General features: G+C 44.0%; 2 protein-coding genes, 1 non-coding gene and 1 pseudogene across 3 annotated transcripts; 1 reads left to right on the top strand and 3 right to left on the bottom strand.

Moving 5' to 3' along the window:
* Positions 1–374: 374 nt before the first annotated feature.
* SLF2 (SMC5-SMC6 complex localization factor 2) lies at positions 375–66,167 on the bottom strand. Its single transcript, XM_049790803.1, has 20 exons — positions 65,897–66,167; positions 62,148–62,191; positions 60,427–61,157; positions 58,912–58,966; positions 54,434–55,419; positions 53,420–53,490; positions 43,843–43,965; positions 41,637–41,804; positions 40,050–40,152; positions 37,649–37,724; positions 34,400–34,541; positions 28,988–29,090; positions 28,196–28,372; positions 22,137–22,234; positions 21,504–21,591; positions 16,699–16,830; positions 15,777–15,854; positions 12,054–12,140; positions 8,642–8,710; positions 375–647 (listed from the first exon to the last, which is right to left on the bottom strand). The coding sequence occupies exons 1-20, from the start codon at positions 66,034–66,036 to the stop codon at positions 612–614; spliced, it is 3,507 nt and encodes a 1,168-aa protein (XP_049646760.1). The 5' UTR covers positions 66,037–66,167; the 3' UTR covers positions 375–611.
* Positions 55,779–55,918, top strand: LOC125995650 (uncharacterized; annotated as a pseudogene).
* Positions 66,168–76,172: 10,005 nt separating the features above from the next.
* On the bottom strand, positions 76,173–76,305 carry LOC125995572 (small nucleolar RNA SNORA51). The gene has a single exon (XR_007491071.1). It is a non-coding gene; the product is annotated as a small nucleolar RNA SNORA51 (small nucleolar RNA).
* A 21,246-nt stretch (positions 76,306–97,551) lies between these two features.
* On the bottom strand, positions 97,552–99,781 carry LOC126033426 (40S ribosomal protein S15-like). The gene is made up of 3 exons (XM_049790412.1): positions 99,581–99,781; positions 99,155–99,284; positions 97,552–97,595 (listed from the first exon to the last, which is right to left on the bottom strand). Exons 1-3 carry the CDS (start codon positions 99,779–99,781, stop codon positions 97,552–97,554), a joined length of 375 nt encoding a protein of 124 aa, XP_049646369.1.
* Between the last annotated feature and the right edge of the window lie 22,115 nt (positions 99,782–121,896).

Genomic DNA, 121,896 nt, shown 5'->3' with positions numbered 1-121,896 from the left:
GTACTCAGGAATTACTCCTAGTGATGCTCAGGCATCATATGGGATTTCCTGGGATTGAACCTGGGTTGAATGCATGCAAGGCAAGCGCCTCCCTACTGTATTACCTCTCTAGCCTGGTTTATAGGAATCTTAAAGAAGATTTGTTCTAGTAACAAAAGCTTTCCCTTTGTGTCCTAAACATCCAAGATGGAAAATTAAACCCAAATTGGAACTTGGTCTTAGCTGCCATATCCAAGTCCAAAGAGTTGGTCCAAATACTTTCAAACATATTTTGTGTGACTATCCAAGTGTCACAAATACTGTCCAAAACAAACCAAAAAATATATAATTAGCGTAAAATCAAACATAAGAATTATTAGACATGCAAGTATTAGTTGTTTATATTCTTTTCCTCTTGTATTATGGATTCTCTTTTGAAAGGCCAGCTGCTGCAAGTAGATTGGGTTTCCTATCTGCTTCAGAAACAGCAATTTCTTCATTACCATCCTTATCCTAGATATTTCAAGTGGCACATTTGCTTGCTGCACATTTCTGAGCATTCCACTGGAATGCTTCAGTAATCCTTGAGAAAGGTCATCAGATTTCTTTTAGTTCATATACTGCGACTCCTGTTAAGAATCTGGTACCCAGAAGTCATGAAGCTGCCCCTAGAAAGAAGTACAAAATTACCATTAGATTATGAATTAATTTTTACGGATAATTAGTAATCATCAATGGGTTTTCTTTACAAGAGAACATTTTATATTTCCCTGAAAATCTATGGTAATCAAAGTTTCACAAATACGTCCCTTTATTTTATATTGTCATGTTGCCTTATCAATATACAGTCACAGAGATCATATTTAGGAAGACTAAAATGCAGGAGTTGGCTTTGATTATTAAATTATTTATCTTTTTTTTTTTTTGGGTTTTGTCACAACCGGCAGCGCTCAGGGGTTACTCCTGGCTCCACACTTAGAAATCTCTCCTGGCGGGGCCGGGCGGTGGCGCTGGAGGTAAGGTGCCTGCCTTGCCTGCGCTAGCCTAGGACGAACCGCGGTTCGATCCCCCGGCGTCCCATATGGTCCCCCAAGAAGCCAGGAGCAACTTCTGAGCGCATAGCCAGGAGTAACCCCTGAGCGTCACAGGGTGTGGCCCAAAAACCAAAAAAAAAAAAAAAGAGTTGGGGCTGGAGAGATAGCATGGAGGTAAGGCGTTTGCCTTTCATGCAAGAGGTCATCGGTTCGAATCCCAGCGTCCCATATGGTCCCCCGTGCCTGCCAGGAGCAATTTCTGAGCATGGAGCCAGGAGTAACCCCTGAGCACTGCTGGGTGTGACCCAAAAACCACAAAAAAAAAAAAAAAAAAAAAGAAATCTCTCCTGGCAGGCTCAGGGGACCACATGGGATGCCGGGATTCGAACCAACGACCTTCTGCATGCAAGGCAAACACTTTACCTCCATGCTATCTCTCCGGCCCCTGAATTATTTATCTTAATGCCGTATTTGCAAAGATGACCTGCAGAAAAAAATAAATCTAGGGGCTGGAGCTATATATAGTGCAGCTGATAGGGTGTTTTGCCTTCCATATGGTCAACCTGACCCTGGTTCGATTCCTGGCATCCCATATGGTCCCAGCAGTGATTCCTGAGAGCAGAGCCAGGAGTTAACCCTGTGCACAGCTGTGTGTAGCCCCAAAACCAGAACCAAAACAGCAACAACGAAAAAAAAAACCAGTCTACTCAGTTTAAATAGTTAAACAGTAATAATAGGGACTGAACACATAGTTTAGGTCTAAGCACATAGTCAGGAACAAATTCCGAGTATTACCATATGTGACCCCAAAACAACCAAAAAGGCCAGGCCAGAGAAAGTATAATTGTAGGAGCTAGAACAATATTCAGTTAGTAGGTTGCTTGCCTTACACACATGAACCGGGTTCAATCCTGGCATAAAATATTCCTCTGAGCCTGCTAGAAGTAACTTCTGAGCATTACTAGGTGTGGCCCCAAAACAAACCCCCCCCCCCCGAAAAAAGAGTACAGCAGATACAATACTTAAGTTGCATGTAGACTGACCGAACTTTAATTCAGTGTCGATTATAGTCCCTGAAAACTACTAAACATGGCTCCAAAACACCCCTCCCTGAACAAGTTTAAGAGAAACAAAAACTGCAGCAAAGTGATAGCACAGAAGGCAGCCTTGCATGTGGCTGACCTGGGTTCATTTTTTCCTTTTTTTTTTTTTTTTGTTTTTGGGTCACTCCTTGTTCTATGCTCAGAGATGGGATGCCGCAATTCGAACCACCATCCTTCTGCATGCAAGGCAAATGCCTACCTCCAAGCTATCTCTCTGGCCCTCAAATCTTTTTTTAAAAAATTATTATTTTGGAGGTGCTAAGAGGTTACTCCTGGCTCTGCACTCAGACATTACTCTTGGTAGTACTCAGGAGACCATATGGGATGAAAGAGATTGAATTTGGGTTGATCATGTACAAGGCAAGAGTCCTACTTGCTTGCTGTCCTATTGTCTTTTGTTTTGTTTTGTTTTGGTTTTGGTTTTTAGGTCATACCTGGCAGTGCTCAGGGGTTACTCCTGGCTCTAGGCTCAGAAATCACTCCAGGCAGGCTTGGGGGACCATATGGGATGCTGGGATTCGAACCACTGATCTTCTGCATGTGAGGCAAATGCCTTATCTCTATGCTATCTCTCTGGCTCCTGTCCTATTGTTTTGACCCCTGGTGGCATGGAGAAATTACTGTTTTTCGTTTTTTTTTTTTTTTTGTGGTTTTTGGGTCACACCCGGCAGTGCTCAGGGGTTTTTCCTGGCTCCAGGCTCAGAAATTGCTCCTGGCATGCACGGGGGACCATATGGGATGCCGGGATTCGAACCGATGACCTTCTGCATGAAAGGTAAATGCCTTACCTCCATGCTATCTCTCCGGCCCCTTTGTTTTTTTTTTTTTACCACATCTGATGGCGCTCAGGGGTTACTCCTGGTCTGTGCTGAGAAATCACTCCTGGCAGGCTCGGGGGACAATATGGAATGCTGGGGACTGAACCGGTTCATCCCGGCTTGGCAGCATGCAAGGCAAACAAACTACCACTGTGCTATCACTCCAGCCCCTCAATGCAAAAAAACATTTTTAAAACTTTATTTATTTATTTATTTATTTATGCATATATGTTTTGGGGCCACACCTGGCAGTGCTCAGGGGTTACTCCTGGCTCTGTGCTGAGAAATCACTCCTGGCAGGCTTGGAAGACCATGTGGGACACCAGGAATTGAACCCAGGTCTTTCCTGGATAGGTTACATGCAAGGCCCTACCACTATGCTATCACTCTAGCCCCAATGCAGAATTGTTTTTGTTTTTGGGCCACACCCAGTGACACTCAGGGGTTACTCCTGGCAATGCACCCAAAAATCGCTCGTGGCTTGGGGGACCATATGGGATGCTGGAAGATCGAACCGTGGTCCATCCTAGGTTAACCCGTGCAAGACAGATGCCCTACCGCTTATGCCACCACTCTGGCCATCCAATGCAGAAATTCTTAAGATCTACTCTAGGGCTGGAGAGATAGCATGGAGGTAGTGCATTTGCCTTGCAGGCAGAAGGATGATGGTTTGAATCCCGGCATCCCATATGGTCCCCCGAGCCTGCCAGGAGCGATTTTTGAGTGTAGAGTCAGGAGTAACCCCTTTAGTGCTGCCAGGTGTGACCCCCCCCCCAAAAAAAAAGACCTACTCTAGACTTAATGAATCAGAATCCATACTTGAGGGGTATGACAGTAGAGCAGGTAGGTACCTGCCTTGCACATGGCTGCCCCAGGTTCAATTCCTGGCACCCCATATTGTCCCTGACCCAGCCAGGAGATCACTGATAGCAGGACCAAAGTCCTAAGCACTGCTAGGTGTGATCCCAAAACCAAAACAAAGAAACAAAAACTAACAACCTCTTCAAAACCCCTAAAAAGCCAACAACAAAAAGATAACCTACAATTCAAAAAAGTCTACACACTTTACAACTTGAGAAGAATCAAAGCCATAGAGACCAGCTAATCTGGGTTTGATTACCACTATATACAGTCTCCTGAACCACACCAGGAGTGATCCTTGAGCAGAGATAGAGTCCTAAGTCCTGAACACAGCTAGGTGTGTCCCCATAACACAAACAAACAAACAAACAAACAAAAAAAAAAACCCATTTCTGTTGAGTCAGGGAAATGAATCCAAGTACCACATGGCTCCCTGAGCACTACTATTGAAGGAATCCTCAAGCCCACCAGGATAAATTCCTGAGCACAGAGCCAGGAAGTAACTCGAGCACAGCCAAAAGATGACGAAAACAACAACAACAACAACAACAACAACAACAAAACACCAATAGGGAAGTCCCAGATCAACCTTGACATTGCAAGGCCCATTTAGTTCCATATACTCAGGCTTTAGCATTGAACCATCCACTCCCAAAGTTGCTAGCAGCTGGTCCTGAGTATTCAAAAGCAAAATTTTGCTCTATCATCAAGATCATGAAACACAAAGAAAATATTTTCAAATAATACATATACTGAGAGACATGTTTAGGACATACGTACTTTCTTGAACAGAGGAGGGGACCTATATTCAGGACTTATTCTGGCTCTGCTATCAGAGAATCACTTCTGGTAGGATCAAGGAATATGAGGTCCCAGGGATAGAGCCAAGAATGGCTGCATGTAAGGCAATACCCTACCTGCTGTGCTATCTCTCCAACCCCTTTTTGTTTATGTGTAAATCATGGAAGTGTTCAGGCTTTATTCCTGGCCCCATTCTTAGGGAATGTCTCCTGGCACGGGACCACTTGTAGTGCTAGGAATCAGTGGCATGAAAGTACCTAACCACTGTACTACTTCTCTGGACCTATGACCATATGTGAATTCTTACAAATGTAATATAAAGAACCCATTTAAAAAGAGGTAATGGATATGAATAAACATCTCCCCCAAAGAAGTTATACAGATGGCTAATAAGCATATGAAAAGATACTTAGCACATTAAAAAATGCAGACTGGATACCACTTCCACTCTCCTATTGCTGTAGTAAAATGAATGGCTGGGAATGTGGCAAAACATGGCAGGAATGTGGCAGGCCCTGAACTTGAGCCCTAGTACCATGAAAACCAAAAATAAATAAATAAATAAATAAATAAAAGACTATACTATATGTTGGCAGGCATGTGGGGAAAATATTCATACATTTCCATGGGAATATAAAATGGAACAGCTGCTCTATAAAGCAATCTGACAATGTTTCAGAAAACATGGAATTCAGGGCCCGGAGAGATAGCACAGCGGCGTTTGCCTTGCAAGCAGCCGATCCAGGACCAAAGGTGGTTGGTTCGAATCCCGGTGTCCCATATGGTCCCCCGTGCCTGCCAGGAGCTATTTCTGAGCAGACAGCCAGGAATAACTCCTGAGCACCGCTGGGTGTGGCCCAAAAACCAAAAAAAAAAAACAAAAAACAAAACAAAAAAAAAAAAAACATGGAATTCAAATATAATCAAGCAATTTCACTATCAGGTATGTATACTTAAGATGTTTTTATCTTAAAATGTGTTCACACAAAAAAACCATACAATGTTCATTAAAGCACAATTCATAATGGCCTTTCAGTAACAATATTCAAACCAAAGTGTCTAAAAGAAAAAAAGAAGAGGGAGAGGAAAATAAAGAGGGAGAGAGAGAAGAAAAATGTCTTGTACTGACACAGGAGGGGGCAGGAGAGAGGGAAATGGTGACATTCGTGGTGAGAAATGTGGTCTGCTGAAGGGATGGATATTGGACACTGTAATAATGAAACTCAATCAACTTTGTAATTGTATCTCATGGTGATTCAATTAAAAATTCATTAAAAGGGGATGGAGAGATAGCAAAGCTGTAGGGCATTTGCCTTGCATGCAATCAATCCAGGACGGACAGTGGTTCGAATCCCGGCATCAATATGGTCCCCAGTGTCTGCCAGGAGTGATTTCTGAGCAAGGAGCCAAGAGTAACCCCTTAGCACACTGGGTGTGACCAAAACAAAAAAAAACAAAAAACAAAAATCAAAAAATTAGAAACAACTCACATACCCTTTAATAAGTAAATAAATAAAAGGTGACATACAAACAATGGACCATTCAACCACAGAAAAGAGTATATGCTATGATATGGATTCATTTGACTTTTTATGTTTCTTTCTTTTCTTTTCTTTTTTTTTGTTTGTTTTTTGGGCCATACCTGGCTGCAACCAGAAATCTCTCCCGTTAGGCACTGGGGACCATATGGGATGGCAAGGATCGAATCCGGGTTCATTCTGCGTCAGCCGTGTACAAGGCAAATGCCCTACTGCTGTGCTATCACTTTAGCCCTGACTTTGTTATTTTTCTGCCTTTTTGGGGCCACGCTTGGTGATATTCAGGGGTTACTCTTGGCTATGCGCTCAGAAATAGCTGCTGGCTTGGGGAACCAATGGCACACCGGAGGATCGAACCGAGGTAAGTCCTAGGTCAGCCGTATGCAAGGCAAACGCCCTATCGCTGTGCCACTGCTCTGGCCCTAACTCCTGACCTGTTTTTTAAGTAAAAAAAACAAAACAGGTTTTATTTGGAGGTAATGAGGAAAGGGAGAGAAAGGATAAGAAAGAGAGAGCTGGGGCTAAGAGATAGCATAGAGATAAGGCATTTGCCTTTCATGCAGAAGGACAGTGATTCGAAACCTGGCATCCCATATGGTCCCCAGAGCCTGCCAGGAGCAATGTCTGAGCATAGAGCCAGGAGTAACCCTTGAGCGCTGCTGGGTGTGACACCCCTCCCCCACAAAAAAAAAAAAAGAAAAAAAAAGAAAGAGAGAGCACAAGCTTCTTCAAAGGTAAAGAGAACCCATCTATACAACCCAGCATTAAAGCATGAAAGTCCACATCTGAAGAGGAGGTGCAGGTGACATGAGCTAAAACATCATGTACCCAGGCAACATGTACTTACTTCTGATTAAATTAAAGAAAACAGTCATAAAAGATAACTAAAAATTAGGTAAATAAACACAGAAAGTCAATAGATTATGGTAGCCTAGGCTTTGGGGGCAAGTAAGGATGGGAGTACATCCTAGGAACTCAAAACACAATACAAAAATGCCTTTCTCACACCTATATTCATGGCAACACTATTTACAATAGCCAGACACTGGAAACAACCAAGATGCCCTTCAACAGATGAATGGCTAAAGAAACTGTGGTACATAATGGAGTATTATGCAGCCGTCAGGAGATGAAGTCATGAAATTTTCCTATACATGGATGTACATGAATAGACATGAAAACTATTATGCTGAGTGAAATAAGTCAGAGGGAGAGAATCTCGCCCATCTATGGGTTTCAAGAAAAATAAAAGACATCATTGGAATAATGCCCGGAGACAACAGAGATGAGGGCTGAAAGTACCGGCTCACGATATGAAGCTTACCACAAAGAGTGGTGAGTACAGTTAGATAGTTGTTACTGTAGTAACAACTATCATGTAACAACTATCATGACAATGAGTGAGAGAAGTAGAATGCTTGTCTTGAATACAGGGAGGGGGTTGAGGGAGGAGAAAGATGGGGTCATTGATGGTGGGAATGTTGCATTGGTGAAGGGAGTTGTTTTTTTTTTTTTTGCTTTTTGGGTCACTCACTGTTTGGGATTACTCCTGGTGACCTATGGGATCAAACATGGCTCTGTCCTGGGTTGGCCGTGTGCAAGGCAAACACACCCTACCGCTGTACATTCGCTCTGGCCCCAACACTTAAAATTTTCATTTTTGAGCCACACCCTGCTTAGGGTTTATTCCTGGTTCTGTGTTTAGGCACTCCTGGTGGGATTTTTTTTTTTTTGGTTTTGGGGTTACAACCGGCAGTGCCCAGGAGTTCCTCCTGGCTCTACTCAGAAAACGCTCCTGGCAGGCTTGGGGGACCAAATGGGATGCCGGGATGCAAACTACCGTCCTTCTGCATGCAAGGCAAACGCGTTACCTCCATGCTATCTCTCCAGCCCCACTCCTGGTGGGTTTAAGAGACAATATGGAGTGTGAGGGATAAAATATAATAACATTTTATTTTATTACTTTTTAAAATATCTTTATTTAAGCATCATGATTACAAACATGTTAGTGGTTGGGTTTCAGTCATAAAAAAGAATACTTCACCAATGTAACATTCCCCCCCTTCACCAGTTAAACATTCCCACCACCAATACCCCCAACTCCCTTCTCCCCACCCCAATAATATTTTAAAATGGGCTCATCCGCCTCTAGAAATTAAGTAAAAAATATACACAAATCATATACTAGAAATACCATAAAATTTTAAATTTACCCCAAGATCACTAAAAGGAAATGATCTTATAACTTTTGCCAAACAGTGTAAAAAGATACCATTTTATTAATAAAACTTTTAGGAGGACCAAAGATATAGCACAGTGTAGGGCGTTTTGCCTTGCAAGCTGCCGACCCAGGAGGAACAGTGGTTCAAATCCCGGCATCCCATATGGTCCCCTGTGCCTGCTAGGAGTAATTTCTGAGTGCAGAGGAGTAACCCCTGTGCGCCTTTGGGTGTGGCCCAAAACCAAAACCAAGTCTTTTTAGAATAAATATTTTAATAAAATGATACCTGAATAGGTCGACAATTCTGAATTATTTCCTGCCATTTTCCATGAATCCTAGCAACCAAGTCTTTAACCTTAAAGATATCAAAAAGGAAAAAAAATTAGATCAAAGCATTTTTCAGTGAAAATCAATTTAATGTTTAACATAAAATGATCTGGTAGTAAAAGGTTCAGACTCTACAACTCAATTTTGGGGGTGGAGGGTTGGGTCACACCAGGTAGCACTAAGGGGTTACTCCTGGCTCTTTGCACAGAAATCGCTCCTGGCAGGCTTGGGGGACCTTATGGGATGCTGGGAATTGAATCAGGGTTCGTCCAGGGTTGGCAAAGGCAAACATCCTATCCCTGTGCTATCACTTCGGCTCTCTACAATCAAACATTTTTTTTTTGTTTCTGGGCTACACCTGGTGGCACTCAGGCTTTACTCTTAGCTCTGAGCTCAGAAATAGTCCCTGGCAGGCTCGGGGGACCATATGAGATGTCGGGGATTAAACCTGGGTCTGTCCAGGGTCTGTAGCATGCAAAGCAAACACCCTTCTGTTGTGCTATTACTCTGGCCCCCTACAATTCAATTTGATTTTTTTTGGAGCGGGGGGTTTGGGCCATACCGGGCGCTCTCAGGAGTTACTCCTGGCTCTATGCTCAGAAATCGCTGCTGGCAGGAATGGGGAACCTTATGGGATGCCTGGATTCGAACCACCATCCTGCTGCATGAAAGGCAAATGCCTTACCCTGGAGGGGCTTTTCAAATCAAGATCAATAACACTTCTTTACTACTATAATCTCAATGACTAGATGCTTAGAATTTCATTTTCTCACAAGATACATTGAAAAAATGTATTATCAACTTTCAAAATGTTTAGCACTTACTCTTTTAAAATTCACTGTTACATCTCTAGGTTTCTGTAAAGTACCACAAACCCTCTCTAAATGCTGACATATTTCTCCATTTGGAGGTTAAGCAAATCTCCATGCAAAACTCAAACTTATTTATTAAAGATTTTCGATTATTTTTTTTAATTCTATTTGTTTAATTTTTAAAATGTATTTGAAGGTGACTGACCTACATAGTTAAATAAAGTCATGCTGCTAATTTATCTCCAAAGGTTAGTTTATCACGTGAGAAATATCTTTTTCTTGGCATAAAGATTTTTTTTTTTTTTGGTTTTTGGGCCACACCCGGCGGTGCTCAGGGGTTACTCCTGGCTGTCTGCTCAGAAATAGCTCCTGGCAGGCACGGGGGACCATGTGGGACACCGGGATTCGAACCATCCACCTTAGGTTCTGGATCGGCTGCTTGCTTGCAAGGCAAACGCTGCTGTGCTATATCTCTGGGCCCGGCATAAAGATCTTAACCAGTTCTTGACCAGAACTGCTTGAGAAAAAAAAAATGTTCTAAACAAGCCAGGAGTTTTATAGCTATCTAAAATTTACAAAGTAGGGGCTGGAACGATAGCCAGTGGCGTTTGCCTTACAAGTGGCCAATACAGGACAGACCCCAGTTTGAATCCTGGCATCCCACATGGTCCCCCGAGTCTGCCAGGAGTGGCTTCTGAGCGAAGAGCCAAGAATAACCCCTGAGCATTGCCGAGTGTGACCCAAAAACCAAAAAAAAAAAAAAAAAAAAAAAAAAAAATTATGAAGTAAGTTGCCATTTTTTTAGGGGTTCCCAACTGGTGTTTAGCAGATTAAGTTTCTCTAGGCTTCTAGTGAACCACACAGTTTAACTGTTTCAGCAGGACCATTTCCTATAGCAAATCAACAGACCTCTGTATTACTCTATGAGGAACCCTGGCAAAAATCTTTGCCAGTTCTTGTTTTAAGAGACTAAACCCAAGGGCCAGAGAGACAACATGGAGGTGGGGTGTTTGCCTTGCATGCAGAAGGACAGTGGTTCGAATCCCGGCATCCCATATGGTCTCCCGAACCTGCCAGGAACGATTTCTGAGCATAAAGCCAGGAGTAACTCCTGAATGCTGCCAGGTGTGACCCAAAAAACCAAAAACCAAAAAAAAAAAAACCAAAACCCAAAACCAGGGGCTAGACTGATAGCATAACGGTGGAGCACGTGGCAGACTTGGATCTGGGTTCGATCCCGGGCATCCCATATGGTCCCCCATGCCTGCCAGGAGCGATTTCTGAGCACAAAGTCAGGAGTAACCCCTGAGCACTGGGGGGTATGGCTCCAAAACCAAGAAAAACAAAAACAAAAACCCCAAAAAACCCCACCAAAACCAGCTTGTTCTTCATGCCTGTGTTCTTCTTTGAACAAGTACCTCGCTTGCTTTTCTCAATGTTTCTATGCTCACCTATTTCCACTCTGAGAAGCCTGTGTGATCTTTCCCCTCATATATTTTTTTAAATAGGCTTCAATAAAAAATCTTGCTTAAAAAAAAAAGGAAGGAAGAAGTAATCAAAACTTTGGGTGGTTTCCTTTGAACATGTCTGTTTGCCACGACCACTAAGTTCTGTGAGACAGTACTAACTGCAGTCAGTGTTCAAAAGAATGTTGGGGCAGGAGCAGTGGTGCAAGTGGTAAGGCATCTGCCTTGCCCATGGTAGCCTAGGACGGACCATGGTTCGACCCCCCTGCGTCCCATATGCTCCCCCAAGCCAAGAGCAATTTCAGAGCACATAGCCAGGAGTAACCCCTGAATGTCACCGGGTGTGGCCTAAAATACCAAAAAAAAAAAATGTTTAATATTAAAAAAAAAGTTTTCAAGTCATTTTTAATAAACATGAAAGACATTTGTACCAAAAAAAAAAAAAAAGACATTTTTACTTCCATACTCATATTTACCCTTTTCACTCTGATTATATCAAACTTTAAGAGGATACAAACAAACAAAAAAAAAAGCTTAGCAAGCTTACCGAACCATCCTTTTCACCCCAGAGCTTAGAATGATGAAATAAGGCCCAGGTTCCTTTTTTTCTGGGAGGGATGTAAGGGATAGAATGGCAATGTATATATGTTGTGTGTGTGAGTGATGCTGGGATTCGAATCATCTTCCTTCTGCATGCAAAGCAAACGCCCTACTATCTCCACGCTCCATGCTATCTCTCCGGCACCCGGGATGGCAATATTTTAATCAGAACTTGATTCTGTTATTAAAGGAGAAAGTCAAGTGATAGTGCAGTGGGTAGGGAGTTGTTTTTTTTTTTGCATGTGGCTGACCTGGGGTTGATTTTCAGCAACCTATAAGGTCCTCAGAGCCCCATTAGGAGTGATCCTTGAGTGCAGAGCCAGGAGTAACCCCCTGAGCACAACTGGGTGTTGCGTCCACCAAAAAAAAAAATTAAGTCATATTTCTAATTTTACACATGTGTTTTTTCAAAGACAGTCTGTTACTCATCTGAAATATTAATGTAATTAAGTTTAAACTAATCTTTCAAGTTACAGAAGAAAAATATGCTTACCTTAGTTCTATAGAAAAGCCTTGCGTCTTCCCTAATATCACACTTGACATGTTTTTCCAAAGCTCCACAGAGTAGCACAAAGTGTTTCTGTGAAAACAAACATGAAGAATGAAAACTCTGAAGCATTACAAATGGACAGAGATAAAATTATATGCAGTTGAGCAAGTCATTAAAATATATCATTCGTTAATTTCTGATGTTAATAATAACAGCAATAATTACATCAGAAAATAACTGCCATACATACTATATTATTCGTTTATTGCTAATGTAAAAACATATACAAGATTTTCCATGTATTAAGACATGTGCTGCAATGTCCAGAAATTTAAAGGGCCCTTGAACACATCTGTTAATGGAATAATCAAATAACTGATATATTATTTTTTCTAGAACAAATTTTAATGTAATTTCTTGAAGTCTTATTTTGGTTGAGCACACCTGGCTGTGCTCAGGGCTTACTTCAGTACTATCTTTCTGGTGCCACGTATCTCAAGTTTTAGAATTACATAGTCTAAAATAATCTTTCAACTGGTTTACAGTAGTAAGAGTACACCCTGTGTGGGGTAGAGATAGGAGAAAAGGTAGAAGGTTGCAATATGGCATTGGGAAAGAAGTGGTCACTGGAGGAGAGATATAAACTGCTGACTACAGAGACAGGCTTGGGGAAGAGAGGGAAGGAAACTAGGAACATTGGTTGAGGAATGTGGTCACTGGTAGAACATTGTATGATTGCTACTTAATCATGAATAACTTTCTAACTTTGCATTTTATGATTCCATTAAAAACTATGATTAAAAATAATATCTGCAATATATATATTAAAAATAAGAATATAAGAATAAAAGGCAAGAGATAATTTTTTTGTTTGTTTTTGGGTCCCACTTGGCATTGCTCAGGGGTTCCTATGCTCAAGAAATTGCTCCTGGCAGGCTCGGGAGACCATATGGGATTCCGGGATTTGAACCACCGTCCTTCTGCATGCAAGGCAAATGCCCTACTTCCATGCTATCTCTCCGGCCCCAGCAAGCAATAATTGAATACTTCTATTTGTTTTAGACCTATGTATAATCAGAAAATATATAATATTCAGGGCTAGAGAAATAAATAGCTCAATAGCCTAGTGTGCATGCTGGAGTTTTGGTTGATTTTGATCACTATCACTACATGGTCACCTGAACAGAGCTGAAGTAGTCCCTAAGTATGGCTGGGTGTGGCACAAAAATCCAAACCCTACCCTGCCAAAGTAATAGTCACTATAAAAGCTTTAAAATTGTACAGTACTGGGCCGAAGAGATAGCAGGGAGGTAGGACATTTGCCTTGCATGCAGAAGGATGGTGGTTCGAATCTCTGCCAGGAGCGATTTCTGAGCTTAGAGCCAGGAATAACCCCTGAGCGCTGCCAGGTGTGAGCCAAAGCCAAAGCCAAAAAAAAAAAAAAATTGTATAGTACTTACAGTGCTTTTAAGTGGGACATACCTCACAATGCATACCACTCTACAGGGTCAATCCCAGTTGTGCTCAGGGGACCATGCAGTGCCCAGGATTGAATGCTTTTTTCAGTCCAGAAAAACTTTCTTTAAATGTTTTTTTTGTTTGTTTGTTTTTGGGCCATACCAGGTGACGCCCAGGGCTTACTCCTCGCTATACGCTCAGCTCGGAAATTGCTCCTGGCTTGGGGAACCTATGGGATGTTGGGGATCATACCCAGATCCATCCATCCTGGGTCAGCCGTGTGCAAGGTAAACACTATTGCTATTGCTCCACCCCCTAGTAGCATTTTCTTTTTCTTTTTTTTTTTTTTTTTGGTTTTTGGGTCACACCCGGCGGTGCTCAGGGGTTACTCCTGGCTGTCTGCTCAGAAATAGCTCCTGACAGGCACGGGGGACCATATGGGACACTGGGATTCGAACCAACCACCTTGGTCCTGGATCGGCTGTTTGCAAGGCAAACACCGCTGTGCTATCTCTCCGGGCCCAGCATTTTCTTTTTCTGTTTGTTTTTGGGTCACACCCAGCAGCGCTCAGGGGTTACTCCTGGCTCTATGCTCAGAAATCGCCCCTGGCAGGCATGGGGGACCATATGGGATGCCGGGATTCGAACCACCGTCCTGCATGAAAGGCAAACGCCTTACCTCCATGCTATCTCTCCGGCCCCACTGTATCAGTTTTAATTTGGTTTTGTGCTATAACAGGCTCAGGGGTTACTCCTGGCATGGCTCTCAAGAATTACTATCCACTTCAGTCCCTAATATTTTTCAGTGGGGCAACATCTAGTAGTGCTCTGGCTTTACTCCTTGCTCTACAATAAGGGATTTCTCCTGGTGGAGCTTGTGGTCCTATCTATGGGAAGATAGGACTTGAATTTGGGTCTCCTGCATACAAAGCTTGTGTTTAGCCTGTTGAGCAAATATTTTGAGAACAAGCATTTCCTCCTCCTCCTCCTCCTTCTTCCCTGGAAGTGCTCTGTAGTTACTCAGGCTTTGTGCTCAGGATCACAGCTAGTGGGGCACGGAGATACCTCGGGGGACTGCTGGGGATTGAACACGGGTAGACTGTGTACAAGGATTAGCTCTCCAGACTAATTCTGTTTTATTTTTGGGAACACACTCAGCAGGGCTCAGGGGTAACTCCTGTCTTATGCTTGGGGTCTATACATTCTCATAAAATACTGGAGGAGACTGAACCTGGGTCTTCTGCATACAAGGTTTATGCTCAATCTATTGAGCAATCTCTGGCCTCTGAGTTTAATTTTGAAGGCAAGTAATTCTATTTTTTCTTCTTTTTTCCTTTTGGGGAGGGGAATCATACCTGCAGGTGCTCAGAAAATAATCTGGGATGCAGAGAATGGAACCTGCATGGGTCAGTGATGTGCAAGGCCAGTACCCTACCTGTTGCACTATCTCTTTAGCCTCTGAATGCAAAAAAAATTTTTTGTTTTTGGGCCACACCCAGATCTCAGCTCAGAAATCGTTCCTGGCAGGCATGGGGGACCATATGGGATACCGGGATTTGAACAACTGTCCTGCATGCAAGGCAAATGCCTTACCACTGTACTATCTCTCCAACCCCTGAAGGCAAATTTGGGGGTGGGGGAATCACACCCAGCAGCGATCAGGGGTTACTCCTGGCTCCACACTCAGAAATCGCTCCTGGCAGGCTTGGAGGACCATATGGGATGCCGGGATTCGAACCAATGACCATCTGCATGAAAGGCAAACGCCTTACTTCCATGCTATTTCTCCAGCCCCTAAGGCAAATTTTTTAAAGGAAAAAAAAAACATGGAGTGGAGATGAGATGGGAAGAACCCAGCTGAAAGCTGGTCTATTTGAGGCTTGGTGCGCACTAACTAATGTGTCATGTAGCTGCTAAGTTATCATAGTTAAGCTCCATGCAATAAAAAGAAGCTAACAGACATATTTTTTTTCTTTTTTGCTGGGGTTGTGGGTTTTGTGGGACGGGAGAAGGCGAGGGGTTGAGGGGTTGGCGTCGGAAATCTCCCACTAGGGACTGACAAGTAGTCCAGAAAAGAGGTTGTCAGACAGACAATTCTTATCAATAGTATATGGTTAACAAATTATCTAGTATATTAGAGCATATTGGAGTTTCTATTGAAAATCCAAAGTGAATTATTGAGTTTTATGCAATATAAAAATAACCTTTGTTCAACTCCATCAATAGTGACTCTTACTAAATCAAAAACAATAAAATATTAAAACTTACCCGTTGTCCAGAAGAAAAAGTATGAGAGCAACTAACTTCACCAACTAAATGAAGAAGAATGTAGGTCAGATAATATGCCTGTTAAAGAAAAGAATAAAATGAGATCAATCTATAGGCTGTATAAATGCCATCTAGTTGTTCTATTAGAAAAACTGAATAGGAAGGATTATGAATTTGTTAAAATTAGCTGAGCTGGTAGGAAGATAAAAGGCCAAGCATATTTATGTTCTCTCTCTCTCTCTAGGGATTGTATCTGCGTTCACTGCAAGGCAAAAGTGCCTACCTGCTATACTCTCTCTCTCTACACCTGGATTTGTGATTTCTAATTCAAGTGCATTCTTCTTTTTTGGAGGGATGGCAAGGCACAGCAGGGGGTTGGACCTCACCCACCGGGAGGCTCTGTATCCAGAAGTATCCCCTGAAAGAGCTCTAGGGACCATAAATAGTATTGGGAATTCAAATCGAGGCTAGTGGGATGTAAGACAAGTATGTTAAGTCTCCTATACCAGCTCTCTAGCCCTCATGTCTTTATCTTTTTTTTTTTTTTCCTGGAGCACAGTACAAAGGGCTTATTCCTAGTTCTGAGCTCAGAGATCATTCCTGGAGGGCTCAAGACCATATGACACACTAGGGATTGAATCTAGGTTGGCTGCATGCAAGGGAAACACTTTATCCACTGTACTATCTTCACAGCTCCTCAAATGCATTCTTTGTACTACCTAACAGCTGTCAAAAAAGGAGGGTAGGGGAAATCAGTACCAGTATTAAAAAAAAAAAAAAAAAAAAAAGGTGGCATCAGTTATGCTCCTACATACTTAAAAAAATCTTTTGATGCTGAAACACCAACGTCCAAACAAATCATGAATTAATTTGTAAATCACAATGCTTTAAATAAAACAAAAAACGATCTAGTCCTGGTTACCTGTTTTTCAAGTTCCATATGAAGACTGTCATCAATAGTGCTGTTTGGTTGTTCAATTCTTTTCTTTGAGACCATTTTCTTTAACAAATCAGAAGGCTTCATTTGCACAAGATAGCGATGTAGGACTGATATCTATAGAGAAAAAAAAAAGGGACCTGAATAATGACTCAATAAAACTATTTTTTTTTTTTTTTTGGTTTTTGGGCCACACCCAGTAATGCTCAGGGGTTACTCCTGGCTATGCGCTCAGAAGTTGCTCCTGGCTTGGGGGACCATATGGGACACCGGGGGATCGAACCGTGGTCCGTCCAAGGCTAGCGCAGGCAAGGCAGGCACCTTACCTTTAGCGCCACCGCCCGGCCCCAATAAAACTATTTTTTAAAACTACTTTTTTTTCTTTTTTTTTTGGTTTTTGGGCCACACCCGGTAACGCTCAGGGGTTACTCCTGGCTATGAGCTCAGAAGTCACTCCTGGCTTGGGGGACCATATGGGATGCCAGGGGATCGAACCGCTGTCCGTCCAAGGCTAGCGCAGGCAAGGCAGGCACCTTACCTCTAGCGCCACCGCCCGGCCCCTCTACTACTTTTTTTTCTTCAGTGTGTCCTCTTGTTTGTCTTCTCTAATTCTTGGCCCTTTAGCATTCTCTATAGGCCAATAATGTCCATTTCTCCTTTACACATTAGTCTTAACTGAGAGGCTGAAGAGATAGTTCAATGGGTGGCCACTTGTTTTGCACAAATAAACCCAGGTTTGATCCCTAGCATCCCATATGGTTCCCTGAGCTCACTACGAATATTTCCTGTGCGCAGTTAGGAAGCATTGTTGAGTGTGGGCCACCCCCCCCCCAAAAAAAAAAGACAAGATAAAAGAATACGGGATGGAACCTAGGCCTCCACATACAGAGGATGTATTCCAGACTTGGGGATTGAACCCAGGTGAGCATTGGGCAATCCAAGTGCTATACCCACTATCAAATCAGACCCTAAAAATAGATTTTTTTTTTAAAAAGTAAGTTTCATTTATGCCACCTTCCCAGCCCCTTATTTATTTTTAAAAATTATTAGTAATGGGGCCGAAGAAATAGCATGAAGATAGGGTATTTGCCTTGTAAGCAGAAAAATGGTGGTTCAAATCCCAGCATCCCATATGGTCCCCCGAGCACCATCCTGAGAATAGAGCCAGGAGTAATCCCTATGAATCACTGGATGTGACACAAAAACAAACCCTAAAAAATATCCCTTGGGACTGGGGAGATAGTCTGGAATACATCCCCTGTTTGTGGAGGCCTAGGTTTCATCCCATATTCTTTTATCTTGTCTTTTTTTGGGGGGAGGTGGCCCACACTCAACAATGCTTAATCCTAGCTCTGCGCACAGGAAATATTCGTAGTGAGCTCAGGGAACCATATGGGATGCTAGGGATCATATCTGGGTTGATTTGTACAAAACAAGCCTGCCAGGAGCGATTTCTGAGCGTACAGCTAGGAGTAACCCGAGCGATGCCAGGTGTGTCCCCCCAAAAAAAAAATTAATAAGAGGGCTGGAGTAATAGCACAGTGGAGAGGCATTTGCCTTGAACATGACCAACACAGGACAAACCTCAGTTTGAATCCTGGCATCCAATTAGGTTCCCTGAGCCTGCCAGGAGAGAATTCTGAGAGCAGAGCCAGAAGTTACATCTGAACGTCGCCAGATGTGACTCAAAAACCAAAAGCCCAAAACAAAACCAAAATATTAGTAAATCTTTCTTTGTTTGTTTTGTATTTTTGGGTCACACCGGTGTTGCTCAGGAGTTACTCCTGGCAGGCTCAGAGGACCATATGGGATGCAGGGATTCAAACCACTGTCCGTCCTGTCCTAGATCAACTGTGTGCAAGGCAAATGCCCTATCACTATGCTATCTCTCCGGCCCCAGTAAGTTTTTTTTATTTGTTTTTGGGCCACACCCGGCAGCGCTCAGGGGTCACTCCTGACAGGCTTGGGATGCTGGGATTTGAATCACTACCCTTCTGCATGCAAGGCAAATGCTCTACCTCCATGCTATCTCCCCGGCCCCCTAGTAAGTTTTTTTTTATTCAATCACAGTGAGATACAGTTACAAATGTTGATGGTTGAGTTTCAGTCATACAATGTTCCAACAACCATCTCTTCACCAGTGCACATTTTCTGCCCCACCCCCCACCCCTTCCGTGAACACCTTTCTTCTTTCAATCTCTCTTAAAACATTGTGGTTTGCAATACTGTTGATGGAGTGTCATGCATATCACTAAAAAACATTTTTTAATTTTTATTTAATTTTTGTTGTTGTTTTTTGGGTCACACCCAGTGACACTCAGGGGTTAGTTACTCCTGGCTCTCTGCTCCGAAATCACTCCTGGCAGACACGGGGGACCATATGGAATGCCAGGATTTGAACCAACGTCTCGGTGCTAGGTTGGCAGCTTCCAAGGCAAACGCCCTACCACTGTGCTATCTCTTCAGCCCTAAAAAAGCATTTTTAAAATGAAAGGTATACAAAGTATAATTAAGGATCAAAACTTAAAGGAGGGCCAAGGAGGTAATCTTTGCATCTTACCCACCACCACCACCCACCCCAAGGAGGTAATCTTTGGATCTCACCACCCATCACCATCACCACCAAAGAAAACAGAAAAAGTTAAAAAAAATTAAAAGCAAATTAAAAGTAATCTTTGGATCTGACCCTGAGCATAGGTCTCTGCCTATAAAACACTATTCCTTCTTTCCATCCTCCCTTCCTTCCTCACCCAGCAGATCTCATGGCTAGGGTCAGGGGACCATCTGGGATGATTAAACCCAGATCAGCTTTGAGCAAGGCAATGCCCTACAGTCTAATTTTCTCTCTAGCCTCCAAAGAAAGTGTTTTCTATGTAATATTATGGGAAAATTAGCAAAAGTTGAATCTCGGGGCTGGAGTGATGGCACAAGCGGTAAGGTGTCTGCCTTGCCCGCGCTAGCCTAGGATGGACAGTGGTTTGATCCTCCAGCATCCCATATGGTCCCCCAAGCCAGGAGCAATTTCTGAGCACATAGCCAGGAGTAACCCTTGAGTGTTATCGGGTGTGGCCAAAAACAAAAACAAACAAAAAGTTGAATCTCAAATGAAAAATCTATCAATTAATCAAAAGAAATAGCTAACTATCTTTTACCTCCTGTGCTAGTGCTCCAGCCACCACTAGATTAGACTTTACACTGAGTTATCAATTTGCACCTATAGTTCATTAGCAATTTTTGGCTACACTCAGTGGCATGCAGGTGTTACTCTTGGCTCTACACTCAGAAATCACTCCTGGCGGGGCCGGAGAGATAGCATGGAGGTAAGGCGTTTGCCTTGCACGCAGAAGGCCGTGGTTCGAATCCTGGCATCCCGTATAGTCCTGAGCCTGCCAGGAGCGATTTCTGAGCACAAAGCCAGGAGTAACTCCTGAGCGCTGCCGGGTGTGACCCAAAAACCCAAAAACCCAAAAAAAAAAAAAAAAAAAAAAAAAAAAAGAATCGCTCCTGGCAGGCTTGGGGTTCCATATGGGTTTCTGGGGATTGAACACGGGTCTTTCCTGGATTGGCAGTATGCAAGGCAACTGCCCTACTGCAGTGCTATCCCGCCCTACAATTAGTATTTTTGTAAAATAAATAATAAATAAATAAATAAAAAATCCTATACTGGAGCTTTTACAGGTTATGTTTATTTTTTTGTGTTTATTTTTTTTTGGGTCACACCCAGCAGCGCTCAGGGGACACTCCTGGCTCCGCACTCAGAAATCGCTCCTGGCAGGCACGGGGGACCATATGAGATGCCGGGATTCAAACCACCATCCTTCTGCATTTAAGACAAATGTCTTACCTCCATGCTATCTCTCTGGCCCCAGGTTGTGTTTTTTAATTTTTTAAATATTTTTGGGTTTGGGGTCACACCCAACAGTGCTCAGGGGTTACTCCTGGCTCTGTGCTCAGAAGTCGCTCCTGGGGGCCAGAGAAATAGCATGGAGGTAGGGCATTTGCCTTGCATGCAGAACCCTGGCATCCCATATGGTACCCCAAGGCTGCCAGGAGCGATTTCTGAGCATAGAGTAAGGAGTAACTCCTGAGTGCTGCCAGGTGTGACCCAAAAACTAAACAAAACAAAAAACCAAACAAACAAAAAAAGAAATTGTTCCTGGCAGGCTTGGGGGACCATATGGGATACTGGAATTCAAACCGTAGTCAGTCCTCTGTTGGCTATGTGCAAAGAAAACGTCTTACTGCTGCTGTGTTGGCTATGTGCAAGGCAAACGCCTTACTGACTGTGCTATTGCTCCGGCCCCTACAGGGTGTGTTCAAATAACACTCAGTATTGTCGCTACTGAACACATACTGGAGGGCAAGAACATTTAAGTCTAATAATTTAAAGACTAATTTTAGAACTAGTACAAAATGCAATTAATATATAATAGTTCCGTGATTTCTTTTTTCCCCGTAATTTCTAATCTTGTGATAAAATTGCAAATTTCAATAAACACATTTAATAAAAATGATCACATTTCTATAGCATGTAATTTTCCTCAAAGTTTTTAAATGTAAACTTGTCTAACATTACATAATTGTCTTGTATGATAGAGGGTCTAATTCCATTTCCATTTCACTGGTGAAAAACTGGATCACAATTGTAAGCACCCCATTTTCATGTATTCATGATTATAACAGAATTATGCTTGTGAACCTTGATCTAACCCAGACATCTGACTTAGGTTCTAGTCATTTTCTGTGCACTTTACTATCCCATTTATTTAATAAAAAAATGTTATTTATACCTGCAGATTATTGGCATTAGGGATATCTTCATGTTTCTCATCCAAAAGCTTTGAAATAATCACTAGGCTGAGGCACTGTCTCAGTTGCCTGAAATTAGAATTTAAAAGTACTAAATAAGTTTCCAATATTGCTTGAAAAGCAAATTAAGTCCCAAAAGTTATTCTATCAGAAACAGCTAGTGTTTCAAAAGAAGGCTAACAAAAACACGAAATCTTTTTAGGAGGACAGTAAAATTTCATTTAAAATATGTATATAAAGTTGAGAATTGCCTGAAGCTCAGGCAAATCATCAAGAGCCCTCGTCATTACTTCTATTGATTTACTAATAGAAAAACTTATTCTTGGAATGCTTTTATTTATTCACTTATTGAACCCAGGTCCGTTGCATGCAAGGCAAACACTCTACCTGCTGTGCTATTGCTCTGGCCCCATGTTGGAATCCTTTAAATAAGACAAGTCAATTATTACTTTTCATAGTATATATCATCTATGTTCTTAATAAAGCTAAAATTAAAAATCAGGACTATAAAATATTAAGTATCAAAACGAAGCTATTAATACTTTTCTCAGTTTACTGAACATTTCATAAATGTAAATGCTAACAATTTTCTTAATGTCTAATTCTTTTAATACCTTCCACGTGATGTCCAGTTAGGTACCAGCTGTACCAACCACAAAAGATTGTGGGGATGACTAGAGAGTTCATTTATAGCAAGACAGAGCTCAGGTATCTGAAAAGAACAAACAATATTTTTCAAACAAATTAGTGGAACTAAACATCCTACAGATCATATAAAAACCCTTTTGTCCTGAGGGCCAGAGAGATAGCACAGCGGTAGGACGTTTGCTTTGCAGGCAGCCAAGTCCAGGACAGATGGTTCAAATCCCGGCATCCCACATACGGTCCACCGTGCCTGCCAGGAGTGATTTCTGAATGCAGAGCCAGAGTGTGACCCAAAAAGCAAAACAACAACAACAAAACCCTTTTGTCCTAATAAAAACAATATTACAGGAAAGAACACTTATTATTTTCTTTGGGGGATTGTATTCAGCAGTACTCTGGAGCTTCCTTCTATATCTAATTCTCAGGGATCACTTCTATCAGTGCTTGCGGAATCCTGTATGATTCAAGGGGTCAAACTAGGATGAGCTACATACACGGGAAATGCTTTACCTATACTATCATTCCTGAAAAATTTTATTTTATTTTGTATCCCTCTACCTTTTGGGGGGCCACACTGGCTTCACTCAGGACTTACTTCTGGTGGTGCTCAGGGGACCATAAAATGGTGCCAGGTTAGTTGCATGCAAGACTAGCTGTACTATCTCAATGACCCTTCCAATCCACATTTTTTGACCACACCCAGAAGCACTCAGGGGTTACTCCTGGCTCTGCATTCAGAATCATTCCTGGCAGGCTTGGGGTACCATATGGGACACTAGGGATGGAACCTGGGTCTATTCCAGGTTGGCTGCATGCAAGGTAAACACCCTACCACTGTGCTATTGTTTTGGCTCTTCCAATCCACTTTTTTTTTTTGTTTGTTTTTTGGGCCACACACGTTTGATGCTCAGGGGTTACTCCTGGCTAAGCCCTCAGAAATTGCCCCTGGCTTGGGGGGACCATATGGAATGCGGGGGAGGGGGGATTGAACTGCGGTCCTTCCTTGACTTCCTTGGGGGAAGGGGGGATCGAACTGCAGTCCTTCCTTGGTGTCTTCCAAGGCAGACACCTTACCTCTAGCACCACCTCACCAGCTCCAACCCACATTTTAATAGAAATCCTAATATGGGGGTAGGGAGATAGAGAATATGGTTTGTATATGGGAACACTGGGTTTAGTCTATAAGCACTGTACAGTTCCTTAAACACTACCATACCAAATATGACCATAAAACAAAATAAAATTAATCGTATGAGGAAACGATTTAGAAATCTATTTCTTTTTTTTTTCTTTTTTTTTTTTTTTTTAGGTTTTTGGGCCACACCCTGTGACGCTCAGGGGTTACTCCTGGCTATGCACTCAGAAGTTGCTCCTGGCTTCTTGGGGGACCATATGGGACGCCGGGGGATCGAACCGCGGTCCGTCCTAGGCTAGCGCAGGCAAGGCAGGCACCTTACCTCCAGCGCCACCGCCCGGCCCAGAAATCTATTTCTGAAGAAGCTTGACATACTATCAGTTTAATCTACTCTTTTTTGGCCACACCCTGTAGTACTTGGAGGATATTCCCAGTGCTTTGCTCCTACAGATAAAACAAGACTTGCAATATGCTGTGCATGTTATCTATTGAGTATCTCTATGCCCCCCACCCAGATTCAATTTAGAAAGTACAGTCTAGAACAGGGGTGGTGAACAAATTCGATACAAAGAGCCAAAATTTTAAACTGTGAGAGTCAGAGAGCCACACCACACAGTGACCTGCCAAAACAGACAAACACTCACACACAAGCATATAATTTTAACAATAATATATGAAACACATAAGAGGCAAAGAGCCACATTCATTTTGGCCGGGAGCCGCATGCAGCTCAAGAGCCACGTGTTCGCCACCCCTGGTCTAGAACCTTCTAAAATTTTTTTATCTGAATTCTAGAACAGACTGAACCTACAAATTTATCAAAATTTCACTTGGCTTTTATGTTGAATTACATCATCATTTATATTTAGCTTTTCTTGGAAAAATAAAGTGATTGAAAATACTAATAGTTTTCAAAAGTGATTTTATAAATAAAATTCTTGCTTTTTTTTTTTTTTAATTTTAGGGGTTTTGTTTGTTTTTGTTTTTTTGGCCCCAGCGGAGCTCAGGGGTTACTTCTGGCTCTACACTCAGAACTTGCTCCTGGCAGGCTTGGGGAACCATATGGAATACCGGGATAAGAACCACCATCCTTCTGCATGCAAGGCTAACGCCTTACCTCCATGCTATCTCTCCGGTCCCCCAGCCCCCTTTTTTAATTTTAGTAATCCTCAACTACTTCTGTTTTAAGAGAAGTATAGTATAGTTAATCCGGGTTCAATCCCAGGTTTGATTCCAGCACCTCAGATGGTCTCGTCTACTAGCACTGATCCCAAAGTGCAGAGTCAGGAGTTAAGTCCTGAGCAGCCTGGGTAAGACCCAAAAATGAAAAATGAATAAATAAAAATAAGGGCCCAGAGAGATAGCACAGTGGCGTTTGCCTTGCAAGCAGCCGATCCAGGACCAAAGGTGGTTGGTTCGAATCCCGGTGTCCCATATGGTCCCCCATGCCTGCCAGGAGCTATTTCTGAGCAGCCAGCCAGGAGTAAGCCCTGAGCAGCGCCGGGTGTGGCCCAAAAACCAAAATAAATAAATAAATAAATAAAAATAAACAAAATCTGTTTAAATAAAGAGTTGCTTCAAAACAATCCCTGAAGGCTAGAGATTGCTAAATGAGCGGGAGCATGATGAGCCCTAAATTCAATCTCTGATATCACATAGACCCAGGACCACCACTGGAGTGACCCTCCAAACAAAAAGTCAGGATCTTAGCTTCTGAGCACTGACATGTGTGGTCCTCAGCCCCAAAATAAAGTAAAACAAAACAACCTGAGTAGGGGAAGAAAAGTGGAATGAGAATAATAGTGGAGTTAAAATTGATGACATCTTGGTAATTGTTGAATGACAAATACTTAGGGGTAGAAAAATCTATTAAACAATATACATTTCCTCTTAATACAGTTATAGAAATTCTACTCAATTTCTACTTTCTGTGTGTATAGATGCTATGTCTGTGGTGCTGGAGGTTCTTTCCTGTGGAGGTGGGGAACCATGCTGTGCCTGGGAGGGATTCAACCTGGCCAGGCATGCAAAGCACGCCCTCAGCCCTTAAGGCCATAACTCTGATCCCTAAATAATTTTTCTTGCCTTTGGAGTCTGGGGCTATATCTGGTGGAACTCAAGTACTACTTCCAGTTTGGGTTCTGGAGTCACTCCTGGAGGTGCTCAAAGGACCAGAGATTGCCAGAGAGCAAGCCCATATCTTCTGTATGCATGGTATATGCTCAGTTCTTTAAGCTAGTCTCCAAATTATTGTTATTATTATTATTATTATTATTATTATTATTATTATTTATTTTAGGCCCGCTGGAGATTCTTTTGGAGATTCCCAGCCAACCAGGCTTGTGGTTCAAAGTGAGGGCGTAGGGGGCCTGGAGAGATAGCATGGAGATAAGGCATTTGCCTTGCATGCAAAAGTATGGCAGTTCGAATCCCAGCATCCCATATGGTCCCCAAGCCTGCCAGGAGCGATTTCTGAGCTCATAGCCAGGAGTAACCCCTGAGCAATGCTGGGTGAGACCCCTCCCCTCCAAAAACAACAACAAACCAAACAATATACAAAGGCAAGAAGAGGTGGTGCAAGAGGTAGGGCATTTGCCTTGCATGCACTGACCTAGGACGGACCGAGGTTCAATTCCCCTGTCCCAAAAGGTCCCACAGCCAGGAGCGATTCCTTAGCGCATAGCCAGGAATAACCCTGAGCACTGCCTGGTGTGACCCAAAAACAAAAAACAAAGTGAGAGCATACAAGGAAATACCCAGAAATGCTCAAGGGCCCAAGTAATGCTGGGGACTGAAGAACTGGTTTCATGCAAAACCATTTTATTATCACTCTAATTCCTCTAGTTTATTCATTCATCATTATTCTTTCTCACTTCATTTTCTGGAGCTTTTTTCTTTTTTTTTAATTTAATTTAATTTTTTTTTTTTTGTGGCTTTTTGGGTCACACCCAGCAGTGCTCAGGGGTTATTCCTGGCTCCAGGCTCAGAAATTGCTCCTGGCAGGCACGGGGGACCATATGGGACGCCGGGATTCGAACCGATGACCTCCTGGATGAAAGGCAAATGCCTTACCTCCATGATATCTCTCCGGCCCCATCTGGAGCTTTTTTCTAGGACTTCTCAAGCAGTGCCTAGGACGTTTGGGAGCCTCCTGGGAATCCCAGCAAATCTTGGCCATCTGTGCTTTGGCAGTTCAGTGTGCTTAGTGATATTTTTTTGTGGGAGGGAAGACATACTGGGAGACATGTGTGTCTGTGAATTGAACCTTAATACAAAGCACATGTTCTAATCTAGCCCATAGAATAGTATTCCTGTTGCATATTTCATTTAGGTCTCTGCTCAAAGGTCACTTAAGGCCTTCTGAAGAAGCAGAAAATTCCTGCCAGGCTCTTCTCTAGATCGAGTACTGCTTTCATTTGTAGCACTTAGCACAACTTGATATGTTAAAACCTACATTTACTGGGACAGACAGTATAGTGGGGTGGGGTGATTGCCTTGCATCAAGCAACCAGGGTTTGATCACTGGTACCATATATACCCTATGAGATCCTCCAGGAGTGATTGCTGAGCACCACCCTCAAAAAATAACCCCAGAGGGACCGGAGAGATAGCACAGTGGCGTTTGCCTTGCAAACAGCCGATCCAGGACCAAAGGTGGTTGGTTCGAATCCCGGTGTCCCTTATGGTCCCCGTGCCTGCTAGGAGCTATAACCCCTGAGCACCGCCAGGTGTGGTCCAAAAAAAAAAAAACAAACCACACACACACAAAAAAAAACCAAGGAACTACCTACCAAAAAAACCCAACCAAACAGAAAACAACATTATCTACATTATCTGACCTTCTGACTAACAGAAGCATAAAAGAGCAAAGGCTGCCATTAAAAAAAAAAAAAAAAAAAAAAAAAGAATTATTTTAAAGCATGGCCCCCACAATAAAATTTTCTTTTATTTCTTTTTCTTTGGGGGGGGCACACCCAGCAGTGCTCAGAGGTTATTCCTGGCTCAACACTCAGAAATTACTCTTAGCAGGCTCTGGGACCATATGGGATGCTAGGGATCAAACCCAAGCCAATTGTGTGCAAGGCAAACACTCTACCTGCTGTGCTATTGCTCTGGCCCTCAAACCATGGTACCTTTTCAATAAACACATTCTTTATTAAATGAATAGCGGCAATTTTAGAAAAAAAAATTTTTTTTTTTTGTGGGGAGTCATGTTCAACTGTATTCTGGACTTATTCCTGGGTCTGTGCTCTGGATTACTCCTGGTGGTAATAGGGGGTTCCATAAATGATGCTGGGAATTAAACCCAGGTTAGCTATATGTAAGTCAAATGTCTTACTTGCTGTATTGTCTCTCCAGTTTGAAAATACCCAGTTATTAGGAATTTAAATAATCAATTCCAGCAGACAGTCCTCTCTTCAATTAAAAGCTTAAATGAGCATAACAATTATTCTACACACAGTATAAAAGTCAAATTGTGACACTAAACAAAACAATTATGAGTATCACAACTAAAACATGTGAGCACCATGGCAGGGAACATGAACCCTGGTGAGCACTGTGTATACTGAAGCTCCTGATGAGCACCACAACTGAGTATTATCCCCAGCAAGCCAAAGCAATGTTTGAACCCCGGCTAGCACCACAACCAAGGGTGCAAGCACCACAAATGTGTGTAACCTGTCATTGCAATATAGTAAAAAGATGAAAACACAAAAGATAAAAACCTGAAAAAGAGCCAGAGAGATAGTATAGTGGGGAATGTGCTTGTCCTGCTTGGGGCTGACCTGGGCTTAGTCACTAGGTGTAGTCCCCACCAAAACAAAGTACAAAACAGAACAATAAGAACAAAAAAAAAACAAACACTAAAACTGAAATTTTAAGTAATGTTACCTTTGTATTCCAATCTCTGATGTTTTTCATCAAGTTTATAAGAAGGCTCTGAAAATCCACTAGAGGAATCTGTTTCAGCTGTTTTTCCAAACTCATTTTAAAGATCATTAAAATCAGCAGCATTATTTCATGGTCTCGATAACATTCTGGATGTATAGATGTACACAAGCCTAGAAACTTTGATATATATAGACAAAATAATGCTTGTTTTAATTAAATACCTTAAAAGAGCTTTTGACAAAAATAATATAAATATCTCTCTTCATGATTTTTTTTCATGGCTTTTGGTCTAAACCTATCTGTGCTCAGGGCTTTCTCCTGGCTCTGTGCTCAGGGATCATGCCTGGTGGACTTGGGGGACCAAAGAGGGTGCCAGAAATTAAATCTGGGTTAGCCGTGTGCAAAGTACCCTATCTGCTGTGCTATTTCTTTCTGGACCTTCCAGAACTTTTGGGGGCCATACCCGGCGCCACTCAGGGATTACTTCTGGCTCTGCACTCAGAAATCACTCCAGTAGGCATGGGGACCATACAGGATGCCAGGATTTGAACCACCATTGGTACTGGGTCAGCTGCTTGCAAGGTAAACGTTCTACTATTGTGCTATCTCTTTGGCCCTTCTAGAACAATTTTAATTATATCACTAATCTAAATTTCCTTCCCTTACTAATATAAAACAAAAAATTTAATGTGAAGATTATTGGTACAAAATTTCAGGGATGATATCACTGGATAAGATAAAAATAAAATGGTTCAAGTTTGGTGCTAAAGACATACAAAATATTTTTCCTACCTTAACCACATTTAAAATGTTGGTTTCAGGAAGACTTGAAAAAATTGGTTCGTAAGATGAATCTTCATTTCTTTTTCTCCCAAGTGTCATCTGTATTTCAGAACTAATGAAAAAATAAATAAAGCAATATAAAATTAGGCAGGCAATAATCAGGAGATACTGGAATACTATTTTAAAAATGTTTACATATAGGGACCGGAGAGATAGCATGGAGGTAAGGCGTTTGCCTTTCATGCAGAAGGTCATTGGTTCGAATCCTGTCATCCCATATGGTCCCCCGAGCCTGCCAGGAGCGATTTCTGAGCATAGAGCCAGGAGTAACCCGAGTGCTACTGGGTGTGACCCTCCCCCCAAAAAAGTTTACATATAATTTAAAATGTAGGCCGAGAAAGACCTTGGACCAAAGCGGGCAGTAATGTGATCGGAGGTATCCCTTAATTTATGCTCAGGGTCACACCTTATAGTGTTGCAGTTCAATATGCGAAGTCAGAAACCAAATCACATTGTGCCACATACAAGGCAAGCACCTGAATTCCCATACTAAAAGGACCTCAAAATGTTATCCATTTTAAATTCTGATAAGTAAATATAGCAGAGAAATGACTATCCATAAAGAAATAGAACACGTCTGTTATTCCCAAACTCCATAGCAGATGCAAATCTTTTTTTTTGGGGGGGGGGAGGTCACAGGGTGTGGCCTAAAAAGAAAAAAAAAGCTCATTCTTTTTTTTTTTGTGGGGGGGGGGGCACATACCTGGTAACACTCAGGGGTTACTCCTAGCTATGTGTTCAGAAATCACTCCTGGCTCGGAGGACCATATGGGACATGGGGGGATAGAATCACGGTCCATCCTAGGCTAGTTTGGGCAAGGCAGTTGCCTTACTGCTTGCACCACCGCTCTAGCCCCAGCTCATTCTTTTTGTTTTCGGCTATATCCAGCTGTGTTCAGGGCTTACTCCTAGCTCTGTGCTCAGTATCACTTCTGGCAGACTTGGGGAACCATATGGAGTGCCAGAGATCAAACCTAAGTCAATACACTGGTGAAGAGGGATTGCTCTTTTTAAAAAAAAAAAAAAAAACAAAAAAAAACTAAAACCCAACTACAAACATGTTTGTAATCATGATTAAATAAAGATATTAATTAAAAAAACATTTGCGTCGGCCGTGTACAAGTCAAGTGCTCTACCCATTGTACTAGCTCCAAACCCAAAGCTCATAATATTTAAAGTCATAATGGGTGGCCTAAAGAAACTGCTACAGGGGCTGGAGAGATAGCACAGTGGTAGGGCATTTGCCTTGCATAAGATGGCTGACCCAGCACAGACCTGGGTTTGATTGCTGGCTTTCCATATGGTCCCCCAAGCCTTCCAGGAGCAGTTTCTGAGCGCAGAGCCATGAGTAACCCGAGTACTGCCAGGTGTAGCTCCCCTCAAAAAAAAAGATAGCTCAATGGAATGGTGAGCCCCTTGCATGCGGGAGCCCCAGATTCAATCCCTGGCACTATGTGCTCAACACTGCTGGGAGTAACCTCTGAGCACTGAGTCAGGTGTAGCCCTGGGTACCATAAATTATCATAAATTACACAAATATCATATGTGAGCCAAAATCCCCCCACAAGTTGCCACAGAAGTATAAATAACTAGTTCTAGAGGCCAGGAATGTAGCTCACACATAAGGCCTTGGTTTTGATCTCCTGCACTACACAATACTCTAGTACTAATACCTGAGAGAACTGACCCCATCCCTATCCAAAAATAAAAAATAAGAAAAATTCTAAATTGTTTGACAGGAGAAGACACATGAAACTGGTCTTCAGAAATAGGAAGTATTTGGAGCTGGAGCGACAGTACAGCAGGTAAGTCACTTGCACTGCATGCAACTAACCCGGGTTCAATCCTTGGCATCCCCGGAGCCCACCAGGAGTGATGTCTAAGTAGAGCCAAGAGTAAACCCAGAGCACCTCCAGGTGTGGGAGTTCCCATAAAAACTCTCAAACAACTAATACTTGGATTTGGTGTGCCTGTCTGTGAGACCTGGCAAACACAACCTGAAACTCTCTTTGATGACCACAGTCAGGCATGTGTGATACAGTAACAAGAGCAAGGAAGGAAAATAAGCAACTTTCCAGAACATTATTTTTCCTGTAAAATTTTACTACAGGTTGCATAGCTCCAAATTTCTCCTGGCTCACCTAGCCCCCTAAATTTTAGTATTCTGTTTACCTTAAGGGACTCATATTTGTAATGTATATTCATCCTGAAAGCATCATTTATTCTTGTATTCAAGTCTTTTAAAAAATGTCTTTTTTTGGGCCCGGAGAGATAGCACAGCGGCGTTTGCCTTGCAAGCAGCCAATCCAGGACCAAAGGTGGTTGGTTTGAATCCCGGTGTCCCAGATGGTCCCCCGTGCCTGCCAGGAGCTATTTCTGAGCAGACAGCCAGGAGTAACCCCTGACACCGCTGGGTGTGGCCCAAAAAAAACAAAAAACCACAGCCGGCAGCACTCAGGGGTTACTCCTGGCTCTAAGCTCAGAAATCGCTCCTGGAGCCAGAGAGATAGCATGGAGGTAGGGCCTTTGCCTTGCATGCAGAAGGACAGTGGTTCAAATCCCGGCATATAGTCCCCCGAGCCAGCCAGGAGTGATTTCTGAGCGTAGAGCCAGGAGTAACCCTAGTGCTCCCGGGTATGACCCAAAACCCAAAAATAAATAAATAAACAAATAAGTAAATAAAAAGTAAAAAGAAATTGCTCCTGGCAGGCTCAGGGGACCACATAAGATGCAGAGATTCAAGCCACCATCCTTCTGCATGCAAGGCCAACACCCTACCTCCATGCTATCTCTCTGGCTCCTAAAAATGTCTTTTATTAATGTTTATAAACACATTTTTGCTTATATTTATTCCCAGAAATTTTATATTACTTTGTTTTGGGGTCATATCTGGAGATACTCAGGGGTACCTGACTCGTTGCTCTGCAATAAGGAATCACTCCTGGCAGTGATATGCCGGGATTCAAACCACCGTCCTGCATGCAAGGCAAATCCTCCCTCCATGCTATCTCTCCGGCCCCAAAAGTCAATATATTTTTAAGTATCATAATGTAGTTCATTCTTCCTTTGTTAATTCATCACTTTACTTCCTCTAATATTTAAATCTCAATCTTGAAAGCACCCCAATAACAAATTCTATTTAATCGAGCTGTAATATTTGTCAACTTATAATTACAGAGATATGATTTTTTCATTAATTTACTTTAGAATCATCTTTCAGGGTCAGAGCAGGTGGATCTGCTTCTCAATTTTAGGCACCCTCAAAAATATGACTGATTTAAAATCATTTAACTATCAGATCCAACACAACAGCATACAACATTTTTGCTAATAAGTCAATAAGAAAAACAAAAACAAAAAAAAATGGCCCATCAGATGTTTCATCTTTCATCAGCTGTAATTTAGTTTTTTCTTACAGATCTAACAAGTAGTCCTACAAGTAAAGCAAATCAAAATACTTTATGCACTGCCAATAAATTTTGTTTTGTTTTGTTTTTTTCAGACACACCCGGTGATGCTCAAGGGTTACTCCTGGCCCTGCACTCAGAAATCTCTCCTGACTTGTGGGACCATATGGGACGCTGGGGGATCGAATCATGGTTCGTCCTAGGCTAAGATGCCTTACTGTAGCTTGCACCACCGCTCCGACCCACTGCCAATAATTTTTACCTTATTTTTACCTTCCTGTTTAATTTCTTGGTCAGTAGATCTAACAATGTTAAATAACAATATTGTCACTACATTAACTACATTATTTTTTAAGGGGGCAGCCCATACCCAGAAGTATGCAAGGTTTTCTTCTGTGCTCAAGGATCACTTCCAGGCATGGCTCAGGGGGACCATAGATGGTACAGGGACTATAACTTTTTTTTTTTTTTTTTTTTTTTTAATATTTGGGCCACACTCAGTGCCGTTCAGGAGTTACTCCTGGCTCTGCACTCACTAATCACTCCAGGCAGACTTGGGGGATCATAAGGAATGTTGGGTGTCAAGATCTGGGACATTGGTGGTGGGAATGTTGCACTGGTGAAAGGGGGTGTTCTTTACATGACTGAAAACCAAATACATAATCAAAGTGTTTAAATAAAGATATTAAAAAATATTTTTTTCATAGAATAGGAATAATAAATGTTCTTATACAACTAAAAAAACCAAAAAACCAAAGAAACAAAAACCAAATGCCTTACCTGCTGTGTGCCCCACTACAGCCCAAGGTAACTTTTTTTTTCTTTTTTTTTTTTGGTTTTTGGGTCACACCCGGCAGTGCTCAGGGGTTACTTCTGGCTCTGCACTCAGAAATTGCTCCTGAGAGGCTTGGGGCACCATATGGGATGCCGGGATTCAAACCACTGTCTATCCTGGATCAGCTACGTGTAAGACACACACCCTACCACTGTGCTATCTCTCCACACCCCCCCCCCCAGCTAAATTTTATTGAACAAAATTTACTTAGAAAGATTTGAAAAGAAGGGAAGTCCCTGTTTAAGGGAGAACATGGGATTTCCCAGAGCATAAAAAGGCCAATTATAACATTCTTATCTAATATTACCATAGTAACAAAAGGCTTTTTGTTTTTGTTTTGGGTCACACCTGGCAGTTATTAGGGGTTACTCCTGGCTCTGTGCTCAGAAATCGCCCCTGGCAGGCTCAGGGGACCAGATGGGCTGCCAGGAATCAAACCACTGTACGTCCTGGGTCAGCTGCATACAACATACAAGGCAAACGTCCTACTACTGTGCTATCTCTCCAGCCCCATTAAAAAAGTCTTACTATAATTTTTTATGGGAATATATTTTCCCTGTTAAAATGTAATAGCTTTATAGATTAAGACAGGTACTAAGAAGATATTAATTCACTATCCATTTTAATTTAAAAAAACACAAAAACAAAAACAAAAAAACAAGAGGGGCCAGAGCAGTAGCACAGTAGGTAGGGCATTTGCCTTGCATGTGGCCAGTTCGGGACCAACCAGGCATACCTGGCATTCCATATGGTCCTCCAGCCTGCCAGGAGCAATTTCTGAGTGCAGAGTCAGGAGTAACTCCTGAGCGCTGGTGGGTGTGGTCCAAACTGCCCCTCCAAAAATAAAATGGTGGGACCAGAATAATAGTATAGCAGGTAGGGTGCTGCTTTCCTTGCATGTGGCTGACCCAGGATCAATTGTCAGCATCCCTGAACATCTCCCAGAGTAACTCGAGCTCAGGGCCAGTAACCTTTGAGTACCACTGGGTATGGCCCAAAGCCCAAAACAAAATGAAAAAAAACCAAGCATGGATATTGAACATATTATCAAATGAATATTAACAGATATGTGTAAGCTATTAAAACAATGTTTTAGAAATCTAAAAAAAGAAAACTTACACTAGATCGTCTTCATTAAAGTCTGGCTGGAGATTATCCAAAGGAAACAAAGATCTAAAATCAATTCCCATATTGAAAAACACAGCTGCTATATCAGACAATGATGGGATCCAGGGCCACACTGGTGAATCACTGAAGGTATCTAGTTAACAGAAGAAAAATAAATTATGCCAAATCCTGGATCTACAAACTAACAGTTGAGAAGTGGAATCTTGATGAGAATCATAACTACAAAGACTTTATAGAAATGACATTTGACAATGATATGCTAAATAACAATGACAAAGAATGACTGTGGAAGGAATTAAGTTTTTCTTTCTTTCTTTTTTTTTTTTTTTTTTTTGGCTTTTGGGCCACACTCGGCGGCTCTCAGGGGTTACTCCTGGCTCTGCATTCAGAAATTGCTCCCGGCAGGTTCAGGGGACCATATGAGATGCCAGGGATCAAACCCAGGTTGGCAGCATGCAAGGCAAGCGCCCTACTGCTGTGCTATCACTCTGGCCCACAATTAAGTTTTTTTTAAAGAAATGTGAAGAAAGTAAAAATTCCTTCGCAAAATACCTGAGTGAATAAAGGGGTGAAACATAACTTGGGAGGAAGCCATATGTTTTAAAGACTATAAATAGTAGAGTGAAGAGACAGCACAGTAGTAGGGCGTTTGCCTTGCACACAGCCGACCCAGGACCCACGGTGGTTTGATTCCCGATATCCCATACAGTTCCCTGAGCTTGCCAGGGGTAATATCTGATTGCAGAGCCAGGAGTAACTCCTGAGCGATGGCAGGTATGACCCAAAAACCAGAAAAAAAAAAAAAAAAAAAAAAAAAGACTATAAATAGCAATATTACTGCTGAAACGGCAAGATTTTACCATTTTTAATTCCTACATAGTCTCAATCTTCCAATCTTCAAAACTATTAAACAGATAAATCCTAAAACCTGATTTCCCCATTAAGTATAAATATGTTTATTATAAGAGACATGGAAAGTATTTACAGGATTTAAGATTTTAAAACTTTTGAAAAATGGGCATGATCATATTTCAATAGTGAATTCAGTCTCCAAGCATCTCAAGAATTTGGCATCTCTAAGTAAAAAACCATATCATTTAGAACTACTTTGGTGCAAACATATTCTTGGGGAAAAAATTAATCTCCAACTTTATTGTGTTACTTCCCATACTTTTTTTTTTTTTTTTTTGGTTACACCAGCAGTGCTCAGGGCTTTCCTCCTAGCTCTGTACTAATGGGTCATTCTTAGCAGGACTCAGAGAAATTGAGTTTTGCCGTGTGCAATGTAAATGCCCTACTTGTACTACTACCCTGGCCCCAGTTTCCAATATTTTTCCTTGAAATTTTTCTGAAAATAGGGGTGGGGTGGAATGGAAGAAGATTTGGGACATTGGTGGTGGGAATGTTGCACTGGTGAAGGGGGGTGTTCTTTACATGACTGAAACCTAATCACAATCATATTTGTAATCAAGATGTTTAAATAAAGATATTATAAAAAGAAAAGAAATTTTTCTGAAAATAGAATGCATCCTTTGGTTTCAGTTGCAGCTACACTCCTTTAAACTAATACTTGGGTAGAGAGGAAAATAAACCTTTCAACATGTATCTTTATGACTCTGGCTGCCAAAGTTCATATTCTCAAACCTCCATTAAAATAAGTAACCTTGGGGCCCGGAGAGATAGCACAGGGCGTTTGCCTTGCAAGCAGCCGATCCAGGACTAAATATGGTTGGTTCGAATCCCGGTGTCCCATATGATCCCCCTGCCTGCCAGGAGCTATTTCTGAGCAGCCAGGAGTAACCCCTGAGCAACACCGGGTGTGGCCCAAAAACCAAAAAAAAAAAAAAAAAAAGTAACCTTGGACATGCTTGTTTTATCATAAGGAATCTTAAAGGTCGAGAACAGAGCAGTGGCGCAAGTGGTAGGGCATTTTGCCTTGCATGCTTTAACCTAGGACGGACCTCGGTTCCATCGCCCAGAGTCCCATATGGTCCCCAAGCCAGGAGAGATTTCTGAACGCATAGCCAGGAGTAACCCCTGAGTGTCACCAAGTGTGGCCCAAAGAACAAAAAAACAAAACAAAACAAAAAAAAAACCCAACATGAACAAATAGAAAAACTGTCATAATTTTACAACAGAAACTTGCAACTTTTCAGTGGATAGTTAATACTATTTCTCACCAATAAAACACAATCTAAACAATTAAAGCTTGTAACCATTTTTGCTTGTCCAGTGAAAACTAGCCCAAGACTTGGGCTACTTAGTGACTAAGGGCTGTTACTTGGAAGACTTATACCCCCTCCCCTTCACCCCCACAGCCTTTATTTTGGCCATACCCAACAGTACTCAGGGCTTACTCCTCGCTCTGCACTCAGGGATCACTTCTGTCAGGCTCAGGGAATCGTATGGGGTGCCAGGATCAACCCAGTTGGGCCATGAGCAAGGCAAATATCTTATTACTTCTTGCTATACAGTAGCTCTGACACTTATGTGCCTTTTATCAAGGTAACAAGAAAAATCCATAAACTAGTTTTTGTGTGTGGTGTCAGGAATTGAACCCAAAATCTTACACATGCAAGGTAAGTGTTCTACTTCTTAACTACATCCTTGGTCTAGCAGATACTTTTTTGTTTTGTTTTTTTTTTGGCCACACCCAGTGACACTCAAGGGTTACTCTTGGCTATGCACTCAGAAATTGCTCCTGGCTTGAGGGACCATATGGGATGCCCGGAATCGAACACAGGTCTGTCCTAGGTCAGCTGCGTGCAAGATAAACGCCCTACCACTGTGCTATCGCTCCAGCCCCAAATACTATTTTTTGATGGGAGTTTCATTTTATCATTAAAGACTTAAGATGACAGGCATGTGTGCTCCCTGGCCCATGTGCTGGTGCTGCGTATATGTGTGTTGCCAGCCCATGCACACGGTGCCTGCACACACATATCACATGCACCTCCCCTCTCTTGAGATGTGTACTTTCATACTTTCATGCCGGGATGTGTGGTAGAGCACGCTCTCTCTGCCTTTGGAGAAGTCTGCAGACTCTCTTGAACGTGTTACTCTTTTTCTCTCCCCTTCTTCAGAATTCCTAAATAAAAACTGATTTCACTTTAAAAAAAAAAGACTTTAGATGACAAAAATAACTTTTTATTTTGTATTCCTAAACAGGCTATGTTTAGCAATATGAAGAGATCCATGTATATACAACGAATAATACAGTGTTAATCACAGAAAACTTACCATTTCTAATTGTTATTTCCATCAATGTACTTAAAATCTGCACAGATACAATACAATCTGTGTGAACTGACATCATCTGGTAAAAGTAAACAAATGATAGAATGGTGAAAAAAAATTTGTTAGACATATATAAATGTATTTTATCTGCATTTCATTTATTTACAATAGTTCTATGTTTGTTTAGTTTGTTGGTTCTTGGGCCATATCCAGTGGTGCTAATGGCTTATTCCTAGTCCTGGGCTCAGAGATCACTTCTAGGAGTTAGGGAGAACATCTGAAGTTTCAGGAATTGATACTCAGGTTAGATGTGTGCAAGGAAAGCCTTGCACTATCTCTCAGGCACCACAATAGTCATATGAAGTTATCATATGTTATACATTTGAGTAAACGGGCTCAGAGAGATTTACCTTATTTATTCGAGTATAACATGCACCCATGTATAACGCGCACCCCTAATTTCCATTTAAAAATCGGTATAAAATTTTGCTTCACACCCAGCATTGTAGCTCCCCTTTGTGCCCTGGCCGGCTTGTCCCAGAAGACACATTTCTGCCAGAGCATGTGTGCATGTGTGCTTGTGTGTTTTTTTTTGTTTTGTTTTCTTTGCCCTCATGTACAATGCACGGTTGCAGCCCAGAAAAGGTGCAGTGTGAAGTCACAATTTGCCTGTACCCTCATTGGACTGGCCGCCACTGCCACCCCACCACAGCCCTCATTTATAAAGCGCACCCAAACTTTGATTTCTTTTTTTAGTAGAAAATTCTGCGCGTTATACTCAAATAAATACGGTAAACACTCTACACCATGTGATACATAAACAGTTAAATTACAATTTAGTATAATTCCATGGGGCCCAAGCAATGGTACAGCAGGTAGAATGCAGGTAGAACATTTGCTTTGCATGTGGCTAATCCAGGTTTGATAGATTCCCAGCATCCCATAAGTCCCCCAAGTAATGTCAGTAGTTATTCCTGAGAAGTCTCCCCTGAGCATTGTCAGGTGTTACCAAAACAAAACAAAAAAATCTAATTCCAAAGTAGGGCTCTTTCCATTTTAAAATGTTCATGGGGTGGGAGAGATTGGGTGCTATTCACCTTTCAAAAATTAAATAAAGGAGCCAGAGAGATAGCATGGAGGTAGGGCGTTTGTATAGCACCCAAAAACATATGAGCAACCTATTTTTGCTTTTTGTTTTGGATAGGAGGGCATATATGGTAGTGTTCAGGGGTCACTCGGTAATGCTTTGGGGACTATATGTGGGGCAGGGGATTGCACTGGCATCAGCTACATGCAAAGCAAGTACCTAAATCCTATACAATCAACTACTATACAGGCATGACCTCTTGCAGACATGAGATCAAGATTTGAAACCCTGGCATTACTCCCCAGGTGCCAACTGGCATCCTGATGGCACTGCCATTTGGGATCCCATGTCCCAACTAAGTATATAATCTCTGGTTTATAACAACCATAACTGAAATATATGACCCCTGCTGAATACTACAATTAAAGTGTGTGAACACCATGGCCAGGAAATGTGATTCCTTGTAAACCAATATGAACACAATAGGGCCTTCTGTGAGTACTACACCCAGAATATGCATAAGCACTACAACTAAGTACAAGTGTTGACCAGTACTGCAACTAAGCATGCGTGAGACTCTCAGACATCAAAGGAAAACAATAAAGGGAAGGAAAGTACTTAGAAAGAGCAATGGGAGGAGATTGGCTAAAGAAATAGCTCAACAAGTTGAGCCCATAATTTGCATGCAGGAGGCGTGAATTTGGTTTTGGCACTACTGGGTTATTAACTATGCATCACAAGGAGCAATCCTTGAGCACAGAGCTGGGAGTAGTCCCCTGAACACCACTGGATATGGTTTCTCCTACTTTTCCCCCCCAAAAGACCCCACCTATGTGTGGATGGGTCAAGTAAAAATAAAACCAAACGAAGACATGGAAACTGTTAGACAACTTCTAAAACTATAATAGTGATTTACAACTTTAAGGAAATGTTTCAGACACAACCAACATTGATTATCAAGCTGATTATCTGCATTAGCACCCCCTTCCCACTATTTGGCAGTGTTCAGAGCTTACTCCTATTTCTGCACTCACAGATCATTCCTGGTGGTGCTCAGAGGACCATTTGGGGTGCTAGAAATTGAACCCTGGTTGGCTGCAAGCAAGGCAAATAAATGCACTACCTGCTGTAATATTGCTTCAGCCCCAGAAACTATGGACTTGAGGTGTAGATTACATTTTCTCTAGAAATTCACAAATAAAAGGCTTACTTTTACTGTTTGTTAAGGAGGGGTAAGAGGGTGAAGGTTGTTGCTTAAACATCATATTCCTGAAATAGTATCATGTGACCCCTTGCCCCCACACCAACATTTCTTACCCGAAATAGCCACTTTAATACAGGAATAGGACACTGGACATAATGATAAGCAGAGGTAAGAAAGCCTTGTGTTGTCAGAAAAATCTGATCTGTTTTTCCTGATCTGAAAAATTAAGATAAAATTAAATTAACTATTATTTTCATGGCAAGAGACTTCTACTACTACTATATCTGACATAATCTGACATAACACTAGAAAATGATTAACCATCTTCAACCAATAAAGGTAGATTCTACACCAAGAAGGAAGGCTTAGAATAAAAAAATTTAACTGATCTACTCTGACCATATTATAATTGACTGAGCAGAAATTATATATGATAGACACATCTGGCAGTATTAAGAAGCCTATTAAATCTTCAAACAGTGCTTCTGTCAGCTGGAGAATGTACCTTCTTTCACAAAACTCAGCACTAGAGAGAATGTGAAAATAAGCATAAGTAAAAATGTGAGATTTCTGAGAAATTGAACACAAAGAGCTTTAATGTACCTAAAACAACTAGGTGATAAAGACAGTAAAAAAGAAATGCATATTAAGTGTTAGTCTTGGACTTCTATATGTGAACTTCTTTTACAAAATAATCATCTGCTATTTTATAGCTATTTTTATTGTATACTTATCTTAATCTAATCAATAAAGGCATGCAATATGCCAATAAACTATTTTATGCTGTGTCCTAAAAATAAATTAAAAAAACCCCAGCACTTCCAATAAGAAAGACATTAGAAAACTAAACACATCATAATGAAAATTAACCCACTAGAACTGGGGTGGGTATTTTTTTTCTGTCAAGGGTCATTTGGCTATTTATATCATCACTTGTGGTCCCTACAATAGAAAGAGGGCCATAGGCAGTCAGTGAGAAGCATGCGTTTACTATCATGAAGACCATGACTTTGTAGATCTTATCTAGTGTGCAGGGTGGGCATTCCCCATCCTTGATTTTTTTTTTTTTTTTTTTTTTTGGTTTTTGGGCCACACCCAGCGGTACTCAGGGGTTACTCCTGGCTGTCTGCTCAGAAATTGCTCCTGGCAGCACGGGGGACCATATGGGACACCGGGATTCGAACCAACCAACCACCTTTGGTCCTGGATCGGCTGCCTGCGAGGCAAATACCGCTGTGCTATCTCTCCGGGCCTCCCATCCTTGTTTTATTTTTTGTTTTGTTTTGGGGCCACACCCAGTGGCGCTAAGGGATTACGCCTGGCTATGTGCACAGAAATCGCTCCCAGTTTGGAGGACCATATGGGATGCTGGGGGATTGAACCACAGTCTGTCCTAGATCAGCCGTTTGTTTGCAAAGCAAACACCCTACCGCTGTGCCATCATCCCAGCCCCAGCCCATTCTTACTTTAGATAATTAAATGAGAAATCTTCTAGAGCAATTTTTTTGGGAGGTCATACCCAGAAATGCTCAGGGGTTATTCCTGTTAATATCCAGGGGATGAGATGGGATGGATGCTGAGGATCAAATCTGGGTTGACTGTATGCAAGGCAAATGTCTTATTCACTGTACTATTGCTCTAGTCCCCCATAATAGAATATTATGAATAAATAAACAAGACAAAACACTTTTTCTACTTACTTAAGAATAAGCTTTTCCACAGCACTCTGTCCAATAAAACCAGAATCTCTTAAATCCAAGGTATACTGATTGAAAATTTTTCCAGAATTAAGAAAATTAAATATTTCTTCACCTGGATGATGATCAGGGATAGCATCAATTGTAACTGAAAATTTCTTTAGAAATTCCCTTTAAAAAAGAAAAGATTATTGAATACCAAGCAATTTTTTTCTGGAGGCCACAGGCAGTGCTGGGGACCTAATTCAGGCCTCCTACATGCAAAAAGAATAGTCCAGCCATCGGGCTGCTTCTCTGTTTCCAATTATGTATAGTTTTGTTGTTGTTGTTTGGTTTTTTTGGGGGGCCACACCCAGTGACATTCAAGGGTTACTCCTGGCTATGTGCTCAGAAATTACTCCTGGCTTGGGGGACCATATGGGATGCCAGGGAATCAAACCGTGGTCCATCCTAGGTTGGTGTGCGCAAGGCAGACACCTTACAGCTCGCACCATCGTTCAGGCCCCATCCCTATGTATAGTTTTATATTTAAAAGGTAGGTGAAAAATTTTCACCTTTACTATTTTTTCTTTAACCCTTGTCCTTTAAGAAAAAAAAAAAAAAAAAAACAATTTACTGAACTTAAAAACAAATAACTGTAATAGGCTGCCTGTCTCAAATACAGGCAGGGGATGGGGAGGGGCATTTGGAGGGGGGAATATTACACTGGTGAAGGGGGGTGTTGTTTGTGACTGTAACCCAGGGGTCTCAACTCAATTTACCTGGGGGCTGCAGGAGGCAAAGTCGGGGTGATCCCGAGTGCAAAGTCAGTAGTAAGTAACATTGGGGGGAGTGACCCAAACAACTAAAACAAAACAAAAGATTCCTCTAGGGCAGGGCCACAAAATGTATGGAGGGCCGCAAACGGCCCGTGGGCTGCGAGTTTGAGACCCCTGCTGTAACCCAACTATAATCATGTTACTTAAATAAATATTTATATAAAAAATAGGTGAAAAATTTTTTCTGAAAAATTACACTGATCTGGGGCCGGGTAGGTGGCGCTGGAGGTAAGGTGTCTGCCTTGCAAGCGCTAGCCAAGGAAGGACCGCGGTTCGATCCCCCGGCGTCCCATATGGTCCCCCCAAGCCAGGGGCGATTTCTGAGCACATAGCCAGGAGTAACCCCTGAGTGTCAAACGGGTGTGGCCCAAAAACCAAAAAAAAAAAAAAAATTACACTGATCTGAGATTAGAAGGCTATCAAGAAAAATTATATCCTCCCACATTTTGCTAACAGTCCAAAGTTACTAAATTTATGTGAAAAGAAACAGTAACCAAAAAGAAAAGATAAATGATTTAACTTGGACTTAACATTTGGCTTTAAAAATCTATTAAGAGATTGACTAGACAACCTATCACAGGTTATATGCGTAACTTATTATTATTATTATTTTTTTTTTTTTGTGGTTTTTGGGTCACACCCGGCAGTGCTCAGGGGTTATTCCTGGCTCCATGCTCAGAAATTGCTCCTGGCAGGCACGGGGGCCCATATGGGATGCCGGGATTCGAACCGATGACCTTCTGCATGAAAGGCAAACGCCTTACCTCCATGCTATCTCTCCAGCCCCGCGTAACTTATTTTATTGCACTGTATTACACTTTATTGGGATTTTTTTTTTTTTTGGTGGCCTGTCGGGGACTTTATTGGGATTTTTAAAAACATTTAAAATTACTGGCAATCCTAGGCTGATCAAGTCTGTTAGCACCATTTCTCCAAAAGTATGTGCTCATTTTGTCTTGTTATATCATGTTAAATTAAGAAATTTACAATGCATTTTAAAGGGATGGTGAAGGGGGAAGTTAGTTGAGATTTGAGCCACAATAAGTGATGTTTAGGAGATCATGTAGTGCTGGAGATTGAACTAGGGTGGGCTATATGCAAGACAATGCCCCTTAGCCCGATTACTGTATCTCTGGGCTCTATATACTTGTTTTGTTTTTAAATACACACATTTTTGTAATACATAAGAGACTAAGACACATTGTAAAGATAATTCCTACATTACCAGGGAAACAAAAAATTATGATAGCTCAAAATACTGAAGTGCTTGTTTTGCATACTGGAAACCCAGGCTTAATCCCTAGTATTGCAGAGTCACCTCCATGTAACTGCCTCAAGCAGCCAAATGGCCCCACTTCCAATGTGTAAACATGCTATGAAAAATACTGTACCTGTGCTCTTCTAAAAGGCCATCCTCATCATCTGTACTGTCTTGATCTCCAATTCTTAGTGGAGATTTGATGCCTCGGCCCTGCCTGATGTCTTCCTGTAGTTGCTTTTGTAGTTCGTCAAGCCTGAGAATTGAAAGAATGTTTTAAGAAAGGCTCACCTTAAAAAAGCAAACAAGGGCCAGAGATAGCACAGCAGTAGGACAGCCGTGGGGTATTTGCTTTGCAACCAGCAGATCCAGGATGAATGGTAGTTCAAATCCCAGCATCCCATATGGTCCCCCAAGCCTGCCAGGAGTGATTTCTGAGTGCAGAGCCAGGAGTAACCCCTGAGCGCCGCCAGGTGTGACACAAACACCAAAATAATAAAATAAAATAAAAATAAAAAAGCAGGGGCCGGGAAGGTGGCGCTAGAGGTAAGGTGTCTGCCTTGCAAGCGCTAGCTAGCGTAGGATGGACCGAGGTTCCCCCGGCATCCCATATGGTCCCCCCAAGCCAGGGGCGATTTCTGAGCGCATAGCCAGGAGTAACCCCTGAGTGTCAAATAGGTGTGGCCCAAAAACCAAAAACCAAAAAAAGTAAAATAAAATAAAAAAGCAAACAACTCCCCCCACAAAAATAAGGCTTTTTCTTATATCTAAAAGCAGCATCAAGAAAAGCTTTAGGGGCTAGAGTGGTGACACAGCGGTAAGGTATATGCCTTGCCCGTCCTAGCCAAGGCCAGACTGGGTTCGATCCCTGACGTCCCATATGGTCTCCCAAGCCAGAAGCGATTTCTGAGCGCATAGCCAGGAGTAACCCCTGAGCGTCAGAGGGTGTGGCCAAAAAAAACAACAACAAAAAAAAGCTTTAGTACTTTGTTAAACATGTCAAATCATGTCTAAAAACACAGAGATGTACATATTCTTCATTAAAACACAGAAAATCTTTTAGCACATAGGCTTTAACACAGCTACTGATATGATACAAGAATACAGTTCCATTTCACACAGACTTGAATATCTCTTTTCATCAGCACCTAAAGAATGACCTCCAGGGGGCTGGAACTATAGCACAGCAGTAAGGTGTTTGCCTTGCACGCAACCAACACAGGATGGACTTTGGTTCGAATCCCGGCATCCCACATGGTTCCCCGAGCCTGCCACGGTGATTTCTGAGCACAGAGCCAGGATTAACCCCTGAGCACCACTGGGTATGAGCCCAAAAAACAAACAAAAAGAATGACTTCCAAGTGATTTAATAAAAGGGCAAGAAAAATGTCAGAAAATAAGCATTGTTAATTTCACTGCTTATAAAATCCTTAAAAGCTCATTTGAAAGATGGAGAGATAATACAACATGCCTTGCACATGTCCTACCCAGGATTGACCCCCAGCACTCCATCTGGTCTCCTGAGTTCCACAAGCAGTTATAAGCTACACCAGGAATAAGCAGGAATAAGGAAGCAGGAATAAGCTACACCAAGTGTAGACCCCAAAAAAGAAAAATAAAAAAGCTCATTTAACTTCTAGAAGACCAAAGTCTGATCTTGTGCACATTAGATTAGCAGCAGCAGTGATTAACTTTGTCACCATTATTACAATACCTAACAGGGAGTACCTACTACCAATAGGCACCACATCAAGGACTTCATGTGTCAACTTTTTTTTTGTTTTTGTTTTTGTTTTGTTTTTGGGTAACACCTGGCAGCGCTCAGGGTTACTCCTAGCTCTACACTCAGAAATTGCTCCTGGCAGGCTCGGGGGACCATATGGAATGCTGGGATACGAACCACCGTCCTTCTGCATTTAAGGCCTTACCTCCACCGTGCCATCTCTCCAGCCCCCATGTGTCAACTTTTTAACCCTCAGAATCCACCTAATAGTTTACTATTCAAATTTTCTATGAAGAAACAGACATTAATAAGCTAATTAGTTCAAATTCACTAAAAAAAGAGCTACATGGGATTCAGAGTTTATAAGTCTCTGCATATAGTACTGCTTTGTCCATATTAAGTCTTTATTTTTGGGGTATGCGGAGGATTACTTTACGTGGTGCTCTAATATGGAATTGGAGACTGAACCTAGAGTTTCTATATGCAAAAAAAGATGTGCTCCAGTCTGTTGAACTCCCTATGTCCCAAGATCAAGTGGTTGTCTTTTTAGGTGGTGGGTTTCCATCCAAAGCAAAGCTCAGGAGGCCTGGAGGCCCCTCCTAGGAATTCTGGTTGATAAAGCTGAGGACACTGCCAATGTTCCTAGAACTCTTGGAGCAGTGTTTGGGGATAGAAAGGCCACACTCAGAGGTATTTAGAGTACCACGGACTACTAAGGATCAAACCAGAATTGAAACATGCATCTTTTTGACCTTATTATCTTTTCTCCCAATATATATAAAAAAAAAAATTGGGGGGGTGGCACAGTGGTTACTCCTGGCTCTGCGCTCAGAAATCACTCCTGGCAGGCTCAGGGTACCATATGGGATATGCCAGGGATGGAACCCAGTTCTGTCCCGGGTTGGCTGCAACAAGGCAAACAAATGCCCTACCGCTGTGCTATTGCTCAGGCCCTCCTCCCAATATTTTAATAATAACAATAATTATTTTTTAATCACATCCAGGGCTACATTGGGATAATTACCCTGACTGCACGCAGGAATCCTGGTGGTACTCAGGGGACTATATAAAGTGCCAGTGAATGAACTTGGGTCAGCTATATATATTTAAAGCTATTAGCCTGGTTTTGGTTTTTGGTTTTTGGGTCACACCCGGCAGCGCCCAGGGATTACTCCTGGCTACATTCAGGATTCGCTCCTGGCAGGCTCGGGGATCATATGGGATGCCGGGATTCGAACCACCGTCCTGCATGCAAGGCAAGTGCCTCCATGATATCTCTGGCCCTAGCTATTAGCCTTTTATTTTAGATTTGACTCTTGTTAGGATAGCTGGAGCCCAAACCTGGGTCAGCCATATGCAAGGCAAGCACCCTACAATAGCTATAGGCCAAGTTTTTATTTTTAATTTTTGGGGGTTTTGGTCAACATCACGCAGTATTCAGGGCTTAGTCCTGCCCATGATCATTCCTCAGGGCCAGAGAGATAGCATAAAGGTAGGGCATTTGCTGTGCATTCAGAAGGACGGTGGTTCGAATCCCGGCATCCCATATGGTCTCCCAAGCCTGCCAGGGGCGATATCTGAGCAAAGAGCCAGGAGTAATCCCTGAGCACTGTCAGGTGTGACCCAAAAACCAAAAAAAAGTCATTCCATGCAGTGCTCAGGGGACTAAATGAAGTGTCGGGGATTGAAGCAGTCGGCTGCATGCGAGACAATCATCTTAAACCCCTCTGGCGCAAGGTTAAGTTTCTAAATCAAACTTCGATTCTTAGCTGCAGTTTCACAGTAGTGAGTATAACACAATTGTAAGTGAACATTAAATGTAACAATGCTGTATCACTGTAGGAAAGATAATTAAACTGAATGAGAATCATGTCTTTTGGCACATGTAATGTTTAATTATTTGTTATTATCTGTTATTTATTTCACTAATGACTAACTCATTACCTTTGGATATGTAAGCTAACGCAGATGACATGAATCTATAAAATATTTAAAAAATTTTACAATGGAGACTTTTCCTGTTTAGCACTCAGGGCTTGTGCTTAGCACTCTGGGATCACTGCTGACAGGGCTCAGGGGACTAAATGTGGTAACTGAACCCACAGGTATCATGTGGGATGTGATCTGATTATGTAGTAACTGATCAGCAGTGTAAAGGCAAATACTCTATAACCTGAACTATTGCTACTGCCTTCTGCAGACTTTGCGGGGAGTACTCAAGGGTAATTAATTACTCCTTGCTATGTTTAGGAATTACCCTTGCTTGACTTGGGAGTAATTCCACATGGGATGCTAGATTGAACCATAGCTGGTCACAGCTAAGGTGAACACCCTATTCTAGCACCAAGGAGACAAATTTGTTTTAGGGTCATAGCTGGTTCTCAGGGGTTACTCCTGGTTCTACAAAGAGTGAAATCACGTCCGGTGTGCTTAGGGGACCATATGAGATGACAGAGTCTGAATACAGGTTGGCCACATGCAGCCAAAAGACAAATTCTTTTTTTTTATTTTTTGGTTTTTGGGTCACACCCGGCAGTGCTCAGGGGTTACTCCTGGCTCTATGCTCAGAAATCGCTCCTGGCAGGCACGGGGGACCATATGGGACGCCGGGATTTGAACCACGGACCTTCTGCATGAAAGGCAAACACCTTACCTCCATGCTATCTCTCCGGCCCCCAAAAGACAAATTCTTTAATGGAACAGGAGAATAGTTTCAGAGCTTCACACATGTAAGAAATATTTTTTATCACTTGAACCACATTCCCAATCCCTATAATGAACTCTGATCTACTAATTGTCATTTTGTGGATTTCTACCATCAAGAGTCAGGAGGAATCTAACCCAAGAAAAATAAATTAACACTGAGCCATATCCCTGCCCCTTGTCTACAATGTCAATAGTTAGCTACTTACTACTAAGTCTGAAATATATATAACATACCAATCTCAGCCCTAATGCACTCTGAAGCTCTCTGAATTAGGTTTAATCCAATCACTGTGAGCTACAAAGTAATAAAGTTATTCATGATTGAGTTTCAGGTGTACAATGTTCCAATACCAATCCCTTGACCAGTGTACATGTCCCTCCACCCATGTTTCTAGTTACCTTCTGGCTCCTCTCCGAATTGTTGGTTTTTTTGGACCACCCTGTGTTCTCAGGCCCTGCACTCCTGGCTCTGTACTCAGAAATAACTCCTAGCAGTGCTCATGGAACGATATAGGATGCTGAGTATTGAACTGGCATACTATATTTCTCTGGCCCCAGAGTATAAATATTAATTCTAAATTATATATAATTATATAATATATATTATGGGGCCAGAGAGATAGCACAGCAGTAAGGCATTTGCATTGCATGCAGAAGGATGTTGGTTCAAATCCCAGCATCCCATAGGGTCCCCCGAACCTGCTGGGGGCGATTTCTGAGCGTAGAGCCAGGAGTAACCCGAGCGCTGCTGGGTGCGACCCCAAAACCAATAAATAAATATTAAATTACATATAAATATATTATCATAATATATTAAATTAATATATTATTAAATTATATATATAAACCTCTTACAATATATATGTAAGATGTTTAGTTTTATTTTGGTGTTTGGGCCACATCTAGCAGTGCTCAGGGGTTATTCCTGGCTCTGCACTCAAGATTGCTTCAGACAGGCTTAGGGGACCATATGGTATCCCAGATCCATCCTGGGTTGGCTGCATGCAAGGTAAATGCCCTACCGCTGTGCTATCACTCTGGCCCCAGATATTTTTATAAATCATGTTTGATTATGTTGATTTCTTTTTTTTTTTTTTTTGGTTACACCTAGAGGCGCTCAGGGGACACTATGGGATGTCAGCAATCCTGGATGTCCATCCTGAATTGTCAATATTTTTTCTATTCTTTTTAAAATAATTGCTGTCACTTATCTGGAAACAAGTGTATTATGGCCAAATATCTCAACTATGTGTGCAAGGTGAATGCCCTACTGCTGTGCTATCTCTCTGGCTGGTTATGTTGGTTTCAAAACTTGAGACTGTACAGGGCACATTTCTTAAAAGAAATTTAAAATTTCTTGAATATTTAATTAAAAAACAAAAACCAACACGTTTGGACTGGAGATAACACAGCAGTAGGGCGTGCCATGCACACAGCGAACCCAGGACAGATGGTGGCTCGAATCCTGGCATCCTATATGGTACTGTGAGTCTGCCAGGAGCGATTTCTGAGTGCAGAGCCAGGAGTAACCCGAGTGTTGTCATGGGTGTGACCCAAAAACCAAAACCAAAAAGAAACCAAAAACCCACCACCCAAAAAATAAAACAATTTTTGCATGCAGAAATTATTTTCTATTAAAAAGATGTAATCCTAATAATAAATTAATTTGTAGGCCTAACAAAAGATTTATTTAAAAACAAATGTTTTACTTTTTTGTTTTGTTTTTTGTGCCACACCCAGTGGCGCTCAGGGGTTACTCCTACTTCTGCACTCAGAAATCACTCCTGGCAGGCTGGGGGACCATACGATATGCGGGGGATTGAACCTGGATCTGTCCCGGTCCGTGGCCTGCAAGGCAAATGCCCTACCACTGTGCTATCGCTTTGGCCCCTATTTTATTATTTTTTATAAATTTTTTAATTTAGGTTGCTATGTTTGTACTGGGTCAGCTTCAGACTCAATTTTTACTAGAATGAGAGGTAAACAGAGTCATGAAAAATCATTCTGGTGACACAACAGAAAACTAGCAATCTCGGGAGGAGAGGGTGCACAACCCCCTGCCCTACCAAAGCCATGCACGCTGCATTCATCACACAAAGAATCACTGTTTTGCTGATGGCACTGCCTCACTCCGCTATATGATTCTCTTTGGGGACACCAATCTGACCAAACTTCAGGTATGCTGATAACACCAAGGCTTTTTGCAGAGAGTACTGGTATTCTTACCTCACATCCTTTTTCTTCCAGGAGGCCTGTTAGCTGAGAACATGCCTCACAGAAGCCATAGTGCCAATAAAAGTGCTTTGAATTGCTAGATAACTTTATTTGTTTGATGCTGTCTTTCCTATAGGAACACACCACTTTAACAGAATGGACAGATAACAAGAGCTTACTAAACCTTCTGCCATTACATTAATACTTAACTGGAGATAAAATAATTTTCAAAAATGTGTTTGCTGCTGTATTTTATTCTTTTCTCTTTTCTCACTATTCTTTTAAAAATAACTGCTGTCACTTATCTGGAAACAAGTGTATTATGTCCAAATATCTCAACTATGTGATGCATTTTCTTTAAAGAAAGTTAAAAATATTTTTTTTAAGTCACTGTGAAAATAGTTATTCAGGGGCCCGGAGATATAGCACAGCGGCGTTTGCCTTGCAAGCAGCCAATCCAGGACCTAAGGTGGTCGGTTCGAATCCCGGTGTCCCATATGGTTCCCCCGTGCCTAACAGGAGCTATTTCTGAGCAGACAGCCAGGAGTAACCCCTGAGCACCGCCAGGTGTGGCCCCCCAAAAAAACAAAAAAAAAACAAAAAAAGAAAAGAAAAGAAAATAGTTATTCATGATTGGGTTTCGGGCATAAAATGTTTAAACATCATTTCCTTCACCTGTGTTCCCTTTCCTCCAGGAATGACTCCCCAATCCCATTTACCTTCGACCCACTAGTCTGCTTCTACAAGAGGTACTTTAAAAAGTTTTGCATTGTGGTTTCCAGTACTGTTGCTGATAGGTTTCATACATAACACTTTACCACCTTCAGCATCACCTTTTCCTCCTCCTTTTGAATATTTCCCTCTACTATACACATTAAGTCCTCCCTGTCTAATTTTTGTTTTCTGGGGGCCACACCCAACAGTGCTCAAAAATCACTCCTGGCAAGCTCAAGGGACCATATGGGATACTGGGGACTGAACCTTGGGTAGTTGCGTGCAAAGCAAATGCTCTGCCCCTGTGCTATAGTTTCAAGCCCCTTGGTTTATTCTTTTAATCACATCCATTGGTGCTGGGTGGTAGAGGTGGTGTCTACCCCCAGAGGTTCTTGGAGAATAAGGTGGTACAAGAATCAAACCCAGAGTTCCTAAATGCACAACTAGTGCTCATTATATTTTTAATCATCTTCCTGCTCTAAAAGGACATATAGTGTATAATTACATTTACATTAGGTATTTAGATTAGCATACAGTATACAGAAAGAAGGTAGAGTACTAGAGGCTGTGGGGAGAAAAGAACCATGAGTTATTATTTAACAGATATGAATTTAAAACTAGGAAGATAAAAAGATCTGGAGGTGGGTGGTAGTGATGATTTACAACAACGTGAATGTACTTAATGCCAGTGAACTGTTTATTTAAAAATGACTAGGAGTTGGGCCGGAGAGAGAGCATGGAGGTAGGGCATTTGCCTTACATCCAGAAGGACAGTGGTTCGAATCCTGGCATCCCATATGGTCCCCCATGCCTGCCAGGGGCGATTTCTGAGTGCAGAGCCAGGAGTAACCCCTGATCACTGCTGGGTGTGACCCAAAAACCAAAACCAAAAAAAAAAAAAAAAAAGACTAGGAGTTAAGGCCTGAGTGATAGTATAGTAGGTAGGGTCCTTTACTTGCACTTCTTGCACACAACCAACCAAGCATCCCATGTGAGCCCTGAATGTACCAAGAGTGATTCTTTTTGTTTGTTTATTTGTTTTTTTGGATCACACCCGGCAGCACTCGGGGGTTACTTCTGGCTCTATGCTCAGAAATCGGTCCTTGCAGGCTCAGGGGACCATATGGGATGCCGGGATTTGAGCCACCATCCTTTTGCATGCACGACAAATGCCTTACCTCCATGCTATCTCTCCGGCCCCCAACCAAGAGTGATTCTTAAGAACAGAACCAGAAGTAAGCCTTGAGCACCACCAGGTATGGTCCCAAAACTATTAAAATAACAACTTGGGGCCGGCACAGTAGCACCAGAGTTAAGGTGTCTGCCTTGCCTGCGCTAGCCTAGGACAAACCACGGTTAGATCCCCCAGCGTCCCATATGTTCCCCCAAGCCAGGAGTGATTTTGGAGTGCTTAGCCAGGAGTAACCCCTGAGTGTCACTAGGTGTGGCCCAAAAACCTAAATAAAATAAATAAATAAATAAGACAACTAGGGCCAGGGACAGATTTACGGTAGAGTGCACATGTGTGTGTGTGCATGTAGCCCTGGATCAATTTCCATACCACCAAAAAAAAAAAAAAAAAAAACCCAAAAAACTTTTAAAGTAGGCATGGGGGATGGAGCAATAGTACAGCATTAGGGTGTTTGCCTTGCATACAGATGACCCAGGGCAGAGCCAGGTTTGATCCCTGGCATCCCATATGGTCTCCCAAGCCGGCGAGGAGCAATTTCTGAGCGCAGAGCTAGGAGAGCCAGGTAGGCCCCAAAACAAAATAAAATGAAAAAGTGGGGACAGGGATGGGGCTCATATGGTGTAACATGTGCTTTGCCTATATGGGCATCCAGACTTGATCTCCAACTCAAGAATATGAATAAATTAGTAAGTTTTTTTTTTTTTTTTTTTTTTTTGGTTTTTGGGCCACACCCGTTTGACGCTCAGGGGTTACTCCTGGCTATGTGCTCAGAAATCGCCCCTGGCTTGGGGGGACCATATGGGACGCCGGGGGATCGAACCGCGGTCCTTCCTTGGCTAGCGCTTGCAAGGCAGACACCTTACCTCCAGCGCCACCTACCCGGCCCCTAAATTAGTAAGTTTTATGGTATAACTTATCTCAGCAAAAATATCAAAATATCAATATATGAGCAAGAATTTCAGTTATCAAATATCTAAGTAGAAAGAAAATGTATTACATAATGTGATGTAGGCAAAAACACTAATTTTCTGATTTAAGGCATGAACAATACTTATTTCTAACACAGTTGAGAGAACTGTTGTAGTGGCACTAGAATAAAATGCAAGATAATATTTCATTTTCAGTGTTAAATTTAGCAAGGTAGTTATGAAGCCAACTAACCTTTGTGTGTCTTCCATTTCCTTCACTAGACGGTCTAATGAATTTGTGTAATTTCCACTATGAGTACTTTCCTAAAACAAGAGAAAATTTACAAATATTTATAACATCTTAGTAGAAGAATTGGAATGTTTTGTTATTTAGAGTACTAAAGAATATTTTTTATCTCAATATCCTGGGCCATGAGGGTACCTTTCTTAAAGGAGAATTTTCACCATCATGCTTTAAATCTAGTATTTTGTACTATGAGCAACTTGGTTTTATAATCTATTAGAAGAAACACTACTCATAAAACTTTACTTAAACCTTAGGGAGTGACTAAAAACACCCAAAGGTTCCCTGTCTTTATTTTTAAATTCTATTTTAAGCAGAATCAAACTGCTGATTTTTAGGTGTTATCATGGAACATTAACACCTTCCCCACCAAATTTAACAGACATAAAAATTTAATTCAGCGTATTTCCCAAGAGAATGAAGCACTTTATAAATAAAATTGCACACCACAATTAACAACATTTCTACACTCTACCTTCATTTACAGCAGTGGTCTCCAAAGCAGGGGGTGTGCAAGGTGATCCATTGGGGTGCAGGAAGAAAATAATAGAACTTCTATTTATATGGAACTTCTATAGAAACTCCAGTAGAATTAAGTCTATAGTAACTTCTATATAACTCCTATAGGAATACTTTTTCCCCTTATGCCTTTGTATATGCTTTAGAAAGTAAACAGTTACACAGCAGTACATGTATATATAATCTGTAATCATACATATATACTGGGATACATGCACAAGTTTTATTTTACTAATAGAATGTATGTGATCAAAGAAGTTTGGAGACCACTGAAATCCAGTAACAAAACTAAAGATAATGGGAAATCCAATAACAGAAATCATTATTTTACCAGTTTCAGTTCAATTATGGGTCATAAATTTGTAAGTTTAATAATCTATCCCTCTCTTTCACTGATAAATTCAACTTTCCCTTTAAAATAAGGTCAATATTAAAGCTACTTACTGTATAGTCTGATGGTTGAGGTTTAAGCCCTTTGGAAAGAGCAGGAGGCTTTCCTGTAGTTCCAGGCATCTGACTGAAGTTCAAAGCCATTATTTCATCCAGTGATTTTAAAGTTTCTTCCTCTTCATCACTATCTAGGTTGTAACCTAAACTTTCTTCATCACTATCAAAATCATCCCTTAGTTTTCTTTTCAGTGCACTGCTACCTGCACTGAAATTTCCTGAATACTCTTTATCTAAAGGGGCTTTATCTGATGATCCTGGAGGGTGTGGTGGGATACATGGCACAACTTCCAAAGCAGCAGGAGGAGACTTTGTAGAAGTGCCATAATCTGAATGCAAAGATCCCCCAAAAATTTTCCCTGAAGACACACTAGAATCAGATTTATGAGTCTTCGTTTTGTGTTCCTTGTGTTTGGATGACTCTGAAGAATGTCCGGTACATTCTTTAGATGAGGAACGCTCTTTATCTTTTCTAGGAACTGGGGGAGCGCAACATTTAACAGTGAATGGTGCCCGAGAGGAACCAGCACTTGGAACTAGAGAGAACGAAGGTAGAAGTTTTGTGTCCTTTGACACCACAGGACTAGCACTTTTATATTTCTGAAAGTTGCTAGCTTTTTTAACTCCAGATTTTTCCTGAGGTACAGGTAAGTGGGGCTTCTGCATCTTAGTCTCTTTGGTACTTTCCACATGGATGTGGTCACCATTCCTCGAAGAATGGTGACCAGAATTTGTAGATGCCAAGGCTGCAGAGGAGCAATCTGCTTCTTCACTTGGTTCCTTAGCTATATCTTCCAAGCGCAGTACATCACCAGGGGTCTTCAGTGCAATGTGTCTTATAAATTTCTCTTTCTGATGTGGTCCTTCAGAACGCTTCTCAAAGAAGGACTCTTTTGCTTTTGGCATTACAGATTCTCTTGTGCTTTTTAGATCTGAGTCCACAGAGTTCCTTTTTCTTTTGTCAGGAAATTTATTCTTAGAGCCTGATAAAAAATTTTTGCCAGATTAGTGTAGTTTATGTTCTACTTGACTTAAGTCATCTATTCAACATTTTGACAAAATGTTTAAATTCTAAAAGTATTTCTTTTTACCACATACGTACTGAATGACAAAAATTAAGAGATCATTTAATTGGAGCCAGAGATATAGCACAGTGGTAGGGTATTTGCCTTACACGCAGCCATTCAGAACAGATAGATGGTGGTTTGAATTCCAACATCCCATATGGTCCCCTGTGACTTCTGTGCACAGGAGCGATTTCTGTGCACAGAACCAGGAGTAACCTGAGTGCCGCTGGGTGTGGCCCAAAAACAAAAAATCAGATTTTTTTAAATTAATTGATAAAATACTGGTATCCAAGGCCAGAAAGTAGAGATTAAGAAAATTACTTTAGTATAGAAAGAGGAGGTACAGTAAATGCACCCCATATACACCTCAACCCAAGCCCTTTGCCTGGTCTGTCTTGTGAATTGGGGGACCAAAAAAAAAAAAAATTACTTTCTGGGGCCGGAGAGATAGCATGGAAGGCAACTGCCTTTCATGCAGAAGGACAGTGGTTCGAATGCCAGCATCCCATATGGTCCCCTGTGCTTGCCAGGGGCGATTTCTGAGCATAGAGCCAAGAGTAACCCTTGAGCACTGCTGGGTGTGACCCAAAAACCATAAAAGAAAAAAGAAAATTACTTTGCGGGGCCAGAGAGATAGCATGGAGGTAGTTCGTTTGCCTTGCATGCAGAAGGACTGATTCAAATCCTGGCATCCTGTAAGGTCCTCTGAGCCTACCAGGAGCGATTTCTGAACATAGTCAGGAATAATGCCTGAGTGCTGCTGGGTGTGACCCAAAAACCAAAAACCAAAAAAAAAAAAAAAAAAAAAAAAAAAAAAGAAAAGAAAAGAAAAAGAAAATTACTTTGCATGCATTTGTAGCCCTGACAAAGGTTCAAATCCTGGTGCTGGGCAGAGTCAGAAGTGTTCCCTGAGCACAGAGCCAGGTATAGCCCTATGTACTGCTGGTTTGGCTCTCTCCTTTCAATACAGCTGTTCAAGAAACTTAAAGCTAATAAAAATTGCTCAGTCATTCCAAAGCTGCTAAAAGTTTACTACTATAAATGGAAGTAAAAATATTACTCTCAAGGCCAGAGACATGATAGCACAGTGGGCAGGGGATTTATCTTCCATGTGGCTAACCGGATTTGATCATCAGCCTCCCATATGGTCCCCCAGAACCTGCCAGGAGTAATTTCTGAGAGCAGAGCCAAAAAAAACCCCTTGAGTGCCACTGGGTATGACCCAAAAAACAAAAACCAACCAAACAAAAAAATATTACTCTTCACATATAAACTTTTTGGGGGAAGGGGCTTGGGTCACACTAGGCAGTACTCAGTAATTACTCCTGATGGTACTTGGGAAACCATATGGGATGTCAGGGATCAAACCTGGGTCGGTCACATGTAAGGCAAAACACCCTATGTGCTGTGCTATTGCTCTGGCCCCCAAAAACTTCATCTTTTTTTTTTTTACTAAGCAAAGAATTACAAAGGTACTTTACCTTAGTGCATACAATTTTTTGTTTATTTATGAGCTACACCCAACTGTGCCTTGCACACAGCCGATCCAGGACAGATGGTGATTCAAATCCCGGCATTCCATATGGTTCACCGTGCCTGACAGGAGCGATTTCTGAGCACAGAGCCAGGAGTAACCCGAGCGCCACCAGGTGTGACCCAAAAACAAACAAACAAACAAACAAAAAAATACCAACAGAAACAAACTTAAGGGGTCACCGTGATAGCACAGCACAGCAGGTAGGGTATTTGTCTTGCATGTAGCTGACCCAGGTTTGATCCCTTGAATCCCATTTGTACTTGGAGTCTGTCAGAAGTAATTTCTGAGTGTAGAGATAGGAGTAACACCTGAACACCACTGGTGTGGCCCACCACCACCCTCAAAAATAAAAAAATAAAAATAAAACTTAAGAGTAAAGTAATTATATTTGACCAATAATCTGGAAAGTTAAAAATGAAAAATTAATAAAAATGTCCCATCCTCCATTCTTCTATAGATATTACTAAGAAATAATTCCAGGTTCACAGTTTCCTGAAGTAAAGGGTATTATTAATTTTTTTGGTTTTTGGGTCACACTTGGCAGCACTCAGGGATTACTCCAAGCTCAAGTTGCTCCTGGCAGGCAAGAGGGATCATAAGGGATGCCGGGATTCGAACCATTGTTTGTTCAATCAGCTGCGTGCAAGGCAAAGGCCCTACCACTGTGCTATCTCTCCAGCTCCAGGTTAAGGGTTTTATAAAAAAGAACAGGTACAGCTTAGAGATAGTCCAGAAGAATAAGATGTTTGCTTTGCACACAGTATTCCCAGCACTGTCAAGAGTGATTCCTGAGCTTAGGCCCAGGAGTAGCCCTGACCAATCTGATGTGACCCCAAAGAAGAATAAAAGGAAACGAAACAGAATACTTTTTTTATTTTGGCTTTTTGGGCCACACCAGGCAGCGCTCAAGGGTTAGTCCTGGCTCTACACTCAAAAATCACTCCTGGCAGGCTTGGGGGAACCATATATGAGGCTGAGGATTGAATCTGGGTCAGCCACGTGCAAGGTAAATGCTCTACCCACCGTTCTATAGCTCTGGACCCAAGAGTACTTTCTAATACTTGACAAGCTATCAAATAATTGGGTCAAGAAGTATGGTATGTCATGTGTTTGCCTTGCATGTGAACAACTCTGGTTTGATCCCCAGCACCATGAGGCTCTCCTAAGCCTTGAGTGAATCCTGAGGAGCCAGGAGTAAGCCCTTAATACTGCTCAGTATAATCCCTAATTCTGTTCAGGAACCACTCCTGGTATGCCATGTGGTTCCTGAGCACCAGCAGTCGAGCAGGAGTAAGCCCTGAGCACCACTGGTGTGGCCCCCAAACAAAAAATATGTTTCTTTCTAAGATTATGTTTCTTGGGGCCTGGAGAGATAGCACAGTGGCGTTTGCCTTGCAAGCAGCCGATCCAGGACCAAAGGTGTTAGTTCGAATCCAGGTATCCCATATGGTCCCCCGTGCCTACCAGGAGCTATTTCTGAGCAGACAGCCTGAGCACCGCCGGGTGTGACCCAAAAAACAATCAAACAAAAAAAAAAAGATTATGTTTCTTAATGTAACCCAAGATTCAGAAGACCAGGAGCATCAGTATGAGAAACTCTATAAGGCAGAGGGTCAAGGCAAACCATGTGCACTCAATTTCAGGATTACTCCTTTTAAATAAAATTTTACCAAAACTAGTCTGAGATACTCACCTCACCTCTAGGAAGAAACGTGCATGTGCAAACAAACTTACTTTAAAAAGCAATACTATTGGGCCCGGAGAGATAGCACCCCTGAGCACCGCTGGGTGTGCCCCCCCCCCCAAAAAAAAAGCAATACCACTAAAATGCAAATTTATTTAAAAATTTATAAATTCACATTTGATTCTACCTGAAGGTTCCCAAGAATCAGACGAGGATCTTTTTCTGGATAGATGTCCATTTTCCTATCAGCAAAATAAAAAAAAAGATAGGAGTTAGAGGCAATAGAGAATACATGCTTGTTAAGCACAAATTCCCAGACCAAATAAAACAAGCATCTACATTTGGAGATAAACTCCAACTTCTGTAATAAAATATTTTAATCCTTAAATTTTACCAGAGAAAATCATTTGAATTATAGAAATGTCTGAAAATAGTTTTTATAATGTAAATTTAGATATTATATAATTACTTGAGATTAATAATAGCACACTGTACTATAATAACAGTCTGCTTAACATTTGCCAAATGGACACAACTCACACTAAATATATGTACCTCCAAAACCAAATCTCATATCATTTAAGTCAGCATAACATTTTCATAATATCTAACTTCCTTTTTGCTCTATATGTAGAGAAGCTTGAAACTTCGACTTTCCAAGGGAAAGGGAAAGTTTTTATACTAGTTCAAGTATTCTCTATTCTCAAAAGAGAAATCTGATGCATAGGTTATTTGGATAGTTACAATGTCAATTGTTACCATCTTTAAGTTTTCTAAGATCATCATTCAATTATCTAAGATTTATGTGAAAATATTAACCAGATACAATTAAACTTCAAAATGTGTCAGAATCATCTGAAAGGCTTTTAATCATAGTTGCGGAGTTCTATCTTCAGTTTTTCTGGTTGGTAGGTTTGGGGCCGGGCCCAGACTAATTCTTTTTGTTTTGGGCCACACTCCATGATGCTGAGGAGTTACCATGGATATGCACTCAAGAATTACTTCTGGCACTGAGAGACAGGAGGGGAGGGAAGGGGAGGGGAAAGGGAATGAAGGGGGAGAGGAAGGGGAAAGAAAGGGAAGGGGAAGGGAAAAGAAAAAGGAAGGGGAAGGGGACAAGGGAGGGGAGGGGAAGGGGAAGGTGAAAGAAGGGGAGGGGAGGGGGAAGGGAAGGGAAAGGGAACGAAGGGGAGGGGAGGGGGAAGGGAAGGGGAAAGAAGGGGAGGGGAGGGAAGGGAGAGGAGGGGAGGGAGGGGAGGGGAAGGGAAGGGAGGGAAGGAAAAAGGGAAGGGGAAGGAAAATCTTTGCTCCTGGGCATGAAAAATTTCTTTGTTGTATTTTTTGGTTTGGGGCCCACCTGGCTATCTATATGATAATGGCTTATTTCTGGCTTTGGGTTCAGATAACATGTGGTCCAGGGGATTGAACCTGAGTCAGACATACATAAGATAAAAAAAATTAAGGGCAAGAAAACATTACAGATTTTTTTTTTTTTTTTGGTTTTTGGGTCACACCCAGTGACACCCAGGGGTTATTCCTGGCTCTGCACAGAATTTGACACAGTTCTAGGAAACCTCATGAAACTATTTTCTACAAAACTATGTATGAACAGTTATTTCCTTAACAATAGCAATTGTGTTAATATATTTGTATTTAGCACTTTAAACATGACAAAAAATAATTTAGTAATCATTTTACATACCAGGTTTGAAAGATTACTTTTTCCAGGTATGACATCATTCTGTTTACTCTGCTCTTGCACTGGTTTACATTTTCTTCCTACACTCGAGGATTTTAAGGAAAAATTACTTGCTTCGGAGAAAGAATTTTCTGAATTGATTCTCTGTTCCATTTGCTCCTTTCTCAACTTTTTTAGTTCTCTTTCTCTGCAGTAAGAAGCTAGTGATAACTGGAACTTAGCACCCAGTGGGCTTTCTGCTGGATGGTGCCTAGATAGGCTGCTCCTGCTGCTTATACTTCTGGAATTGTTCTTGAAGGTGTCAGCTTCTGTCACTGTGGCCTGCTTTATGACATCTGTACTGGTCTTGCTTCGATCTCTGTCCTTCTCTCTGCTCTTCTCATGAATAAACGATGACTTCCTTCTGTCTGGAGATCGATGTTTTTTCTTTAATGCCTTCATGTCTTTTGACAAATGATATGAAGGAACACAAACTTTTGTAACTGTCTTTGGATATTTGGTGACTAGTGACACACATGGCCGATGTGACTCATGTACACCATGCTCCCTATGGTGTTCTTTATCACCTTTCATTAAGACTTCTAAAATAGGACTCTTTTCTGATGACACCCTTTTGGGTTTGGATTGTTTTGGTGAAGATAATTTCCTTTCAAACTGCTCTGTCCCAGAGATGGGCAAGCCATTTCCTCCATATTTGATGCTTGATTTTTGTGGAGAATCCAACATATGCCTATCTGAATAACCAATTAAAACATAAAAATTGTGTGTTATTGAAAGTAACATTTTGTATTACTTAAAATGTTATCACAAAAATATTAAAATAAGCATTTTGGAAGGAAAGGAGAAATTAGAGCAATTTCTTAATATTCTTTCTTTTTTTTTGGAGGGGGTCATACCTGGCAGCGCTCAGGGGTTACTCCTGGCTCTATGTTCAGAAATTCCCCCAGGCAGGCACAGGGGACCAACCATATGGGATTCCCGGATTGATTCAAACCACCGTCCTTCTGCATGAAAGACAAACGCCTTATCTCCATGCTATCTCTCCAGCCCAATTTTAATTTTCTTAATATAATAGAAGTACTTTATAAAAGTAAGAATATTGGGGCCAGAGAGATAGCATGGAGGTAAGGCGTTTGCCTTTCATGCAGAAGGTCGGTAGTTCGAATCCCGGCATCCCTGAGCCTGCCAGGAGCGATTTCTGAGCATATAGCCAGGAGGAACCCCCTGAACACTGCCAGGTATAACCCAAAAACCAAAAAAAAAAAAAAAAAAAAAAAAAGAAAATCAAAATTGTATAGTATTAAATGAACATTATTGATTGGAATGTTAATGTAAAAAAAGTATAACAGTACTTTCTTCACAATGTTTAGAACTTACCTTTGGAAAAAAAGACATTACTTCTTCAATTTTATTTTTTGGTTTTTGGGCCACACCCGGCGGTGCTCAGGGGTTACTCCTGGCTGTCTGCTCAGAAATAGCTCCTGGCAGGCACGGGGGACCATATGGGACACCGGGATTCGAACCAACCACCTTTGGTCCTGGACCGGCTGCTTGCAAGGCAAATGCTGCTGTGCTATCTCTCGGGGCCCACTTCTTCAAATTTTTTAATTCTAAACTGTTTAGCCAAACTTTTAACCATTTTAAGTAGACTGAAAACTTAATTCACTTCCCTCTCTATACTCAAAAAGATTGCACACACACACAAAAAAAAATAGTAGACATACCTTGTTCTGAAGCTGGTTTGAAGAAATCTATAATTGACTGCTTCCTGAAAATAAAAGCATAACTAATATGGTATCACATAAGTATTAAAGCCTCAATAACAGATTAAGTGAATTTAGAGAGTATAGGTTGGACTTCACCATTTGGTGTGATTAATCTTATCTGACAAATGGTGGCAATGCTTTTGCAAAGAAAATTGGGAAAATCCACATTCTGCAGGAGTAAACTTATAAAAGCACACTGAGATTTATGATTGGAATGTGGAACTGAGAATATGTAGTGTTTCTTAGGACTGAAAAGCTGGCTGTTACAAGATAGAACAAAAGATCTTTTTTTTTTTTGGTTTTGGGGCTACACCCAGCAGTGCTCAGGGGTCACTCCTGGCTGTCTGCTCAGAAATAGCTCCTGGCAGGCACGGGGGACTAAATGGGACACCGGGATTCGAACCAACCACCTTTGGTCCTGGATCGGCTGCTTGCAAGGCAAACGCCGCTGTGCTTTCTCTCGGGCCCAGAACAAAAGATCTTGAAGGAGATCTGAGCTATCCCAAGGTATCTCTGGTGAGTGGTATAAAATAATGCTGAAGTTTTGCTAAAAGGATCTTATAAAAACTGAGTAATAATCAGAATCATAATAAAAGTAGATGATGGCATGGCAATATGATTTGGCTAGTCTGGGGAAGCAGTTGAAAAAGTATGCTGTGGGCCAGAGACATTTAGTTGTGTCTAGCTAGCTTTGCATGCTGTGGCCTGAGCTCGATACCCATCACTCCACATGGTTTTCTGAATACCACCTGATATAGCTCCAAAATAAAACAATTTGTACTAGGCAAAAGGCAGAAAGAATCCAGTACTTGGGGCTAGCGAGGTGGCGCTAGAGGTAAGGTGTCTGGCTTGCAAGCGCTAACCAAGGAAGGACCTTGGTGGTTCGATCCCCCAGCGTCCCATAGGGTACCCCCAAGCCAGGGGCAATTTCTGAGCGCTTAGCCAGGAGTAACTCCTGAGCATCAAATGGGTGTGGTCCGAAAAACCAAAGGGGGAAAAAAAAAGAATCCAGTACTAAACGTATATTATCCTCTGTATGACACCCTTTTGAGTTTAGATTTATTATCTGAACATATTATCTTAACAGTATGATTCAACAAGTTGACTCTGGTGCTGCAATTTGTGCTAAGCCACAGTTAGTTGCTAAGCCATCAGAAATACATGTCAGCATGGATGTGTTAAAATAAGAGTAAAAATGTAAAGCACAGAATTCTAACAGTATTCATAAATATCACACACTGCCTTAGAAAACACAAGAAGAATGTTAACGAGAAAAATAAAAACTAAACGTTCTAAATCTTGAAGATTCATTCAGCAACCTACAAATGGATACAAAATGAAATAGAATAGCATTACCAACATTTATATTCTGAATTGTTCATGTATTTCAAGCTCAGATGCATTATGTAAAGCAAAAAATAATTTTCTGGCAAGTTTTGCTAAAATGTATCTTTACTGAAAGAATACAAGCTGTCAACTTGAAGTGGTCTTAAACATATAGCTACTATTGGCAGGACTACTTAATAATCCAATCCCCTTAATGGTTAATTTCCAGATCTTGCATATTTTACTATCACGTAAGAGTTATCCTGATCTTTTAACTCAGAGTTCATTCACAGTGTTTGTCTGAACTGTTGATAGAAAACTTAAATGGTTATGAAGTGAGTAACCAGATAAAGAAAAATCTATATATTTGTTTTCATAATATACACACAGTATCTCCACAAATGAGTAAAAGAAAAAAATGCTAAAACTTTTATAATGAGGGAAAGGATGTTTTCAGTTACTAAGGAAATACAGGAAAGAATTAAGAAGCAGCTAATTGGGCCCTGAGAGATAGCACAGCGGCGTTTGCCTTGCACGCAGCCGATCCAGGACCAAAGGTGGTTGGTTGGTTCGAATCCCGGTGTCCCATATGGTCCCCCGTGCCTGCCAGGAGCTAGTTCTGAGCAGACAGCCAGGAGTAACCCCTGAGCACCGCCGGGTGTGGCCCCAAAACAAAAACAAAACAAAAAAAAGAAGCAGCTAATTAATTTCCAACAAGATAACATGTTTTTACATCAATTATTACGCATAACACTATAGCTCTTCCTAGTAGTAGAGCCGTCTCTTTCTTATTGGTATCAGAGAGAAACTGGTTGTAGGTAAGACACACTGAAAAATAACCACAAATACAACTTTCAAGACAGAAGTTCCCTAAATTAAGCATACAAATGCCAATTACTTATGACTAGTTAATAAAAATAATTAACAGCTGACAAACCCTTATCAAAAACTTCTGGGGTAAAAAAATGTCTTTTAGAATTTGGAATTTACGGGGCCTGCGTGTTGGCGCTAGAGGTAAGGTGTTTGCCTTGCCAGCGCTAGCCTAGGACGGACTGTGGTTCGATCCCCCGGTGTCCCATATGGTCCCCCAAGCCAGGAGCAACTTCTGAGCGCAGAGGCAGGAGTAACCCTTGAGCGTTACCGGGTGTGGCCCAAAAACCAAAACCAAAACCAATCAAAACAAAACAAAGAGAATTTGGAATTTACTGAGTTTTAGAAAGGGGGTTGTTGAATGTAAAGCCTTCAGTGAGGCCTGACAGTGAACACCGCAAGCAAATACATTCATAGTTCTCCAGGAAAACTTAGGAACTTAATGGGATAAAGACCAGACCATACAAGTTCTACTCAAGTTTGGCTACCAAGTAACATGTGGTACCAAACCTTTGTTTTTCCTAACTTTCAGGTTTCCAGAACTGAGATAAGGGATTGTGGACTTGTATATAATATAAAAAGACAACTTTACTATTAAATGCATAGGTCTTTAGCCTTAAAAATAAAAAGACAGTAACAAGTGGGTAGAGAATGTAAACATGTTTTATTGCCAGAGGATGTCATTTAATGAAACTCCCCATCTCATTACAAAGCTCCCCACAAAAGCTTTACCCCCTATGGAGGCAAGGCGTCTGCCTTGCATCAAGAAGGACGATGGTTCGAATCCCGGCCTCCTGTATGGTTCCCGGAGCCTACAAGGAGCGATTTCTGAACGTAGAGCCAGGAGTAAGCCCTGAGCGGTGCCGGGTGTGACCCAAGAACAAAAAAGCTTTACCCCCCACAAAAAAAAGTTGGCTTCCTGGAGAGACAGAAAGACACCTAGAAAAAAAAAAACATCATATTCGGAATCTGCAAACTCTTTCAGATATGAATCATCGTGTATACTGGACTACTCTAAAACCATTCGTGGACAAAAGGGTTTATTTCCTCATTATCACATCTTATATAATGTCACCCGCAAACATAAATTTCCACTATGAAGCGAGCCACTTGGATTAGAATGACCTGACAACGGACAGAAAACGACCTAGAAATAAGCACCGAGTAGTTGGAGCCGGGGGGGGGGGGGGTCCATCTAGCGTAAAGGACAAAAAAAAAAATCCCGTTCTACCTAAGGCTGGCTTCTCCGTGGCCATCCAGGTTGCTGCGGTAGACCCGGGACCAGCGTCCCAACTACAGGAAACTACAACTCCCAGAAGGCCCCGCGCGGGCGGGGCTTCGCCGGGGCGGGGCTTCGCCAGGTCCCTGGAAGTCCGCGGCTGAGCGGAGTCTCGCGGAGGATGCCGGGAATATTGCTCCAAGCGGCCGTCCGCAGTCCTCCCTCCTCCGATCCCCTTGGCCCCCCGCGACCCGGCCCCTTTTTTTTTTTCCTCCAGCCCTCCGCACGGTACCTGTCCCCAGGGCTCTCTGTCCTTTTGCCCGCGGCCGCAGGAACGGAACTACCGGGTCTCAGATGGCAGCGCGGGGGCGACGACCCCGGGGCAGGGGAAGAGGGGAAACCTGGCCTAGCGGGCATGCAGCGCCTTGTCATGTCGGCGCCGCTGTCGACGGCGGCATGAGCTGCGGCTGGCGAAATGGGGTGCGTGGTTGCCGTCTTGCTGCCGGGGTTCGGGGAGGCGGTCGGAGCAGAGGTGGGCGGCACCCCCCGCTCTCTTCATGGCGCTTCGCTCGCTTCGGAAGTGAACTCGGGAGTGAGCGGGAAGGAAGCCTGAGGCGCGGCGGGGGGCGGGGCCCGCGCGCCGCGGCGCTTTCTGATTGGCCGGCGCGGCGGGGCTTCCGGCAGTGACGCAATAGATGGCCGCGGCCTCTGAGGCGAGGGGGAGGGGAAGAGGAAAGCGGGGGGCGCCCCCAGTCACGTGTGCTCGCTGCCTGCTCGCTTCCCTCAGCTCAGCGCGGCTGAGGCGCTGCTTCGGCCTGGGCGGGCGCGCGGGGGCGGGAAGGCGAAGGGGCCGCTGCAGGCTGCTGTGGCAGCTGGGAACAGCCGGCTGAAGCGCCCAGGTGTGCCTCAGGGCAGTCTGCGCCAAGCCCAGGCTTTTGCCTCCGTGAAGGGGACCGCCACAGTTGGGTTTGCAGCGCCGCAGCTGTGTCCCTGCTTTTCCTTCACGTCCTAGGCTAGCTGCAGTGCCCTAATGCTTGTCACCATTTCCTTGGCCGCCAGCCATGGAGACAGGGCCAGTTCTGTATCTTTTTTTTATACAAGAAGAAAAAATAATAATAAATAATAATAATAAAACGCTGGAACATTTTGTTTTTTTGAATTGCACACAAGCACTTTTTTTTTTTAAGCTGCCGATTTGAGATTTTTTTTGGTGCCGCCTGGTGCAGTCTAGGTCCTCCTGGGTTTTGTGATAATGCCTATGGGGCAGCTGTTCGCTGCATGTCAAGAGAGGACAGCCTGGGATTGTGAATCTGAAAAGGGCTTCTGAGAGCCTTGGAGACAGCTCGCCTGACTTTTCTTTGCTGAGAGGGGGGGAGCGGGAGAGGGAGAGATATCAGGGTGCAACTGAGTTTCAGTTGCCCAGCTGTTTCATTTCTGGGTCGTCACCAATCACCAAAGAAATGTTTCCATACCACCCAGTCCAGAGTCTCTAAAAACACCCTCCACGTTTCTGTTATATTTTCTTTGTAACACTTTAGATAACTGTTTCAGAGATCACTCTCCCAGTGGTGCTTGACCCAGGTTGGATGCTTGGCCAACAGCATCACTCCCTGCATATGCTATCAAGACAGTATATGTGAGACAGGCCTGCAACAATAAAAACCTAGACTTGAACAGGGGAATTCTTGGCTAAGAAAGCTAAGCAAGCACGCCGAGAACGGACCACCTAAGAAAGAAAGAAAGAAAGAAACGGGTATGGTCAAGGCTGATCATTGAAGGGGATGTGCTCATCAACATGATGTTTGTCACAAACCTGCCAGGATGTTCCGGGATATTCTAAGTGCTATTTTCTGCTTCTGTACATCTGTTTTGCTTCAGATAAGATAGGAATGCGGAGATGTATTTCCAACCCTGTGTAAGGAAGAGTATATAATGTGTGTAAAAGACACTTGGGGCTCTCAGAGCGTCCTCAGAGCTGAGCTCTAATTAACTCTCTTTACTTTCACCTAATTCCTATCTCTGCATGCTGAGTCAGTGTCGAGCAAAGGCCCAACAATGAGAGCAGGAGGTACCAGGCCTTCCTTATTCTCAGCATAGGCACTACCTCTCAAGCTTTCTCCCTAGCCTAGCCCCTCTCGACACTTTAAGACTGAAATCCTCCTGATACAGGCCAGATGCAGTATAATAACTATTAATCAAACATCCATCTGAAGAGTGCAAAGTTTGGCATGACCAGGTCAATTTGTTGGACAGAACAAAATCTTACCACAAAAGAATTTAGACAGGCCTTTAAAGTTTATTTATTGAAGTTTAGCTGTTTCAATAGCTAGGCATGCCTGACCTGAAATTCAACTCCTTTCCCTTCCATCCTTATAACTGAGAAGTTACCATAGCCGATATTGTTCCTTATATTAAAAAAATAATAATAGATGGTCAAAAATGTATTGAATGAATAATGATGATACATTTGTTTATTAACGCCCATTTCCCTATTATTAACGCCCTTTCCCCTATTACTTTATTCTTTGTCTTGTAATGCCTTTTTGTTAGTTGTTTCTACACTAGTATGCTCATGCTTCTATAACAGCACATCTACAAACATTTAATCCGATCTGTTTCATTGCATGCGCATTCTATAAAAGTAATGCATAAAAACATGTTCTGCATGATCAATCACTTGCTTTTATTAGATTATAGTATTTGAAGCATCCAGTCTCTCAAGTATCACTTTAAAGTCTGTATTCATGCTACCAAACAATAGTTTTCACATTTTCTTAATCTGAGCAACAGATTATGGAGTTAAGTGAGGCAAGAAATCCCTTGATCAATACATGGAGATAGAATCATAAAGAAAACACAATTTAAAAAATCTCTTCTTAACAGGGCTATAGTTAGCTAAATCCGCAATAAGCATCAAGGCTTTTCTTTGTTTAGGCTGTATTTGAAAACGATACAGATTTGGGTTTCCTAGTGAGATATGTTCAATATACTAACCCAAACTTCTGGGATTCTTTAAGACATTTTCCACCCAAATAGCACTGAAAAGTCTGTTTTGTGGGCCCGGAGAGATAGCACAGCGGCGTTTGCCTTGCAAGCAGCCGATCCAGGACCAAAGGTGGTTGGTTCGAATCCCGGTGTCCCATATGGTCCCCGGTGCCTGCCAGGAGCTATTTCTGAGCAGACATCCAGGAGTAACCCCTGAGCACCGCCGGGTGTGGGCCCCCCCCCCAAAAAAAAAGTCTGTTTTGTCTTTAGACCTTTTTCCCTTTGAATATGTACAGATATTCACACTACATATCTACAGAGTTTAGAATTTTTTTAAACACGAATTTCACATGAGTAAACCCTGGGTGGTGAAAAGACAACAGGAGAGCAGTTTTTGGCCTCCGTAAGAATCAGCAGCAGAAACAAAGTTACTAGAACAAAAAATTAAGTTTACTGGGAGAGTCCAGTCTAAGGAGTATAGAAAGGAGTGCCAGAATAGATAGACCAAGGACACAGAGAGAAAACAACATTAGCATATTGGTTCAAAATGTAACAAGCAGGCACTGAAAAGAACAAAATTTCCATACGTGATACTTTTAAGAGCAAAGAACTCTAAATGTAAGTTTTGATTTTACAAAAATCAAAAGTTTTGACTTTGCTCCAAGATAGCCACATTCTGAAATAAACTCTCAAGGTCTTTGTTAGAGGATTAAGCCAAGAAACAAAGAGTTTGGTGTAAAGTGTGTGTATGTGTGCATATGTGTATGTGTGCATATGTGTGTGATTCTGTGTGTCTATGTCTGTGTCTGTGTCTGTCTGATTGTGGGGGGAAGCAGAGAAGGTGACCTTGGAAAGCGGTAAGGAATAGAACCAGAAAGGCAGGAAATACATACCTTGAAAACTTGGAAGAGAAAGAAAAATCACGGCTGATCTAGAGGAAGGTAAAACTCCAGCTCCTTCAGATCTGTGCAAATCATTTTGCAAATGGTTGCTGAACTCAAAACCACACAGATTGAAAAAAAGCACTGGCTTGGTTTTAAGTGGCTGCTGGGGGAAAGCCAAATGTAGTGTAATGTGATGTCATGTAACCGAAACTTCCTGAGAGTAATTAGTAAAAGTCTGCAAAAGCAGACCTGGTGTTAAAGAAAATTTCTTTTTATTTTTGTATGGAATGGTGAAAGTGTTTCCTATACTTTTAAACATTAATAATGTATTTGTGGGTTTTGGTGTGTATGACTCTATTATTTAGAAATGCTGATATATAAGTACATATATATACACACATATTTACATACATACACACATATAGTGGCCCATTGGTTACTGGGTCACACCGATGCTGCCCAGGGGATACTCGTGGCTCTGCACTTAGGAATCACTCTTGGTGAACTCAGAGGGTGAAGCATAAATATTGCTAATCTAAAATCAAAGAAACTCTGGAATTTTTTTCTAGCCAGGTGTTCTTTACACTCAGCAATGCATCAAAGGACTTTGAAATTGATGTCATGGGTCACAGACCACACTGAAAAAAATTAAAAAGAAAAGGAATGGAATTGAGAATGTTGGTGTACCTCATATAATGAAGGGATATTCGTTCTTTGCAAAATTTTCGTTTTAGATACAATTTATGTGGTAGTAATTTGTAAGTCTCTATGGCCCTACTGTGGGCCATAGTCTAATTACTTTGTTACAAGCTTGTTCACAATAGATCAAGTTGTTCATGACTGAGTCATACAATGTACAACAACCTTCACCAACCAGTGTGTATTTCTTGCCACTAATGTCCCCAGTTTTCCTCTCACATTTTCTAATGTCCTTTTCCCTCCCACCCACCCTTTCCCTCTATTTTTTTACTCTCTTCTCTTCTCTTCTCTTCTCTTCTCTTCTCTTCTCTTCTCTTCTCTTCTCTTCTCTTCTCTTCTCTTCTCTTTTCTCTTCTCTTTTCTCTTCTCTATCGTTTTTGACACTGGTTTGCATTACTGTTAATGAAAGGTGCCATATATGCCACTTTATCCCCTTTCAGCACCCAGTTCTTGTCCAGAGTGGCCATTTCCAACTATCATTTTCATAGTAGACCCTTCTCTAACTGCAATCTATTCTTTGTGGCAAGCTTATTACCATGGACTGGTCCTCCTAATCCCCATCTTTATTATCTCTGAATATCATCTTTACACTGTCTTTTGATTTCCTTATATCCCACAGATGAGTGAGATTATTCCACATCTATCCCTCTCCATCTGACTCATTTCACTCAGCATAATAATCTCCAAGTCTATCCACATATCAGCAAATTTCATGGCTTCATTTTTCCTAATGGTTGCATAGTATTTCATTGTGTAGATATAACACTTTTTTTTAGCCACTCATCTGTTGTTGGCACTTGGGTTGTTTCCAGATTCTGGCTATTGTAAATCGTGCTGCATTGAACATAGGAGTGCAAGAGAGCATTTTTGTATTGTGTTTTTGTGTTTCTATCAGCGCTGCCTTTGAGCAGATCTATGGTCTTGGGCAAATTACCTAACCACACTGAGCTACTGTCCTCATCTACAAAGAGCATGTGCCAGTTTCATATGTTTTTGTGCACTGCTGTCTGTGGCCCAAAGCCAAAAAGAAAAAAAAAAAAGACAAAAACAAAATACAACCTGTAACAGTGATTCCTTCTAGAAAGAATTTCTCTTATTTGTAAAATTTATACCTTACCTAGTACATACATTACTTTTCCAAAGATATACTATCTGTCTCTCTATGTTCTGTTATATTATTTTCAGAACTAGGGAGATAGCTCAGAGGGCTGGAGCACATACTTTGCATGCATTTAATCCCCAGCACTGCAGGGTTCCCCAACCACTGTGTGATTGTTTATTCCCCCACAGATAAAGTCTAGCTTATTTATTTATTTGGGGGGGTGTGCCCAGCAATGCTCAGGGGTTACTCCTAGCTCTGCACTCAGTAATTACTCCTGGTGGTACTTGGAGGACTATATGGGATGTTGGGGATTGAACACGGGTCAGCAACATGCAAAGCATGCATCTTACCTGCTCTGACCCGTACCCTATTACTTTAAGAAATATAAAAAAATAAACAAATAGAATATTACAAAAACATAACTGCTATGATGAAATCATAATATTGTATCCAACTACTCTTTTTTGATAATTTTTATAAGAAGGCATTACAAATGGGGCCGGAGAGATAGCATGGAGGTAAGGCGTTTGCCTCTCATGCAGAAGGTCATCGGTTCGAATCCCGGCGTCCCATATGGTCCCCCGTGCTTGCCAGGAGCGACTTCTGAGCATGGAGCCAGGAGTAACCCCTGAGCACTGCCGGGTGAGACCCAAAAACCAAAAAAAAAAAAAAAAAAAAAGAAGGCATTACAAATGTAGTAAAGACTTAACCAAGGACCCAAATATAATTCCTCCCTCCACCCTCCACTAGTCTGTTTTTAAATCCAAAGTTTTCAATGCTCCAGATTCTTCAGTGTTTTGTTGTGTTTGGGACTATATCTGGTCAAATTTGGGGCCTGCTTCTGTTCGGTGTTGGGAAGAAGATGCAGTGTTGTAGATTGAACCTGGGCCTCCTGCATACAAAGCATGTACTGGACCCATTGAGCTATCTTTTCAACCCAGATGCCATAGTTTTTGTTTTGTTTAGTTTTTGGGGGTCACACCTGGCAGCGCTCAGGGATTACTCCTGGCTCTATGCTCAGTAATTACTCCTAGCAGGCTCAGGGGACCATATGGGATGCCACCGTCCCTCTGGATGCAAGGCAAACACCCTACCTCCATGCTATCTCTCCGGCCTCCATAGTTTTTAATACATATAGAGTCACAAATAATATATAGGGTGGAGCTGGAGACCTACCACAAGGCTTAAAGTGTATGCTTTGATCAAGATTGGCCCTGGTTCAATCTCTGACATCTATGTATAGTTCTCTGAGCACTGCAAGGAATGATTTCCGAGTGCAGAGCCAGGAATAAGCCTTGAGTACCATTGAATGTATCTCAAAAACAAAAGAAAAAAGAATATATAAAATTGTTTTGTATTTTTACCACCAAGCCAGGGGCGATTTCTGAGCACTTAGCCAGGAGATACCCCTGAGCATCAAATGGGTGTGGCCCAAAAAAACCAAACAAAATTGTTTTGTATTTTTATTTTTTGTGGGGAAAGATTTGGGCTACTTCCAGCCATGCTTAAGGCTTCCTCCTAGTTCTAGAGCTCAGATTTGACTCTTGAACCTCTCAGGGGACCATACGTGGTACTGGGGATTGAATCTGGGTTGGCTGCATGCCACGCAAGTGCTTACCCCCGTACTGTCCCTCTACCAGTGGTCAGCAACCTGTGGCTCCCGAGCCACATGTGGCTCTTTACACTTTTAATTTGGCTCTTCTGTGTGCCGGGAAGCCACTCCAGGAATCAGGACTCTGCTCCTAGCCTCTGTCAGTGCGCACCCTGTGTGGCTCTCAAAATAAAATTCAATCATGGTTTTGGCGAGATTTGGCTCAGTTGAAAAAAAAGGTTGCCAACCACAGCTCTAGACTATTTTGTATCTATTATATATACTAGTTATCACGTTGGTTGTTCATTACAAACAATACTGCTATCGATATCTTTGTATGTGTTTCTTTTGGGGAATATAATCAGAAGGGAAATGATTGGATCATAGGGTATTTGCATATTAAATTCATTGTATGCTGTCAAGTTTTTTCATCATGATCAAATGGATTTATATCCTACCAGCAATGTATGAGAACACTTTTTTTTTTCTTCTCTTTTTTGTTATTGAATCATTATGAGACACAGCATTTGCCTTGCAAGCAGCCGATCCAGGACCAAAGGTGGTTGGTTCAAATCCCGGTGTCCCATATGGTCCCCCGTGCCTGCCAGGAGCTATTTCTGAGCAGACAGCCAGGAGTAACCCCTGAGCAACGCTGGGTGTGGCCCAAAAACCAAAAAAAAAAAAATTGATTGAGTTTCATAAAATATTCAAACATCCATCCTTTCACTTCTTGCCAACAATGTCCCTAATTTCCCTCCTGCCACTCCCACCATGCTTGCCTCTATGGCATATACTTTTCTCTCTTTCTCCTCTGATTTGTTTTTCCTTTTAGGCACCCTAATTTGCTGAGAGGGTATCATGCATATCACATTCTTTCATTACGCAGTTCTTGTCCAGAGTGATCGTTTCCTACTATCATTGTCATAATGGTTTCTTCTCTATCTTAATTACACCATCACGCCCTTTGTTTCAAGCTTAGACTCATAGCATGGACCACTCCTCCTGGCCCTCATTTCTAATGACTTTGGGTATTATTTTATCTCTCTCTTTTTTTTCAGGCCACACCCGTTAGATGCTCAGGGGTTACTCCTGGCTAAGCGCTCAAAAACTGCCCCTGGCTTGGGGGGACCATATGGGATGCCGGGGGATCGAATCGCAGTCCTTCCTTGGCTAGCACTTGCAAGGCAGACACCTTACCTCTAGCGCCACCTCACCAGCCCCCCTCTCTCTCTCTCTCTCTCTCTCTCTCTCTCTCTCTCTCTCAATTTTAGTTTTTGGATTACACCTGACAGTGCTCAGAGTTTACTCCTGAGTCGGTGCTCAGGGGTCATTCTTGGTCACACTTGGGGAACCATATGGGATGCTGAGGATCGAATCTGGGTGGACCACATGCAAGGCAAACCCGTTACCACTTGGTCCCTCATATTTATTTTTACATCCTGCAAATGAGGTGAACACTGATTTCTTATATCTACTGCAATATTCGTTACATCATTTCCCTCTAAACTTAAGGATTAACATGACTTCTAATTTTGCATTTCTGTAATTGCAAGATGAATATGTCTTCATATATTGGGAGCCATTTGAGTCTTCTTTTGTTAGTTGCCTTTTTCTATTTCTCTCTTTTCTAAATTCTTTGTGTCTTTATCATTGGTTTAAAAATGAAAAAATATATTTTGGGGCCAGAGAGATACCTTCAAGGGGCGAGGCATATGCCTTGAATTCCTGAGGCCCCGAGTTCCATCCTGGCATTGCATAATCCAAGCATTACTAGTTATAACTAGTGGCGAACTCACCACTAAATAAGATCTTTGTGGTCCTTGATTACCACTGGGAAGAGACCCCCAAATTTTAAAACAATTTTTGAATAGTCTAAGGTTCTTTGCAAAGTCTACAAATACAGGTCACTTCCGGCGGCCAATTTGCCCGGGGCGCCGTCGGGTCTCCAGGTCTGCTGTGGCGCAGCACCTGAGGTTCCTCGCCAGGACCATTATGGTGCAGGAGGGCAACGTGGAGGGCGCCTACAGGACCCTCAACAGGATCCTCACCATGGACGGGCTCACTGAGAGCATCAAGCGGCGGCGCTACTTTGAGAAGCCAACGGGAGAGCTGTGAAACCTGCCGGCGAATCTACAACATGGAGATGGCCCGCAAGATCAACTTCTTGATGCGAAAGCATCGGGCAGACCCGTGGCAGGGCTGCTGAGGGTCCAGGCTGGAAGCCCTTCTCTAGAAGTGTCTCCTCTGCTTTCTGTTTCTGCTGACCTCTCACAATAAGCTCAGGCTCCTGGAACCAGGCCAGTGTGGAGAACACCCCCAATTGGCAAGGGATATCACTGAGTCAGTAAAAGAACAACCCAAAAGATCTTTTAGGAATAGAATGGGGGTTGCTAGGGCCTGACTGGGAGGACCGGATTTGCTATTGAGGAACAAACTAAACTGCTCTGGAAGACGGAAAACCTGTGGAAGACAGCAGAGAGGACCACGCTGCAGTGCCATTGTGCTCAGTGCCGCTGAGTTGCGTGCACAAATGGTCCAATAACAAATTTGATGTAGAACTGACAGGAGAGGTCATTTCTGTACACGGTGGAATAGAGTTATGATTTCCCCCTCCCCAAAATCTACAAATACAAAAATTAATTCTCCCCTCCCCCATCACGTTTCACCCATATATGGGGTCCTCACCATCCCTTGTAAACACACCCTGCAGAGCTCCCTGATCCGTCCCTCTGCCTTCGACTGCCCTTTCAATTTACTACAGCTTAAACTAGCTTTCTAGTAAGCAAATCTAAGCATGCCACGCTTAAATTCATTACACATAGGAAACAAAAACAAGACACTGACATTACCATTAATAGCAAAGTCTCTTCCTCTCACACACATTTTAGTGCAAGTCATCTATTACTAAACTTTGTAACAGACTGCACCAACCACAGGACTCAATGATTCTCGACTTGCGCAGGCCATCACTGCAATTCCTTCCTGAAATTCCTGAAATTCCTTCCATCGCTGCAAAATCCTTCCTGTACCATTCAAGATGGTACAATGGACTATTCTCAACACATTAGGCATGCTTTGGGGCTTTTGTCTGCTATTTTGTCTTTGTAAAAACTTTCTTGGCATCTTTTTTTTTGGGGGGGGGCATACCCGGTGGCACTCAGACTCATACACTTGTGGCTCTGCACTCAGAAATCACTCCTGGTATGCTTGGGTGAACCATATGGGATGTGGGGCATTGAACCTGGGTCAGCTGCATGCAAGGCAAACTCCTTACATGCTGTGCTATCACTCTGTTTTTGTTTTTGTTTTTTGTCCCCCAATTCACAATACAGACCAGGCAAAGGGCCTGTGTTGAGGTGTATATGGGGTGCATTTACTGTACCTCCTCTTTCTATACAGTCAGTGTAAAGAACACAGCCTGTGGTAAGAATTGGGAGGCCTTATCTTTTTTTTTAATATATATATTTTTATATATATATTTTAATATATATAATATATATATATATCCTTCACCAGTGCAACATTCCCATTACCAATATCCCAAGTGGCCTTCCCCCCAACCCCACACCAGCCTATACTCTAGACAGGCTTTCTACTTCCCTCATTCAGTCACATTTTGTTATGATAATTCTCAGTGTAATTATTTCTGTGACTGCACTAAATGATCCCTATGGTGAGCTTCATGTCAGGAGCTGGACCCTCCAGTCCTCCTCTGTTTTGTCTCTGAGAATCATTACATAAATGTTTTTCATTTTTCTCAAAACCCATAGATGAGGGAGACTATTCTGTGTTTATCTCTCTCAATCTGACTTATTTCACTCAGCATAATAGATTCCATATACATCCATGTATAGGAAAATTTCATGACTTCATCTCTTCTGATGGCTGCATAATATTCCATTGTGTATATGTACCAAAGTTTCTGTAACTGTTCATCTGTTGAGGGGCATCTAGACTGTTTCCAGAGTCTGGCTATTGTAAACAACGCTGCAATGAATATAGGTATGAGAAAGGGATTTTTCTATTGTATTTTTGTGTTTCTAGGATATATTCCTAGGAGTGGTATAGCTGGATCGTATGGGAGCTCAACTGCCAGCTTTTGGAGAAATCTCCATATTGCTTTCCACAAAGGTTGGACCAGACAGCATTCCCACCAACAGTGAGTAAGAGTTCCTTTCTCTCCACATCCCCGCCAGCACTGCTTGTTCTCATTTTTTCTGATCTGTGCCAATCTCTGTGGTGTGAGATGGTACCTCATAGTTGTTTTAATTTTTTTTGTTTGTTTGTTTTTGGGCCACACCGGCAGTGCTCAGGGATTACTCCTGGCTGTCTGCTCAGAAATAGCTCCTGGCAGGCACGGGGGACCATATGGGACACCGGTATTCGAACCAACCACCTTTGGTCCTGGATCGGCTGCTTGCAAGGCAAATGCCGCTGTGCTATCTCTCCGGGCCCCAGTTGTCTTAATTTGTATCTCCCTGATGATTAGTGATGTGGAGCATCTTTTCATGAGCCTTTTAGCCATTTATATTTCTTTTTTGTCAAAATGTTCATTTCTTTTCCCCATTTTTTAGATTTTTTTTTCTTGTAAAGTTCTGTCAGTGCCTTGTATATTTTGGATATTAATTCCTTATCTGATGGGTATTGGGATGGGTATTGGGTGAATAGTTTCTCCCACTCAGTGTCTCACATAATGAGTGTCACTCATTAGTCTCACATAAACTCAAATACCTTGGAGTCTACTTGACTAAAGATGTGAAGGACCTATACAAAGAAAACTATAAAACCCTGCTATAAGAAATAAGAGAAGACACACAGAAATGGAAATCCATACCCTGCTCTTGGATTGGCAAGATTAATATAATTAAAATGACATTACTCCCCAAAGCTTTGTACAGATTTAATGTGATCCCTTTAAAGATACCCATAACATTTTTCAAAGAAGTGGATCAAATACTTCTGAAATTCATTTGGAACAATAAACAACCACAAATAGCTAAAGCAATACTTGGGAAAAGGAATATGGGAGGTATTACTTACCCCAACTTTAAACTGTATTACAAAGCAATAGTTATTAAAACAGCATAGTATTTGGAATAAAGACAGACCCTGAGATCAGTGGAATAGGCTTGAGTACTCAGAGAATGTTCCCCAGATATATTGTCACCTAATATTTGATAAAGGTGCAAGAAATCCTAAATGGAACAGGGAAGGCCTCTTCAATAAGTGGTGTTGGCACAACTGGCTAGCCACTTGTAAAAAAAGCGAACTTAGACCTCCAATTAACATCATGTACAAAGGTAAAATCCAAATGGATTAAAGACCTAGATATCAGACCTGAAACCATGAAATATATAGAACAACATGTAGGTCAAATACTCCATGACATTGAGACTAAAGGTATCTTTAAAGAGAATACAGTACTCTCCAAACAAGTGAAAGCAGAAATAAATAAATGGGACTATATTAAGCTGAGAAGCTTCTGCACCTCAAAGGAAATAGTGCCCAGAATGTGCTATCACTCTGACCCATTCCTTGGCATCCTTAAAGAGGTCTGTTTATTTCTTGTTCAACCCTTGTATATATGGCCTTGCTATAAAACTCACTTATATGTCTTTTTTTTAGATTGAAGATAGAATTTGTTGTTTTCATAAGTCAGCATAGCAGAGTAGTAGAAGCCTCGGTTCTGATGCCAGACAGCCAGTTTTTGAATCCTACTTCTAGTACTCTAGGGAAGTTGCTTAGTTTCCCATGTCTCTTTTTCCCCCTTTGATAAGTGGTGGTAATAAAAGTACCTATCTTGGTTCTGTTGCTTTGTATAAAATCAATAAAATATGAAAAGTCTTTATAAAAGTATCTGACATTGTTACATGCTCAGTAATGGTTAATTCTGGTTATTATATTTTTTGGTGGAGGGCACATATCCGGCAGTACTCAGGGCTTCCTTCTGGCTCAGCACTCAGGAATTATTTCTGGTGGGCTCTGGAGATCATATAGGATGCTGGGGATCAAAACTGGAGTTGGCCTCTTGCAAGGCAAGCACCCTACCTGCTGTACTATCTCTTCAGCTCCATGATTATTGTTTTAATACATAACTATGACTTATTTATTCATTGTTGGCATACCAGTGTATTTGTACAAGTGACTTGTCTACCTGCCCATAATTCTTAATGTTATTTTCAGAATTAGACCTTTCTGCAATTACACCTTTTTGCAATCTTTAGAGTGTTACATGCTCCCTGAGGGCTAGAACCTATAGCAACAGCAATTCTTCCAGTTATTTCTCTCTAGTTAAAATGTCCCCCATGGGCCCGGAGAGATAGCACAGCGGCGTTTGCCGTGCACGCAGCTGATCCAGGACCAAAGGTGGTTGGTTCAAATCCCGGTGTCCCATATGGTCCCCCGTGTCTGCCAGGAGCTATTTCTGAGCAGACAGCCAGGAGTAACCCCTGAGCACTGCCGGGTGTGGCTCCCCCCCAAAAAAAGTTCCCCATATTCCTAGCACAAAGCTCATTCCCTAAATCAGAGGCAAAGCATGTACTCAATAGAGAAGCAGTGATACCTGGAAGCCCCAACTGAAATTTTAGGAATAATCCTCTCCATACACTTGGTCTTGACATAGGTCTTAGTCAGCAATGCCCTCTTTTTTTTTTTTTTTTTTGTGGTTTTTGGGTCACACCTGGCAGTGCTCAGGGGTTTTTCCTGGCTCCGTGCTCAGAAATTGCTCCTGGCAGGCACGGGGGACCATATGGGATGCCGGGATTCGAACCGATGACCTCCTGCATGAAAGGTAAACGCCTTACCTCCATGCTATCTCTCCGGCCCCAGCAATGCCCTCTTTATTCTTTCTTCCTTTTCCATTTCAGGGACTGCTTTTTCAGTGCCTCCCTTTTAGGCACTACACTGCTATGCCAGAAATAACTGGAAGCATTAGACAAATGTATTGGGAAAAGTCTGAGCACGTTCATTATGTTTAAAAATTTAGCCCCTCTGTATTTTCACTTACCAAAGCTGCCTTTTGTGTCTTCACCTCTGCATCTGGCTTTCTTTTGAGGTTTCAGCATGTGGAAAACACAGTCTCCTTGTTCTCAGAATCCTTCAAATCCTCAGTTTTCTGTGTTGGAACTTTAGTTGAGTTTTACCATAATGTTCTCTATGCAAACTCTTCCAAGTATAAAATTCTCACTTTGTATTCTTCTGATCAGAGCAGAAACAAACCTTTTCCTGGCAGTTGGCAATAGAAAAATACACTATGTTTTTGTTTCACAGAGCACAGCTGAAAAAGGCCTTGCCTGCTTTTCTAGAGACCCTGAGTTCGGCTGGCTTAGATCACAAATGAAAAAGTCACATGTAGGCAGGTGTGAAAGTCAAGGGATCAACCCTGGAGGATTTGGGTGTTTCCAAATTAGCAGAACAAATGACAAAACAACAGGTGTCCACAGATGTACCAGGCTATGATGCTCTTGAGCCCAAAGCTTGCTTCGGGATAGCATTCTCTCATGAAATCTGCTCCTTCTTTGTGAGACTCTTCTCATCTGTACAGAACTTGGGAAATGATGCATTCTGCTGACCTTATATTGCTACAGGTACCAGGAAGTGATGTATGACTCATCCAGGACTAGCTAGCTTTAGAACTCAAAGTTCTGACATCCTCAGGCTGTTTATTAATCATAAATTATTGCAGCCAACCTACAGATATTGCATCATTTTGATACTGATTAAAAACTGGCTAAAGCAAATACTTAAAGGTAACCTTTACAGACAGAATAGGGAGCTGTGAAACTGGGGACCCAGTCTAGCTTCTTTGAATCCTTAAAGTGCTTTTTTGACATACATAGACATTTTAGGCAGTGTATAAGGAAGACTAATACCACTTTTTTTGTTTTTTTGTTTGTTTGTTTAGGGTCACACCCAAAAATGCTCAGGGGTTTCTCCTGATTCTACAGTCAGAAATCACTCCTGGCAGGCTCGGGGGACCATATGGGATGCTAGGATTCAAACCACCATCCTTCTGCATGGAAGGCAAATGACCTACCTCCATGCTATCTCTCTGGCCCACCACCTTTCTTAATTAATTTGAAAATCAAAGATGAGGCTGTTGAACCTTATAAGTTTAGCATTCTATTTTCATATTTCTTTCCTTTTATTTTTTTTTGTTTTTTTTTGGGGGGGGCTACACCTGGTGATATTCAGGGGTTTGTCCTGGATATGCGTTCAGAAGTCGATCCTGGCTTAGGGAACCATATGGGACACTGGGGGATCGAACCACAGTCCATCCTAGGCTGGCACATGCAAGGCAGATGCCTTATGGCTTATGCCACCACTCTGGCCCCTTTTTTCATATAAGTTGAAATAAAATCTATTTTATAAGCCTTGGTTTTTGTTGTTGTTGGTGGTGGTGGTTTTTTTTTTTTTTTTTTTTTGATGTTTGGTTTTTGGGTCACACCTAGTGGTGCTCAGGGGTTACTCCTGGCCGTCTGCTCAGAAATAGCTCCTGGCAGGCATGGGGGACCATATGGGACATTGGGATTCGAACCAACCACCTTTGGTCCTGGATTGGCTGCTTGCAAGGCAAACGCCACTGTGCTATCTCTTCGGGCCTCGGTGGTTTTTTGTTTGTTTGTTTGTTTGTTTTATTTTATTTTATTTTATTTGGTTTTTGGGTCACACCCAGCAGCACTCAGGGGTTACTCCTGGCTCTACACTCAAAAATTGCTCCTGGCAGGCTTGGGGGACCATATGGGATGCCGGGATTCAAACCAATGACCTTCTTCATGAAAGGCAAACACCCTACCTCCATGCTATCTCTCCAGCTCCACTTTTTTTTAAGGGGGATTATACCCAGCAGTACTCCTGACTTTGTTTTCAGGGATCACTTCTGGGGGAACCATATGTAACAGTGGGGATCAAAGCAGGTAGGTAGATTCAAAGCAAAACCTTAATCCCTATGATATTTCTCTTTCTTTCTTCTTTCTTTCTTTCTTTCTTTCTTTCTTTCTTTCTTTCTTTCTTTCTTTCTTTCTTTCTTTCTTTCTTTCTTCTTTCTTTCTCCTCTTTCTTTCTTTCTTCTTTCTTTCTTTTCCTTTCTTTATTTCTTTCTTTCTTTTTCTCTTTCTTTCTTTCTTTTTTTCTTTCTTTCTGTCTTTTTCTCTCTCTCTTTCTTCCTTCCTTCCTTCCTTCCTTCCTTCCTTCCTTCCTTCTTCCTTCCTTCCTTCCTTCCTTCCTTCCTTCCTTCCTTCCTTCCTTCCTTCTTCTTTCTTTCTTTCTTTCTTTCTTCTTCTTTCTTCTTCTTCTTTCTTCTCTTCCTTTCTTCTCTTTCTTTCTTTCTTCTTTTCTTTCTTTCTTTCTTTCTTTCTTTCTTCTTTCTTTCTTCTTTCTTCCTTCTTTACTTTCTTTTCTTCCTTTCTTTTCTTTCTTTCCTTCTCTTTCTTCTTTTCTTTCTTTCTTTCTTTCTTACTTTCTTCTTTTCTTTCTTTCTTTTCTTTCTTTCTTTCTTCTTTCTTTCTTCTTTCTTTCTTCTCTTTTCTTTCTTTCTTCCTTCCTTCCTTCCTTCCTTCCTTCCTTCCTTTCTTCTTTCTCCTCTCTCTCTCTCTCTCTCTTTATCTCTTTCTCTCTGCCCCCCATATAATCCTTGTTTCTATTGTTATTCCCTGTTTGCATCTTGGAGTGAAAGCACAATACATTTAAAACCAATAAATAAATAAACCTAAGTGCTATTGCTTGGTAAAAGATGGAACAGCTTTATAACATGAGACATTTAAAAAAAAGTGAAAACAGCAGCATTTGCCTTGCAAGCAGCCGATCCAGGACCTAAGGTGGTTGGTTCGAATCCCAGCATCCCATATGGTCCCCTGTGCCTGCCAGGAGCGATTTCTGAGCAGATAGCTAGGAGTAATACCTGAGCAATGCTGGGTGTGGCCCAAAAACCAAAAACCAAAAAAAAAAAAAAAAAGTAAAAAGAGGGTCAGAGCTATAATACAGTGGTTAGGGCTTTTGTTTACATGTGGCTAACCTGAGTTTTAACCCATCATCTCATATGATCCCCTAAGCCTTCCAGGAGTGTGATTCCATTGCAGAGCCAGATATTACCTCTGAGAACACCAGGTGAGGCCCAAAACAAACAAACAAATGAAAAGAAAAGTGAAAAGAGCCAAGCATAGAACATTATGTATGAAGTAACTTCCCACTTTGGTATGGTGTTCCTATTTTAGATTAGGTCTATTATATATATATTATTATATTATATATATAATTATATATTATATTATATATAATATATATTATATTATATATAATATATATTATATATTATATATATTCCCTTTTATTTTTATGTATTTATTTAATTTTTGTTTTTAGGCCACACCCGGCGGCATTCAGGGGTTACTCCTGGCTCTGCTCAGAAATCACTCCTGGCAGACATGGTAACCATATGGGATGCCAGAATTTGAACCAATGTTAGTCCTGGGTCTGCTGCTTGCAAGGCAAATGCCCTACTGCTGTGCTATCTCTTTGGTCCCTATATATTCCCTTTTAAAAATATGTACAAAAGGGCCGGAGAGATACCTTTGCCTTGTATGCAGAAGGACGGTGGTCACACCCGGCACGCTTAGGGGTTACTCCTGGCTCTATGCTCAGAAATCGCCCCTGGCAGGCACGGGGGACCATATGAGATACCGGGATTCAAACCACTGTCCTTCTGCATGGAAGGCAAATGCCTTACCTCTTCCATGCTATCTCGCCAGCCCCAGGATGGTGGTTTGAATCCCGGCATTTGATATAGTCCCCTGAGACTGTCCGGGCCAAGTTTTTTTTTTTTGGTTTTAGGGCCACACCCATTTGATGCTCAGCAGTTATTCCTGGCTAAGCGCTCAGAAATTGCCCCTAGCTTGGGGGGACCATATGGGATGCTGGGGGATTGAACTGCGGTCCTTCCTTGGCTAGCGCTTGTAAGGCAGACACCTTACCTTTAGCGCCACCTCACCGGCCCCTGGGGCCAATTTCTGAGCGTAGAGCCAGGAGTAGCCCCTGAGCGCTGCCGGATGTGACCCAAAAAGATATATATATATATATATATATATATATACACACACACACACACATATATATAATGTATATGTATGTATAAAGACAATGGCTGGAGGGAATGTATAAAGTCACTAGAAGTACCCCACAACTTATTCTGGGATTGGAATTTAGGGAAATTATTTCAACTTTCTAAGCTTTAATCTGTTGCGAGTTTTTTTTTTTTATCATTTTATTGGTTTATTTGTTTGAGGCCATATGGGATGTTGGGGACCAAACCTGGGTTGACAGAGTGCAAGGCAAACACCCTACCTGCTATACTATTGCTCCAGCTCTGGAAAGTTGTATTTGTTTTGTTTGTTCGTTTTTGTTTTTGCCACACCCAGTGGCATTCAGGCATTACTCCTGGCTTTGTGCTCAGGAATCACTCTGGCAGGCTTGGAGGACAATCTGGAATGTGGGGGGATAAAACCTGGGTCAGCCACATGCAAGATAAATTCCCAACCCACTGTGCTATCACTCCAGCGCCCCTAGGAAGCTTTATAATTTAAAAATATTTTTTAATAATCCTTTTAAGGGGGCCGGAGAGATAGCATGGAGATAGGGTGTTTGCCTTTCATGCAGAAGGTCATCGGTTCAAATCCCGGCGTCCCATATGGTCCCCCGTGCCTGCCAGGAGCAATTTCTGAGCATGAAGCTAGGAGTAACCCCTGAGCACTGCCGGGTGTGCCCCCAAAACCACACACACACAAAATAATCCTTTTAGGGGAGGTTAAAGCTTTTGAGGGTTTCATTCAGGCAAAATTTAGTGTTCAGAATATTTGGAAGCCTATCCTTCAATGCTAACTCAAATAATAAAGTGAACTTTAGTTGTAATTTTTGTTTGTATATGAGCTGCCAAAGTGAGTACCATTTTTGTTTGGTTTGGGGCTATACCCAGTAGTTTTGGGGCTATTCCCAATTTATTGTTCAGGGGTTGCTCTTGGTGATCCTCAGGAAATCATGTGGTACAAGGAATTGAACCCAGGACTCTAGCATGTAAAGTATATTTGTATAAATTGTTTTCAGATGCATATAGAATAACCCTATCCTAAGCCATAGGATAACAAAGAATGGATGACATACAGATCACATTTTGCCTTAAAATTAGAAGTCAGTTCTAGAATTAGTTAAATTATAGCATTAGTTAGGGGCTGGAGCGATAGCACAGCAGTTCTTTTCCCGGCGTCCCATATGGACCCCTGAGCCTGCCATGGGCACAGGCCATGAGCACAGAGCCAGGAGCAACCCCTTGACATCGCCAGGTGTGACTCAAGAAATATAGCATTAGTTAAATGACTAATTTAATTTCCAAATGATCTCTCTGTAATAATATAAAGGAAAAACTTGGACTAATGAACTTTCTTTAATTTACCTTTATCCTTAATTATGACAAGGGCATTTATTTAAACTAGCCATGAGCAAATGAATTGTTTTACTTTTTTGTTTCTTGTTTCTGCAAAGGTTTGCAGCTATTCAGTTGCTTGTGAACTCAATCCTGAAACCTCCTTGTCAGTGGTTGTAATCCTAATATATTAAAGCTATAAAATTCCTCCAAGATCCTATCCCTTGGCTGCAGGCACTGGCATTTGAAGAATTCTGTTTTTCTCTGGACAACAGCCCACACCTGCCAGTTACAATAATGTTTAGATACTGACATGGACAGATGCCCAAGATATATATCCTAGTGGGAAAAAGTCATGAGAAATGTGTATTGTATTAACATTAGATTACCTAATTTGTAAATTAAGCATTCGCTTACAGAACCACTAAAATAGCAAAGAAATAATATGTAATATTTATATATAAATAAAATGTAAATTAAAAGTATAATAAAAATTTTTGTTTGTTTTTGGGCCACCTCTGGTAAAACTCAGGGATTACACTTGGTTTTGTATTCAGGAATTACTCCTGATAGTTTCAGTAGATCAAATGGGCTGCTGGGGATTGAATTTGGATTAGTCACACATGCAAAGAAAGCACCCTAAGCACTGACTATTGTTCCATCTCCCCAATAACAGCATTTTACTGTACATATGTGTATATTACTACATAAAGATATTAGAATAATCATTAAATAAAAACATTTTTAACTCATATGCTTGTCTTATTGTATTTTTTAGTGCTAGAGTGTCACAGCTCACAGTGTTCAGGGGTCACTCCTGACAGTGCTTCAGGAAATCATTTGGTGCCTGGACCTGCTCCTGGGTTTCCTACATGCAAAGTATGTTCTCAAACACATTGAATTATTTTTGCAACCCATCTTTAGTATTTATTTTTTTGTTTTTGGGCCATACCAGTGGTGCTCAGGGGTTACTCCTGGTTCTGTGCTCCGAAATCTCTCCTGGCAGTCTCAGGAACCATGTGGGATGCTGGGAATTGAACCCAAGTTTGCCCTATTGTTCTATTGCTCCGGCCACAGGAGCTTTTTCTGTTTGTTTTTATTTTTGGGTCACACACACCGGCACTTGGGGATTACTCCAGACTCTGTACTCAGAAATTGCTCATGGCAGGCTTGGGGACCATATGGAATGCCAGGGATGGAGCCTGGATTCGTCCTGGGTGGGTCTGGTGCAAGGCAAATGGCCTACTGCTGTACTATCTCTCTAGCCCCCAACATGTAACTTTTGACATGTATCTTGCAATGAGTGTGAATTACATTTGTAGGCTGGAGAACAGTGAAGACTTAAAGTATCAGGGATGGATCACAGTGGTAAAGCATTTGCCTGCCATGTGTGAAGCCCTGGGTTTTGTTCCCAAATACCACAAATAAAACTATATAGAAATAAGGGACTGAATGATAGCACAGCTGGTAGGGCAAGATGCTTGCCTTGCACATGGCCAACCCAGGTTTGATCCCCATGATCTTATATGGTTCCTTTGAGCAAAATCAGGTGTGATCCCTGAGTGTAGAGCCAGGAGTAATCTCTGCATCATGTAGTGTGACCCCCAAACAAAAAATAAATAAATTTTTAAAAAGGAACTTCAGTCACTGTGCTGTTAGAACTTATGAGGGAATATGCACTTGGTGGTCTGATGATCCATTTTCTGCCACTGAGAAAATACTGCTAACCTCGGGGACAAAGTCCCACAAACCCCCCTAATTCCATGCAGTTGTGTAAAATTTCTATGTGTTCTGTTGCCTCCCTAAACTCTGGATGAAGATTTCAAACTTTAATTTTCCAGCTGGTCCCCTGAGGCTGACATTTCCTTAAGTCCACAAACTTTTCTGGTCATTTTCTTTCTTTTTTTTTTTTTTTTTTTTTTTGAGCCACACCCGGCGGTGCTCAGGGGTTACTCCTGGTTGTCTGCTCAGAAATAGCTCCTGGCAGGCATGGGGGACCATATGGGACACCGGGATTCGAACCAATCACCTTTGGTCCTGGATCAGCTGCTTGCAAGGCAAACGCCACTGTGCTATCTCTCCGGGCCCTCTGGTCATTTTCTTGTGTGATTCAGAACTTTATGTAAATGCCCTGCACATTGGATCACTATAAAATGTGGACGTGGGGGCCAGAGCGATAGCACAGCAGTCAGGTGTTTGCCTTGCACGCAACCAACACAGGACAGACAGTGTGATTTGAACCTGGCATCCCATATGGTCCCCTGTGCCTACCAGGAGCGATTACTGAGCACAGAGCCAGTAGTAACCCCTGAGCACTGCTGGGTGTGACTCCAAAACCAAAAAAATTAAAAAAAAATAGGGCCCGAAGAGATAGCACAGTGGCATTTGCCTTGCAAGCAGCCAATCCAGGACCAAAAGTGGTTGGTTCGAATCCCGGTGTCCCATATGGTCCCTCGTGCCTGCCAGGAGCTATTTCTGAGCAGACAGCCAGGAGTAACCCCTGAGCACCGCCAGGTGTAGCCCAAAAACCAAAAATAAATAAATAAATAAATAAAAGTGTTCGTTCCCGGGTTTCGGCACCAAAACAAACATACAAAAACAAAAAACAAACAACAACAAAAGTGGATATGATCAATGAAAATTATTGAACACAGTAAATTCTTTTGTAAGGAGCAGCATTGGGAAGGTTTGGGGGTCACTCCCTATTCTGCTTAGAGTGACTGTGGGTCTGATGGTTCCATCTTTGGTCCAGCCATGTAATTCTGTGGAACACAGGGGAACTGCTGGAGCACAATAAATTCTTAAAGCTGTGTTGGAATTGTTGATGGCAAGATCCAAGCCAAGGCCAGCTTCTCTCCATCGGAGTATGAGCACACATTTCCTGACAGTCTTATAGAGGGGCAAAACAAGAGGTAGCTTATAGGCAGTGAGGAGATTGCAGAGTTAGAGAGGTCAGATGCAAGGGAGTGTTTGGGGTGATAAGCTTTAACTGGCTTAGAGGCTTCTCCAGGGTAGAGAATCCATCAGAATCTTGAGCTTTCTGATGACAAAGGCTGTGCCACCAACCAGGATTGAGGGGACTTTTAGCTAATCCTTGGTTTGGAGACACCTAGATGACCTGTCTGGCCTGTGTACTAGTGAAATACAAAGACTAAAATTGAAACAAGAGACTGGGAGAGCAGTTTCCTCTATTCCTCAAGTTCATGCAGATGGCTAGTCAGTATGGAGCTTCTTTGAGGACTATTAGCCAATCGAGGAGAGCCTGAGAGGATTGTGGGAGAGTGTGAAAGGGGAGGGTGTGGCTCTGAAGGCTCAAGAGGTGACTCAAAGACCTAGCATGTGCCAGGGTCTGTTGATCCCTGGCATTGTGTTGTACCCTGAGCACTGCTGGGTATGGACCTGATGACCCCTGAGCATTGCCAGGTCCAAACATGGCACTACTGGGCCTGAGTACCTACCTATGGGGCTCCACCAGCAGGATGAACATCACCAGATTGAACATTGCCATTGTGGTCCCAGCTCCTCTGTACTCACTGGGATGAGTTCATGAACAACAATAAGGGGTGATGGAGATATAGAGATTAGGGCATGTGCCGGGCAGGCACTGAAACTGAGTTCAATCCCTGATGTCACATGATCTCTGAGCGTTGCTAGGTATGATCATGGTGGTTCCCTGAACCTCAGCCTGGTGTGACTTAGGCCCTAGCAATGAACCACCAACTTTGTTGGCTGAGTATTGCCTTGAGGGGCTCTTGCCCAGCTTGTGAGCTCCCCTCCCTTGAAAAACATTCCCAATAACAACACCAACAAAGAGCTAATTTGCAAACTAAATGGGTGCCTGAGTTTAATCCCAGTCATCACATGATCCAGTGCTGAGAGTGACCTCTGAACACAGTGTGGGAAGTAGTCACATGGACAATTGGCATTGGTGAGTTGTGGCCCCAAACCAATGACAAAAATAAGTATATAAAATAAAATAGGTTTGTCTGTGACCTCAGCAAGAAGCAAGAAGCTGGGGTAGTATGGCTGTAGACAGGTAGCTTAATTTTAATGGCAAACAATTATACTCATTCTCTTATATATAATATATATGTATATGTATATGCACATAATAAATATGTATATATGTATACACACATATAAATGTCCCCTTTTGGTTTCCTCTTTATTGGGTGTGTTATTGAGATATACCTGGCTGTGCTCAGGGCTTACTCCTGGCTCTGTACTCAGGGATCACTGCTGGCGTTGCTTGGGGGACTATATGGGATGTTGGAGATCAAACTTGGTTAGCTGCATGCAAGGCAAGTGCCCTGCCTGTTGTACTATCTCTCCAGCCCTGGTTTACTCTTTTTCTTGGACTATTCCCTCCCTCCTCCTCATATTCATATAAGCATAAATAAGCAGAATATTCACACATTACACATCTCAGGTTTTTGCATATAAGTATATCTTGAATGATTTTTACCTCTTGGTTTTTTTTAAAATAATACTTATGGAAATCTATTACCTATACTTATATAGAACCACCTTGTTTTGTAGAGGTTGTCTTGTTTTGGATCATACCTGGCAGTACTCAGGGCTTACTCCTGGCTCTGTGCTCAGAGATTGCTCCTGACAGTTTTCAGGAGACTATGTGAGGGTCCTGGGGATTGAACCTGGTTCAGCCTTGTGTTAGTTAAGCACTCTACTTGCTACACTGTTACTTTGGCCTCACATCTCTTTATTGTTTTGATGACTGTATAATAGTCCAAGGTATGGCATTCTACTTTATGTAAACTGTCATCATGCAGGAGCTCCCAGTACTCTAGAAATCATTGTTCCCATCTTCTTCCAGTATGTTCCAGATTTAGTTACATCTGGCTGGTAACTGGTAGATTGGACATGGTGGAAGTATTTTACACTATAGAAACATGCCTTTTCCTGGGTTCCACTAGCAAACTACTGATCCCTACTAATGATTTGTTTGTTTGTTTTTGTTTTTCTTGCCTTGGATGGTGTGTGGAAAAAGAACAGCAAGTATGAACAAGCAGTCTTGCAATATACACATAACACGTAACAGGCACAACACATACATATGCATATGTAGCTGCATATCTATAGAACGGGGCAAAGGGAATACAAACCGCATTTTGGAAGAATTTGCTTCTGTATACAGGCTTCTAACAATTTACCTTTCTACCAAAATGTAAAAACTGTTTTATTTGCATGCCTACTAGAAATGAAAATGTCTTCCTTTTTTAATTTTATTTTTGCTGTTTGAAAGATAAAAATTAGAATCTCGTTGCACTTTAATTTGTACCTCTTTGAATACTAACAATACTGAGCTTATTTTGCTATGCATGTTGACCATTTAAATAGGCTTCTTTTAGATGCCTTCTAATTTGATTTTGTCCATTTTTCTACTAGGCTATTGGTCTTTGTACATTTATAAGCCTTTTTTGTTTATTGTTGTTTTAAATGATCAATCTATCCTATACATTATGAATATTTTCCCCAAAATCTATTGTTTGTCTATTGACTTCATTTATTTTATCTACTGCTATACAAAGTATTTTTCCAATTGGTACAAAGTAAAATATGTCTATATTTTCTTTTATAGCTTCAGATTCCTGTCTTGTTTCAGAAAGCCCCGCCTTCCTGCCTCTATATTGATCATGCAGCCTCCTAAATTTTCAAGATTGTTATTGTCTCATGTTTTACATTTGTCTCTAATTTATCTGGAGTTTATATTTGTGTGTGGTATTAAATAGGAGTCAGTTTTATTTTCTTCAAGATGGAAGTTGTTTTGGCACCATTTATTAAATAATCTATCCTTTTTCATGAAATTGAAATACCAGCTGTGTCAAGTAGTAAATTCTCATATGTGCATTTGTACTACTTTTGCATTCTTTGATTCCCCCCCCCCACTAATACATTGATCCACTCCATGTTCATACCAAATAGAATTAATTACAGTAGTTTTATAGTAGTTTCTGTTACCTGGCAAGAAATAGATCATTTAAAAAAAAATTGGGTGGGGGGCCGAAGAGATAGCACAGCAGCGTTTGCTTTGCAAGCAGCCGATCCAGGACCAAAGGTGGTTGGTTCGAATCCCGGTGTCCCATATGGTCCCCCGTGCCTGCCAGGAGCTAATTCTGAGCAGACAGCCAGGAATAACCCCTGAGCACCACCGGGTGTGGCCCAAAAACCAAAAAAAAAAATAAATTGGGGGGGGGCAGAGTGGTGGCGCTAGAGGTAAAGCGTCTTCCTTGCAAGCTCTAGCCTAGGACAAACCCTTGGTTCAATCCCCCGGTGTCCCATATGGTCCCCCCAAGCCAGGAGTAATTTCTGAGCACATAGCCAGGAGTAACCCCTGAGCATCAATGGGTGTGGACCCCCAAAAAACAAAAAAACCCCAAAAATTTGGGGTCCTCACTTAGAAGTGCCAGGAGTTACTCCTGATTTTGCACTCAGAAATCACTCTGGGTATGGTTGGGAACCAAAAAAGATTCTGGGAATGGAACCTGGCTGGTTGTGTGCAAGGCAAGTACCCAACAGACTGTACTATGTTTTTGGCTTCTATCAATTTTTATCTTCCTTTCCCTCAAAGCTTTCTTTGCCATGCACATGAACTTAGTTCTTTATATAACCTCGTTTTATTCAATTTTCTCCCCAAATCAAATTTTATTGTTATCTAATTAGAATTATATCAAATGTATACACTTTAATTTTGGGAAAATTTGACAGTTTTGATCAATATATCTTGTGACAAACTCTGGGAATATAGCAAGAAGAAGATACATGATATCTCTAATCTCCTCCTGAGTCCAACCTTTTATTATGTTTTATAAATAAGTGCCCCATCAATGCCATTCTTGGATCTATATATACCCAACAGAGATGAGTTTGCTTCTACCCAAAGACATATACAAAAATCTCATAGCTGCCATATGTATTAATTTTTAAAATTATTTTAATTTGGGGGCCACATCCAGTGGTTCTTGGGGTTTATTCTTGGCTCTGTACTTAAGATCAATCCTGGCAGTATTTGGTTGGGGTTGAACCAGGGTCATATGAAGTGCCAAAGATTGAACCAGAATCTGCCTTGTGCAAGGCAAACACCTTAACACTTGTACTATCTCTCTAGCCCCAGCTTTATGAATTTTAGACAAAATGGAAAATAATACAGGCATCCTTTCAGGAAGATACATGATGCAATGAAATACTAGGCAACTAAAAAAAAAAAAAAAGAATATACTATCAATATCCAAAATATAGAGAATCTCACAGATAGTATGCTGAGTAGAACCTATATGATTCCATTTATGTGACATTCAAAAATGGACAGAATTTTAGACATCATCTAGTTTAGCAGCTACTTCTGTGGAATGGATACGTTGTCAAGGACAGGAATATTAGGAGGTACCTAATGTGATCATGCTTAATCTGATCTGGCCAGTGATTTCATGAGTCCAGATAAGCATTCAGAAACCATGTATTATGAATCATCCACTTTACTGTTTTTAAATTAGCCTTCATTAAAAGCCAGAAGAAGAAAAAAGAAACAAGAAGAAGAAGAATGGAAAGTAATTGACAGAACCACTCCCCCCTCTTCAGAGTGCCTAGGATGAGCAGCCATCTGCCCTCCTCTCTCTTCTGCCTTCTCTAGTTTGAAAAAAGGGAGCTTCTAGTGCTTTCGAGGCAGGGCCATTGCAATCCTGAAAGTGCCTGCAGCTGCTGTTCACATCAGGATTTTCCAACTCCCTCCTCCCCCCTTAGGAATACATATTTAAAAACCTCTTGATGAAATCCAGCACAAATTGTGGGAAAGCAGCAGACCTGGACCCACAACTCCATCTCTCTCTCTCTCCCCCACTGGTCAATAAGAAATCCGGAGTTGCTGTGCCTTACCCCCAAAAGAGTTATAAAGTTCAGTAAGTGCCTGGAAAGCAGGCAAGACTCTGCGATGCAATCTGGATCGCCCATTACCAATTTGCTTTGCTCACCCACCGTAGTGGCTGGGCCTTATGCTTCCTAGGGGAAAATGAGCAGTTTGAATGCCTGGCCCCCTCCCTTCTCCCATCTTACTTATTCTCTTCCCTTTGTTCCATAAATGGTTCTTTAATGTGGAGGTGAATGTCTTTGTTGCCTTGTGGGAGTGGGGGAGAGAAAACTTTGAGTCAAACTTGGGGTTTCACGTGGAACCCCAAAATTGTCAGCACTGGCAGGAGCCTGCAGCGATTACAAATGGCAGATCACTATGCAGTGCTGCTGAGTTGTAGTTATTTCATGGCATTTTGTATTTCCGCCCTCTAGGGCAGTGACTCACTGCTTTCCAGTTCAATGTGGGGACATGTCCCACGGTGTTGACTGCCTGATGCTCCTGGAGGACATTCCTAACCCACCACTTACCAAGTTATTAGAAATCTAACTCCAAAATCACTAATCCCCAAATAGCCTCTTTTCTCTCAACTGCTGGCTTCCTTGCTTTGATTTTATGCACAGTAGTTCTAAACTCAAGGCCAAAAATTCTACCCCATGCCGAGCCACTTTCAAAGGCGAACCAATATGCTAAGACTAGAGGGGGATTTGAATAGCAGCTAATTGTCAGTTTGTCTAGTGAAAAAAAAAACGGCCTTCTCCTGAGCGAGCTGGTTATTTGTTAAAGTTTGCTGGGGGTTTGGAGCACCTCGCTGTTAGGGGCAGCTCAGACTCAGCAGTTTTAATTATTAATCAGGTCAAAGGCTGATGACAAGTTTTCTTCTCTTCAGGGGAGGGTCTGGAGAGTTCACAGAAGGGGAGGTCCAGGGCTTGTCCAGTGATGAGTAGAAAGGATGGAAGGAGGAAAGGGATTCAAGCCAGACCAGCCTGAAGCTCTTGTTTTTTCCTTTCTACTTTTGGGAACTGTATTTGTGGTAACATGGCTATAATAGTGCTAATGTTAATGCTTAGAATCCAAAGTTACTGCATCAAACCACATGCGAAGACCCTATCCTAGAGCCACTTTAGTCTACCTTCTTTTTTCTCACCCCCAACCTCCTTCCCTCAGAACCAGTGACTCTACTTCTGTAGTCCAAGTATGAGCATTGCTTATCACTGAATATTGTCCATTCCCTTGTTTTCTTTTTCCCATGCTACATATGTGAGAGATCATTTGGTAGTTGTCTTTCTCCCCCTAAATTATTCTGCTGAATAACTCCATCCTCTAGCTCCATGCACAATGTAGCAGAAGGCAAAATGTCATCTTTTCTCCTAACAGATTCCATTCATTGGGTACAGAGACCACTATCTCTTTCAGCACTCATCTGTTATCATTCATTGTGCTTCTAAACCCTGGCCAGATTGTCAGCAGCACTGCAGTGAACATAGGTGTGCTAACTTAACCTTACCAGTGCCTGACTTCATGTTCTTGGGCTCAGCCCTGAGATCTTACTGGTTACTTGATCTGCCTCAAGACTGATCTGAAGCCAACATAGGTCTTTAGTCTTTGGGAAGAGGGTGGTTTGAGGCATTCAGAGATGGCAAACACAGGGCAAATCTTTCCTTCATATGCTCACAAACTGGAGTAGAAGAAGCAGCGTGTTCTCTGAGAGTGTCTACTTTGGGGCCTCAGCTCTCCTAAGCTGCTGAAGGGGAGAGCTTCTCTGCTCCAGCACACTTTGGGAACGACCCAAGAATTATTTCCAGTTTGGATTTGTACCGTTTCCAACTATGTTGACTCTACTCCCGCCCTGCCTCCCTTATTTCTCTCCTGATCCCTGTGGCTCTGTTTTTTTTTTTTTTTCCTTTTGGCCCTGGAACCCAGCTTTGACAAGAAGCAGAAAGGTTGCTTTTCCGGCTGCTTTTCCGACAGCCATTCTGCAGGATTCTAGCAGACCCCGCCTCCTGTTGCTAAGCAGATTCCCATGTTGCTAAGCTAACGTGGCTTCCTCTGTGCCTCAAAACTGGTACATAGTCTGGAGAACCTGGTCAACTGGTCACCCACCTACACAACAAAGCGCATCACACCTAAATACTGTACCTACTCTCTGTGAACCCCTGTGTCCATAGCACAGTTTCAAACGAGGTGAGGCGGCAAAGCCTGGTATGTCAGCTCGAGAAGACACAGGATGTCCTGGGGGGTGGGGTGAGCCTTCTTTATCCTGGGAGGCTTCCTCAAGGCAGCCATTATTTGAAGAAGGTTCCAATCCTTACTTACAGAATTACAAAACTCATGTCAGATACTGTGAGAAAAAGAACCCTGTCCTGGTAAAAACAAAAACAAAAACAAAAAAACATCATTCCAGCTTAAAAGAGTGATGCTTTAAAACAGAGTTTGATGTATTCATTTATCTTGAGAGGTCTGTCCCATGAACCTAGAGTATTATTCCTGTGGCCATCACTGATCCTCTGAGGAGTTAGATTTTTCTAAAAAAAATTCTGAAAGGTATTGGAGAATTAATATGGAATACCACTTTGCATGGGAAAGGGAGTATTCAATATCTATCCTTTTCTGGATGAGAGCTGTCTATCTAGCCAAGGCTAAGTGTTTACTGATCTAATTTCATTAATTCTTTGAGTCAGCCATGAGAGGGAGCTAAAACACTCACTCACTTCCAGCTCAGGTTCAGTACAGTGGCTGCAACCTGCAGGTGACAGAACCAGACCTTGAGCCTAAATCCCCTGCTTGAACTAAGAGATTCCCAACTACCTGATCATGATTAAGATGATGGGTATTGTTGAGTGCACATTGAATGCTCGATACTGCGGTGCTGATGAATGAACCACAGGGAAGTTTCTGCTATGCCTCATGACATATGGAAGTGGAGCTCTGCTGAGCCCACAACTAGAGACAAAAATGAGAAATCTCCACCTCTTCTAGAGGCCCAGGAGACAGCTGCTCAGTTCTTACTGCTGGTAGATAAACATTTGTGCTATTCCAATGATAGACTGCAAGAAATTTTCTTGGTCCAGATTGACTCTTGAACTCGATAAGACAGTGTTCTTGAGAGATGGAGGCCAGAAGGTTCCAGGAGAAAGGCTCCTGGAACAGGGGTCCCATCATCTTGTAGTCAGTCATCCACTCAAGGTGATTAACTAAAAGACCAAGGTCTTTTTTGCAGGAGATGGAGGGACTGGTTTGGGCCACAACTGGCTGTGCTCAAGCTTACTCCTGGCCATGTTCTCAGGGGTCACTCCTGGCAGTGCTTGGGTGGGTGGGTGGTATCCAGGTTGAATAGATGTGAGGCAAATTCCCATCCCTCTGTGTTATCTCTGCCCCAAGACTAAGATCTTAACTGGAACTTTCTTGGAGTACAGGGAGAAGTGACCTGGGGGAAGGTGGTGTTTTTTTGCTTTCTCTGGAAGAGGCAACCAGAAGCCCTGGTAAGAAGGTGATAGTGGAGAGACCCTTCCCTGTCCTGGGGCTTGATCTGAAGGTTCTACCAATCTGCAGAGCACCTCATTCAGATCTGAGGGCAGCACCTGAAAGCAATCAAGTGCTAGATGGGGCTGGATGACGGTATTGGCTGAAGGAGAAGCCCCTCTGTGCTATATCTTTTTTTTTTTTTTTTTTTTTTTTTTGGTTTTTGGGTCACACCTGGCGGTGCTCAGGGGTTACTCCTGGCTGTCTGCTCAGAAATAGCTCCTGGCAGGCACGGGGGACCATATGGGACACCGGGATTCGAACCAACCACCTTTGGTCCTGGATCGGCTGTTTGCAAGGCAAACGCCGCTGTGCTATCTCTCCGGGCCCTCTGTGCTATATCTTAACCTTAAAGAGCTGGGGAGGGTGAAGAGCAGGCAGGTCTGGACCACCAGTCACTGGGCAGTTTTTCTCTGCCCCCTCTTTCTCTCTTTCGATCTCTCTCTTTAAATTTTAGGTCACACCTGGCAGTGCTCAGGGGTTACTCCTGGCTTTGCACTCACAAATTACTCCTGGCAAGCTTGGGGGACTATATGGGATGTTGGGTATAGAACCTGGGTTAAGCAGGTTCTAAGGGCTGTTTCTCTGGCCCTTACTCCTCTCTCTTACTCATTTCTTTTTGCAACAATCTTTGTAGGAAACAGATTTGAGACCTGGTGGGAGGATTCTGTAATCTAGAAGTCTGTTTCTCTGCTTTTGTAATTTACTTTTTTGGCTTTCTCTCCAGTTTCCTAGTGCAGTGTGTGTGTGTGTGTGTGTGTGTGTGTGTGTGTTTTAATAATCTCAGCCTTGTTTGGACGCCTGAGATTCACCCACACTTGAGCCAAGAGTGACTGGGGACTCCAGGGCCCCTGGAAATGGAGACTGGTATGCCAGCAGCTGTCTCAGCTGGATTTACAGGAAGCAGCTGGTGGGGCCAGAGCAGAAAGAGGTGAAACCTTGAGAGAGAAAGGATTGGCAAGAGGGAGAGGGATGAGAGCAGCTGCAGGGGCCAAGGCAGTCCCATTTGGGCTTGTCCATCTCAGAGGCCAATGGGGGCTCTAATGTTTCCCACCCTGACTTTGTTCAAAATGAAACTCCTGTGAATGTGGTGTTTCCAAGACTAAGCAGTGACAAGGAATCAGACCATGGCTCTGACCTGAGTCCTGAGAGTTCTGAGTGGACTGACCCTGCAAAATCTCGTGGCCTCGGGCTAGGCTTCAGCCGGAGAGGATTTTGCCCACAACCCCAAACCATGGTTGGGGATGGTACCCAATTGGGGGACACAACACTTAATTGAAATAGCAGAGAATTGGTGGAATGGAAGTCTCTGTACTCTCTTGGCATCACTCTTCCTCCCTCAACTCCCTTATTCTAGTAAGCAATGCAGTAATGCCTTTTTTTTTTCCCTCCAAACTTAAAGATTAGTTAGGGAAAGGCAATAATTTTCCCGACTTACTACTAACTGGCCCTTTGCAAGGCATGGCTGGAGTCAGGAAGTTGTTCACATCCCTCAGAAGTTTTCTGGGGGAGCCTTCTCCCAAGCCACTCACGTTCTGCCCAGACTCAGGCTGAGTCCTGGATAGCCATGGTTCGATTGAAATCTTGATTTTCCTGGTAACTTGATGGCTTCGTTTAGGCTCCAGCTTGCTGTTCCATGAACTGCCTTGAAATTTAATCACCCAAATTTATTTCTTAGAGTGTTTTTCACCGTCTCCTCCTTGAGGCCCATTAGTCACCATCCCGTGACCTGACAGGGTGGTTATTAAAGACCCTGTGGTTCCCTTTCAGGAGATTTAGGGGTGTTGGTTACTCAGGAGGCAGATTTGAACTTGAGTCACAGTTGGGTGGATTTTCCCTCAGTTGGCTGTGAATCTCCCTCAGGGCATCCTCTCAGGCCTGGGCAGGGAACACAGAGGCCCTCAGAGCTAGAGAAAGGGTTACGGGTTCTTCTGGGCCTGGTGTTCTCGGAACAAGGGCTATATTATTCTCTGCCTGGAGGCAGATCACTACCATCTCCCAACTTCAATTTTCATCTTGGTGAAAACGGGGATAATGCATATTAAAGAAAGAAAGGAGGGCCTAGGCATGCTACAAATGTTAGCTTTTTCTTATCTAAATGGGTCAAGACCCCAGTCTGCCTTCTGGGATCCTGGAAGAGAAATTTTACCAGCATGCCTGAGAGGCATTTTTACAAATTCAAGAGCAGCTCTCTAGAAATGGAGGGACTAGATAACCCCTCTTTCTAGCCCTTTTAGTAGCAGTTGCCAGTGTGTACACGGCATGGCTAGTGTCAGAAAGCTGGCGGGGCAGTGTGGGGAAGGAGTACAGGAGTCCCAGAAGAGAAGCCCTTGTAGACTGGAAACTGTTTTTGAGAAAGCCCCTGTCTGCTCCGCCCCAGATGCTCAGGAGGTTCAGGGACCCTACTAACAACTTTTTCTTTTTTTATTTCCATGTGCAGCCTCACTGAGGCCTTTACTTGAGTGGGATGAAGTGGGAGGAGTGGGTGGCCCCATACCCGGCCGGCCGTGCTTGACGGGCTTGTAGGTGATGGAGAACTCGCCCAGGTAGTGGCCGATCATCTCGGGCTTGATCTCCACCTGGTTGAAGGCCTTGCCGTTGTACACGCCCACCATGCTGCCCACCATCTAAGACAGGATGATCATGTCACGCAGGTATGCAGCTACGGCTTCACCACCTTAGGCTTCTCCATGGGTGGCGCCTCCTTCTTTTTTTTTTTTTTTTTTTTTTTTTTTTTTTTGGTTTTTGGGCTACACCCGGCGGTGCTCAGGGGTTACTCCTGGCTGTCTACTCAGAAATAGCTCCTGGCAGGCACAGGGGACCATATGGGACACCGGGATTCGAACCAACCACCTTTGGTCCTGGATCAGCTGCTTGCAAGGCAAACGCCGCTGTGCTATCTCTCCGGGCCCTGCCCTGGCGCCTCCTTCTTGGCCTTGCGCAGGCGCTTGAGCAGGGAGTGCTGCTTCCGACGCAGGCCCCGGTTTAGGCGCCGACGCTGCCAGGCGATGTACAGCTGTATCAGCTGCTGGTAGGACATATCCAGCAGCTGATCTAGGTCCACGCCGCCGCAGTACGTGAACTTGCGGAAGGTCCTTTTCTTCTTCTGCTCCACTTCCGCCATCTTGCCGGCTCTTCGGAAAGGACCTACTAACAACTCTTGACCAAATGGATCAGTGGATCTGTGTTAAAGTCCAAGGATTCAATGCTGCTTGGGCCCTGTGGTACAAGGAATACCTGGACCACCCATCAGAGCTGGAGACCTTTAGGATCACATTTGGCAGTGTTTAGGGGACCATGTTATGCAGGAATCAATCCCTGTGCTACATCCTGGACTCATTATTTTTGTATTGTTTTGTGGTACTGGAGATTGAACTTAGCATTTCACACATGCTACTGCTGGGCTATCTTCCTTTTCAGCCTCTGGTTTCTCCTTTTATGAATAGTCATTCGAGAGCCCAACTATGCTGAGAAAACCTTTTTTTTTTTTTAATGTTTTGAGAGAAAAGCCCCCAATTTAAAATGTGCTTTCAGATAACAATATTGTAAACCACAGTGTCTAAAAGATAAAAAAGTATGGTAGGGGGGAGAAAGAGAAGAAAAATGGCTGTCGCAGGGGCAGGCAATGGTGGGAGAAGTCAGGAGGGAAATTGGGGACATGGGTGGTGGGAAATGTGCACTGGTGTTGACATTGTATGACTGAAACTCAATCATGAACAACTTAACCCTGTATTCATGGTGAGTCAATTAAATAATTTATTTAAAAATAAAATAAAATGCTTCCAGCAAATGAAATATTTAAAAATGTGGGGTGAATGGAGGAAAGTAGAACTTCCTCCACCTGCCAAGAGTTCCACTCTGCTAGGTGGTAGACTGGGTATCCCCGTAGCTGCTCCCCCCACCCCATATCCTTGGGAGTACTGCTCACTACTAGGGGAGCCCTGGGGGTGTGTACATGGGCTTGTACTTCTCTGCCGACATGTTGAACCAGTTAAAGGGTATTCTGTGGAAAGCTCAACCAACAAGTCAAAAGATGAGTTTCCTGCTCTTAATAGATAATTTTTATTGGTTTTGCAATAAACGTATGAAATAGAAACAATAGCAATAAACTAGCTCAACAAGAAATCGAAAGTCGCAGGCCCCCAAAGCCCTTCCCGCCTCTCCTTAATGAGTCTCTAATTTATAGACCCACCAGCAGGCCACTTTTTCTTCTTCTAGCCTTTGCAAACTTTTCCATCTCAGAGGCCCCATATGCTCTAGGGACTCCTGGGCTTGTTTCCATGGAGTGACAGGATTGGAAGTGGGACAAGCACAAAGTAGAGACAGACATGAAGTGGGGGCCCTGCTGCTATGAGACTGGACCGGGACAGTCATTTCCTCAGACTCTGGGCTCTGTCCCCTTTGAGATGGATCAGCAGAGGACCCCAGGGAGTGACTGAGGTGAAGGTGTTTGTGGGGATGATTTGGATTGTGCCTCCCCTTGTGGGGAGCTAAGTGACAAGGATGGCACACCAGGCTTCCAGAGGCTGAGAGAAGGGCCTTTCCCTCGAGCTTCTTGCCCCTTAGCTTTTGAAATGTGCAGAATATTTTCAGCTCATGGAGCTTACTGTTTCTAGGGTCCTCAGGTCTTCCTGGCTTTGGTCTGTTAAGCAGTCCCAAGGAGGGGGCATGAGGGTGGGGTGATACTGGTATCATTGTGCCCCCAGAAGACACTTTTGCATACTGTTTTTGGTGCAAATCAAGTGAGCTGGAGGCCCTGGGGCCTTGCTGGTGGGTTTGCTGGCTGCTTCAGGGCTGGGAACTTCTCTGAACCCAGTAGGCCTGTGGCCCAGAGAACAGGCTGTCTGTGCCCTCATCATGCCTCAAAGACAGTGCAGCCTCCTCAGGGCTCACCCTCAAGGGTAAGAGTGGAACACAATCACCAAAAACGAATGGACTGGCTCCCTTGCTCTCAGGGATCACCCCAGGCTCTGCAGGTGGGCAGGACCATTCATGCATAGGGCAGAAAGGACCCTGGGTTGCTCAGCCCCACACTGCCATCTCTTACCCTTTCGTGTGGGTTGTGGAGCTGTGTGTGTGTGTGTGGGGGGCTGGTGAGGAATTTGAAGGGGGTAATCGTCCCTAGGAATTCTGCCAAGAGGAAAAGGACCTTTGTTGCCCTCTCTCACCCTCTGCTCAACCCATCGCTCCTCCTCAGTGGGCTTGGGGAACAGGACCGCTGACTTTGCAGCCCATGGCCCCCCGGAAGACCCCCTCAATGGTGTGCTGCTATGCTTCGAGAACACGGGACTGTGAACTCGAAATTGTCTCGCCTTTGTCACCTCCTGGCAGGTCTTTAGAGCTCGGGGAAACAGCGGAGCGGGACAAATCGCAGCAGCGTTGTGCTCCCCACTCCCCCCGTCGGGCCGCCTGACTCATATCCGTTTCCCTGGCAAAAAATAAGTTTTTGTTATTGCTGGCTTGGCAGAAGCACGGAAGAGTGCGCGAGGATCTACTGCCCCATGCATCACTGGCCAAATTGCCTGAGAAATCCCAGCTCTAGAACTTTTCATCGTTGGCTGTGATGTACGGAGCAGAACGGCAGCTCCATTTCCCCGCGTGGGGCTCAGCGACGCTGGCACTTAGCAGACCTGCTCGGCTTGCAACTCCCAGCCAATGGCCTCTGCTTGCCTTCCCTTTCTCTTGGCCCTTCTCCTTCATCTTTCCCATCCCCCCAGTCTGCTCATCAGCCCCCTCCCAGCTTCTCCCCAACAGAGTCATAGCTGGAGAACCAGGAGGAGGCCCACAATGTCATTTCGCCATCACTCGCAGACGAGGCCACGCTAATGTTCTTTTAATGCTGTGATGCCGCACTAATTAATAAGCATCCTGCACGGAGGCCTGGCCTCTCTGCTCCTCCCCTCTCCGCCCCTCCCCTCCCTGTCCCTCCCCACCAGCCCTTGTCCTGGCATCTGGCAGCAGAGAAAAGATTCTCTCTTCTACCTGTGCTGCCTGATCTCGCTATGAGAGATAACTGTATACGAACCAATAATCTAGCCTGACAATCCAATTTACTGACCAATAGCGCACAATCCACCATGTCATCGGCAGTGGGGAGGCCCATAAATTAGTTCCTAGTAATTTATTCTGATCAATAGAATGGGCAAAGTCACTTGTCTCTTTAATCAAAGGCCCTCTCAGAGATGTCAGTACAGGCGCTCGTGTGGGAGGGAGCGAAGCTTCATGAGTACCCTGCCTGGAGATGCTTGGTACCACCCCCCTTCCCAAGCCCTGGCTTCCAGAATCCAGAAGTCTCCCCAGAATAGGGCTATTAGGGTAGAGGCTCAGATTCTGGGCTGCTTATGCTTCCTACGACTGCCTTTCCTGTGAAGTATTAAACTGGAAACCAGCTAAGGGTGGCCAGGATGGTTGGTAATGAGAGAAATTCTTACTTTTCTGCGTCAGAGGGGATGTCTCGTTCCCTTTGACTGTCTAGAATTCCTTCCTTCCTTGGTTCAATCTTCTTGTCCTTGAACAAGGCTTCTGCAAGGAGAAGATAATAATGGGTGAATACAGATTCAGTGCCACATCCACTTTCCAGGAGGGCCTCTGGGGTGGGCTGCTTCCTTCTCTGTGACAGAACCTCCTTTCTGTAAAGGGGCCCTCATGATGCCAGCTGCATCATGGAAGAAGACTCAATAAAATCTTACATGATATATTAAAATAGGATCAAACCCATAAATTAGCAGGTGAAGTGCTTAGAATGGTGCCTGATCTACGGTAACAGTTCAATGGAGTGATGGTTGAATGTATACAGAGACCAAAGGAAAATACGGTGACTCTCACTGGTGATAGGCTAATTCCTTGAGATATTCTGCTTCCTAAAAACTTCTATGTTTTGTATTGTGTTGTTGTTGTTGTTGTTGTTGTTTGCCACACTCAATAGTGCTCATATGTTACTCCTGGCTCTACATGCAGGCATCATTCCTGGTGTGTTCAGGGGACCATATGGGATGCCAACGTTTGAACCCAGGTCACTTGCTATACTATCTCTTTATCCCTGAAGGCTTTTCTTTCTTACCCTTTACCTCTTGGCCTTCCTAGACTAAACAAAACAAACAGACAAAGGAAGCATGCGCTGAAAAGCTTCCTCTCTCTAAAATCATGGGGGGAAACTCCCAGGCCTCCCTAAGAGGCTCTGGAACCTTGGCAGTGCTAGGGTCTTGAATTTGAGCAGAGACATGGGTTTTCTTTCTTTCTTTTTTTTTTTTTGGACTTTTTGGGTCACACCCGGCAGCACTCAGGGGTTATTCCTGGCTCCAGGCTCAGAAATTGCTCCTGGCAGGCACGGGGGACCATATGGGGCGCCGGGATTCGAACCGATGACCTCCTGCATGAAAGGCAAACGCCTTACCTCCATGCTATCTCTCCGGCCCCGAGACATGGGTTTTCTTTAGAAAAAAAAACAAGGTGATTGTGGTGAGCAGAAGAACTGGAACGATACAGGAAAAAGGAGGCAAGGGGAACTAAGAAAATTGAACCATGGTGCCAGGACTATCGTCCTGGGTTCCCATTCAGCTGGACCACTCACTTGCTGTGGGACTGTTGTCACATTTCTTTATGTCTCTGATCCTGCATCTGTATCTGTGGCAGGAAGGGCTGGGCTGTGGGCTCAACTTCCCTCCTGACTCGGAAACTCTGGAATTCTGTGTGGTAACTGACTCTGCAGAACCCCACACTTCCTGCCAAAACTATCTGAGAGGCCTTGCTCAGAGGTTCTGCTCATACAAGGACCAGAGTGATCCCTGACACTGACTGCATTGACAACCCCGCCCAGCATTGCCAGCTGTGGCCCTGGAGACCTCTGAGCACTTCTGGGTCTAGTGCTGATCCCCCTAATACTGCTGGAATTGGGCAACATCACATCATTGGGCCCAAGCAAGGAACCATTCATCCTGGGTGGCTTAGTATCACTGAGAGAGGCCTCAGAGGCCCTGGGCACTTCTGGGGAGGACCCCCAAAAGATCACTTAAAAGGCTCTGAAGCATGTACCAGCAGCTAGGGGAAGTCACAATGTCTTAGGAGTATGATCACAGTCTCTAATGGAGCTGCTATCTTCAGTGGAGCAGAGATGGACATGACAGCCAGTTCACCGGGACCAGGGTATTTGCCCCTGACCCCAACTGTCACGAAACTTCTGGATACATAAAAGATCTGGGGCCTCAGTAGCTCCTTCAAGGTCAAGTTTTTATGCTAAGGGACTCCTGGAGCCTCTTCTGCTCTATTTCCCGAACAAGGTAGGCCCCTTGCTCCTAGAGGACAGCCTCACTGAGGCACAGAGAGGAAATAAAGCCAATATTCCACATGAAATTCCAGGCTCCAGTGACCCCCTGTCCCGACCTCCTGTTGCCCTATCACAGCTCTGACATGCTCAGTGCAGATCTGGTGTATCCATCAAAAGTGAGCTGGAGGCTGGGGTCCAGTCCTCATTGGGGTGATGAAGCCAGGTTGGAAGCCTGAGGCCCACTCAGGGTGACTGCATGGCAGGTGGAGGAAGTTTCTGGTGAACAGAAATCTGGCATCCTCTGCTGACCCCGAGGCAGGAGACAGCTGGTCAACCAGGCTGGGGCTGCAGCCATGGGGAGGGGGCCAGGCCCAGGAGGCAGCAGACCCATCAAAAGAGCAGCTCCCCTCTCTGAATAGATCATTTTTATTGGTTTTGCAATAAGCTTATGAGACAGGAACAATCGCAATAAACAAACCGAACAAGAAATCGAAAAGATGGGCCCCGAAAGCTGTTACTGAGCCCTTCTCACCTTCTCCTAATTAGTCTCTAATTTATAACAAACCCAGCAGCCTTGCACCCTCAGGGTTCCCTGGATCTAGGCTGAGAACCCACAGCCTCTGCCGTGTGTGTGTGTGTGTGTGTGTGTGTGTGTGTGTGTGTGTGAGAGAGAGAGAGAGAGAGTGAGAGACAGAAAGAGAGAGAGACAGAGAGAGAGAGAGAGAAAGAGAGAGAGAGACACCTGTTGTCCCCAGGTAGAGATCTGGCTCCAGCAGTGGCAGGAGACTCCTGCAGGAGAAGCTGAGCCAGGGACCCATGACCAAGGCCTAGCGAGGAGCTGGGATTTCCCCCCACCCCACCCTCAGGTGAACCTCTGGCTCTGGAACATCCTCCTCCCTCAAATATTCTGCCCAATCCTCTTCCCAGCTGTGGACATGGATGCGGAACCCTTGCTCCCTTCAGATTCCCACACTAGGCTATGCATAGAAGGCTGAACTAACTGGGCATTTCCAAACCCAAACTGTACCTCTAAAAGGGGCTGGACTTAGGGGCTGGAAAGATATCACAGTGGTCAGGCGTTTGCCTTGCATGCTGCTGATCCAGGACTGATGGTGGTTGGATTCCCAGTATCCCATATGGTCCTCTGAGCTTGCCAGGGGGTGATTTCTGAGCCAGAGCCAGGAGTAACCCTGAGCATCATGGGTGTGACCAAAACAAACAAACAAACAACAAATAATAAAAATAAAATAAAAAATAAAAAGGGGCTGGACTGCCTGTCTTCAGAAGGACCCTTTCATGGAACAGAGCCTCATCTCTTTCACCTAAAAATTTTGGAGTGGGGGGCAAATAATCCCTAATGCACAGCATTCTGTTGACACAGGCTGAGTGTCTTCTGCAAGTGGGGGATCCCTGGGGAGAGTCTTGTTCCCATAGAAGGTGGATCCCCACTCAGCCAGGCCAGAGACATACTTCTCCACCTCCCCCTGGGGGTGCAGGAAGACAGAGCTATATCTTTCCCACAGACCTGAACCCCATAAGCATTTCCCTTCCTCCAGTCCCTTTTGTTAACACGTGACTCTGTTCTACTTGTCCCTGCCCAAGCTTCATGTCATTTTGGTTTTTTGAGGACACACATAGCAGTGCTCAGGGGTTATCCCCAATTTTGCGCTGAAGGACTCTGGGGAACAAATCGGATGCCAGGGATCTAACATGAGTTAGCAGTGAGCAAGGCAAGCACCTGACCCGCTGTACTATCACTTTCAACTCAGGTCAGGTTCTACTTTCTTATTATCTGACTTGCTGTTGATTGTGCATGGGACTGGACACCCAGGACTCAATATGCTGCCCAGGATCTTCTGGATTGTGGGTACCACCCACCAGGCATCACTGCTGAGATTATCCACCTGGCAATGCCTGAAGTCCCAGCTATGGCCACAAGATGTCAGTGTGAGGCTGGAAATGGCTCCAGGAGGGGCGTCAGAGTGGCAAAGCCTGGGGGCATGAAGCAGGGGGTCTCTGCAGTCAGGGCTGTGTTTCTCTCTTGGTTTCCTTTGCAGATGCCTGTCCCTGCCTTTACTCTCAGCCTTCTGCCTCACACATCCATATTTTTGTCTTTGCTTGACCCTCAATTCTTTGCTTCAAGATCTGGGCTTCTGGAGTTCTCTGACACCAGCTCTGGGAAGGACAGAGAGCTGGTGCCTGCTGGGAAGTGCAGTGTGTGATATGCTGTGCTGTGTAGGCAACATGAGTATGGGAGCAAGCACTGGGAGCTGGAGAATTTGTGTGTGCTTGCCCAGGACTCCCTGGTTTGTGCGAATGTGAGTCTCTTTGCAAGGATCTGTATCTGCAGCAGAAAGGAAATTCAGGCCTGGGTGTGGGGGGAGAGCATCAGGATCTTGTTTTAGGGCTGGGGATGTGGCTCAGTGGTAGAAGACTAGTGTGGCCTGTACAAAGCACTAGATCTGATCCCTGGCACTGCAATGGCCACCATGAGAAAACCCTGCGCACTGAGCTAAGAGTAGCCCCCAGTCCTGCTGGGACTGAAACCAGAGAGGTTCAGTATATGCCTTGCCCACAGCCATACAGGAAGCCCAGAACTCAGGTCTTCCAGTCCAGACAATGGGATGTGGGGAGTTTGTCAGGGTGTGTCTCCAGGATTGTGTGTTTGGGGCACTTCTGTCTGAATGATGTACTTCCTTGCAAGTTCCCCAGCTGATCCTCAACCCAGAGGGCTTTGAACAAAACTGGAAGGCAGCAGGAAGAAAGGATGGCACAGAAAGGCATGCAGACAGGATGTGTCTGTGTGCAGGAGAACATACATTCACTGTGCCAGTGGGTGGGTGCATCTGCTCTTAGCACCCTGAGGTTTCATGGTCAGAGACTCTGGTCCTGGGTGGCTGCTTGTACACATATGCAGGTGTATTCCTGTGCGCACACACATGTGCTAGGCCTCATGGGAGCGGCTCCTGGGAGCAGAACCTCTGGCGTGCAGAGGGTGCAATGTGCCAGGCAGTGTGTGATGGCTCACGCAGTCCTCAACGTGCCTTGCTGCCACTCTGGGGTGTGCATTTGTCAGTGGCTGAGTGAGTGACTGTAGTGTCAGTGAGGATGTGCACATGCAAGTGTGTGAAGGAAGGGCTGCCCCCACCTTTTTGCCCCCACTAGACTGTCTCTCGTGGCCCCTCTGGTTTCTGTGTCCCTGCCCCAGCAGCAGCAAAATCCTTTATCGGTGGAGGCAGCAGCCCCCGTGTGGGGATTTCAAGGTTCCTGTCGGTTCCATCCATCTTCCGGGGCCTCCTGGTATTAGCATTGATCTACAGGGGAAATGGAGAGCGCGGCTGGGTTATTACGCACCCGCCCGCCTTCCCGGGCCGTGATTGAATGCACACGGAGAATTTTTGAAACATGGCCGCCCTAACTTATTCTGTCTTCCTGCCAATAGCGTGGCGTGGGTCCAAATTACGGGTCGATACCAGCTGATCTTTTTATGTTAAACTGTGATGAAGTCGCTTCTCTGTGGAGATGGGATGGGACCTGGGCCCTCTTTTAATGGTGAGCTTTTTGGGGGTGGGAAAGGGGTCTAGGGGAGGGGACAAGGGTCGAGGTCTCTAGGTAACAGAGAGCTGGGGAGCTGAGAGCAGCAGAGATTGCAGACCTGCCTGGCAGGGCCTGGAGATGGGTCCACTCACCCACCTGCCTGTTTCTCCCCTGGGGACCCTCAACCCTCCCTGTATTGGGCATGAGATTTTCCGTGGGTCAGGTCAGCCGGTCTGGCCCCTCCTTGCTCCCTTCCAAGGATAGAATTCCATTTCCCTTCAACCCCTTCCACCCCTCTTGATGCCCCCCCTCCACACACCTGCACCATCAAACGGGTTTGTCTTTAACCTCCAAACAGGGAACTTTAATTAAAGAGACAGTGACCCCTTTTATGAGTTCGGTCGAGTTGGGTTTCAGGGCCCTTGTCACTGGCGGCTCACATAACCCTAACAAAAGCTTGCAGGCCCCAAGAGGAGCTGGTCCCCCTCATAGACAAGGCAGCAGAGGTACAGGTAGGAATAGGAGGGCTCAGAGAAGGGGGGGGGGTACAACCTTGGGCCTGGAGGCAACCCCAGGACCAGTGAGGTAACTACCCAGTGATGGGTAGGAGGGGGAGGGGCAGGCCTAAGGACCAAGTAGCCCCCATCAATAGACTTTGGGGCTCAACCCATCCAGAGGACATGCTCAGCAGGGCGGAGCTGTTCTCAGTCTAAAATGGTTATGGGCTCCCCAAAGTTGCTGCCACCTGGGTGGAGAAAAGGGAAGGGGTGGCCAGGGGGCAACTCTAGGATGGAGCTGACTTTGGAAATCTGTTTTTTCCTTCTCTTCCCTTTTGAAGGGGAAAATAAGTTTTATGGTAGAACATAATGACAACTCTAATACCACCGCTCTCACAGGGCCTGTAAGGTGAATATTGAGCTGAGTCTAGGTGTGCACTTCAGTGGGGGGGGGGGGTTGCGCTTTACTAAAGCACACATCCACCTCCCCCTCACCTCCCTCAAAGACCAGAGTGGAGGACTGTTGGGTCAGTTTGAAGGGCCCTTATCTTTGGTCTAATCACCTCTTAACTGTTGATTTTTAACTAAGGGCTTCTCTAGGTCCTATAAGCGATGTTTGCTTGCCCTTTGATCTGGTTCTTTGATATCCTCTGTGAATTCTTTAAGCTGGAGGGGCCTGCCCCAAACCACCACTCAGATTCACTCAACAAACACCAGAGGCTCTTAAAAAGGGCACTGCATAATTGATGATTTCCGAAAAGGGGATCTCTCCTTCCCGAGGTTACACTGGCCTTAACCAGAAGCTGAGATCTTATGGGCAGGGGGACCATTGCCTCAGCTATGGTGAGACTAAGAGAAACCCCAACTAGACAATTTGTACAGGGGTTGCTCAATGTGGAAGCTGAAGGTGAGGCTTCTCTTGACATCTACTTCTCTATTCCCTGGATCCCTGACATCCCTGGGACACCTAGGTGGGTCTGGGGGACATCCCCGAGAAGTCAGAGGACCCTCCTTCCCCACCAACACGGGTAACAGAATCACATCCGGGTCTCCCATCCCTGTCATGGGCCTTGTAGAGTATGCATCTGTGGTGTGTCCCCTTGTGTCAGTACCCCCAGAGAGAGGTCACTGTCTGTCCCTCCTCCATGGAGGAGGGGGCTGGAGGCTGGAGGGGCTGGGGAATAATTGGTTTTGGCATTTCCTACCTTGGCTGCCCGGGAAGCTTTCTCTGTTTCATCTTCAGCCTGACCAATCCCTGGTCATGTGCCTTTCCACATGGGCGCTCCCGACCCCCTAACTCACCATGCTCCTGGAAACTTCGTTAGTGCCATTAATCTGCTGACCCAGGCAAATACCAACTCTTCCTGCACCTCAGCCTCTCAACTTCACGTGCCCCCCCAAGACCATCCCCTTAAGATCTATTGCCACCCACCCTCCAGGTTCCCCCATGCTCTCTCTTTCTCTGCTTCATGGTCTCCCTAACTGCATACAACAACTTGATACCCTCATTCCTTTTCTGCCTGACACCATTTTCTGTCTCCCATATGGGAAAGTTTACCTGTGGGAGGATTTCACACCCCAGGGTGTGCTGCGGAGGGTACAGGGTTGGTATGGACTACAGGAATGATGCACAGGTTGACAAGAGGGCTTTCTGGGTACCAGCACTCTGTGGGGTGCATCTTGTGGAGTGACTCACAACTGGTGGAAATGCCTATTCCCCCCATTAATAAGATGAAGGGCCCTGACCCATGAGATGCAGCTTACTTGGGAATGAGGATCAGAGTCCAGCTGGGGACCCTAGTCCATACAACCTACATCCTCTGTTCCAGAGCAGAGATAAAAACTCTCCTCTCTGAGCAACACAGCCCCTCCCCGAAAAGGTTCCCTATAAAAGATACCCCATTCTCCCCTTCCATCTGCTAGGCCAGTCTGGGTTTGCAGGCTGAGGTGAGTGCTTATGCGTGAATATGTGTGTCTCTTCCTCCTCTTCCTCCTGACCTAGAAACAACCCAGTATCCAGGTTCCTGTCTGGAGCTTCCGGGGACCCCCTGGTGTCAGGGGGCGCCCCCAGCTGACTCCACACTTACAGAAGGCCCAGTTCCTGCCATGGCCTCTGTGGCAGTGCACTGGGCCCATTGTCCAGGCAGGAACAAAGGCTGCGGATTTAAGCTGAGTGACCAGGCAGCTCTGCCAAGCAGAAAAGACCGCCCCCCTCGAAGCTGGGCCCAGCCGGGGGCAGGAGGGGGACTGGAGAGAAAGGGGACAGGGAACCTTTGAAAGTAACTAATTAAAGAGCCTTTGCCTGCCCCCTCCCCCTGGGTGCCTAATCTCTCTGGGGCAGCAGGCAGACAATGTGCCCCTCCACCCACCCCCCTCACCCGAGTTTTAAAACAAGAGACAACTCAAAGTTAATGAGCGCCACCTGACGGGGGTCCCCTAATGAGAGGGGGCCTGGGCCTGCTCACACATTCTCTGGCTCTATGAATAGCTCCCCCCACCCCCTGAGTTTTATTCATCGTGAGTCAGGGCAGGGGGCAGAAAGGAAGAGGCCCTGCTCAGCATGGAGCACGTGGACTGAGGGGCAGTGAGGGAGGGGACCCCACACCAGATCTGAGACTGAGCCCTGCCAGGCTCCTGCCTGAGTCTCAGGAGGTCTGAGGGCCTGGCTGGTTAGTGTAGGCCAGCTTCTCTATGGGCCTGTGCACCCTGCTGCCCATTGTGAGCTGTTTGGAACAGGGCATAGAGCCAGGCAGGGGCATTGGGAGAGGCACAGAACATGGGGAATGGTGGAGGGGTGAGAGGTGCTGCAGGGAGATGGGGCAGTCACTACTGTCTCTGCCTTGTCCAGGTAGCTCCTAGTCCTGGCTGGGTAGCCAAACCCTTCATTTCCTGTCCCTCCATCTCTGATTCTCTTGTCTCTGATTTCTCCATCTTTGATCCTTCCATCTTGCTTCCTTCTTTTTTTTTTTTTTTTGGGGGGGGGTGTCACACCGGTGGTGCTCAGGGTTTACTCCTGGCTTTGCACTCAGAAATCACTCCTGACAGGCTCAGGGGACCATATGGGATACCAGAGATTGAACCCGGTTCATAATGGGTTGATACATGCAAGGCTGTGCTATTGCTCTGGCCCCAACCTTCTTTTTTTTTATTTAAATTTTTTTTGTCTTTTTAATTCATTTTAGCCAAACTCAGCAATGCTCAGGGGTTCCTCTGGCTCTGCACTCAGCAAGTACTTCTAGCATGCTCAGAGGTCCATATGGGATGCCAGTAAATAAACCCAGGTCTAGTGTGGGCAAGACAAGTGTCCTGCCCACTGTACTATCACTCCAGTCCTATGATCCCTTTCTCCGACTCCTCCATCTTTGATTTCTTTATCTCTGATTCTGACCTTGAAGCACTTCTCTCCCTGCACCTCTTCAGTCAGCCCTTCCTGCACATTGACAGTGTCTCCTTTCTGACCTGGCATCTCCAGTTGAGGTGGCCTGGCCATCAGCCTCAGGAGCAGGCCTGAGTCCCTTTGTGGGAGCCTCTGGCCAGTACCTGTTCACAAGTACAACACCCTGCAGGAAGCAAGTGTGGAGATACTCTGGTGATACCTATACTTTCTGCCTCATACCACCGTCCTGCCTCAAACTGTTGTCCCTAATCTCACAGCCCAGTCTGCCCAGAACACATTGATGCACACCTGGAAAGGGGGGACCAGCATTATACTCTGCACTCACAGATCTTGAGATGACCAGCAAGGGTGCCACGGATGGGTGCTGTGCACCCCAGGGCCCCCCAGCATCTGGAAACAAAGAGATAGCATTGTAAGGACTCAGAATGGCTTTCAGAGGTGGAGGGGAGAAAGGGACCAGATAGAATGGGGTCTCCAGCCAGCAGAGAGCCACAGACAGGGGTGACTAATTTCCCAACTACTCATGGTGAAAATATCACATTTCATGCTTTGTTGCCGATTTATAGAAAAATCCTATTAAAACCGGGTGGATTATTTATACAGTTTAAACAAATGATGATCAAAGATTTAACACATTTTGAGAAGAACCAAGACTCATGCAGCCCAGCTGGGGTTTACCCAGAGTGTGGTGAAGTGTAACGTTTGGCGGTGTATTGGTAGGGACAGTGTGGAGTGAGGTAAGAAGAAAGGGCAATTTTGGAAAACTGGACCTAGGCAGATGGTGATGGGGGTGTCCCCTGTTCCATCCAGCAGGGGGCGCCTCCTCTCCAATCTTGATTCCCCTCCCTCATTGGATCTGAGCAAGGGGAGATAGTTTAGTAGTGGCACTTGGCGGGAAGGGAAGAACCTGCCAGCATGTTTGAGGGCATTTGTGTTTGTAGGGCAGTGATGGTGTGGGATTTGCTTCTGGTGCAGCATTGTGTTGGTCGTGTGTGCCCGTTCTCTTGTCTGAATGGGCAGTGTGGGCATACATCCTGTGGGCCTGGGCACCTCTCTTGGCTTCCTTTAATATTGCCTTCGTCCAGGTCCCATGCTGGAGGGCTTGCTGTTCTACAAGGTGCTCCTCTTGGCATGCACACACACACACACGACTCACCTATGAGGAGGCTACCTCCTGAGATAGAGGCTCATATTGGGGTGGGGGACAGTGGTAGGTGATCTGCAGACTTTGGGAGACCCCAGGCTGGGAGGCATTACTGCGGGTCACAGCTTTACTATCCCAACTTTCAAACAGCTACAGAAAACCTCTGAACTATTCCATCTATTCCATCGCAGCTTGAGAAGTTGGAGTCCAACTTGACCTGGGAAGTTGGGGGGTGGACAGCCCGCAGCAGGGACAGAGCAGCCTGCAGCTGTCCACCAGCCAGCCTGCCTCAGTGGTTTTATTGCACAGGAGGAGATAACGCCCCAGGGGGAGGCAGCCTGTTCCAAAGGAGAATGTACTCGCCCCGTCCCATCTCACAAGCTACAGCCCTGGGGGCCTGCTCAGGGCCTGGGAGAATTTCTGGTAGGATGGATGGCTTCTGTGGGGGTCAAAGTCTTTGGGTTCCAGAAATATCATGGGCAATCCAGGGAGTTTCTGCCCAGTAAAGGAAAGGGGAAGACACAGAGGGAATAAAAGACGGGTCAAGGGTGTCCCTAAAGAGAAAGAAAGGGAAATTTAGGTTGAAGAAGGTTGGAATAATGTGGGTAGGTGATGAGGAGCAAGGGAGGGGCACTCGAATCTGGGAAGGCCCTCTACTGGAGCATAGGAATGACTGAGGGACTTAGCCAGGTGTGGGTGCTCAGAAGGACATGAGATCTCCTTTGAAGACACCCTTTGAGTGTGTTTACTTCCTGGAAGCTGGTGCCAGCTGTGTGTTGAATGCCCAGGGCCACACAGCTAGGTAAGGAGGAAGACACAGTCCAAAACGACCAACTCAGCACAGAGACCCCAGCATCTTTGCTTTCTTCCTCCCTCCCTTCCTTCCTCCTTCCTTCCTCCCTCCCTCCTTCTCTCCCTCCTTCTCTTCCTCCCTCCTTCCGTCCTTCCCTCCCTCCCTCTTTCCCCCAACTCCTTCCCTCTCTTCTCTCCCTCCCTCCTTCCTTTCTTCCTTCTCCCCTTCCTTTCTTCCTCCCTCCCTCCCTCCTTCCTTCTACCTTCCTTCCTCCCTCCCTCCTTCCTTCTTTCTTCCTTCCTCTCTCCCTTCCTTCCTCCCTCCCTCCCTCCCTCCCTCCCTCCCTCCCTTCCTTCCTTCCTCCCTCCCTTCCTTCTTCTCTCCCTCCCTCCCTTCCTTCCTCCCTCCCTCCCTCCCTTCATCCCTGCCTCCCTCCCTTCATCCCTGCCTCCCTTCCTTCCTCCCTCCCTCCCTCCCTTCCTCCCTCTGTCCCTCCCTCCCTCCCTCCCTCTGTCCCTCCCTCCCTCCCTTTCTCCCTCCCTCCCTTCCTTCCTTCCTTCCTTCCTTCCTTCCTTCCTTCCTTCCTTCCTTCCCTCCCTCCCTCCCTTCCTTTCTTCCTTCCTTCCTTCCTCCCTTCCTTCCTCCCTCCCTCCCTTCCTTCCTCCCTCCCTCCCTCCCTTCCTCCCTCCCTCCCTCCCTTCCTTCCTTCCTTCCTTCCTTCCTTCCTTCCTTCCTTCCTCCCTTCCTTCCTTCCTTCCTTCCTTCCTCCCTTCCTTCCTCCCTCCCTCCCTTCCTTCCTTCCTTCCTTCCTTCCTTCCTTCCTTCCTTCCTTCCTCCCTCCCTTCCTCCCTCCCTCCCTTCCTTCCTTCCTTCCTTCCTTCCTTCCTTCCTTCCTTCCTTCCTTCCTTCCTTCCTTCCTCCCTCCCTTCCTTCCTTCCTCCCTCCCTTCCTCCCTCCCTCCCTCCCTTCCTCCCTCCCTCCCTCCCTCCCTCCCTCCCTTCCTCCCTCCCTCCCTCCCTCCCTTCCTTCCTTCCTTCCTTCCTTCCTTCCTTCCTTCCTTCCTTCCTCCCTCCCTCCCTTCCTTCCTTCCTTCCTTCCTTCCTTCCTTCCTTCCTTCCTCCCCTCCTTCCTCCCTCCCTCCCTCCCTCCCTTCCTTTCTTCCTTCCTTCCTTCCTCCCTTCCTTCCTTCCTTCCTTCCTTCCTTCCTTCCTCCCTCCCTCCCTCCCTCCCTCCCTTCCTTCCTTCCTTCCTTCCTCCCTCCCTCCCTTCCTTCCTTCCTTCCTTCCTTCCTTCCTCCCCTCCTTCCTCCCTCCCTCCCTCCCTCCCTTCCTTTCTTCCTTCCTTCCTTCCTCCCTCCCTTCCTTCCTTCCTTCCTTCCTTCCTTCCTTCCTTCCTTCCTTCCTTCCTTCCTCCCTCCCTCCCTCCCTCCCTCCCTCCCTCCCTCCCTTCCTTTCTCCCTTCCTTCCTCCCTCCCTCCCTCCCTCCCTCCCTCCCTCCCTCCCTCCCTCCCTCCCTCCCTTCCTTCCTTCCTTCCTTCCTTCCTTCCTTCCTTCCTTCCTTCCTTCCTTCCTTCCTTCCTCCCTCCCTCCCTCCCTCCCTCCCTCCCTCCCTCCCTCCCTCCCTCCCTCCCTTCCTTCCTTCCTTCCTTCCTTCCTTCCTTCCTTCCTTCCTCCCTCCCTCCCTCCCTCCCTCCCTCCCTCCCTCCCTCCCTCCCTCCCTTCCTCCCTCCCTCCCTCCCTCCCTCCCTCCCTCCCTCCCTCCCTCCCTCCCTTCCTTCCTTCCTTCCTTCCTTCCTTCCTTCCTTCCTTCCTTCCTTCCTTCCTTCCTTCCTTCCTTCCTTCCTTCCTTCCTTCCTTCCTTTCTATTAGGGCCACACCAGGCAGTGCTCAGGGATCACTCATGGTGTGGCTCAGGGGATCACACTAGCTTTTGTGGTGCTGGGGGGTTGGACCTGGGTATCTTTTCATAATGGGGGGAGAAGAAAGCCAGGAGGACACCTTGGGAAGCCCACAGCAGGCTCATTTAGGAGTAGAACCAAGGGTGTGACAAGCGTGCCTCACAGGCAGTGGTCCTACAGAGCTGGCCCCATGGAGCTGCCACCCTCATAGCTGCCTTCACCACAGCCTGCACTTTATTAGAATTTATACATTGCCCCGATTGAGGGGGAAAATAATTAACACCCCTACAAATATATCGTAAACAAAATATTTATTAGAAATAAATAACTCATTTATTTTACATATTTCATTTCAACAATAACGTTACCCAATTTATCATTTAACATTTTTGCAAGACAACTTAACGACTCCTTATTAGCATTTCCATTTTTCACCCGCGCACCATAAAGCACGGGCGCTCCCCAAATGGCCTGGCACAGGCCGAGCCAGGAGCTCAGGAGACCCCAGGGAGGGATGTGGGCCCCCTCATACCCCCCTCTGTCTTGCACACTCGACCGTGTACAGGACAAACATGGCAGAGCAGATCTGAGCCATGGTCGGAGACACTTTCACAGTGGCTCAAGGCCTCTGGCTCCTGTCAAAACATTCTCCCAAGACACAAATGGACCTACAAATGGGACTCCTGTCTGACTCCCAACATACCTGAAGATCCATGTGTGCTTACCCAAACGTGCACAGACACCCCAGCCTGCACCTCTGCCTGCTCAGGGCCCCTTTGGCAGGAACAGGGAGAAATCACCCCTTTTCTCTCTGCCTCCACAGTCGGTGGGCTGGGCTTGGTGGAGTGGAAATCCTTTGTAGGGGTTGGGGGGGGTCTGAGGACCCTCTCTCTCTGCCTTGCCCACAGCCTTCAGGCTTCCTTGATTACCCACTTGGGTTTTTCCCTGCTTAAAGAGTTTCTTGGAAAGATCAAGGTCCCGTTGCACCCCCAGCTTCTGCCTGAATAGCATGAGCTGAAGAGTCCCCTGGCCCAGCCCCGCTGTCTCCTCTGGGAAAGAAACCTGGGCTCCTGCCCAATGGGAAGTGAGTCCAGGCAGGTCACTAAGCTGGATACTCATGGTCAGCACATAGTCTATTGTCTCACTTGGGCAAGGTGCCTTCGAGTTTCCTCTTGTCTCTTGGGAGGATTCTGGTTGCTGAGGGGAAAAGGACCCAATGGCTCAGGGGATAGTCTGAGATGGGAGACCTCATTAACAACTGAGTGGCACTTAATGGGGGGGATATGGGTGTCCCTAATTCTCCATAGATTTTTTTCCCTTTAGTTTCTGGGCCACACCCAGCAGTTCTCAGGGGTTACTCCTGCCTCTGCATTTAGAGATAATTTCTGGCTGTGCATGGGGTGGTGCCTCGTATAAGGCAAATAGTTTACCCTTTGTACTTGCTCTCTACTCCCCTTCAAAGTCTCCATGAACCCTCGGCTCTTGGCCCCAATCTCCATACTTCATATTTGAGTGTGTGTGTATGTGTGTTTGTGTGTGTGAAGAGGGACAGAGGAACAGCTGAGGGTGTACCCTGAGGGTCACACATGGGTACCCAGGTATATTCATATGTGTGCATCTGAGTGAATTTCACCAAGGTTGACCCACTCATAGTCCTGATCCTGGGCACTGATCCCAACATCTGGGGGCTCGAGTTCTGCTGGCTACTGAGCGCCAATGCCAGACCCGAGAGCCTCCCCTCTTTGCCCTCTTGCTGGGAGGTGAAGCTGGGGCGGGGGTTGGGGCCCAGGAGACAGGGCAGTGGGGCCCTCCAAAGTCCATCTAGCCAGAAGCTGGGGGCAGGGCCTGGGGGAACCCAGACAATGACTGGAGGTTGGAGGGTCTGAAACTGGAGACTTTAATAAAAGCCACTGACAGCAAATAAAGCTGCCAGGGGAGTCCCATTACCCACAACAAGGACCCTTTGTGAGCCTTGCTGAGCTGAACTGACCCTTCTTCACCAGCCCGGCCCAGGTTCCCTCTTCACAGGCCCTAGAGCTCCCAGTATATCTCTGCAGGATCCTGGTGGGGGGCGCTTGGATGGAGCCCACCCAGCTGGACCATCCTGTGGTTGACAGGCTTTCCTGCTGGAGCCCTTAATTTCTAGTCCCGAGTCCACCAGCCTTGGGTTGCTGTGTCCTTCTGGAAAGGACCCCAGAAACCCCACTGTAGGGGCACCTGTAGAAAATGAGCAGGGAAACTGAGGTATGGCATGGAATAAGAGACAGGTCAGGGTATCACTGGCAGAGACCTGGGTGGTCCTGGTATCTGCATCTCCTCTGCCCCTCTCTGGACCCCAGATCTGACCCCACCACACTGCATGTCCTTGAAAGGGAATATGAAGACTTTAAAGCTGACCCTCAGAGGTTTGGGAAATCATACATCTCCCTGACACTCAGTGTCCTCATGTTTATTTTATTTATTTATTTATTTATTTATTTATTTATTTATTTATTTATTTATTTATTTATTTTTGGTTTTGGGGCCATACCCGGTGGCATTCAGGGGTTACTCCTAGCTTTGCGCTCAGAAATTGCTCCTAGCTTAGGGGATCATATGGGTGGGATACTGGAGATCGAATCCAGGTCTGTCCTGGGTCAGCCATGTGCAAGAAAAATATCCTACTGCTGTGCTTCCACTCTGGTCCCTATTTTAAATTAAATTAAATATTTTATTGAGGGCCAGAGCAGTGGCACAAGTGGTAAGGCATCTGCCTTGCGCGTGCTAACCTAGGACAAACCGCGGTTTGATCCCCTGGTGTCCCATATGGTCCCCCAAGCCAGGATCAATTTCTGAGTGCATATCTGGGAGTAACCCTGAGTGTCACCAGGTGTAGCTGAAAAACCAAAAAAAATTCTTTTTATTGAAACCATCATGATTTACAAAGTTCTTTATAGTTTCAGAAATACAATATATCAGGGCCAGTCCCACCACCAGTGTTGGTCTCCCTCCACCAATGTTCCTTGACAGTATCCCATGCCACCTCTGCTGTCCTAACCTGCCAGTATAACAGGCCTATTTTAAGTTTTGATTGTTAAAGTTTGGGTCTCATGATTTCATTGTTGTGAACTTTGGCATAGATACTTAGTTTTGTTCTTCTTGTTTGTTTGTTTTTGTTTTTAGGGCCACACCCGATGATGCTCAGGGGTTATTCCTAGCTATGCACTCAGAAATCTCTCCTGGTTTGGGGGACCATATGGGACGCTGGGTGATCGAACCAAAGTTTATCCTAGGTGCTATAGCAAGTGCAAGGCAAATGCCTTACTGCTTGCGCCACAGCTCTGGCCCCAGTTTTGTCCTTTTTTTTTTAGCATCACCAATGCACCTGAGATCTCTTAGCCTCTGTCCTCCATCCTTTCATATTTGTGTTTCTCCTCCTCCATTCAATTTCTTTCCTTCTTCTCACTATGCTCTTTGGGCCAATAGTATTTGAAACAACTCCCATTTAAACCATTGCATTTTTTTTCATGCAGTTATTCTAAATACCACATATAAGTGATATTCTGTATTTATCTGTTGAGCTTGGCTGACCCTGGTTTGATCTCTGGCATCCCATATGGTCACCTGAGCATGCTAGGAATAATTTCTGAGCTCAGAGCCAAGAGTAAATAACTCCTGAGCACTGCCAGTTGTGTCCACCCCCAAAGTTTTTTTATTTTAATTTAATTTATTTTTGGTCACACCCAAGAGCTCTCAGGTGTTATTCCTAGCTCTTCTCTCAGAAATCATTCCTGGCAGGCTCAGGGGACTATATGGGATGCCAGGGATTGAACCTTGCTTCATCCCGGGTCTGCAGCAAGCAAGGCAAATGCCCTATCATTGTGCTATCACTCTGGCCCCTGGTTTTTTATTTTTATTTTTTTATTTTTTTGGTTTTTGGGTCACACCCAGCGGTGCTCAGGGGTTACTCCTGGCTGTCTGCTCAGAAATAGCTCCTGGCAGGCACGGGGGACCATATGGGACACTGGGATTCGAATCAACCACCTTTGGTCCTGAATCGGCTGCTTGCAAGGCAAACGCCGCTGTGCTATCTCTCCGGGCCCTTTTGTTTTGTTTTTATGTCTGCCATAGTGGCAGGTTAGGGCAGGAGGGAAACTGGACATTGGTGGCAGGATGTATGCTCTGATGAAGGGATGGGTATTGGACATTGGATGACTGAAACTCAACCATCAACAATTTTTTACCTCTGTATCTCATGGTGATTCAATAAAAATAGAAAAGTTTTTTTTAACTTCCATGGAACCTGAGGACTCATGCCTGTCAGTGTGTCCAAGGAGGCCAGAGGAAGTGGGTCTGAGGGCCTGGGGATTTCGTGTTGCACGATGCAGTGCTCAGGTCCCCTCGGGTCACCTTAGGAGTGCTCAGAGTCTCCAGAATCACATCTGCTGATGTTTGAGTGGGTGTCCAGGGCTATGCCGGGTAATGCTTAGGGGGCGTGTGTTAATGGGAATCAATCTGGGGTGCAAGATATGTGTCCCCACCCTTGTCTTATCTCCCTGAACCCAGCTTTTCCTATTTGAGTCAAGCAGAGAGATAGGCTAGGGCTTAGCTGCATAGCATATACCTTGCATGTGTGAGGTTCTGGGTTTGATTTCTAGAATCACACACACACACACACACACACACACACACACACACGAAACTCTGAGAATAAGACAAGGCAGATTTAAAAAAGGTGCCACTGAGAATGGGGTGCATGGTATGAAAAGAGGAAAGGGTAAAGCGCCTCATGAATGAGGCTCTTATAAACCCTGACCTCAGTCTCTGTTTGAAATGGAGTCGTGACTCCGTGACATCCGATGCGGATGTCATGTCCACTCGTGGGCTGTGTGTCCTGCTCTGACCCTCAGCCTGGGAGAGCCGGAGCAGGCCCAGTGCGCAGGCCAGATGGGACCAGAAGGGCGGCTCGGGAGAGAGCTCTAACCACTGAACTCTGCAAGGAGGCCTGACTGGGGGAGATCGGGCGCTCTCTGAGGGTCCTAGAGAGAGCAGGGTGGGTCAGAGCTCTGGGCAGGGGTTCGGAAGAATTTGGGGAAGTGTGCTCAGGACCCTCGGGGTGTGCAAAGCAGTGTCGGGGCGCGCGGAGGGAAAGTTTGCGAGGTGGGCAGCGCGGTGAGAAAGTAAAAAGGGCTCCACTTGTGGGAGTTGGGGTCCCCCTCGCACGGCGAGTTGGGGCGCGAGACGGGGGTGGACGCTGGGGTCCGGCGGGCAGAGGCCTTGCCGTCCGGCAGGAGGGTTCTGGTGCAGGGCGGGGAGGGAGATTAGGGAGCGCTCTCAATTGCCTTAATGGGCTCTAAGAGGCGGGATCCTATTACAGCTCGGGGTGCCCCGGGGTGCCTTGCTGGGAAGACAAGCTAATCTGCCATGCAAATTAAATCCTGCCTCAAGACGCAAGGCCTGCTTAATGTGATCCATTACACAGTTTACTTGTTTATATCTAATATTGGAACAGGCAGCCCGGGCGGGCGGCAGCGGCAGGCGGAGCGGCCCAAAAGCAGGAGAGTAAATTACCAGCAAAATGAGCTTTTCCACCCTCAGCCGCAGCCGCCCGCGCCCCGCCGGCTCCCGCGCCCCCCCCGCCCGCCGCGCCCTCGCTCCGCTCCGTGCCGGCCGCTCCGCTCCCTGGCGCTTCCTTCCCTTTGTCTGGCGCTCCTGTCCCTCCACGGCCGGCT

This window comes from Suncus etruscus, chromosome 17, assembly GCF_024139225.1.
Source record: "Suncus etruscus isolate mSunEtr1 chromosome 17, mSunEtr1.pri.cur, whole genome shotgun sequence".
NCBI classification, from domain to species: Eukaryota; Metazoa; Chordata; class Mammalia; order Eulipotyphla; family Soricidae; genus Suncus; species Suncus etruscus.
Note: the sequence above shows the minus strand (reverse complement) of the source record. Positions and strands in the feature narration are given on the sequence as shown.

What these genes read in the sequence shown, in the direction of transcription:
- SLF2 (XM_049790803.1), bottom strand. Translation starts at nt 66,036, where the DNA reads ATGACAAGGCGCTGCATGCCCGCTAGGCCAGGTTTCCCCTCTTCCCCT. An exon ending in GGCCTTTTAGAAGAGCACAG is followed by an intron (nt 41,805 to 43,842) that starts GTACAGTATTTT and finishes TCTTTTTTAAAG; the next exon opens with GGAATTTCTAAAGAAATTTT. An exon ending in TCAGAGATTGGAATACAAAG is followed by an intron (nt 22,235 to 28,195) that starts GTAACATTACTT and finishes TGTTCTTTTCAG; the next exon opens with ATACCTGAGCTCTGTCTTGC.
- LOC126033426 (XM_049790412.1), bottom strand. Translation starts at nt 99,781, where the DNA reads ATGGCGGAAGTGGAGCAGAAGAAGAAAAGGACCTTCCGCAAGTTCACG. An exon ending in TGCGCAAGGCCAAGAAGGAG is followed by an intron (nt 99,285 to 99,580) that starts GCGCCAGGGCAG and finishes ATCCTGTCTTAG; the next exon opens with ATGGTGGGCAGCATGGTGGG. An exon ending in CGTCAAGCACGGCCGGCCGG is followed by an intron (nt 97,596 to 99,154) that starts GTATGGGGCCAC and finishes TTCTCTCTCAAG; the next exon opens with GTTTCACCTCTTTCTGCTCT.